Here is a 144,179-nt window from a genome sequence, read left to right as displayed (position 1 = left end):
TTCAATGCTCAGAAATTTGACAATGTGGAGGAAATGTACCAATATCTGGAATCACACTATTTCCCTAGATTTAACCAGGAAGAAATTGATCTCTTGAACAGAACAATATCAAGCACTGAAATAGAAGAAACAATAAAAAAATATTTCCCATTTAATAGGCACAATTTATTGTCCTTTTGGGTGCAGGACACAACTACAAGAGGGATTCTATCTAACGAACTCCACTATTGTGAACTATACCTTTATATTAAACTGAAAATAAAAAAAAAATCTTTTAAGAAAACAAAACCCTAGACCAGATGGCTTCACCCCAGAATTCTATCAAACCTTCAAAGAAGAGCTGGTAGGTACCTATACTGTAGAACCTATTCCAACATTGAGAAGGAAGGAACCTTTACCAACATTTCTATGAAGCAAACATCATGCTGATACCAAAACCATAAAAGGACCCAACTAAAAAGGAGAACTACATACCAATTTCACTAATGAATATTAATGCAAAGATACTCAATAAAATCTTAGCCAATAGATTAGAGCTACACATTAAAAGGAACACTTAATAATATAGGCATATGTGGTACATTTCTTAAACTGATTGAAGCAATCTATGAAAAATCCACAGCTAATATTATACTGAATGGAGTAAAACTGAAAGCTTTTCCACTTAGAACTGTTCAACATAGTGCTAGAAGTTCTAGTCAATACAGTCAGGCAAGAGAAGGAAATAAAGAGTATCCAAATGGCGGCAGAGGAGGTGCCTGTGGCTCAGTGAGTAGGGTGCCAGCCCCATATGCCGAGGGTGGCAGGTTCGAACTCAGCCCCAGCTAAACTGAAATAAAAAATATCCAGGGGGGTGGGGGGTGGGCAGAGAAAAGATTGCTGACTGAAGCCAGCTTCCACAGAGGTTCCCATCCAGAAGGAGAGTTAAAGAACAGAAATTTAGCAAATAACCTGGTGGATTAGAGTGCACCAAGAGAGAAGGTTGAGGAATGCACATCAACCCTGATGAGGCAATCTGTGACCCCAAGGATACAACAAAAGGTACAAAAATCCATAACCAAGTGGACAGGAGTCCCCTCCCCCATGAGAATGGCTCAGAGAACCCCATAAACAAACAAGCAGAGTTCAAAAGTCCTCCCATTATACTCCACGGGAGAGACCCTCTAAAAACTGGACCTACTTCTCCTACTAGGGTGCCATGGTGCTCTCCTGCCAGGCATAAAACTGTGTAAAACTGTATATATTCTCTACCTGCAATTCTGAGCTCCCAGCACTCCCCTCAACACTCACCCTGAGGTCTGGAGTCTTGTCCTCCAGGAATCCAGATTCTTGCGTGATTTCTAGAGTGGTGTGGACAGGGCCTGGACTGCAGCTGGTCAGTGCTGATTTTGCGGCATGGGAGTGAGGAAAAGATGGTTGGCTGACAGGGAACCATGCCGGAGCGGCGATGCCCTGAGGCGCAGAGCTGCAGTGGTTTTTGGCAACAATAGGGCTCACCCCAGGATATTCCAGAGTCACACCCCCTGTCTCTCTGTTCAACCAGAGGAGGCCGGGCATCCTCTCAGGTGGCTACCACTGCAGAAGAGATCTGGGACAGAAACACAGGCCCCATGAGTAAGGGTTTCTCTGAGGCGGTACCAGCCTGGGGGGAGCGCGGGGACTAGAAAACGCATGTGCAGAGCCGGGAAATTCCCAGGGTGGGGCTGACTCAGAGGACAGCTTTACTGAGCCTAAGATGCACCTGGCCCCCAGGGGATCATCAACCTAAACAAAGGAGGGCAGCCAGAGGCTGGAACTGAAAGGTAAACATGCTACAAATACAAACTACAGTGGCACAGACAGGGCCTGAGGCACAGGTTCTGGGAACTCAAAACAGCTTCTCTTTTGCAGGGGAATTTAGCAGGGATAGAAACGAATTCCCACAAAGTTGTTCTGTTCTGTCAGTAACATCAATCAGGGGTGGGCTAGAACTGAGTGAACAGCCCCAGCCTCCTGAGGTTGTCAGGGCTCATCTCCCTCTGCTGGATAAAGGCAGATAGCAGTGGCCTGGCTGAGGAGACATAGATTTCCTTGTGATTCAGGCAGGTGCAAACCCCTGGAGTATCTGCTCATTGGAAGCAACTAGGTCACATCCCTGCAGGGTTATCAGTGACCAGGTGTGACAGAGGTGCATCAACCTTCCCAGACTAATCTATTTGCTGAGTGGATCCTCCTGACCCCACAGAGCACTGGAGCAAGTCATATTTGAGTTGCCAGCAGACCCCTGCAATGTAGTTGCCAGAGACCTTTTAAACTCTTCTACCTGAGACTGGTGCTGACTAAGACAATTGATTTGGACCTTTTGATCTAAGCTAATCGCCCAAGGACTATCCAAGTGGTGCCCTGGATGTGCGGACGTAGGAAGTTTTGATTTTCCTTTTACAATTTTTGCCTGTGGGGGGTGGGGTGATGTAACTGCTGGTATTTCTACACAGCTGAGACTTCAACCCAGAGTAACTGTTTCACTAGGGTTGGACAAAGACCAGCTGAAAACTAGACAGAGCCACTTAGCCCCACCACACCAAACAGATCCCCAGTTTCTCAGGCCGTAGCACTGTATAGGTCCTCAGCAAAGCTCCAGGGGAAAAGTCAAATGGTATAAAATAATTATGGGGTGGAATCAGCAGAAAAACTCCTATAACATGAATAACTAGGGTAGAACAACACCCCCAAGGGAAGATATGGCAGATGTAACTGAAGATCCCATTCATAAACAGCTGACTGATATGTCAGAAATAGAATTCAGAATTTAGATTACAAACAAGAGTAATAGAATGGAGGAAAATTTGGAATTAGAAATTCAAGGAGCAATTCAAAAGTTGGAATTAGAAATTCGAGGAGAAATTCACAAGTTGTCTCAAGAATATAACAAATTTAAAGACAAAACCACTAAAGATTTAGACACACTGAACCAAGAATTTGCAGCCTCAAAGATCTGAAAAATATATTAGAATCCCTTAGTAACAGAGCGGAGCAAGCAAAAGAAAGGATTTCTGACATTAAAGACAAAGCCTTTGATGCACCCAAACTCTCAAAGAGGAAGAGAAATGGAGAGCAAAAACAGATCATTCTCTCAGAGAGCTCTAGGATAATTTGAAGAAGGCTAATATCCTCCTCATTGGAATCCCTGAAACAGATGAAGTGGCCTCGCTAGGTACAGAGGCCCTTCTCCATGAAATTATGAAAGAGAATTTTCCAGACATGCCAAGAGATTTTGAAATTCAGATAGCAGACAGTTTCAGAACCCCAGAATGACTCAACTGGAATAGGACATCCCTGAGGCACATCACAATAAACTTCACTCAAGTTAATTTGAAGGAGAAAATTCTCAAAGCAGCAAGATGTAAGAAAACCACTACCTACAAAGGGAAGAATATTAGAATGACTGTAGATCTCCCTGCTAAAACTTTTCAAGCCAGAAGAGGGTGGTCATCGACTTTTAATCTCCTAAAACAAAATAACTTTCAACCCCGGATCCTGTATCCAGTCAAACTGAGTTTCACTTATGATGGAGAAATTAAATACTTTAATGACATTCATATGTTGAAGAAATTTGCCATAACTAAACCAGCTCTTCAGGATATTCTCAGAACTGTCCTCCATAATGACCAGTCCAATCCTCTACCACAAAAGTAAACTCACTCAGAAACTTTTGATCAAACTCTAACTTCCACAGTGGCAAAAGGATTAAAAATGTCCACAGCACTTTTGAAAAACTCGATACCCAAAATTTTACCAGACTTATCAATATTCTCCATTAATGTGAATGGCTTAAATTGTCCTCTAAAGAGGCATAGGTTAGCTGACCGGATACAAAAACTCAGGCCAGATATTTTCTGCAAACAAGAGTCACATCTTACCTTAAAAGATAAATATAGACTCAGGGTGAAAGTATGGTCATCCATAGTTCAGGCAAACGGTAATCAGAAAAATAGTAGTTGTTGCAATTCTATTTGCAGATACAATAGGCTTTAAACAAACAAAAGTGAAGAAGGATAAGAATGGTCACTTCATATGTTAAGGGTAATACTCAATATGATGAGATTTCAATTATTAATATTTATGCACCCAACCAGAAGGTGCCTCATTTATAAAAGAAACTCTAACAGACATGAGCAACTTGATTTCCTCCGGCTCCATAATAGTCGGAGATTTCAACACTCCTCTGGCAGTGATGGATAGACACTTCAAGAAGAAGCAGAGCAAAGAAATTTTAGAGTTAAACCTAAACATCCAACATTTGGATTTAGCAGACATCTACAGAACATTTCATCCCAGCAAAACTGAATACACATACTTCTCATCAGCCCATGGAACATACTCCAAAATCGATCACATCTTAGGTCACAAGTCTAACCTCAGTAAATTTAAAGGAATAGAAATTATTCCTTGCATCCTCTCGGACCACCATGGAATATTTTTATTTTTTTATTTATTTTTTATTTTTTATTTATTTTTTTAATTAATTAATTTATTTATTTTTTATTAAATCATAACTGTATACATTGATATGATCACGGGGTATCATACACTCGCTTCATAAACCATTTGACACATTTTTATCACAGTGGTTAACACAGCCTTTCCGGCGTTATCTCAGTTACTGTGCCAAAATATTTACATTCTACATTTACCAAGTTTCACAAATACCCCTGTAGTATGCACCACAGGTGTGATCCCACCGATCCCCCTCCCTCTACCCACACACCCCCTTTCCCACTTCCCCCTATTGTTAAGTTGTAGCTGGGTTATAGCTTTCATGTGAGAGTCCCAAATTAGTTTCATAGTAGGGCTGTGTACATTGGGTACTTTTTCTTCCATTCTTGGGATACTTTACTAAGAAGAATATGTTCCAGCTCCATCCATGTAAACATGAAAGAGGTAAAGTCTCCATCTTTCTTTAAGGCTGCATAATATTCCATGGTATACATATACCACAATTCATTAATCCATTCGTGGATCGATTGTCACTTGGGCTTTTTCCATGACTTAGCTATTATGAATTGGGCTGCAATAAACATTCTGGTACAAATATCTTTGTTATGTTGTGATTTTTGGTCTTCTGGGTATATGCCCAGCAGAGGAATTACAGGATTGAATGGCAGATCTATTTTTATGTCTCTGAGTGTTCTCCATATATCTTTCCAAAAGGAATGTATTAACTTGCATTCCCACCAGCAGTGCAGAAGAGTTCCCTTTTCTCCGCATCCACGCCAACATCTCTGGTCTTGAGATTTTGTGATATAGGCTAGTCTCATTGGAGTTAGATGATATCTCAAAGTAGTTTTGATTTGCATTTCTCTGATGATTAAAGATGAGCATTTTTTCATATGTCTGAAGGCCTTGCGCCTGTCTTCTTCACAGAAGTTTCTCTTCAAATCCCTTGCCCAGCCTGCGATGGGATCCCTTGTTTTTTCTTGCTGATGCGTTTGAGTTCTCTGTGAATTCTGGTTATTAAACCTTTGTCAGAGCTATACCCTGCAAATATCTTCTCCCATTCTGAGGGCTGTCTGCTTGCTCTGCTTACTGTGTTCTTAGCTGTGCAGAAGCTTTTTAGTTTGATCAAGTCCCAGTAGTGTATTTTTGAAGCTGCTTCAATTGGCCGGGGGGTTCTCCTCATGAAATACTCACCCAGACCAATTTCTTCAAGGGTTTTCCTTGCATTCTCCTCTAGTATTTTTATAGTTTCATGTCTTAAGTTTAAATCTTTAATCCAATGAGAGTCTATCTTAGTTAATGGTGAAAGGTGTGGGTCCAATTTCAGTCTTCTGCAGGTTGCCAGCCAGTTCACCCAGCACCATTTGTTAAATAGGGAATCTTTTCCCCACTGAATGTTTTTAATTGGCTTGTCAAAGATCAAATAGTGGTAAGTAGCTGGATTCATCTCTTGGTTCTCTATTCTGTTCCAGATATCTACTTCTCTGTTTTTGTGCCAATACCATGCTGTTTTGATCACTATCGATTTGTAGTAAAGTCTGAGGTCCGGTAGTGTGATTCCTTCTGTTTTGTTTTTATTTCTGAGTAATGTCTTGGCTATTTGAGGTTTTTTCTGATTCCATATAAAACGAAGTAATGTTTTTTCAAGATCTTTAAAATATGACAGTGGAGCTTTAATAGGGAGTGCGTTGAAATTATATATTGCTTTGGGTAGTATGGACATTTTGATAATGTTGAGTGTTCCCAGCCATGAGCATGGTATGTTTTTCCATTTGTTAACATTTTCAGCTATTTCTTTTCTTAGAGTTTCATAGTTCTCTTTGTAGAGATCTTTCACGTCTTTTGTTAGGTAAATTCCCAAATATTTCATCTTCTTTGGCACTACTGTGAATGGGATAGAGTCCTTAACTGCTTTTTCAATTTGACTGTTGTTGGTGTATATAAAGGCTACCGATTTATGAATGTTGATTTTGTAACCTGAGACGCTGCTGTATTCCTTGATCACTTCTAGGAGTTTTGTAGTAGAGTCCCTAGTGTTTTCCAGATACACAATCATATCATCTGCGAAGAGCGAGAGTTTGATCTCTTCTGACCCTATATGGATACCCTTGATCGCCTTTTCTTCCCTAATTGCGGTGGCTAAAACTTCCATTACAATGTTGAAAAGCAATGGAGACAATGGGCAGCCTTGTGTGGTTCCTGATCTGAGTGGAAATGATTCCAATTTAACTCCATTCAATATGATATTGGCTGTGGGTTTGCTGTAGATAGCCTCTATCAGTTTAAGAAAAGTCCCTTCTAGACCAATTTTCTTGAGTGTTCTGATCATGAAGGGACACTGGATATTATCAAAAGCTTTTTCTGCATCAATTGAGAGAATCATATGGTCTTTGTTTTTTAATTTGTTTATGTGCTGAATTACATTTATAGATTTACGTATATTGAACCAGCCTTGAGACCCTGGGATAAAACCAACTTGGTCATGATGTATAATTTGTTTGATGTGTTGCTGGATTCTGTTTGTTAGGATCTTGTTGAATATTTTTGCATCTATATTCATTAGTGATATTGGTCTATAATTTTCTTTTCTTGTTGGGTCTTTTCCTGGTTTGGGGATCAGGGTGACGTTTGCTTCATAGAACGTGTTGGGTAGTCTTCCTTCTTTTTCTACATTTTGGAACAGGTTGAGGAATATAGGTACTAATTCCTCTTTAAAGGTTTGGTAGAATTCTGACGTGAAACCATCTGGTCCCGGGCTTTTCTTTTCAGGGAGGTTTTGTATAGTTGATGCTATTTCTGAACTTGATATGGGTCTGTTCAACATTTCTACTTGATTCTGGTTAAGTCTTGGAAGGTGGCAGGCTTCCAAGTATCAGTCTATTTCCTTCAGATTTTCATATTTCTGGGAATAAAGTTTCTTGTAATATTCATTAAGGATTTTTTGGATTTCTGATGAGTCTGTGGTTATTTCGTCTTTGTTGTTTCTGATTGATGATATTAGGGATTTTACTCTTTTTTTCCTGATTAGGTTGGCCAGAGGTTTATCTATTTTATTGACCTTTTCAAAAAAACAGCTTTTTGATTTATTGATCTGTTGTATTATTCTTTTGTTTTCAATTTCATTTAATTCTGCTCTAATTTTGGTTATTTCTTTTCTTCTACTGGGTTTGGGGTTGGAATGTTCTTCCTTTTCCAGTTGCGTGAGATGTCCCATTAAGTTGTTAACTTCCTCTCTTTCCGTTCTCTTGAGGAAGGTTTGCAGTGCTATAAATTTCCCTCTTAGAACTGCCTTTGCGGTGTCCCAGAGGTTCTGATAGTTTGTGTCTTCATTGTCATTTTGTTCCAAAAAATTGGCGATTTCTTTCTTAATCTCATCTCTGACCCAGCTATCATTCAGCATAAGGTTATTTAACTTCCATGTTTTTGTATGGGTATGCAGATTCCTGTTGTTACTCAATTCAAGTTTTATTCCATGATGGTCTGAGAAGATGCATGGAATAATTTCTATTCCTTTAAATTTACTGAGGTTAGACTTGTGACCTAAAATGTGGTTAATTTTGGAGTAAGTTCCGTGGGCTGATGAGAAGTATGTGTATTCAGTTTTGTTGGGATGAAATGTTCTGTAGATGTCTACTAAATCTAAATATTGGATGGTTAGGTTTAAATCTAAGATTTTTTTGCTCAGCTTCTTTCTGGAGGATCGATCCAACACTGCCAAGGGAGTGTTGAAATCTCCGACGATTATGGAGCTGGAGGAAATCAAGTTACTCATGTCTGTTAGAGTTTCTCTTATAAATTGAGGTGCATTCTGGTTGGGTGCATAGATATTAATAATTGAGATCTCATCATATTGAGTATTACCCTTAACAAATATGAAGTGACCATTCTTGTCCTTCCTTACTTTTGATGGTTTAAAGCCTACTGTATCTGCAAATAAAATTGCAACACCTGCTTTTTTCTGATTACCATTTGCCTGAAATATGGATGACCATCCTTTCACCCTGAGTCTGTATTTATCTTTTAAGTTGAGATGTGACTCTTGTATGCAACAAATATCTGGCTTGAGTTTTTGTATCCAGTCAGCTAACCTATGCCTCTTTAGAGGACAGTTTAAGCCATTCACATTGATGGAGAGTATTGATAAGTCTGGTGGAATTTTGGGTATCGAGTTTTTCAAAGGTCCAGTGGACATTTTTAATCCTTTCGCCAGTGTGGAAGTTGGAGTTTGATCCGAAGTTTCCGAGTGAGTTTACTTTTGTGGTGTAGGATTGGGTTGGTCATTGTGGAGGATAGGTCTGAGAATATCCTGAATGGCTGGTTTACTTATGGCAAATTTTTTCAACATATGAATGTGATTGAAGTATTTAATTTTTCCATCATAGATGAAACTCAGTTTAGCTGGATACAAGATCCTGGGTTGAAAATTTTTTTGCTTTAGGAGATTAAAAGTTGATGACCAGCCTCTTCTGGCTTGAAAAGTTTGAGCAGAGAGATCTGCAGTTATTCTAATATTCTTACCTTTGTACGTTATAGTTTTCTTTCGCCGGGCTGCTTTGAGAATCTTCTCTTTCATGTTAACTTTAGTGAAGCTAATTATGATATGTCTGGGGGATGACTTATTGGGGTTGAATCGTGCTGGGGTTCTGAAGCTGTCTGCTATCTGAATTTCAGATTCTCTAGGCATGTCTGGAAAATTTTCTTTCGTAATTTCATGCAGAAGGGCCTCTGTGCCCTTGGAGGCCACTTCATCGTTCTCAGAAATTCCTATAATCCTTATGTTGCTTTTTTTCGAATTATCTGAGAGTTCTCTGAGTGAGTGATCCGTTTTTGCTCTCCATTTCTCTTCCTGTTTGAGAGATTGGAAGCGTTCGAAGACTTTATCTTCAATGTCAGAAATCCTTTCTTCTGCTTGCTCCATTCTGTTACTGAGGGATTCTACTGTATTTTTCATATCTTTGAGGGCTGTAAGTTCTTGCTTCAGTGTGTCTAAGTCTTTGGTGGTTTTGTCTTTAAATTCGTTAAATTCTTGAGACAATTTTGAATTTCTCCTCGGATTCCTAATTCCATTTTATTAATCTTGTCTGCCATCCAAATTCTGAATTCGATTTCTGACATCTCAGCCAGTTGTTTATGAATGGGATCTTCAATCACATCTGCTGTATCTTTTCTTGGGGGGGTTGATCTATTGTGGTTATTCATGTTACCAGAGTTTTTCCGCTGATTCCGCCCCATGGTTATTTTACTCCCTTTGGTTTTTCCCCTGGGGTTTTATCGAGGGCCCGTACAGTGTTGTGGCCTGAGAAACTGGGGTCCTGTCTGGTGTGGTGGAGCAAAGTGGTTCTGTCTTGTTTTCAGCTGGTTTCTGTTCGATCCTATTGCAACTTCTACTCTGGCTTGAAGTCTCAGCTGTGTGGAAAAATCAGCAATTAAGTCACCCCGCCTGCCCACCTCTGGCCCCAGTTGGAAAAGGAGAATCAACCTTCCTACAACCGTACACCCAGGGCACCGCCTGAAATGTCCTCAGAGTCTATTAGCCCAGTTCAAAAGGTCGAAATCAACTGTCTCCATTGGCACTTGTCTCGGGTGAGAGAGTTCAAGAGGTCTCTGGGAACTCACAGGGGCCTGGTGACTCCTCTGACACGGCTCACCCCAGTGCAGCGTGGAGTCAGGAGGATCCACCCAGCAAACAGAGCATTCTAGGAAGGTTGACATCTCCTTCCCCACTTTGCCCCTCTGTCGGACCCAGTCACTGATATCTCTGCAGATGGCTAACCCAGTTGCCTGCAGTGAACAGACACTCCAGGGGTTTGCACCTGCCTGAATCGCAAGGAAGTCTGCCAGGCCCCCGCAGACTGCCGCTATCTAGCAGGAGGAGATGGGGCCTGACATCTATGAGTGTTTGATGCAGGTGATGGGAGGGAGGTGTTCACTCAGTCTTAGCCCCATCCCTGATGGATGCTGCTAACAGAACAGAACAGACAACTTTGCAGGGTTCTGTCTCTGTTCCTGTCGAAATCGCCTACAGAAGACGAGCTGTTTTGAGTTCAAACGTCTTTGGTTTTGGAGGTTTGAGTCCGATCACCTCTCTGGGTCGGCCCGCCCTGGAAGCTTCCCGGGTTTGTGAGCAGTGTCAGGAAATCCCCCGCTCACTGGTGGCCTCCTCTGGTTGCCCAGGGAGACAGGTGGTGTGGCCTCAGAATATCCAGAAGTGAGCGTTCTGCCGTTAAAGAAAAAACGGCTGTTGATCTACCTCCAAGGGGGTTCCGAGCCATATGGAGCCCGGTGGACAGCGAGCAGATTCAGTTTCTCCCAGTCTCTCGCCCGGTTGTACTGCTGCAGCTCAAGCCTTCAGGCTTCAGAGTGGGGGCGGGGTGGAAGGGAGCGGCTGGAGCCCAGAACCGCTGGGCAGCAGACAGACTCGGCTATCCCCAGTTCCCTGCCCAGCCACACGGCAGGCGTTCAGTTCTCCGGACCACAGAGTGAGGGTGGGGGAGCGCCTGGAACTCAGAGCCAGCAGGGGCTCCAAGCCGTAGGGAGCCTGGTTGACAGCGAGCAGATTCAGGTTCTCCCGGTCTCTCGCCCCGCAGCTCAAGCCTTCACGCTTTAGAGTGGGTGCGGGGTGGAGGGAGTGGCTGGAGCTCAAACCGAGCAGGTCTCTGGACCCCAGTGCGAGGGCGGGGTGAACGCTGGGAGCCTGGAGCCAGAGCCCAGTTTGCAGCGAGCAAATTCAGATCCTTCCGGTCTCTTGCCTGGTTATACCGCTGCAGCTCAAGTCTTCAGGCTTCAGAGTGGGGGCGGGGTGGGAGGGAGCGGCTGGAGCCCAGCCGGCTATCCCCGAACAGACTCGGCTATCCCCAGTTCCCTGCCCAGCCACATGGCAGGCGTTCAGGTCTCCAGACCACAGAGTGAGGGCGGAGGAGCGCCAGGCACTCAGAGCCAGCAGGGGCTCCAAGCCTAGGGAGCCCAGCGAACAGATTCAGATTCTCCCGGTCTCTCGCCTGGTTGTACTGCCGCAGCTCAAGCCTTCAGGCTTCAGAGTGGGGTGGGGTGGGAGGGAGTGGCTGTAGCTCAGAACCGAACAGGCGTTCAGGTCTCCAGACCACAGAGCAAGGGCGGGGTGAACGCCGGGAGCCTGGGGCTCTCGGCAGCAAGGAAATTCAGATTCTTCCTGTCTCTCGCCTGGTTGTACTGCCGCAGCTCAAGCCTTCAGGCTTCAGAATGAGGGCGGGGGGAGTGCCAGGCACTCAGAGCAGCTGGTAGCAAGTTCGATTCAGCTATTTGCCTGGATGTATTGTTGCCCAAGGAGGGCTGCTGCACCTCGGCTCGGGGAAGTGCCACCCTGGTGAGGGTCTCCCTCCGCTGACTGTCCTAACCTCTCTCCCGTGCCCCAGAATCAGCGCTGACCAGCCACAGCTCAGGGACTGTCCTCTCCCCTTTAGGAGTCACCCAAGAATCCGAACTCCTGGGGGACAGGCTTTCAGACCTCAGAGAGAGTGGAGGGAAGTGCTGGGTACTCAGAGTCACCGGCAAAGGAAATTTACAGATTTATACAGTTTTATGCCTGGCAGGATAACGCCTAGGCCTCCTAGTAAGGGAGGTAGGTCCAGTTTGTAGTAGGTCTTTCCCGTGAAGTGTAGTGGGATGGCCTTTGATTTCTGCCCTTTTGTTTGTGGGGCCCTTAGGCCGATCAGGTGGGGAGGGGGGACTCCCATCCGCTTGGTGATGGGTTTTGTACCTTTTTTTTTGCTTCCTTGTGATCGCAGCTCTCCTCAGCGGGGTTGATGTGCGTTCTTCAACTTTCTCGCTTGGTGTTGCTGGAATTCATCAGGTTATTTGCTAAATTTTCATCCCCTAACTCTCCTTCAGGACAGGAGCCTCTATGGAAAGCTGGCTTCAGTCCGCCATCTTCCCATCATCCTCACCACCATGGAATAAAAGTTGAACTCAGTAACAACAGGAATCTGCATACTCATACAAAAACATGGAAGTTAAATAACCTTATGCTGAATGATAGCTGGGTCAGAGATGAGATTAAGAAGGAAATCATAAAATTATTGGAACAAAACGACAATGAAGACATGAATTATCGGAACCTCTGGGATACCACAAAGGCAGTCCTAAGAGGGAAATTTATAGCACCTGAAGAGAACGGAAAGAGAGGAAGTTAACAACTTAATGGGACATCTCAAACAACTGGAAAAGGAAGAACATTCCAACCCCAAGTCCAGTAGAAGAAAAGAAATAACCAAAATTAGAGCAGAATTAAATGAAATTGAAAACAAAAGAATAATACAACAGATCAATAAATTAAAAAGTTGTTTTTTTGAAAAGGTCAATAAAATAGATAAAACTTTGGCTAACCTAACCAGGAAAAAATGAGTAAAATCTCTAATTTCATCAATCAGAAATGACAAAGACGAAATAACAACAGACTCCTCAGAAATTCAAAAAATCCTTAATGAATATTACAAGAAACTTTATTCTCAGAAATATGAAAATCTGAAGGAAATTGACTAATACTTGGAAGCACATCACCTTCCAAGACTTAGCCAGAATCAAGTGGAAATGTTGAACAGGCCTATATCAAGTTCTGAAATAGCATCAACCATACAAAACCTCCCTAAAAAGAAAAGCCCGGGACCAGATGGCTTCACTTCAGAATTCACTTCAGAACCTTTAAAGAGGAACTAGTAGTTATATTACTCAACCTGTTCCAAAATATAGAAAAAGAAGGAAGACTACCCAACATGTTCTATGAAGCAAACATCACCCTGATCCCCAAACCAGGAAAACACCCACAAGAAAAGAAAATTATAGACCAATATTACTAATGAATATAGATGCAAAAATATTCAACAAGATCCTAACAAACAGAATCCAGCAACACATCAAACAAATTATACATCATGACCAAGTCGGTTTTATCCCAGGGTCTCAAAGCTGGTTCAATATATATAAATCTATGAATATAATTCAGCATATAAACAAATTAAAAAACAAAGACCATATGATTCTCTCAACTGATGCAGAAAAAGCTTTTGATAATATCCAGCATCCCTTCATGATCAGAACACTTAAGAAAATGGGTATAGAAGGGACATTTCTTAAACTGATAGAGGCCATTTCAGCAAACCCACAGACAATATCGTATTGAATGGAGTTAAATTGAAATTATTTCCACTCAGATCCGGAACCAGACAAGGCTTCCCATTGTCTCCACTGCTCTTTAACATTGTAATGGAAGTTTTAGCCATCGCAATGAGGGAAGAAAAGGTGTATCCATATAGGGTCAGAAGAAGTCAAACTTTGGGTCTTTGGAGATGATATGATTGTATATCTGGAAAACACCAGGGATTCTACTACAAAACTCTTAGAAGTGATCAAGGAATACAGCAGCGTCTCAGGTTACAAAATCAACATTCATAAATCAGTAGCCTTTATATATACAAACAATAGTCAAGCTGAAAAAACAGTTAAGGACTCTATTCCATTCACAGTAGTGCCAAAGAAGATGAAATATTTGGGAGTTTATCTAACAAAGGACGTGAAAGATCTCTATAAAGAGAACTATGAAACTCTAAGAAATGAAACAGCTGAAAATGTTAAGAAATGGAAAAACATACCATGCTCATGACTGGGAAGAATCAACATTGTTAAAATGTCCATACTATCCAAAGCAATATACAATTTTAATGCAATCCCTATTAAAGCTCCACTGTCATACTTTAAAGATCTTGAAAAAACAATACTTCCTTTTATATGAAATCAGAAAAAAACCTCAAATAGCCAAGACATTACTCAGAAATAAAAACAAACAGGAGGAATTATGCTTCCGGACCTCAGACTATATATAAATTGATAGTGATCAAAACGGCAGGGTACTGGCACAAAAACATAGAGGTAGATGTATGGAACAGAATAGAGAACCAAGAGATAAACCCAGCTACTTACCGTTATTTGATCTTTGACAAGCCAATTAAAAACATTCAGTGGGGAAAAGATTCCCTATTTAACAAATGGTGCTGGGTGAACTGGCTGGCAACCTGTACAAGACTGAAACTGGACCCACACCTTTCACTATTAACTAAGATAGACTCTCACTGGATTAAAAATTTAAACTTAAGACATGAAACTATAAAAATACTAGAAGAGAGTGCAGGGAAAACTCTTGAAATCGGTCTGGGGGAGTATTTTATGAGGACGACCCCTCACTCCCCCCGGGCAATTGAAGCAGCTTCAAAAATACACTACTGGGACCTGATCAAACTAAAAAGCTTCTGCACAGCCAAGAACACAGTAAGTAAAGCAAGCAAACAGCCCTCAGAATGGGAGAAGATATTTTCAGGTTATGTCTTTGACAAAAGTTTAGTGACCAGAATCCACAGAGAACTCAAACGTATAAGCAAGAAAAGAAGAAATGATCCCATCTCAGGCTGGGCAAGGGACTTGAAAAGAAACTTTTCTGAAGAAGACAGGCCCATGGCCTACAGACATATGAAAGAATGCTCATCATCCTTTTTATATATATATATATATATATATATATATATATATTTTTTTTTTTTTTTTTTATTGTTGGGGATTCATTGAGGGTACAATAAGCCAGTTACACTGATTGCAATTGTTAGGTAAAGTCCCTCTTGCAATCATGTCTTGCCCCCATAAAATGTGACACACACTAAGGCCCCACCCTCCTCCCTCCATCCCTCTTTCTGCTTCCCCCCCCATAACCTTAATTGTCATTAATTGTCCTCATATCAAGATTGAGTACATAGGATTCATGCTTCTCCATTTTTGTGATGCTTTACTAAGAATAATGTCTTCCACGTCCATCCAGGTTAATACGAAGGATGTAAAGTCTCCATTTTTTTTAATGGCTGAATAGTATTCCATGGTATACATATACCACAGCTTGTTAATCCATTCCTGGGTTGGTGTGCATTTAGGCTGTTTCCACATTTTGGCAACGGTAAATTGAGCTGCAATAAACAGTCTAGTACAAGTGTCCTTATGATAAAAGGATTTTTTTCCTTCTGGGTAGATGCCGAGTAATGGGATTGCAGGATCGAATGGGAGGTCTAGGTTGAGTGCTTTGAGGTTTCTCCATACTTCCTTCCAGAAAGGTTGTACTAGTTTGCAGTCCCACCAGCAGTGTAAAAGTGTTCCCTTGTCTCCACATCCACGCCAGCATCTGCAGTTTTGAGATTTTGCGATGTGGGCCATTCTCACTGGGGTTAGATGATATCTCGGGGTTGTTTTGATTTGCATTTCTCTAATACATAGAGATGATGAACATTTTTTCATGTGTTTGTTAGCCATTCGTCTGTGGTCTTTAGAGAAAGTTCTATTCATGTCTCTTGCCCATTGATATAAGGGATTGTTGGCTTTTTTCATGTGGATGAATTTGAGTTCTCTATAGATCCTGGTTATCAAGCTTTTGTCTGATTGAAAATATGCAAATATCCTTTCCCATTGTGTAGGTTGTCTCTTTGCTTTGGTTATTGTGTCCTTAGCTGTACAGAAGCTTTTCAGTTTAATGAAGTCCCATTTGTTTATTTTTGTTGTTGTTGCCATTGTCATGGCAGTCTTCTTCATGAAGTCTTCCCCCAGGCCAATATATTCCAGTGTTTTTCCTATGCTTTCTTGGAGGATTTTTATTGTTTCATGCCTTAAATTTAAGTCCTTTATCCATCTTGAATCAATTTTTGTGAGTGGGGAAAGGTGTGGGTCCAGTTTCAGTCTTTTACATGTAGAAATCCAGTTCTCCCAGCACCATTTATTGAATAGGGAGTCTTTTCCCCAAGGTAAGTTCTTGTTTGGTTTATCAAAGATTAGGTAGTTGTAAGATGTTAGTTTCATTTCTTGGTGTTCAATTTGATTCCAAGTGTCTATGTCTCTGTTTTTGTGCCAGTACCATGCTGTCTTGACCACTATGGCTTTGTAGTACAGACTGAAATCTGGTATGCTGATGCCCCCAGCTTTATTTTTGTTACTAAGAACTGCCTTAGCTATACGGGGTTTTTTCCGGTTCCATACAAAACGCAGAATCATTTTTTCCAAATCTTGAAAGTACGATGTAGGTACTTTGATAGGAATGGCATTGAATAGGTAGATTGCTTTGGGAAGTATAGACATTTTAACAATGTTAATTCTTCCCATCCATGAGCATGGTATGTTCTTCCATTTGTTAATATCCTCTGCTATTTCCTTTCTGAGGATTTCATAGTTTTCTTTATAGAGGTCCTTCACCTCCTTCGTTAGGTATATTCCTAGGTATTTCATTTTCTTTGAAACTATGGTGAAGGGAGTTGTGTCCTTAATTAGCTTCTCCTCTTGACTGTTATTGGTGTATACAAAGGCTACTGACTTGTGGACATTGATTTTATATCCTGAAACATTACTGTATTTTTTGATGACTTCTAGGAGTCTTGTGGTTGAGTCTTTTGGGTTCTCTAAGTATAAGATCATGTCATCAGCAAAGAGGGTGAGTTTGAACTCCTCTGCTCCCATTTAGATTCCCTTTATTTCCTTGTCTTGCCTAATTGTATTGGCTAGAATTTCCAGCACTATGTTGAATAGTAAAGGTGACAGAGGACAACCTTGTCTGGTTCCAGTTCTAAGAGGAAAAGCTTTCAGTTTTACTCCATTCAGTAAAATATTGGCTGTGGGTTTGTCGTAGATAGCTTCAATCAGTTTTAGAAATGTGCCACCTATGCCTATACTCTTCAGTGTTCTAATTAGAAAAGGATGCTGGATTTTATCAAATGCTTTTTCTGCATCTATTGAGAGGATCATATGATCTTTATTTTTGCCTCTGTTAATATGGTGGATAACATTTATGGACTTGCGTATGTTAAACCAGCCTTGCATCCCTGGGATGAATGACTTTTTTGATGATAAGCTGTAATCTATTGGCTAGGATTTTGTTGAGAATTTTTGCATCTATATTCATGAGTGAGATTGGTCCGAAATTCTCCTTTTTGCTTGGGTCTTTTCCTGGTTTTGGTATCAGGGTGATGTTTGCTTCATAGAATATGTTGGGGAAGATTCCTTCTTCCTCAGTTTTTTGGAATAATTTCTGCAGTACAGGAATAAGCTCTTCCTTGAAGGTTTGATAGAATTCTGGAGTGAAGCCTTCTGGACCAGGGCATTTTTTAGTTGGAAGCTTTTTTATTGTTTCTTTGATCTCAGTGCTTGAAATTGGTCTGTTCAGGAGGTCTATTTCTTCCTGGCTAAGTCTAGGGAGAGGGTGTGATTCCAAATATTGATCCATTTCCTTCACATTGTCAAATTTCTGGGCATAGAGTTTCTGGTAGTATTCAGAGATGATCTCTTGTATCTCTGTGGGATCAGTTTTTATTTCCCCTTTATCGTTTCTGATTGAGGTTATTAGAGATTTTACTTTTCTATTTCTAGTTAGTCTGGCCAATGGTTTATCTATTTTATTTATTTTTTCAAAAAACCAACTCCTTGTTTCATTAATTTTCTGAATGATTCTTTTGTTTTCAATTTCATTGATCTGTGATTTGATTTTGGATATTTCTTTTCTTCTACTGGGTTTAGGTTTAGATTGTTCTTCTTTTTCCAATTCCATAAGATCTCTTGTGAGATTGTTGATGTGCTCTCTTTCTGTCTTTCGAATGTAGGCATCTAAAGCGATGAATTTTCCTCTCAAAACTGCTTTTGCAGTATCCCACAGGTTTTGGTAGCTTGTGTCTTCATTGTTGTTATGCTCAAGGAAGTTAATGATTTCCTGTTTTATTTCTTCCTTCACCCATCTGTTATTCAACAGAAGATTGTTTAATTTCCATGCCTTTGGGTGGGGTTGAGCATTTTCGTTAGAGTTGAATTCCATCTTTAGTGCCTTATGGTCTGAAAAGATACAAGGTAAAATTTCAATTCTTTTGATTCTGTTGATATTTGTTTTGTGTCCCAGGATATGATCAATTTTGGAGAATGTTCCATGGGGTGATGAGAAGAATGTATATTCTTTATCTTTGGGGTGGAGTGTTCTATATACGTCTATCAAGCATAGTTGTTCTAGGGTCTCATTTAAATCTCTTACATCTTTGTTTAATTTCTGTTTAGAGGATCTGTCCAGCTCTGTAAGAGGTGTGTTAAAGTCCCCTGTTATGATGGTATTATCAGATATCATATTGCTCAGACTGAGTAAGGTCTGTTTCAAGAATCTGGGAGCATTTAAATTGGGTGCATAGATATTTAGAATTGAAATGTCTTCTTGTTGTAGTTTTCCCTTGACCAATATAAAGTGACCATCTTTGTCTTTTTTGACTTTAGTTGCTTTAAATCCACATGTATCTGAAAATAAGATTGCAACTCCTCTTTTCTTCTGCATTCCATTTGCCTGAAAAATTGTCTTCCAACCCTTGACTCGGAGCTTTAATTTGTCTTTTGAAGCCAGGTGTGTTTCTTGCAGACAGCAAATGGATGGCTTGTGTTTTTTAATCCAGTCAGCCAATTTATGTCTCTTCAGTGGGGAATTCAAGCCATTAACATTTATTGAGATAATCGATAAGTGTGGTAGTATTCTATTCGTCTTATTTGGTGAGAGTCCATTGCTTAGTTTTATCTTTTGCATCAGTGTGGAGGTTAGGTTCTGTCCTTTGATTTCTGAGTTCTTACTTTGCTGCTGATCCATTGTGGTGGTCAGTGTGCAGAACAGGTTGAAGTATTCCCTGTAGAGCTGGTCTTGTTGTGGCGAATTTCCTCAATGTTTGTATATCTGTAAATGATTTGATTTCTCCGTCAATTTTGAAGCTTAGCTTAGCAGGGTACAGAATTCTGGGCTGGAAATTGTTCTGTTTAAGTAGATTAAAGGTAGATGACCATTGTCTTCTTGCTTGGAAAGTTTCATTAGAGAAGTCTGCGGTAACTCTGATGGATTTGCCCCTGTAGGTCAACTGGCGCTTACTCCTGGCAGCTTGCAGAATCTTTTCTTTTGTCTTGACTTTGGACAGGTTCATCACAATGTGTCTTGGAGAAGCTCGGTTAGAGTTCAGGCGACCCGGGGTCCGATATCCCTCTGAAAGCAGTGTGTCAGAATCTTTGGTGATATTTGGGAAATTTTCTTTTATAATATTCTCTAGTATGGCTTCCATTCCTCTGGGGCATTCTTCTTCCCCTTCTGGAATTCCTATAACTCGTATGTTGGAACGCTTCATAAAGTCCCATAATTCTGACAGTGAACGTTCTGCTTTCTCTCTCCTCTTTTCTGCCTCTTTTACTGTCTGAGTTATCTCAAGAACTTTGTCTTCTACCTCTGAAATTCTTTCTTCTGCATGGTCTAACCTGTTGCTGATACTTTCCATTGCATCCTTAAGTTCCCTAATTGACTGTTTCAGTTCCTTCAGGTCTGCTATATCCTTTTTATATTCTTCATATCGTTCATCTCTTATTTGATTCTGTTTTTGTATTTCCTTTTGGTTATTTTCCACTTTATTAGCAATTTCCTTCATTGTTTCCATCATTTCTTTCATTGTTTTCAACATGTGTATTCTAAATTCCCTTTCTGTCATTCCTAACATTTCTATACTGGTGGAATCATCTGCAGTAGCTACCTCATGGTCTCTTGGTGGGGTTGTTCTAGACTGGTTCTTCATGTTGCCTGGAGTTTTCTGCTGATTCTGCCTCATGAGTGATTTCTTTTATCTGTTTCCTTGCCCTAATTTTCCTTTCACTTCCTCTTGCTCTTTAAGTTCTTGTGCCTGTGGACGGTTTTCCACGGTTTTAGTCCTCCTCTTGGGGTCCAGAAGTCTCTTCCTGATTCCCTGTATCCTCATAGGAGTGATGATAGGCAGTTCCCACCAGCCAGAGATGCCTGGAGTCCTATCTCCCCAGACTCACGGTGCCCAGATGCAAGGAAGCTGTTACTCGGCTGCCATCTTGAGAATGCTCATCATCCTTAATCATAAGAGAAATGCAAATCAAAACTACTTTGAGATATCATCTAACTTCAGTAAGATTAGCCCATATTCCAAAGACCAGAGTTGTTGTCCTGGATGTGGAGTAAAGGGAAAACTTCTACACTGCTGGTGGGAATGCAAATTAATACATTCATTTTGGAAAGATGTTTGGAGAATACTTAGAGATCGAAAAACAGATTTGTGAACCAAGTGTATGGTGCCCCACGATCATACAAATGTACACAGCTATGGTTTAACAAAAATAAATAAAAATAGATCTGCCTTTCAATCCTATAATTCCTCTACTAGGTATGTGGGTGGCAGGCGCACGGGGCTGGGGAGGCAGCTGCCTCCCTAGGCCTGCCCCAGCAGTGGTGTCTGGGATGCCGCTGTTGGTAGAGGGGCAGCAAGTGTGGCTGCCACAGTCTGCCGGGTACCTCATCAGAGCTCACCCGTCTCTGGTGGAAAGAGCCAGACTTCTCAGAGGTCAGTCTGTTCGGCAAGTGGGACCCCAGGGCCTTCTGTATGTTCAGGAAAGAGAGCTTGCAGTGACCTCCATCTTCATTCTGGGTTCTGATGATGCCACCACTTGTCACATTGTGGTCCTGAAGCACACAGGTAATGGAGCAACCTGCCTGACACATTGTGATGGAAGCAACACGAAAGCTGAGGTCCCCTTGATCATGAACTCCATAAAATCCTTTTCCGGCCACACTCAATGTGAAAGGCTGGAATTGCACCTTGTGAGAGGCTTCAGTGATGATAGGCAATTGTCACAAAAACTTACCCATCAGCTTCTCAGTGAATTTGACAGTCAAGAAGATGATATTCACTTAGTGACATTATGTGTGACAGAATTAAATGACCGCGAAGAAAATGAAAACCACTTCCCAGTCATTTATGGCATTGCTGTTAACGTTAAAACTGCAGAGATTTACAGAGCCTCTTTTCAAGATCGGGGTCCAGAGGAAGAGCTACGTGCTGCGCGGGCTTTAACAGGGGGACCAATGATTAGCATTTACGATGCAAAGACAGAACAACTTCAGATAGGATCATATTCCTGGATGCCATTTCCACATGTGGATTTCAACCACATGTGGTTGCAGCAAGATGATAAACAAATACTAGAGAACTTTTCCACTTTATCTTTGGCTGAGCCACCCCACTTTGTTGAACATATTAGATCTACCTTGATGTTTTTAGAAAAACACCCATCTCCAACTAACAAGCTGTTTCCTGGAAATAAAGCTCTACTCTACAAAAAAAAAAAAAAAAAAAAATGAAGATAGCGGCTTATGGGTAAAGATCTCTTCCCCAGGAAGCTAAACATAAGATATTACCAAAGAAAGCAACTTTTTGGCATGACAAAGACTGTTGATGGGGCTAGAAAGAATATGGATTTGGAACCTACATCCATTGAGCTCATTTACTTGGCATCTTTCAAATGACTTTCAAAATAAAATCAAAATCTTATTTTGGCAAAAAAAAAAAAAAATCACATTATAACAAAGATATTTGTACCAGAATGTTTATTGCAGCCCAATTCATAATTGCTAAGTCATGGAAAAAGCCCAAGTGGGGCGACGCCTGTGGCTCAAGGAGTAGGGCACCAGTCCCATATGCCAGAGGTGGTGGGTTCAAACCCAGCCCTGGCGAAAAACCAAAAAAAAAAAAAAAACGAAAAAGCCCAAGTGCCCATCTATCCACGAATGGATTAATAAATTGTGGTATATGTACACCATGGAATATTATGCAGCCTTAAAGAAAGATGGAGACTTTACCTCTTTCATGTTTACATGGATGGAGCTGGGACATATTCTTCTTAGTAAAGTATCTCAAGAATGGAAGAAAAAGTACCCAATGTAGTCAGCCCTACTATGAAACTAATTTATGGCTTTCACATGAAAGCTATAACTCAGTTATAATCTAAGAATATGGGGAAGGGGGAGAAGGAGTGGAGGGAGGAGGGAGGATGGGTAAAGGGAGGGTGATTGGTGGGATTACACCTACGGTGCATCTTACAAGGGTACATGTGAAACTTAGTAAATGTAGAATATAAATGTCTTAACACAATAACTAAGAAAATGCCAGGAAGGCTATGTTAACCAGTGTGATGAAAATGTGTGAAATGGTCTGTAAAACCAGTGTATGGTGCCCCATATCGCATTAATGTACACAGCTACGATCTAAAAAAAAAAAAAAATCAAACTATAAAAAAAGAAATAGCTGGGCCTTGTGGTGGGCACCTATAGTCCGAGCTACTTGGGAGGCTGAGGCAAGAGAATCACCTAAGCCCAAGAGCTGGAGGTTGCTATGAGCTGTGATGCCATGGCACTCTACCGAGGGTGACAAAGTAAGATTCTTGTCTCTAAAAAAGAAAATTAAAAAAACAAAAACAAAAACAAAAAAATGGGGGCAGAGGAGGTCAAACTCTTGCTCTTTGCTGATGATATGATCTTATACTTAGAGAACCCCAGAGACTCAATCACAAGATTCCTGGAAGTGATCGAGAAATACAGTAACATCTCAGAATAGAAAAATCAATATTCACAAATCAATAGTATACAACAATAACAGTGAAGTTGAGAAGCTAATCAAAGACAAAATTCCCTTCATAATAGCTTCAAAGAAAATGAAATACCCAGGAATATACCTAACAAAGGAGGTGAAGGACCTCTACAAAGAGAATTATAAAACCCCAAGAAAAGAAATAGTGGAAGATATTAAAGAATGGAAGAACATACCATGCTCTTGGCTGGGAAGAATCCACATTTTTAAAATGTCTATACTACCAAAGCAATCTACAGATTCAATGCAATCCCCATTAAATACCAACATTGTACTTGGAAGAACTAGAGAAATAGTTCTTCATTTCATATGGAACTAGAAAAAAACCTGTATGGCCAAGGCAATTTTTACTAATAAAAACAAAGCTGGAGGCATCACTCTACCAGACTTTAAGCCATATTACAAGTCAACAGTGATCAAAGCAGAATGGTATTGGCACAAAAATAGAGACATAAACTATGGAACCAAATAGAAAACCAAGAGATGAAACCAGTTTGCTATAGCCATGTGATCTTTGATAAACCCAACAAAAACATACACTGGGCAAAAGAATCCCTATTCAATAAATAGTGCTGGGAGAACTGGATAACCTCATACAAAAGACTGAAACTGGATCTGCACCACTGACCCCTTACAAAAATTGTCTCAAGATGGATAAAATTGACCCAGGGAGAGATTTTATGAAGAAGACTTCAGTGGCAATTGCAACAACAACAAAAATAAACAAATGGGACTTAATTAAACGGAAAGGCTTCTGTACAGCTAAGGAGACAACAACCAAAGCAAATAGACAACTTTCAGAATGGGAAAATATTATTTTCATATTATGAATCTGACAAAGGCTTGATAACTAGGATCTATAGAGAACTCAAATTAATGGACAAAAAAAAAATAAGAGCAATCTCCTCTATCACTGGGCAAGAGATATGAACAGAACCTTCTCTGAGGAAGACAGATGAATGGCTACCAAACATACAAAAAAATGCTTGTTGTTCCTAAACATCAAAGAAATACAAATCAAAACCAGCCTGAGATATCACCTAACCCCAGCGAGCATAGCCCACATCACAAAGTTATGAAATTGCAGATGCTGGTGCAGATGTGGAGTGAGGGGAAGACTTCTACATTGTTGGTTGGGATTGCAAACTAATACGGCCTCCATGGAAAGAAGTATGGGGAATCCTCAAAGAAATCAAAGTAGACCTCCCATTTGATCCTGCAGTCCCATTACTAGGAATCTACCCAGAAGAAAAAAAAGCATTTTATCATAAAGGCATTTGCAGTAGATTGTTTATTGCAGCTCAATTTACAATTGCCAAGATGTAGAAACAACCTAAATGCCCATCAACCCAGGAATGGATGAACAACTGTGGTATTTGTATAACATGGAATACTATGCAGCCACAAAAATATGGAGACTTTATAACTTTTGTATTAACTTGTGTAGAGTTGAACCACGAATACAGTAGTAAAATATCACAAGAATGGAAAGACAAACATCCAATGTACTCAATACTAGTATGAAGACAGTAGATGATCTAATACATGCCCACATAAGAGAAAAATTCAGTTCAATTCAAGTTGCGGGAAGGGTACTGAGGAAGGGGAGAGAGGGGAGGTGGGGAGGGAATTGGTTGGGGTTCTCCCTCTTAATGGGCACAACGTAAAGGTATATGGTACACCTCTTGGGTGTGGGAAACAACTATAAGAGGGACTCTACTTGGCAAATGCAAATTCTGTAACCCAGTTGTTTGTTTGCTCACATTAACTTGAAATTTAAAAAAAATTGCAGAAAACCAAGAATAGAAAGAAACTTTCTATTCTATTTATACAAATATAAATTTCCACTTTTCTGGGGTAAATGCACAAGTATAATTGCTGAGTTGTACAATATTCCACAAACTATTTTCCAGAGTGGCTGTAATTTTAACAAGTTCATTGTTAGTATACAGAAATGGGATTGTGTGCTGATCTTATATCTTTTGACCTTGCTGAATGTATATATTAGACTTTTTTTCTATGGAGGTAACCATGTCATCTGCAAAGGACAGGTTTGTTTCTTCCTTTCCTATCTGTATGCCTTATTCCTTGCCTTATCACAGTGGGTAGAATTCTAGTATTGTGTTAAATAAATTTGAGTTAAGAGTGAACACCCTTGCCTTGGTCTAGACAGTGGTTCTCAACCTGTGGGTTGCAACCCCTTTGGGGGTCTCCTGCTTATCAGATATTTACATTATAATTCATAACAGTATCAAAATTATACTTCTGAAGTAGCAACAAAAATAATTTTATGGTTGGGAGTCACCACAACATGAGGAACTGTATTAAAGGGTTGCGGCATTAGGAAGGTTGAGAACCACTGGACTCTAGGAGGAAAGTATTCAGTCTTTCACTATTATGTATAATATTACATGTAGGCTTTTTGTAGATGCTCTTTGTCAAGTTGAAGTAGATCCATCCCCTCTATTTCTAAATTGCTGGGGGGTTTTTGTTGTTTTTTTTTTAACATGAATACATGTTGGATTTTGCCAAATACTTTTCTCATCAATTGACATGATCATGTGAATTTTCTTCTTTAGTCTGTTGATAAGGTGGATTACATTGATTATTAATGTTGAGCCAGCTTTGCATATCTGGAATAAATCCCATTTGGTTATGGTGTGTATTTCTTTTTGTACGGTGTTGGATCTGATTTGCTAATATTTTGTTGAGGATTTTTATGTATGTCTAAGTTCATGAGACAAATTTATTCTGCAGAATCAATCACATTTCTACATACTTAATTTATACTTTGAATGGTTTGGTATCAAAGATATACTGGTTTCATAAAATGAGAAGCGTTCCTTCTCCATTTTTTTTCCCTGAAGGAGATTATATATAATTGGTGTTAATCATTCTTAAAGATTTGGTAAAATTCTCTAGTGAAGAAATTCCCATTTGGGCCTACGAATACCTTTTTTTGAATTATAAAGCCTTTGAATTATAAAATTAATTTTTTTTTTTTTTTTGAGATAGAGTCTCACTATGTTGCCCTCGCTAGAGTGCTATGACATCACAGCTCACTGCAACCTTCAACTCTTGGACTTAAGTGATTCTCTTGCCTCAGCCTCTCAAGTAGCTGGGACTACAGGTGCATGCCACAATGCTCGGCTGTTCTTTTTGTTGTTGTTGCAGTTGTCATTGTTGTTTAGCAGGCCTAGGCCAGGCTCGAACCCACCAGCCTTGGTGTATGTGGCTGGTGCACTACTCACTGAGCTACGGTACCAAGCAGAATTGCTTTTTTTTTTTTTTTTTTGAGACAGAGCCTCAAGCTGTCACCCTGGGTAGAGTGCTGTGGTATCACAGTTAACAGCAACCTCCAATTCCTGGGCTCAAGCGATTCTCCTGCCTCTGCCTCCCAAGTAGGTGGGACCACAGGCTCCCGCCACAACGCTCGGCTATTTTTTGGTTGCAGCCATCATTGTTCTTGGGAGGCCCAGGCTGGATTCGAACCCACCAGCTCAGGTATATGTGGCTGGTGCCTTAGCCGCTTGAGCCACAGGCGCCGAGCCATAAAATTAACTTCTTGAATGGCTATAAGACTATTTGGGTTCTCTATTTCATCTTGGTTAAGTGTTGGTACTTGACCAATTGATTTTTGACAAAGGGACACATGCAGTTCAGCAAAGAGTAGTCTTTTTAACAAATAGTTTTGAAACAAATGGATGGCTATATGCAAGAATAAAAAAGATCAACTAAACCCTCACATCTTATACAACATTACTTTAAAACATAGAACGAATGTAAATGTAAAGCATAAAACTAAGATTTTTGGAAAAAAACATAGGAGAAAGTCTTTGTAACCCTAGGTTAGTTAAAAAGTTCTTAGATACGACCAGAAGAGGTGGCGCACACGTGTAATCCTAGCACTTTGGGAGGCTGAGAGGTACAGATTGTTCAAGCTCAGGAGTTTGAGGCCAGACTGAACAAGAGACTGCATTTCTACTAAAAATAGAGAAACTGGCTCCATGCCTGTAGCTCCACGGTTAGAACGCCAGCCACATACACGGGGGCTGGTGGCTTGACCCCGGCCCAGGACTGCCAAACAACAATGACTATTATAACAAAAAAATAGCCGAATGTTGTGGCGGGTGCCTGTAGTCCCAGCTACTCGGGAGGCTGAGGCAAGAGAATCGCTTAAGCCCAAGAATTTGAGGTTGCTGTGAGCTGTGACGCCAAAGCACTCTACCAAGAGCAACATAGTGAGACTCTGTCTAAATAAATAAATAAATGATAAGTAAATAAAAATAAAACAAATATTAAAAAAAATAAAAATAGAGAAACTAGTGAGGCATTGTAGGTGTCTGTAGTCCCAGCTACTGGGGAGGCTGAGGGAAGACCATTGCTTAAGCCCAAGGATTTGAGGTTGCTGTGAGGTATGACAATGCCACAGCACTCAACCCAGGGCGACAGAGTGAGATTTTATTTTAAATAAATAAATAAATAATTTAAGGGGCCTGAGATAAGGCTGCCAGGCAGGTAGGACTTGAAAAAAAGATTTAAAAATGTTTTCAGATATGACACTAAAAGATAGTCCATAAAAGGGAAAAATGATAAATTGGACTTTATAAAAATAATTTCTTGTGAAAAATACTGCTAAAAAATGAAAAACCAAGCCATAGAGTAGGAGAGAATATTTGCAAATCACATGTATGACAAAAGATCTGTATATAAGATGTATTAAAACTCTTAAAACTAAACAATAGCAACATAAATTTTAAAAAGGCAGAATATATGCACACTTCACCAAAGAAGATATGCGGCTCATAAATAAGCACATGAAAAGATGCCCAGTATCATTCATCATTAGCAAAATGCAAATTAAAACCACAGTGAGATACAGGTACATATTGATTAAAATGGCAAACAAAACAAAAGAAACCCAATATCCCAAAACAAATATTGACCAAAACTGACAGTATCAAGTGCTGGTGAAGATGTGAAGCAACTGAAACTCCTATGTTCCTAGGGGGAATGTTAAATAGTTAACCACTGTGGTATATAATTTTGCAGTTTATTATAAAGGTAACTATAAGCTTACCGTATGACCCAGGATTCTACTCCTAGGTATCTTAGGCAAGAAAAGTGAAAACTCCTGCTTCACACAAAAACCTGTAACATGAATTGCAACTTTGTAAGTGCCCCAAACTGAAAACAACCTTGTTTTAGACTGATAGATGGTAAATCCTTTTTCTACAGAAAAGGAAATCTAAGTAATGTGTAGATGTTTTTAATAATAACCACCAGTTTGCTCATGCCTGTGTGCATGTATAACCCTTTGGATTGTGACTCCACCACTTGCTGGTTTGGGATTTGGCCATGGGATTGGCTTTGGCCAATGAGACAATAGCAAATGTAACATTGTCAGAGTCTTGAAAATGTTTGTACATTGAGATTTACACTCTTTGGCAGCTGGGAACCCTTCCTTACCATGTCTAGGAACCTGTATTAAACTACTGGAAGATGAGAGCTTCTCTTAGCTGCCCTAGAGCCATCTGAGTCCTCAGACATGTAGGGTCTCAAACAAGGCCCAGCTAAGCTGGTACCCTAACTATCCAGCTAAGTACAGATTCATTGTCAGTAACACATTTTTGCTATTTCAAGTTATTTGTTAAGCAGTAAGAGCTAATGGAAGTAACTCATATTAAGTTCATTCTAGACTCCAACCAGGTGGAGCCCAAAGGAAATACCTTGGGTCTTCTTTTCTTCTAAAGTAGTGGTTTTCAACTTTGGATATACATTAGGATTATTTGGAGAGTTTTCAAAAATATGTGTCTTCCCAAATACTGAGAAGAAAGAAAAAAAAATCATGTCTGGATCTTACAGCTATAGATATGATTTAGTAAGTCTGGGTGCAGCCTGGCCACTGGGATTTTTAAGAAACACCAAGTGATTCTAATGAACAGAATAGGCAAAGATGTTATCTAATATTGGCCTATTTTGAAACGAGTAGGCAATGAGTAATCTGTACTGTCCTACTCATATCTTTAATGTATCTCCTTCAGAGCAACACAGTGTATAACAGGCTGATACCCAAGACTTTTGATGAGAATAAGAAATCAGAGCTTCACTGGTATTGACTCACTTACAACCCATTCTAGACAATACAGTGTTGACCTACACTCCAGGGTCCCAACAACAATAAATAATCCAAATAAATGCGCCTTAAGAAATCACAAAACTACCATCATTTCTTTGCCAAATTTTGATGGTGGCCATTTTTCACCCTGAATTTCACTGCCAGGAATAATTTGAAAAGCTTAAGAGTTCTTAGTTTGAATATTTATTTAACACTATGTAATCCCCAATAATGCTGGGTTTTCTCCTTCCTAAAAAATATCAACTCTTTGAGAAAAGAAGCTGCCGGGGCTGTGTACAACTTGTATATTCAAGGTTTTTATTATAATTAGGTGCTTGACTAGTAAAATTAGATTTTATAATTAAATGCAGTGATGTAAAAAACAAAAAAACCAAACTAAATGGCTTAGATACATAGGAACCTTAAAATCAAACTCTTGAGTAATCTCCACACCTATGATTCAATAGTTTAAAGAGAACAAATTATTTCTTTGCATAGAATGAAATATTAAACAATAGAATTATTCATAGACTCTATTCATAGTAAGAAACATATTAAGATTCATGACCTTTCAGTGGTGAGTAGATACTGGGAAGTTCACAGATGTATTCACAAGAACACTGTTTTTATTTTGAGAGAGAGTCTCACTATGTCACTCTGGTGGAGTGCCGTGGCATTACAGCTCACAGTAACCTCAAACTCTTGGGCTTAAGTGATTCTCTTGCCTCAGCTGGGACTACAGGCACCCACAATGCCTGGCTTTTTATTTTGGTTGTAGTTGTCATTTGGCAGACTGGGGCTGGGTTGGAATCTGCCAGCTCCAGTGTATGTGGCTGGCGCGCTAGCCACTGAGCTACAGGTGCCAAGCCAAGAACACGGTTTTAATTGACAGAATAACCCAGCAATGTCAGTGCTTTATGATGAAACAATTCTCTGTTGAGATACTCAGCATTTTTCTCACTGTTAAAATGAACAAAATAAATGTCCTTTTTCTCTTCACATTTCAGAGATAATAACTCCTTTATTATTTTGATATCACTTTGAGTTTTTCATCCTTTTACTCCCTAATAAGATGCTATATGATGAGTCTGAATTTTTATACTCAAAATGACAAGTTTACTATTAACCACAAATCTGGCCTGACGCCTACTGCCTTTCAGAAGGTTCCATCCTTACATCTCTTCCAAGTCATCATTTTTGTTTTATTTCATTTATATAGCTCATCTAATTTTCCTATTCAAATGGTCAGTTAATAGTTTATAACATCTAGACCAGAGAAGATTAAAATGTTAAGGCCTTGAAGATGTGTTGTAATTTTTTTTGGTGGTGGGGGGGACAGAGTCTTACTTTGCCGTGCTCGGTAGAGTGCAGCTCACAGCAACCTCCAGCTCTTGAGCCTAGGCAATTCTCTTGCATTAGCCTCCCGAGTAGCTGGGACTATAATAGGCACCCACCACCACGCCTGGCTATTTTTTGTTGCAGTTTGACAACTGCAACAAACTGGGTTCAAACCTGCCACCCTTGGTATACGGGGTCGGCGCCCTACTCACTGAACCACAGGCACTGCCCAATGTATTTTAACTTTAAAAAGAATCAAGATTTCCATAAAATCTACAGCAGCATATTCAATTTCCTGCATTACAACAATCTGAAGGGGAGAAGGATTTTCTGTTGCTACAGATAGAAAACCATTGAAGAGTTTACGAACATTTTAAATGCAATTATAAGCAATGCAAACCCAGAACTATCTTTTCATGGAGTTGTCCTCTGAAAGACTTAAAGTCAGTTTTTCAGGTATTTTTCCAGAAAGTAGTTGCACAAAATGAAATAAATCATGGCTATACAAAATAATAAAAATATCTTGTACCTTTATTTACAAGTTAATTTCATAAACTACATTAACATAACTAAACTACAAAGAAAGTCCTTAGCTTTCACCCTTTGTGGCTAGAAAAATAAATTATTTTAATAGCAATCTAAATCTGCCTCCTGATCCAGAGAAATTAATGTATTACATATACACATCATCAAGTTGTCCCTGACCTTTACAAAGACTTCAGAGTAGATACCACTCTTTTAACGTATAATAGAATTGTGAACAATATTTATTTTAAAGAGCTAGAGTAACTTTGTACTAGTTATAACTGAACATAACAAAATATAAAATGTTATAAATCTTATAATCCAGTAATCTGATTTAATTATAATTTATCTGTGGGAACATACAGTATAAATGTGTCAGTCATCCACTATTATATACAACAATTATTTCTGGAGAAAAATTTTACTATGGTCAGAATAAGATTTTATTCTTTTCTTGAAAGCTAACTTTGTTCCCAATAAATATTCCTTTTACTATTTCTGTATAGGACAATATATTCTCAATACCAAAAGAAACAATACCAGTTATTTGACTTTTTGTTTTTTTCTTGCTTGAAACTGTTCTGTTTTATTTTTTACAGATTTAATTAGCATTGACAATGCAGGATCAATGGACTTCTTTTGTGATTTGTGTTGAATCTCAATCTCGCTCTCTTTTTTCTTTATTGCCTGAGTAAGTTCTTGTTCTTTTTGTTCTCTCTGCCGGGCTTTCTCCTCAAGGATTTTTTCCATAGCTTTTGTTTTCTTGAAATTAGGATCTGAGGGATCCAAATTGAACAAGTGGGAAGTATACATTGCCTGGAACCGTGCATCACTTACGTTTACCTGCAAATCCAAAAGAATTAATAATTAATAAAAAAATTAAATAAAATTAGTAAGCCAAAGGTCCAGAAATGGGGCCAAAGTTAGAAAATTGGTGAGTTGCTGATTATATAAAATACAAACCTCTGCATTTGGACTAATTCATTAAAAAACTTTTCCCACAGATCTTCAATGGAGTTTTAAGGTCTACCATGAACCACAATCTGTGGGGCACACTGCAATGCCTATCCTGCAATGACTATCTATTTGAATGAGAACTACAGTGGTCCATTTATAACAAGGCCTGGAACTACAATAACTCAGACTGTAGGAGTGATTCCCAGGGCTTCTCTGTGCTGACAGCATGAAATCAATTTCTGGACACCATAAATAAGCCAATCAGGACATCTCCTATTGGGGTTTTATGCAAAATCTCTACATTCTGAGTATATTTTAAGAACTTTAAACCTTTGTGCCAAAAGTAAGTAGATATTGAGATGATTCATAGATCAAGAGATCTAAAGACCACTATGGGAATGTACCCATTCCTGAGTTCAAGGTCAGGTCAGAGACAAGCCCTATATTTTCTATAAAAATATCGTAGTTCCACATTTAAGAGTGTACCCTTAACTCCAGCCAGGCTTTCTGAGTACTGCCAGGCACAGAGGTGACCAGCAAGAAGAGGAAACATGGGAAACATGAGTCTCACCTACAGATGGACCGTAGCTTTACTTAGTTATAGTTAGGCTAACAGAGGTGACCCTAAGAACAACAAAAATAGGTTGGACCAGGATGGCGGCCAAGTAACAGCTTCTTTGCAACGAGGGTCAGTAAGATTGGGGAGAGAAGACTCCAGGCATCTCTGGCTTGGGGGCTCTGCCCAGAAACATCCTTTTGGGGACACAGGGAGACAGTGAGAGACTTCTGGACCCCAGGAGGACAAAAGCAGTGGAGAAGTGGCAAGTGGTTGTGTTCGTTCGGACTGAAGCCATGGCTGCTGCAGCTGTAACTACAACAGCAGCGAGACTGCAAACAGGGAAGGTCTTCCCTATGGGTTGTTTTGTATTTTTTGGACTTGGGCACTCGGTTGAACTACCTTGGGTGAGAGTGTGGATGACTTTAAGTGTTGTCTAGGGCCCCAGACTGAACCGCTAAGCCAGAACGGAGCAAATATTGTTTGGCTGTGGGCCTGCATGTGCAGCCATTGTGGGAGAAATGCCCCTGCAGGCTCCACCCTCAGTCACAGAGCGAGGCTAGGCCTGGGGGACCTTGAGCGAGTGATCTAGTGAATGTGAGTAGCGGCCAAAGCCGGGACTGAGATGCTGGAAAAGAGCGGAGCTTTTAGTGTTTGGCAGTAGGAGGGCTGCCTTGCAGCCTCAGCCCTCAGGGGCATGAAGTGAGACTAGTTTTGGCGCACTGGATAAGCAGGCAGCCACTTTAGGAGAGATCCTAGCGACAAGTGCTTTCCTGGGAAAGCTTCTGTTTAGCCAAGGTTAATGGTTTAAAGTCTCTTTTAAGTGTGCTGAGGAGAGATTTAGAATCTCAACTCTGGTGGGTTGGAGAAATCATCAGAGGCCTCCAGTGTCTCTCTCATACAGCTGTATCAGCATTGTGATTAACATCTCATACCCCAGAAGATCACCTATTGCCCAGAAAATATTCAGCAAAATATATATACTGCTTTGGATTTTTTTTTTTTTAATTTCCACATTTTCCCTCTAGAGTTTTCTTTTTCTTCTTTTCTTTCTTCATTTTTCTAGTTTAAATATAATTTCCATTGTTGCCTTCTTTAATAATAAGAACTGCATTTTGCTAGTGTTTCTGCTCCTACTATTTGGTTTTCCCCCGAATTTTATCCCATAAGGTTTTCCATTTGTTTATTTTATACTATTTTTGTCTTTCCTCTCCACTTGGTGGTGGTGGGGTACTGTGTCTGCTTAGGCTGGCAAAGAGCTGCTGACCTCAAGGGAACCACCCAACCCAGCATTCCCAGAGGATGGGTTTTTTTTTAAGGTTGGGTCAAAGTACCCTACTATACAACTTTATTATTCCTGTCTCCCTCTTTCTGTGCCTCTCTTCTTTTTGTCAATTTTCCCTTTTACTCACTCCTTCTCTTTTCTCTTTTTTCTTTTATTAAAATCTTTTTTCCCTTCTTGCTCTTCAATCTTTTTATCCTTTTGGTCCTGTAAGAAAAGGACTCATTGAAATGAAACCTTAGGCCAGAGGCATGGTAACTTAAAAAGCAAGAGGAAGTGAAAGGAAAACTAGGGCAAGTAAATAGATAAAAAGAAAAAACAGTCATGAGGAAGAATTAGCAGAAAAATCCTGGCAACATGAAAAACCAGTCAAGAGAAACCACCCTAAGGGACCATGAAGTAGCTACTGCCGAAGATTCCACTTATAAAGAAAAGTTAGAAATGACAGAAAGGGAATTTAAAATACAGATGATTAAAACAATGAAGGAAATTGCTGAGAAAGTGGAAAATTACCAAAAAAGAATGAAGGAAATTATTGAGAAAGTGGAAAATAACTAAAAGGAAATCCAAAAACAAAATCAAATAAGAGATAAACGATATGAACAATATAGAAAGGATATAGCAGAGTAGAAGGAACTGAAGCAGTCAATTAGGGAAATTAAAGGTGCAACAGAAAGTATCAATAACAGATTAGACCATGCAGAAGAAAGAATCTCAAAAGTAGAGGACAAAGCTCTTGAGATAACTCAGATTGTTAAAGAGGCAGAAAAAAAGAGAGAGAAAGCAGAATGTTCACTGACAGAATTTTGGGACTTTATGAAGCATTCAAACATATGAGTTATAGGTATCCCACAAGGGGAAGAAGAATGCCACAGAGGAATGGAAGCCACACTAGACAATATTATAAATGAAAATTTCCCAAATATCACCAAAGATTCTGACATACTCCTTTCAGAGGAATATCAGACCCCAGGTTGCCTCAACTCAAACAGAGCTTCTCCAAGACACATTGTGATGAACCTGTCCAAAGTTAAGACAAAAGAAAACATTTTGCTAGCTGCCAGGAGTAAGTAAGTGCCAACTGACCTACAGGGGCAATCCAGCAGGGTGACTGCAGACTTCTCTAATGAAACTTTTCAAGCCAGAAGACAATGGTCATCTACCTTTAATGTATTTAAACAAAACAATTTCTAGCCCAGAATTCTATATCCTGGAAGCTAAGATTTAAAATTGATAAAGAAACAAATCTTTTACTGACATGCAAACATTGAGGAAATTTGCCACAACAAGACCAGCTCTACAGGAAATACGACAACCTGTTCTACACACTGACCATCACAATGGACCACCAGCAAAGTAAGCACCCAGAAATTGAAGGATAGAACCTAGCTTCCAAAATGATGCAAAAGACAAAACTAAGTAATGGACTTTCACAAAATAAGATGAATAGAACTCTACCACACTTATCAATCATCTCAATAAATATTAATGGCTTGAATTCCCCACTGAAGAGGCATAGACTGGCTGATTGGATTAAAAAACATAAGCCATCTATCTGCTGTCTGCAGGAAACACACCTAGTCTCAAAAGACAAATTAAAACTCAGAGTTAAGGGTTGGAAGACAATTTTTCAGGCAAACGGAATTCAAAAGAAAACGGGTTGCAATCTTATTTTCAGATACATGTGGATTTAAAGCAACTAAAGTCAAAAAAGACAAAGATACTTCATACTGGTCAAGGGAAAAATATAACAAGAAGACATTTCAATTCTAAATATTTATGCACCCAACTTTTTTACAGAGCTGGGCAGATCCTCTAAACAAATCAAACAAAGATATTAGGGACTTAAATAAGACCCTAGAACAACTGTGCTTGATAGATGCATGTAGGACACTCCATCCCAAAGTTAAAGAATATACATTCTTCTCATCGGCCCATGGAACATTCTCCAAAATTGATCATATCCTAGGTCACAAAACAAACCTCAACAGAATCAAAAGAACTGAAACTTTACCTTGTATCTTCTTAGACCACAAGGCATTAAAGTGGAACTCAACTCCAACAAAAACATTCAATCCCACACAAAGGCATGGAAATTAAACAACCTTATGCTGTTTGACAGTTGGGTGCAGTAAGAAATAAAAGAAGAAATCATTAACTTCCTTGAGCATAACAATAAGGAAGACACGAGGTACCAAAGCCTGTGGGATACAGCAAAAACAGTGCTAAGAGGAAAATTTATTGCTTTAGATGCCTACATCTAAAAAACAGAAAGAGAGCGTATCAACAAACTCACATGCCACCTTATGGAATTGGAAAAAGAAGAAAAAAATCTAAGCCTAAATGCAGTGGAAGAAAAGAAATAGTCAAAATTAAATCAGAGATTAAGGAAATTGAAAACAAAAGAATCATTCAGAAAATTAATGAAACAAGGAGTTGGTGTTTTGAAAAAATAAATAAAATAGATACAACTTTGTCCACACTAACTAGAAATAGAAAAGTAAAATCTCTAGTACCTCAATCAAAAATGATAAAGGGGAAATAACAACTGATGCCACAGAGATACAAGAGATTATCTCTGAATACTAACAGACTCTATGCCCAAAAAGTTGAGGAGGAAGGAATCTTCCCCAACATGTTCTACAAAGCAAACATCACCCTGATACTAAAACCAGGAAAAGACCCAATTAAAAAGGGGAACTTCAGACCAATTTCACTAATGAATATAGATGCAAAAATTCTCAACAAAATCCTAGCCAACAGATTAAAGCTTGTCATCAAAAAAGTCATACATTGTGATCAAGCAGGTTTCACCCCAGGGATGCAAGACTGGTTTAATATACACATAAATGTTATTCACTGTATCAACAGAAGCAAAAACAAAGACCATGTGATCCTCTCAATAGATGCAGAGAAAGCATTCGATAAAATCCAGCATCCTTTTCTAATTAGAGCACTGAAGAGTATCCCAATATTCTAAGAGTAGGTGGTACATTTCTTAAACTGATTGAAGCATTTTATCATAAGGACACTTGCACTAGACTGTTTATTGCAGCTCAATTTACAAATGCCAAAATGTGGAAATAGTCTAAAAGCCCACCAACCCAGGAATGGATTAACAAGCTGTAGTATATGTACACCATTCAGCCATTAAAAAAGATGGAGACTAGGGCGGCGCCTGTGGCTCAGTCGGTAAGGCGCCAGCCCCATATACTGAGGGTGGCGGGTTCAAACCCAACCCCGGCCAAACTGCAACCAAAAAATAGCCGGCCGTTGTGGCGGGCACCTGTAGTCCCAGCTACTTGGGAGGCTGAGGCAAGAGAATTGCTTAAGCCCAGGAGCTGGAGGTTGCTGTGAGCTGTGTGAGGCCAGGGCACTCTACCGAGGGCCATAAAGTGAGACTCTGCCTCTACAAAAAAAAAAAAAAAAAAAAGATGGAGACTTTACATCCTTTGTATTAACCTGGATGGAAGTGGAACACATTATTCTTAGTAAAGCATCAGAAGAATGGAGAAGCATGGCTCAGAGCCTATAGCTCAAGAGGCTAAGGTGCCAGCCACATACACCAGAGCTGGTGGGTTCGAATCCAGCCCAGGCCTGCCAAACAACAATAACAACTACAACCAAAAATAGCTGGGCATTGTAGTGGGTGCCTGTAGTCCCAGCTACTTGGGAGGCTGAGGCAAGAGAACGCTTAAGCCCAAGAGTTGGAGGTTGCTGTGAGCTGTGATGCCACGGCACTCTACCCAGGGTGACAGCTTGAGGCTCTGTCTCAAAAAACAAAAAGAAATGGAGAAGCATGAATCCTATGTACTCAGTTTTGATATGAGGACAATTAATGACCTAGTATATGGTAAGGGGTGGGAGAAGGGTAGAGCAGAGAGAGAGAGGAGGGAGAGGGGTGGAGGAAAGGATGAGCAGAGAGAGAGGGAAGGAGGGAGGGGGGTGGGAGAAGGAAAGAGTAGAGAGGGAAGGAGGGGGTAGGGTCTTGGTGTGTGACACACCTTTTGGGGGCAAGACACAATTGTAAGAGGGACTTTACCTAACAAATGCAATCAGTGTAATCTGGTTTCTTGTATCCTCAATGAATCCCCAACAATAAAAAAAAACAAAAGAAAACAAACACAACAAAAATAGACAAACCCCCCAAAAATCCTCAGGAAAGGTATTTCTATGTAGGATTATTAATGTGCAAAGGCAGACCTTATAATAGACGATTTGACTACAAATCATTTTTTGTTTTTTTGTAAGGAAATCAGCTCAATGAAGACTTCAGCAGAACAGAGGCATATGGAAAACTGATATAAAAGACAGGCAACTTTGGCTCCATCATGGGGACTTCCTGATACATTTAAGAATAACTTAGACTACGCTCAATTTCTATGTGCACAGCTCACTTTAGATTCAACCCTTGCTTTTTAAAAGGCTAATGATCTATATCCCTGGTTACCTCAAAGTCATCTTCTAATAATTCTTTCTTTTTCATGAGCTGTTTTTTCTTCTTTTTGCTCAGATTCTGGTGCTCAACAATCTTGTCATAATTGAAGTGTTTCCTGCTGTCCTCCTCCTCATCCATCACCAGCAAAGCCATTTCAGCCTGTGGAGAGAAAAAAAGTTTCAATGTACAACAGTGTTTTTTGTTTCCTCCCAAAGAGGACATGGCGCACAGATAGCCCTTGTAGAAATGAGAACTCTAATCACTAAAGCTCCAGGAGGTAACATCTGTCATGTGTAAACTGTCTATGGATTACCAAAGCACAAAGAAACCCAGAGGCCTCTCTCTGGGAGGAACATTACTTAGAGAAGAGAGGTGAAAGCTAACATTTAAAATCCAGATCCCATCTCACTTAGTGTAACTATTACTGGGCTACAGAAAGAAGAATCCTCAAGTCCTTTCACATAAAAATTTTTCATTCTCATTTTGGTCTTTTTAAGCTATGACATAAAAAATCTAGCAAACAATTTTTGTTTCTAAACATGTACCTTTTTTTCTTAAATAGAATTTTCTAGTTTTACAAATGTGTATCTTTAACAAGGAGATTTTTTTTCTTTATTTTTTTCAATATTGACACATTTCTATGAGGGCAGGATTTTTTTTTTTTTTTTTTTTGAGACAGAGTCATACTTTGTTGTCCTAGATAGAGTGCCATAGCATCATCACAACTCACAGCAACCTCCAACTCCTGGGCTCAAGTGAGCCTCCTGCCTCAGCCTCCTAAGTAGGGGGCTCTACAGATGCTGCCACAACACCCAGCTCATTTTTTCTATTTTAGTAGAGTTAGGGTCTCGCTCTTGCTCAGGCTAGTCTCAAACTCCTGAGCTCAAGCAATCCACCCACCTCGGCCTCCCAGAGTGCTAGATTACAAGCATGTGCCACCATGCCCAGGCTGAAGGCAGGATCTTAATATTTGCTTCTAAAATCTAGTACAATGTTGTTTGCATTAAATAGGTATTTTCTATAGACAACAGGATTAAATGGGAACCATTAAAAATTAAGAAAACAACCATGGATACAAATGAAAAAATATGCTCTCAGACCTTTGTGAATCTTCCTATATTACTACTTTATTTTTTGAGACAGAGTCTCAATTTGTCATCCTTGGTAGAATGCAGTGGCATCATAGCTCACAGCAACCTCAAACTTTTAGGCTCAAGCAATCTTCTTGCCTCAGCCTCCAGAGTAGCTAGGACTACAGGTGCCTGCCACAACGCTTGGCTATATTTTTTAACAGATGGGATCTCGCTTTTTGCTAAGGCTGGTCTCAAACTCGTAAGCTCAAGCAATCTTCCTGCCTTGGCCACCCAGAGTGCTAGGAGTATAGGTGTGAGCCATTGCACCTGGCTATGTTGCCACTTTAGACTGCCTTAATTTCTTTTTACTTTCATTATTGGCACTTGCATTTGGCTTTCTTTTTAAAGTCATATCCACAAAGAAAGATTTTCTTTCTTGCTCTTTAAATAACTTCAGAAACTTTAATGTATATGTAATGAATGGAGAATAGAAAATGCATTAAGATGCAGAGTTTAGGTGGCCAGTGAGGCTCACTCCTGGACAGTGATGTGAACATCAGCCACAAGGGCACTGTTGTCTCCAATTCCTGTCTTGGTAAAAATACACATGACCCTGAACCTACAGTGTGACTAATGAATAGGTTTACCTCATTTTTTTTTTTTTTTTGTGTAGAGACAGAGTCTGACTGTACCGCCCTCGGGTAGAGCGCCGTGGCGTCACACGGCTCACAGCAACCTCTTAACTCTTGGGCTTACGCGATTCTCTTGCCTCAGCCTCCCGAGCACTGGGACTACAGGCGTCCGCCACAACGCCCGGCTATTTTTTGGTTGCAGTTTGGCCGGGGCTGGGTTTGAACCCGCCACCCTCGGCATATGGGGCTGGCGCCCTACTCACTGAGCCACAGGCGCCACCCAGGTTTACCTCATTTTGAAGAAAGAGTCTAATTCTGTACATTAGATTTATGTTATTTGTAATAAAAAGAGAAATGAAATTAGCACCTGACAAGCCATAACAACAAAGTTTGTATTACAGGACAGATTCAGACTGAACATAAAACTTATGGTAATATTATTTTGAAATTTTAATAGTATTTTCTTATTAGTTATAGTAAGTGCTTTAAATAATGTGATTATTTTCCTATTATCCATAAAGGACATAATCTTGGGTCTGAGGTAAATTTTGTGTTAGTTGGAGAAATGATGTCTGGTAAATAAGTAATATTTAAAAATCATGCTGCTAAAATATTTAATTATCTCTCTTATAATTTATTGATAAATTCCATTGCTAAAATACGTTTTCTCTTTTTAAAATTAGAAATAAATGTGGGCAATTTCATTTAAATTATACATCTCAATTATACACTAAGCACATAACAATGATCATGTTTCACCTTTTGTCTTTCCGTTTCAGTTTCTTCTTCTGGAGACATGCCATCTTTTGCAGATTTTATTGATTTTTTCTTTATACCTGACACAACAAACCAACATAAGAAGGTTAAAAATCACAGGACTATTAGCAACAAAATGCAAGATATCTAAAAGTAATCTTAACAATAAATGTGTCAAAACTAAAGGAAGAAAAACATAACACTGAAAGAAGACTATGAGTATATGAACAGAATAAAAACAATGCTTCTGGATGGAGTGACTGCATATTATGAAGGCAAAATTTCTACCAAAAGTAATGTATAATTTACACCATCAACTAAAAAAGAAAAACCAAGATTTCAACAGATGCAGAAAAAAACTGATAAAATTTAATATCTGTTCATGATAAAAGTATTTGAGATAGACTGATATGCTCCTTTATTTCATTTCCAAGAAACACAGCTGAAGACATCCTTTTTGATTCACTTGTGCAAGTTTCAACTTGCTTGGCTTAATCGGTGTTGCTGGGAGGGCTTCATTTGTTTCCATGCCGGCAGATTTTACATTTCTTTTTTTTGTATCTCAAAACTTTCATAATGACCCATGTACATTTAATAAAATTCCATTTAAGAAAGCCTTTACAAAGATTTAGTAGGTAGATTTGATGTACTAGTGATACATACAGTGTATTAACATGTACTTGGCTAGGCTTGGCAGCTCATACCTTATAATCCTAGCACTCTGGGAGTCTAAGGCAGGTAGATTGCTTGAGCTCAGAAGTTTAAGACTAGCCTTAGCAAGAGCAAGACTCTGTCTCTACAAAAAGTAGAAAAACTAGCTGGGCATAGTGGCACATGCTTGTAGTCCCAGCTACTTAGGAGGCTGACACAAGAGGACTGCTTGAGCCCAAGAGTTTGAGGTTGCTGTGAGCTATGATGACATCATGGCACTCTACTCAGGGCAACAGAGTGAGACTGTGTCTCAAAAACAAACAAAAAATTACACTGAAAGGAAAATAACCAAAAAATTATGGTACTGTATAGTGAGAATAATGGAACAGTACGGCTCGGTATAAAATAAAACGTAGCATTGTACGCATATCAATAGAAAGAGAAGGAATTATTTAATAACTGATGTCGGGCAATTTGTTTTATTCTGGGAAAAAAGAATTAAGTTATAGCCTTATCTCACAATGTATAGGAATGTAAAATACAGGTGGATTTAAGAGTTAAATATTAATAAAAAAACTATAAAAAATACAAAGGAATAACTTCCTGATTTTAAACAAAAGAAATATTTTCAACATAAGATCACCAGAAGAAGGCTGGGTATTAGCAGCCTGTAATCTTAGCAGATTTATTTTTATTGCTGAACAAAGATAATGTTCACTATATTATTCTTTCAATTTTTCTGAATGTTTATAAATTTCACATTAAAAATAAGAAATGGTGGCGGGCACCTGTAGTCCCAGCTACTCAGGTGGCTGAGGCAAGAGAATCACCTAAGCCCAGGAGTTGGAGGTTACTGTGAGCTGTGACGCCACAGCACTCTACTGAGGGCCGTAAAGTGAGACTCTGCCTCTACAAAAAAAAAAAAGAAAGAAAAACAAAAAAGAAATGGTTACTATGCCTTTTTTTTTTTTTTTTTAAGAGACAGAGTCTCACTTTGTCGTCCTCAGTAGAGTGCGGTGGTATCACAGTTCATAGCAACCTCCAGCTCTTGGGCGTATGTGATTGTCTTGCATTGGCCTCCTGAGGGCTCGAACTACAGGCGTCGGCTGCAACGCCAGGCTATTTTTTTGTTGCAATTTGGCCGGAGCTGGGTTTAGACCCGCCACCCTAGGTACAGGCGGCTGGTGCCCTACTCACTGAGCCACAGGTGCTGCCCAAGAAATGGTTACAATTAAGACACTAATATCTTTCATAGATAAGGATCTCATGTAAATTAAAATATTTACATTCACAGGGAACAGAAAATTCAGAAAAAAACAAACTGTCAATAAACACAAGAAAATTATTTCAAGCATCTCACAAATATCAATGGAGTGCCTATTATGCTGGAAACACAGCTCTAGGTACTGGTGATAAAAGGTGTGAGCAAGACAGTGAAAGCCTTTTCTCTCACTGAGTGTACCTCCTAACTGGGGATGACATAAGTAAAGCAGGACAAAGGGACTGGAGATTAAATGGGGAGGAGTTTGGCTAGAGTATTTACAGAACGCCCCTCCAAGAAAGTGACATAAACATTGACCTGCATAAAGTGAGGAGGGGAGATGTGAGAACACCGGAAGAGTGTTACAGGAGAAGGGAATGATCAAGAAGCAGCAGGAAGGCCTGTGAGGCTCAGTGGAGAAAAGGTGAAGAAGGTGGAAAATGAAATCAGAAAAGCAGGAAGCTGGCGCACTTTTCGCCCCTCTTCCCAAACTCACATTTCTTCACCCTGATCTCAGTTGACGACCTTATTCCCTATTTTGCTGAAAACATAGAAGAAATCAAAAGTGAAATTTCAGGCTGGGCATGGTGGCTCACGCCTGTAATCCTAGCACTCTGGGAGGCACAGGTGAGAGGATCCCTTGAGCTCAGGAATTTGAGATTAGCCTAAGCAAGAGTGAGACCTTGTCTCTACTAAAAATAGAAAAATTAGCCAGGAGTTGTGGGAGGTGCCTGTAGTCCCAGCTACCTGAGAGGCTGAGGCAGAAGGATCACCTGAGTTTGAGGTTGCTGATGCCACGGCACTCTAGTCCAGGCAACAGAGTGAGATTCTGTCTCAAAAACAAAAAAAAGGGCATGCCTGTGGCTCAAAGGAGTAGAGTGCTAGCCCCATATACCGGAGGTGGCAGGTTCAAACCCAGCCCTGGCCAAAAAGAAAAGACTGCAAAAAAAAAAAAAAAAAATTCACTTTCAAAGGCCCAACAACAAACTTGTGCTCTATAGTGCAAGACGATGGTTTTGGAGCTGGAATACTTGGGTTCTAAACTTAGTGCATCATGGATCTGCTGTGTGACCTTTATAGAGAGCTAACAACTTCTCTGTGAGTCAATGTGCTCAATCTATAACATGGAGATAATAACCCACTGGGCTGCTTCATCAAATGAAGTGATACTGGTAGAGTGCTTAGAACAGTGCCTGCCGCATGGTAACACCCTGTATGTGGGAGTCATTATTACTTGCATAGTTGAACTGTCTACGCTACAATCCAAATTAATCCCCTAGACTTATATAACAGAGCTTATCTCCTCTCACCACTCAAGCTTCTTCCCTGAATCATGTGATTTTTCCCTGTACTGGATCATTCACATCAGTACAACCATAATAGTGTCTCTCAAAAACAAACAACCAGATGATTCTGCTTTTGATGTCTTAGTACAATCCATTTACCGCTTAATAGCCAGGGAGAATTTTGAAACATTTAGATTACCTTATTTCCCTTGTTAAAATGATTTAGTATGTGTTATGTTAATGATTTTTCCCATCCTAGTATGTGTATTCCTTTGCAACTACTTTTAAGAGGTAAGTCTGTTTCTGCACCCCTTAAATCTGAAATAGCTTTCTGCCTTGCTTTGTGTTTAAGAATGTGATGGGGTCAATCACATCAAAAAGAAGAACAAAAAATAAATCTCTACTGTTAAAGGGCTTTAGAAGAAAACGACCAGATAGCTTCAAAAATGTAATCACTATAGCAGACAAAGTCAAACGTATTTAGTTTCTTTCCAGAAAATATTTTAATAAAAGCAAAATGTTTTAAAATGTAAAAAACAACAAAACAAAACACCCACAAACAAAACCAAAAAAAAAACCAACCAACCAAAAAACTCCGTATTTCTTTTTTTTTTTTTGTAGAGACAGGGCCTCACTTTATGGCCCTCGGTAGAGTGCCATGGCATCACACAGCTCACAGCAACCTCCAACTCCTGGGCTTCAGCGATTCTCTTGCCTCAGCCTCCCGAGTAGCTGGGACTATAGGCGCCCACCACAACGCCCGGCTATTTTTCGGTTGCAGTTCAGCCGGGGCCGGGTTTGAACCCGCCACCCTTGGTATATGGGGCCGGCGCCTTACTGACTGAGCCACAGGCGCCGCCCCAAAAAACTCCCTATTTCTTGATGCACTTTCTCCACCTGGCTTCTGAGCCACTGTCCCCGCCTTCCTTTCCCCTGGCCTCACGTTCCTTTGCTGTTTCTTATCTTCTTGATCTCTAAATATTGTAGGGCCTCAGAGCTCAGTCCTCTAATCTCTGCTCTAACTATGCTAACTCTTAAGATTCTTTTACTTAGCCTCATGTCTTCAAAAATCTATATATTTTTGTTGACTTTAAAAAAATTTCTAGCCCTACGACCTCTTCTTCTCAACTTCAAACCTCAACTCCAACTACCTATTTGAGAACTCTTCTGCCCAAAGAATAAAACTGTAAGAATGTATTTCCAAGAAATTTTAGAAATCTTTCCTTCAGCATTGCAAATAAACAGATTATTTAAGTATCAACTAAGGATCAATAATTCAAGAATAAAACAGATAAAATCTGCTGCATATAAATGTTACAGGAATTATCAACACTGACTTGCTCTTCTGACTCAGGGACCTCTAGAGACCATAAGATGTCATGAGAGATGTTCTTATCATGGATGAGAGGTAGTAAGTAATGTACAGCTGCTATTGACATTTGACTCGGGTGGGTGAGAGGTAGTAAGTAATGTACAGCAAAAACATTTTGCTTTTATTATTTGACTCGGGAGCAGTTGGCTTGGCTTAAATTCTGGCTCTACCATATTCTAGGTGTGGCAGCTTGTGTCTATTCCCTCATCTGTAAAATGGGGATTATAATAACAGTACCTCCCTTAACAGGTTGTTGTGAAGATTTAAAGAGTCAATAAATACAGAGTGTCATTAATGCCTGGCACAAGCTGCTACATAAAAGTGCTTGCTTTTATTATTGCTATAGTCTGACTATACATATAAGAGATGTCTTGGGTTCCTCAGTGATCATGCTGATGACATATTTTGTCTTCTTTTTTTGTGCCTGTCTGAATGGGAGTGGCACAAAGGCAGTTGGTATCAGTGCTAAAGTAGGAAAGATAAGTCTAAAGAACAGAAGCCTCAGTGTCTACAAAGCTATATGCAGGGGTCCTCAAACTTTTTAAACAGGGGGCCCATTCACTGTCCCTCAGACTGGTGGAGGGCCGGACTACAGTTTAAGAAAAAAAACATGAACAAATTCCTATGCACGCTGCACATATCTTATTTTGAAGTAAAAAACCAAAACGGGAACAAATACAATCACACCGCCTCATGTGGCCTGTGGGCCGCAGTTTGAGGACCCCTGTGAGTATCACAACACAATGTCAATACTCAGTGAACTGCTACATACTGTCTTTTCTGGTAGACTGTATCCTGTCCTTCTATTGCAGAAAAACTACACGGTCTCCAGAGTAATACTAATTACATCACACTGACCAGGTGTCAGGCAATATTGTTCTATTCAATTTACATATACTAATCCACTAAATCCTCACTACAACACCATGAGATAGACTTCACTATTTATTATAATCTTCATTTTATAGATGATTGAAACTGAGGCACAGAAGGGTTACTTGTCTCAGGTTTAAAAAGCAATGGAACCACGATTCAAATTCAAGCACTCTAGATCAGGTTTTCTATTGGTAACCCTAACTATACTCCTTAGCTGCCAAATGCCATTCTTCCTGTAACAGCCCTTGCAATTTAAAATGCATTAAATTCACAGAACATACAATGGTGGTTGAAGAACTGCAGCTAATAGGGAATAAAAAGAAAAGCAAAGCCTAAAGTCTAAAAGAGGTTTTAGAAACCCCTCCATGTGTAAGGCCCTGCAGGGTTCATGTAGAACCACTAATCTACTGAAGCTGCATCTCGGGCCACCCAAGGACCCCTACACCTCACCAAGTATCTGCAAGATACCTCTTTGCATGACCAGTGGCACCTGACTCAACCAGTTCCAGCCCCTTCTAAGCATTGTTTTCTCTTCTAGCTCACAGGCCACTGTGTTAATACATTTCCTCCTATTTCTTGGCTGCTCCTTGTCAGTGTCAGAAGCTTTTCCCAGTTTTCCAAGTAGAACCTCCTCGAGCTGATGCAGTAATAGTACCTTCTCGCAGGCTTTTCCTGACCTCAGGGTCTAATCTTGCCTCCTGTTTTCTTGTCAGTATTTTCTACTTTCCAGTTCCATGGTTTGAGCCATTATTTATAAACTGTAGATTCTTAAGTCTACATCTGTGTTCTGATCTCTCTGCTGATTTCTCAGGTTCATATCTACATGTCAACAAAACACCTCCATGTGGATATCCAACAGACATCTCAATGCAATTATGCCCCAAATGGACCTACTTACTTCACTTCCTACCCCAAGTTATTATTCCTACATTCCTTCCTAACTCAGTAAATGGAAGGGCATTCTCCCACATACGCAAACCAAAAACCTAAGAATTATGCTAAATTTCTACCTGATTCAAATACATTAGCATGTCTATTTCCAAAATATATCTGGAATCCCATTCTCTTTTATCCTCCCAATTCTGACTGGCACGTCAGCTAAAAAACCATCATCTCCTGTCTAGACCTCTGAAAAGCCTGGTCTCCCAGCCCTCACCAATGTCTTTCTTTAATCTGTTCTTTTCACAGGCACCAAAGTATTCATTCCACTGTCAGGGAGATAATATTTCAATTTGTTGCTGAGACAACAAAGCTGTGCAGGGGCAGTTCCTGCTGTGCCTCTAGCCTACCAATTGCCTCTCTGACCATGTCCTACTTTCAATTTTTCCAACAGGGCCCAAGTTTTCTCACACTAGGATCTTCTTACCCACTTTCCCCCCACCTGCAAGGCTCTTCCCATCAGCTCTTTATGCCTGATTCCTTCTCATTTCTCTAGAAAGAATGTTATCATCTCAGAGAGGCCTTTTTTTACCTACCCTATGTAGAGTGAACTCCCTTATTCCCTGCCTCCTCCCAGTTATACCCTCTACATTACCTTATTCCTACCTTTCAAACATTCACCATACTTTCATGATATTCTTGTTTATCTATCTAGCATATCTTCCCTAAAACCAGACTCCTAAAGGGATACAATCCTGCTTTTATTATTACTGCTATATCTCTAGCCTAGTAGAATGTTCAGTAGGCAATCAAAATATTTATTAATAAACAGATACAGAAAGACATCATTTTTATGGCTCTAAATTTCATGTAAAAAATTTTCAACCTTTGTTTTTCTTTTTCCTCAAACAAACAAACAAACAACCTTAAGCCTATATAGAAACATACACTCCTAGGAAGCATTCTGAAATGAAAAGTATATTCAAAGCAAGCAAATTTCCTCTAAACCTTTTCCTTGGAATGTCTGATACTTTAGAGAAAGCTTACGTACAATTAAAATGTGCCGATTCCAAGAAACTGGTTACCCCCAGCTATCCAACTGTTTAACTTACTCTTTGAATCCTATCCTAAGTTCTGTGATCTGACCAGACTTCACATGCCAAATGAAAGACTTTGGATAGAGAACAAGGAAACTATAATGCTTCACATTTCTCCATTATAAATTTGGTTTCTTGAAACCAGAGGATAAGGCTAAAATCCATCATCTTCTAGAAATGACGGCTCAGGTATGATAAAAAGCAGAATATGCTAAGTTTCCATTTCTCTGTCCAATTCCCAAGAATCTCATATCCTATAATAGACTTTATTAATCTTGATGTCCTTTTCATCAATAAAATGTCAGTGCTAAAAAGCTGTAACAACCAGGAAACAATTTTGAGCTATTTTGACTTTCCTTTTGAGAACTATTCTGGCCCACTAGTCACAAGGGATAGAAAGCAGGAAAACTTCATAAAATCCTTTTCTTTACAATGCTAACTTGGAGTTGCTCCAAGACCAAGTCTTTGGGGGTTCATGTGTGTGGTATAAAGATCAGGGAAAGGCAAAAGGCATGAGAACAAACAGAAAATGTTCTCTTACCAAGAATGGCCTGAGACTTACTAAACACAATCACACATACCAAAAAGGTAAAAATGACAGCATTCAGGAAAGAAGAACAGTGAGTACAAAATGGAAACAAGGCTCCCGAGGAAATCAGATGCCAGATGATTTAGGGATTCAAGGAAACGAAAAGCTGGCTTTCAGCTATAATTAAGCAGAGTAAGTACAAATGGGATAAAATGAAATATAGATGCTTTTATACATTGAGCAGAAAAAGCTTCTATACAACTTTACATATAAATTTTTAATATACACATATCAACACAAACATATGAACAGATTCATTTCATACTTTTAATTCTTCCTACCCTTTGCACAGAGACCTAGAGTATAAAAAAGCAGTGAAAGCACACAAGAAAGCGATTATTCCCCCTTTCTATTTCCTCCCATCCATTTTATAGACTCAGTCTGACTGGCTCTAAAGATATTTTCCATAAAGGAATCCCCAGCAAGCTGTGAAGTTAACTACATCACCAGAAGCCTCCTACACATAAAACAGGGGGAATGCTGACCCTTCCCAATTGGATCGGTGACTGTACCCCATAGGAGAACAACTAAGGGAGCTACACAAATACTAGTAATCATAAAAGATTAATTAGGGCTTCACTCCCGTAGCTCAGGGGTTAGGGTGCTGGCCACATACACCAAGGCTGGTAGGTTAGAATTCAGCTCGGGCCTGCTAAACAACAATGACAACGACAAATAGCTGGGTGTTGTGGCAGATGCCTATAGTCCCAGCTACTTGGGAGACTGAGGCAAGAGAATTGCTTAAGCCCAAGAGTTTGAGGTTGCTGTGAGCTGTGACGCCATGGCACTCTACTGAGGGTAACATAATGAGACTCTGTCTCAAAAAAAAAGGAAAAGAATTAATTAGTATATATTGTTTCCACAGATCTTACCTTTTTCTTCAGATTCCATAGAAAACTACAAAAATGGGCTAACTTACCTATTTTTTTAACTTCTTCAGCAAAGTATGGGTCATTCAAATCAACATCAGAGGGAAGTTCCTCTTCACTGGCCTCTTCAGCAAGAGCCTTAAAGTTGAACGTAAAAATAATAGTCTCACTATTATAATAACTATAACATACATACATGGAGAAAAATCATATGCATTTCTTTTAAATCATATAGTTCAATCTAAAATTAAACCAGTTTTTAAAGTGGATCAGTTTATAACGCCTTCCTAAGCTATTATTTCATTAGCTCATTCCAATAATCATGGACTACTTAATAAATGCAAGAAACTATGCAGGGCTTCTAGAAAAAAGTCAAAGTTACACATGTTTCTGCACCTTCAAACAAATTCTGTATCTATTATAGGAAATTAGACACATAAAGAGACATATACATTAATAATTCAAAACAGAAAGTGTTGGAACAAAGTGATACAGGCATACAAAGTAGGAAAATAGTTTTTAGATGGGTGACCAGTGAAGAGAGATGCCTTCTCCCTCATAAAATTGACAATGACAATGGCTATCCACAGTTGGATGAGTTTACCCCTTAAATTACTGCTTAGAGAAATTTATTTGCTGGTTAAAAAAAATTTTTATTCTGAAATTTTAAAGTACATACAAAACTAATAAAGATAATATAATGAAGTCCCTGTTCTCATAACCCAATTTTAATAATTATCTTGCTTTATCTATAATGTACCCTTGCAACACTGCTAAGCTATTAAGTAAATCTGTCGGTGAAGGTTTTCCTAGTCAAATTTGAATAGACTACATACTAAATTTAAAGTGAGAAATCAGCCTATAGAATAAATGGAACATACATGAACTAAGATCAGACTAACCAAACTGAGTTTATTTCCAGGAATCTACAACATCTCTAAGTCATTTTAACAAAAATGTTCAGAATGAATTATTGCTAAACATCATCCTGCACGCAAAAAGACCTACTAAACCCTGAAGAATATTTATTTTGACATTAACATCCTTTTAAGAACAAGTGCTTCTAAGAATTTTTTTCACCAAACTTTTTTTTTTTTTAAGAGACAGAGTCTTACTTTGTTGCCCTCTGGTAGAGTGCCGTGTAGTTACAAGTCACAGCAACTTCCAGTCCTGGGTCTTGGAGATTCTTTTGCCTCAGCCTCCCGAGTAGCTGGGACTACAGGCACCCGCCACAATGCCTGGCTATATTTGTTGCAGTTGCCACTGCTCTTTTAGCTGGCCGGGGCCGGGTTCAAACCTGCCACCCTCAGCACATGGGGCCGGTGCCCTACCCACTGAGCCCCAGGTGCGCCTTCACCAAGCTATTATATGGATTTAGCAGTCACGTAATATTTTTAATGCAGATTTTTTTTAATTTTATTTATTTATTTTTTTGAGACAGATTCTATGTTGCCCTTGGTAGAGTGCCATGGCATCACAACTCACAGCAACCTAAAACTCTTGGGCTCAAGCAATTCTCTTGCCTCAGCCTTCATTGTGGCACCTGCCACAAAGCCTGGCTATTTTTTTTTTAATTTAGCAGGCCCAGGCTGGCTTTGAACCCACCAGCCCCAGTGCATGTGGTTGATGCCCTAACCGTGAGCTACTGGCACCAAGCCAAATGTGGATTATTAACTACATATCTACTCACATTTATCTTTAACTGCTTTATACCTCACCAACTATCAGTTCTAAATACTAAATACCATGGCACATAAAAGTGTATTTATTTCTTCAGCAATAATTTTTTAGTGTTAAAACTGAAGTCACTGATGGAATGGGGGTACAATAATTTTTAACTTGAAGAAAATCTTGAAACTTTTCTATATAAAAAAGAACCTGTGGAGTTAGAGAGATTTGCTGGAGCAGCAAGTCCCATACAGGGCACTGTATATAGAACACCCTGGACACTCAACTATTGTATTTTGAACATTGTTGATAAAACGAGACTTAGCCCAACAAAGGGAAAAAGAAAAAGCCCAAGATAAGCTCAAAGCTCCTAGCAAACAAAAATCAAATAACGTAATTGTTAACTCAGAATCACTACTTAGGTTACTCTAACTCAGGCATCCTCAAACTTTTTAAACAGGGGGCCAATTTACTGTCCCTCAGACCTGGACTATAGTTAAAAAAAAAACAAAAAACAAAACTATGAACAAATTCCTATGCACACTGCACATACCTTATTTTGAAGTAAAAAACAAAACAGTAACAAATACAATTCACACCGCTTCATGTGGCCCACAGGCCACAGTTTGAGGACACCTGCTCTAACTCCTGGGCTTAAGTGATCCTTCTGCCTCACTTTCTCCAAGTGCTAGCATTATAGGCATAACGACCCCATAAAGACCCACTTAAATTTTCCAATAAACTGACAGTTTAACCACTTGTGGAGTTATTCCATTTAAAAGATATTTTACTGCCTACTTAGTCTGAAAGGAAGCTCTAGGGAAGAAGGTAGCACTTCAATGGGAGTAGGAATTTTACCCCCTTTCTCCATTTTACTATCCATTTCCACACACAATGAGCCCAGCAGAAGTACAGGAACTACGCTATCGTAGCATTCAAATGTGCAGCCCTCCCTCATTACAGCACTAAGTCATAGCTGTACCAAAAGTGCTGCAAGCTCACACCGTACAGAGAGAAACAGTACAGTACAGTAGAAAGAACACGGGACTGAGAGCATGGATTCTGTCTCAGCGTGGCCACCAGCATGCAGCCTAATCCCAGACAAGTCACCTAATTTCCTACACTATAAAACAACATGGTTGGACTCTTTTGTTATGGGGTCTCTGTTATGGGAGCTGTAACTCTGAAAAAGATAATATCCCCTGAAAAATGGAGGTCAAATCATATTTTACAATATCAACATAGAAGAAATACTCTTGATAACAGGATGTGATGACAACAGATGTTAAAAGAGCCATATGATAATACTGCAAAATGAAAAATGCAGGTTGAGAAGTAGAAATGTTATCACATAATTTCACTCATGTTAAAAACCTCTGTATGCATATATCCTCAAGTAAAAAGTCTCTTCCTCAAAAAGACAACAGAATCATACTGCTTTATATCTAGATATCAACTAAACTATGTATTTCATTTAGGTAGCACATAAATGTAAAATGTTACAGTGCAACAGTTAAAGTGGCTCAGGTTTTACATACCATTAAATGGTCTTGCTGAAGACAACTTAACCTAATGAATTGTCACTTGCTTAAAAATGTGCTGATACAAGGCCTATTCCTGGGAATGGTTGTATTTTGAAATAGCGTCAACTATTGGTATCTCCCCCCTTGGTCTCTTTTTCGTTGGAGTGCAGTGGCGTCTTTATAGCTTACTGCAAGCTCTAACTCCTGAAGTGATCCTCCTGCCTCACTTTCTCTAAGTGTTAGCATTATAGGCATAAGCCACCACTCCTGGCGCACTGGTACGTTCTTTTTTTTAGAGACAGAGTCTTACTCTATCGCCCTAGGTAGAGTGCCATGGCGTCACACAGCTCACAGCAACCTCCAACTCCTGGGCTTAGATGATTCTCTTGCCTCAGCCTCCCAAGTAGCTGGGACTACAGGTGCCGCAACAACTCCTAGATATTTTTTTGTTGCAGTTGGCCGGGCTGGGTTTGAACCTGCCACCCTCAGGATATGGGGCTGGCGCCCTACCCCCTGAGCCACAGGTGCCACCCATGGGTACCTTCTTCTACTTAGTTGGTTGGTACTCAGTAAATATTTAGTTCCAATTATCATTGATACCTTCTGTTTCTTTTTCAGTCTTTTTTTCTCTTTTTTCTTCTCTAAAAATTGTTGCCAAGGAGTCAGTTTATTTTTTCCTTCCAATTTGTTTTTGACCATCTCTTCTGCACTTTCTTTAAGACCTGAGGGAAAAGTCCAAATAATTTAGTTAAAATGTCCTTCAATCACTTAAAAGCATAATTTATAAAAGCAAAAATAATTTATACTTCTGTAATAGAGAAATAAGATAAATGCAATAGTGAATGTTTGTAATACATGAGATCCTAAAAGTTATTTCCTAATAACAAACAATAATGAACCTAACTAAATAAAATCAAAACAAACCAACAAACCCAACAACTTGATACATAGTTAAGTCATTAAAGAAAAATACTTTAAGCTCAACCTTCATTTCTTTACATTTGTTTTGATCCTCTAAGAAAATTTCTGGATAAAATCTTCTCAGAACATGACTACTATTTAATATTTTTTTGTAGTAAAAAACAAGTGGTTTAATTATCTGTACTTGTTTCTGCTACCCAAGTGAAAGTCAGTGTTCCCTGGGAACTACGGGTTTCAACATAAATTGTTTAAAAAGGCAATCCCAGTTGAAATACCCCATGAGGAAAGAATTCTTATCTCTCCTCAAGCACTCAGTGAAGCCACACACTTAAGATCAAAAGGACCATCAAGTTCAGATTCCATAAAGGTTTAGTTCTTTCAATGCTAAATTTCCTCCTGTATTTCACCTCTACAGGTATTTGTTTTTACAGTCTGCTGCTCTTGATTCCTATTTCTAGGAGTTTTATGTGATAACTGGAGAGGACTGAGGAGATAGGAGTAAAAACCTCAATGCTGATCTGTCAGTGTACAAAGACCCTTACTACTGCCAAAGTGAAGGAAATAGTGTGCTGTCCCATTTGATAATAAAGATGTTTATTTTATTTTATAGTAATATTTTGATGGACATGGTTGGGTGGAGCTTTAGTTAGATGATTTAATGAAATCCATTTAAAAAATTAACAGAATGATTCAAGATGCTCTTTCAAAGAGAGACATGACTAATCCTGATCACCTTCCCAGATACAATATAAATTTGCAGAAAGTGCAAGAAAATTCTAAAAAATTATAATTCTCTTTTTGCTAATGAATCTACAGAGACCAAGAATATTTATTAACTTGTCTAAGAACATGCAGGTAGACAGCTGCACATCTATTGATAGGATCTAAACTCCTGATCATCCTCTAACCCAGTGATTTTTAACCAGTATGCCCTGAAAAATGTTGAAGCTCGTTAATTAAATTATTTATGAAAGAAGTTGAAAGCAGTTAAGTACATTCCTTTTTTTTTTTTTTTTTTTACTTTTTTTGGATCAATATAACTATGCCAAAGAAGTTTAACTATAGGTTCAGTGCGCCCTGAGATAAAAAAGTTTGAAAAACATTGCATTACCCTATTACCAAATACATCTAAAATGATGGGTTGACCTACAGAATGAAGAAATGTATAGCCCAAGAATAAAATCTAAAGGTTTGGGTCTCAAGTTCCTTATTCACAGAATGGTCTAGATCAGAACTATGCAAATTCCCCTCCCGAGCCTACCCTCCCTGCATCCCAGGTAGCTTTTTTTCCTTTTCTCAAACAAAATATCTGGTATAAGTCCAAATATACAAATTACAAGTAGTGCTTCTGAACCTTGAGCCCCAAAGAACAGTCTGAAACAGCTGGAATAGATGATCCCTAAGGTTAACTTCTTCCTTGGCTTTTAACCTAAGACTTAATCTCCAAATTTCTATGACTTAGAAAAGCATTAAATTATATGCACACTCAAGGTTACATAGATTTCTTTTTATGACATACTTCTGTTAGGATTTCTGATTAAATGCCAAATCAGAAATAAAACTCTCCATTCAAAAATGTTTCTTATGAGAAAAACATAATTCACTTTATAAACAGGTTTTAGGAGAAATGCAGATCACATAAAACCATGTCCAGATCGCTGAAAGATTTGACAGACACATAGTAACAGATAAATGGCACCTAAGAAATGTAAACTGAGATCTTCATTTGGGAGAAACAGCAAATTATGATAAAACACATTGATTTCAAATAACAAAATAAAATAATTTATATATTATGTCTGTAAGTCAGCACATAATCAGCTGTCTTAAAATTTAAATGCATAGTATTGTGTTACTGGATTTTTTTTTTTTTAGTTTATTTTTTTGAAAAAAGTTCTGACCTTGGTGATCACATTTATTGGAAATGTTGGAGAAAAATAAAAATGACATTTAGCTTTAGGAGTTATGCATTATCTACAAATTAACTCATTTCAAGAGTGGAAGAATCCTTGGTCATTTCTTTTTTCTTTTTTTTTTTTTTTTGTAGAGACAGTCTCACTTTATGGCCCTCGGTAGAGTGCCGTGGCCTCACACAGCTCACAGCAACCTCCAACTCCTGGGCTTAAGCGATTCTCTTGCCTCAGCCTCCCGAGCAGCTGGGACTACAGGCGCCTGCCACAACGCCCGGCTATTTTTTGGTTGCAGTTTGGCCAGGGCCGGGTTTGAACCCGCCACCCTCGGTATATGGGGCCGGCGCCCTACTCACTGAGCCACAGGCGCCGCCTGGTCATTTCTTAATATAGAAATGTACGCAGGTTTCTCTTTTGAATGTCTTTCACATTTAAAGCGACACTTAGACAAAGTCTCCTGGATGATAAATTCTTTGTATCAGCCAACTCTCAATGCAGGGGGAAACAGGACAACGCCATCTCCTCGCACAAAAAGCATTGGAATATTCCGTTTTGTTGATTTATATATCTCTTCATATGTTTCTTCATCAATTTCTATAGTAATCACAGTTTCTTCCACATCTCCCAATATCATATTTAAATGTTGATCATAAGCATGTAATCTGTCCCGAAGCTCTTGGTCATTTTTCATTTTCACATAAATTCACTCATCCAGGCTGAGCTTGATAGGATCCAGAGGCTCCTCTACAGTGTTGGTAGTTTGTTGCTGGTTCACGTCGTCCACCATGTTTCAAACCCTGCGCTCTTTCCCCTTATTTTTTTTGAGGTTACTGGATGTTAGTAACTTTAAAGTGGTCTACTATAATTTCCTCATATACCATGATTTTATTACTTCAAATATTAAGTTATTAATAATGTATTTTTTAGCACCAAATTCTTTTCTGATTAATTTTGATCTTTGAAACTTAAACTGTACTTACTAGCTCAGCACATGCTAAGTAGAGTTCTGCATTATCTCTGTTAAATAACTAGAGTGCTGGTTCTTTTTAATTTTTTTCCCGGAGTGGAGTGGCATAATCATAGCAACTTCAAGGGCTCAAGCAATCCTTCCCCCTCATCCTCCTAAGTAGCTGGGACTACAGGTATGTGCCACCATGCCCAACTGCTAAATGTTTTATTTTATTTTTATAGAGATGGGATCTTACTATATGGCCCAGGTTGGTCTTGAACTCTGGCCTCAAGGAATCCTACTTCAGCCTCCTGAGTAGCTGTAACTACAGATGTGCACCTCTGTGTCCAGCTAAATTCTGTTTTATTTTTGCAGAGATGGGATCTTGCTAAATTGCCTAGGCTGGTCTCAAATTCCTAGCCTCATGTGATTCTCTTCCTTGGCCTTCCAAAGTGCTGGAATTACAGGCACGAGACACCATGCTGGTTTGATGCATGTGTACCTTTTCTGGAGACATGGGTAACTTGAGAACTTGATAAAAGCTATGTGCTCTTGCCCTGAAATACTGTACTAAATAAACTTGTCTACAATATTCAGGGAATTTATGAATACTCATTGATCAACTCTGTGTAAGAATCCAAGGGCTTCAGGGGCTGAAGAGAAAGACAAGAGTCCATCTCCCATAACTTCAAAATTTACCAGTACTAACAACATTTGTAGGTTCTACATCTGGGTTCTCAATTTCAGCATTCTTGTCATTTTGGATCACATAATTCTTTGTGTGAAGAGTTATCCGTGCATTGTAAGATATTTAACAATTCTCTGGTCTATCTACTAGATGTCTGGAACCCCAGTCGTTACAATCAAAAATATCTTGAGACATGCCAAATGTCTGGGGGTGGGTGGGTGGGGGAGGGGCCACGAAATCACCTCTAGTTGAGAACTACGGTTATAGACAATGATTAGAAGTAATTTCTGAAAAGAAGGGCTCTGTTATGTATAAGTGGTATTATTTTATTTAGGGCTTGATTATACACATAATGTCTTCCAACTTTATAAGTTTCATCTGATAAGCCTTTTCTTCCAACTAGACCAAAAGCAGGCTAAAAACACTTCCTTTCATATTCCCTAATATTCAGCACAGTGCCAGACACACAGTAAGTATTTAATAAACACTTAATTGATCTGTCTTTAGGGAAGGATTCTTACTTCAAGCCAGCTGTTTGATCTTTCATGTTTGGAACATATTCTCTCCAATAGAAAATGAATCAAAATTTTAAGATCTAAATAAGTGTTTTTTATCCCTCAGTGGTTCATGTGGTTTAAAAAAAAAAAAAAAGGAAAAGAAAAAGACCTAAAGCCCTAGAATAATTCATGAAGTATTTATAATTAGGAAAATTTTTGGTACTTAATTGGTTTATAGCAATAAAGAAATAGTATCTTCAGTTAAATACAGTCTTAATTTTTTTGCTTGGCTCTCATTTAATACACCAAAATAGTAGAATAACAAACACATTGTAATGAATTAACACACCACCAAGACAACTTCAAAAATGCTTTGTTCTCATTGTCATCATGAGGTCATTTAAATCTTTTGCCACAGATCACAGTTGCTTATGTTCCAAGTTCTTAAAACTATGCCCATCCCAGAAGCCTCTTGGCATATGCACAAGCACATTCTTCAGAGACAGTTTTAGCCTCATTTGAGAGCAGCCACTATGTGACTAAAAAACAACTTCATTAAACTTTTATCTTTGCCCAAATTTGCTTTAACAAATTTTAAGTGTACATCTAAGGACTGCCAGATGAGTTAAAAATAACATCAACAATCCTACAAATAAATAAGTGGCAAAAACCCCCTTCACAGTCAACTATGAACACAGATAATTCAATTGTAACAATAACTGAAGCACAATCCATTCCAAATATTCTGGCAGTTTGCATACATATAAAAATATTTTAGAATATCCTTACAAAGTCCTTACAAAATAGGGGAATATATCCCTCCTGACCATACTTACTTGAAATACCTGAAAAGTCTTCAAAGGGCAGGACATGAATAGTTTAAAATAGCTCCACTAGGTACTATAATTGACTTTGTTCATGAAAACATAATGCAAGTTTTAAATTTCTGATATAGGCTGAAACTAGCACTCTTTATTTAAATAGGGACTTAGGATGAATTGGGAATATTCATGAACGTTTATAGCTCAACCTTTTTTTATGGTTGTATATTATAAATCATACAATGTTAACACTCAATTCCAAAAGTAGATTTTAAAATGTAACTAGCTTACCACCATTGTCACTAAAATAGCAAACTTAGAATTCACTCTGGGTACAAGGCTAATGTATAGGAAAGTCATCAGTCATGCCCCAAGGAACACTGTCGTCAAAGGCACCCCTTCTATCTACAAGTCTGGAGAGGACTCATTTATTCATTACAACATAGGTCACAGGAATACTTGGTCCGATTAAGTAAAGGGGATCTTTGCCAGGGCCATTTTTTCCTCTATGGTAAGATGTGTACATGGGGTATACTGGATAAGCATACTGGATAAGCCAAGTTACCAATCTTTCTAATGAGAAAGATGAATTAAGGTGTTTTAAACCTGCTGTAGGCCCTCAAAATTTCCTGTTTGAACTTCTGTAAATCTGTTTCTTAAATTTTTATTGTTTCCAAGTTATCTATTCTTTACCATTTATCACAGTTGCAATTTCATAATTATTTGTGTGATCAAAAACTTTTTTTTCCTCTCTGATAACAAGATGATGAAAAAAAAAAAACAACTTTTTTTTTGAGACAGTCTTAAACTGTTGCCCTGGTAGAGTGTCGTGGTGTCATAATAGTTCACAGCAACCTCCAACTGTTGGGCTCAAGCAATTCTCCTGCTTCAGTCTTCTATTTTTAGTAGAGACAGGATCTTGCTCTTGTTCAGGCTGAGCTCAAACTTGTGAGCTCAAGCAATACACTCACCTCAGCCTCCCAGAGTGCTAGATTATGAGCTACCAGGCCTGGCAAAAAAAAAAAAACCTTTTTTTTTTTTTTTTAATTTTTTGAGACAGAATCTTACTATGTTGTCCTCAGTAGAGTGACATAGCTCAATCTCTTTGGGTTAAGTAATTCTCTTGTCTCAGCCTCTCGAGTAGCTGGGACTACAGGTGCCTGCCATAACACCTGACTATTTTTTGGATGCAGTTGTCATTGTTTTAGCAGGCCCAGGCTGGGATCGAACCTTAGTGTATGTGGCCAGCGCCTTACCCACTGAGCTACAGGTGTTGCCCAAAATTCTTATTAAATGGCTATCTCCCTTAATAGGGTGCAAGCTCCAAGAGAGCAGAGGTCATGGCTTGTTTTTCTCATAAGGGTAACTCTAGTGGCTAATGAAAGGCTGGCATATAGCACATTCCTTGTAAATGTCTGCTAGATAAAAAAGCAAATGAAAAATGAGTCAAATTTGTTCCCAACCTTATGGACTGGGAGCAACAATGCATAAAATTAAAATGTAAAATAACTACTAGATTTGTAGTAAAGTCTAGTAAAATTACTAATCAGCCCAAGCCAACAGATGCTCTTTGGTGGCACTTAAAACTTACTATCTACCATATGGAAACAACACAATTCTACAAATAATAATAAGGACAGGAGGGCACAGGTAAGCTGCTTAGATTGGCAACTATTTCTCATAAAACTGTTGATTCTGTATCTACTAAAACATTCAAAGAAGTATCCATCGATCTCCTGAAAGTATAGCAAATGTTAATACTTCTTGTTTTTTTTGATTGTCTAAAAGCTATTTCACTGGGTAGAAACTGTTTTACATTTGTATTGAATTTGAGCTTATCATGCTCTAACCTCTTCCAAATCTCCTTTTACTCTCTCAAAATAATGCCTTCCATTTGTAAGTATATCCCGTTTACTGTAAATCAAGCTGCCCCTGATTCTTAAAATCAAATATTCTCAAGAAGCTGACTTCAAATGCAAAAAACAACATAACATTTGGGCCTCATTAGGGAGCTATTGTTTCCTGTATTTGCCTATATTTCTATGTATGTTTTGCCTTTCAAGTAGTTTGTAATCACAATGTACATAATATCAAACTGTCCCAGTACTAACAGACTAAATTCTGACCAAGTCTGAGGAAGCCATTTAGCTAATTCATTAGTTTATGGCAAAGAGGACTAAAGAACTTTTAGTTCTATTGTTATTTTTACATATGTTTATAGGCAAGGTAGAAAATTAAATGAAAATTTTTAAGCAAATGGCCAGGATGTAAGGAAACAAAGGGAATTTCTTGGACTCAGTCACAAGAAAGCTCAAATAGAAATATTAAACTAGTTCAAAAGGAGTTTTCCTTGGGGACATACACTAATCTTATATGGTCTAGTATGGATTGGGGTGGTAACAGGCTGCTGGCCAAGGAGGCAGGAGATAGAATATCAAGCCTGATCATGGTGGGAGGTCCCATCAGAGACCACTATGCTTAAGGGTAGAAGGTGATGTCTCCCCTTCCCCCAACTCAGAGGGAACATATGCTTCTTTGGGATTTGGCCATGGGCAGAAGAAGGAAAGTAAAATATTTTCCCCCCAGAGAATTTATAACCACAAGCTCTCAAATCCCTTGGTTTGCGGCTGAAATTCACACTACTTGTGTGGCCCAAAACAGTTTCAGTTGGTCTTGTATTGAAAGTACCATTACATACCTGGCAAATATTCTCTTAAAGAAACACTGGCCTTTGACCCAGGCCTCTAAGAATTCCCATAGGTTAATAAAGATCAAAGAACAATGAGATAACAATCAAAATTCAGTATAAACCAGAGTAAGTAGAAACAAAAAAATGTAAGAACCACAAAGACCATGAATTTTAGAATTATCAGATACATACCACATAATACCAGCACATTTAAAAATAAGAGAAGAAATTAAAAATCAGACTATGAAACCAGATTGACTTGGAAAAAAATAAGACAGAGGTGAAGAAAGAAAGAATGAACTAAAAGAAAGAACTGAAGAAATTACCCTGCATGCTGCATTGATTCAAAGGAATGGAAAATAGGAGTTATCAGATATGGAGTGAGAAAGCACCACACACACCAAATAGGATTTTCAGAAGGAAAAATCAGAGAAGATAAGGAAAATATAATAGATACATCACAGTACAACTCTAGAATACCTATACCAATGAAAATAACTTAAAAGCCAGTGTCGGAGAGCAAAGCTATCTATACCTTTCCTGAAAGGCTTCAAAAGTGGGCCCTGGGGATTAAGATAGTGCGTCCTTCAGTCACACTGGCTCTCACTTGTACCACTTTCAAGGGAAGTCAAAGAAAAGCCTTGTGAGCTCACAGTAAATTTGCTCCTTCCCAGTTAAAAGGAGGACTGGCTTCTTGTATCCAAGACAACAGCAGATACACTTCCCTCCCTACAATCCTTAGCATTCACAGCCTCACCACCACAATCTGAATCCAGGAATCATCCCACCAAGAATAATCTCTTCATGCCCTTTATTCCTACCCTTTTTGGTTAACCATAAAAAGCCCCTAACCATTAGGTTCCCCTTAATATCCCATATGCTAAACCCCAGAAGACACCTGTACTTCTACACTTTTACCCCTACCCTCCATCAACTCTCTAACATTAAATTCTGTGGAATTCACAGTATATCATCAGCAAAAATTCATTATATCTCTGAACATTTTCTTCATCTTCTTTTTCTTTCTTACTTTTTTTTTTTTTTAAGAGACAGAGTCTCACTTTGTCACCCTCAATAGAGTGCCATAGCATCACAGCTCATGGAAACCCCCAACTCCTGGGCTTAGGTGATTCTTGCCTCAGCCTCCTGAGTAGCTGGGACCACAGGTGCCCACCACAACGCCCAGCTATTTTTTGTTGCAGTTTGGCCAGGGCCGGGTTTGAACCCACCACCCTCGATATATGGGGCCGGCGTCCTACTCAGTGGGCCACAGGCACTACCCTTCATCTTCTTTTTCTAACTTGGCTCTCCCCCAAGGATACTACATACTGCAGCCCCTTCAATGACTATTGCTGGTTCATGTTTTGGTTTCTTCACAGAACTCTTGTATCAACTGGCCGGTAGGGTGGTACTGGTCTAGGGATAGGCAGACTAACTAGAGAATTAAACAACAGACCCACAGCTTTGAAACTCGGGTACATGGCAAAAGACATGTCAGATTAACAGGGGAAAGGAGGGATTACTCAATAAACAGATCAGGATAAAACTAGATCCCTACCTCATATGTAAGTATCAACTCTAGATGGATCAAAGACTTAAATGTCCAAAACCTTAAGTCTTTTAATAGAAAATGAAAAGGAACATGGCTCTCATTTGTATAAAATGCCTTCATTTGGAAGGGGTTGTTGGAACAAACACCAAAAAATGTTTTTAAAAAAGTTTTCCTACATAAAATACAGGAAGCATTAACTATAAAAGATAAATTCAACAACATTAAAATCAAGTACTATTGTTCATTAGATGATACAAGAAAGTGGAGGAAGAGAGAATGATAAACTAGAAGCTATCTGTTATCCTACAAAAGACAAAAGATTAGTATCAAAGATAAATAAGAACTCTTAAAAGCCAACAGGAGGAAAAGCATGAACAGAAAAATAGCCAAAAGATATCTATTAGAATTTTACCAAGAAAGAAACATATATAGTTCAATCTCATTTAGAGAGAGAAATGCAAATAAAGAAAGTGCTGCTGGTGGGACTGCAAACAAATACCACTACATTTATAAAGTTGAACATTCAGATGGTGTGGTGGCTCACTCCTGTAGTCTCAGCTAGTAGGAAGGGTGAAGCAGATCACTTTAGCCCACGAGTTAGAGGTTATCATGAGCTATGACTGTGCCAGTGCACTCCAGCCTAGGCAACAGAGGAAGACTCTATCTAATCTTGAAAAAAAAAAAAAAAAAAAGTTGAACATTCACATACCCTATGACCCAGCAAATATAAATACTACTAAATACCCAGAAAAACTTAAAACAAGTACCATGAGATATGTATATAAACGTTCCTAACAGTATGATTCACCATGGTGAATACCTAAGAACAACCAAAATGTGTATCAAACAGAAGAATAAATGTATAAACTACAGTAAAGCAATCAAATGAACTACAGCTACACAAAATAAAGCTAAATTTTAGCAATATAATGTTAGATTAAAAAAAAATCAGTTCCAAATAGATTTTTAAAATCCCAAATAACCACACTTCCTCCCTACCATAAAAAAATTAACAACTTTTATATGATTTACATACCGTATGAATCACTCATTTAAAGTGTATTATTCAATGGGTTTTTAGCATATTCACAGATAAGTGCAAACACCATCACAGTTCTAAAACATTTTCTTCTCTTCAAAAAGAAACCCTGCCTCTCCCTTCCCCCAGCAATCACTAATCTACTTCCTGTCTCCAGGTGGTCAAGGCTCATCCAGGCTTAGCATGTATCATCAGTACTTCATTCTCTTTTGTGCACCCACACTTCTTAGGAATATTTACAAGTGAGATAAAACAATACACAATGTTGCAAAGCAGACAGACAAATGGCCAACAGACATATGAAAAGGTGTTCAACATCACTCATCCTCAAAGAAATACAAATTAAAACCACAATGAGATAACACCACACATTAGGATGCTAGGATGGCTACTATGAAAAAGATAAAATAACAAGGGTTAGTTAGCAAGGGTGTGGAGAAACAATGTTTGTATACTGGAGGTAGGGTGTAAATTGTTATAGCCATTATGGAAAATAGCATGTAGGTTCCTCAAAAATTAAACTATCATATGATTCAGCCCTTTGGGGTACATATCTGAAGGAAATGAAATCAATACCTTGAAGAGATATCTGTACTCCCCTGTTCACCACAGCATTATTCACAATAACCAAGATACAGAAATAATCTAAGTGTCCATCTACAGATGAATGAAAAAGCTGTGGTACGTATATACAATGAAATATTTATTCCGCCACAAAAATGATGAAAAAATATTCATCATCCCTATATATTAGAGAAATGCAAATCAAAACCACCCTGAGATACCATCTAACCCCAGTGAGAATGGCCCACATCACAAAATCTCAAAACTGCAGATGCTGGCGTGGATGTGGAGAGAAGGGAACACTTTTACACTGCTGGTGGGACTGCAAACTAGTACAACCTTTCTGGAAGGAAGTATGAAGAAACCTCAAAGCACTCAAGATAGACCTCCCATCTGATCCTGCAATCCCACTACTGGGCATCTACCCAGAAGGAAAGAAATCCTTTTATCATAAGGACACTTGTACTAGACTGTTTATTGCAGCTCAATTTACAATCGCCAAAATGTGGAAACAGCCTAAATGCCCACCAACCCAGGAATGGATTAACAAGCTGTGGTATATGTATACCATGGAATACTATTCAGCTATTAAAAAAAATGGAGACTTTACATCCTTCGTATTAACCTGGATGGAAGTGCAAGACATTATTCTTAGTAAAGCATCACAAGAATGGAGAAGCATGAATCCTATGTACTCAATTTTGATATGAAGACAATTAATGACAATTAAGGTCATGGGTGGGGGGAAGGAAAAGCAGAGAGAGGGAAGGAGGGAGAGGGGTGGGGCCTTGGTGTGTGACACACCTTCTGGGGGCAAGACATGATTGCAAGAGGGACTTTACCTAACAAATGCAATCAGTGTAACCTGGCTTATTGTACCCTCAATGAAACCCCAACAATAAAAAAAGAAAAAGAGAAGAAAAAAAAATAATAATAAAAAAAAGAAAAATGAGAAAATCTTTTATAAAATTAAAAAAAAAAAAAAAGAAAAAAAATCCTGTCATTTGTAGTAACATGGACAATTCCTAGAGGACATTATACTCGGTGAAACAAGCCAAACACAGAAAGATAAATACTGTAAGAGCTCACTCAAAGTTGCTATTGCCCTGTTTTGCAGAAGAGGAAACTGAGGCACAGACTTGCTTAAGGTCACAAAACAGGAGAAAGAGCTGTGATTCAAACCTTGATATGACTACAGAACCCATGTAAAAATTTTAAAAGGTATTTCCCTGGGTTGCTAATTAAATCTAGGGCCTGACCTTTTAGATAATTAAAGGCAATGGAAACTAAAGCATAACACCCAAATAGGGAAAAGGAAGTTTAGGGTTGTGAGTGAGTAGCAATTTAAATAGAATAATCAGGGAAGTCTTCATTGAGAAAATGACAGTTGAACAACAACAACAAAAGACCTAATGGAAATGACAGTGCAAACAAGTATCCTGGGAAGGAGCATTTCAGGGAGAAGAAATAGACACAAAAGCCCAGAAGGGGAAATGCTTCTGATACCTCCAGGAATAAATAATGAGGCACATGTGGCAGGAACAGAATGAGCCAGGGTCAGAAGACGAGGTCAGAGGTAGCCAACTCACAATGGGTTTTGTAGACCTCTGCATGGACTTCAGCTTTTACTTGATGTGAGACTGGAAATGAAAGTGATGTGACCTGATTTCAGGTTTTAAAGGATTTCTCTGGTGCTTACCTGATTTCTAATGAGGAAGAACATCATCAGTGAAGATTTTAATGTAATTGTTTGTAAAGCATCTAGAACAGTTCCTGATATATTGCAGACATCCAAGAAGTACAAGTTTCCCCTCCTCCCCCAAAGGATATTTTAAAATGTAATTCTTCTGGATTGAAATTATATGTGTACACAGTAACTGAGAGAATGCCAGGAAGGCTATGTTAACCAGTGTGATGAAAGTACGTCAAACGGTCTGTGAAGCTAGTGAATGATGCCCCATGATCATATCAATGTACACAGCTATGATTTAATAATAATAAAAAAAAAGAAATTATATGTGTAAATAAATTGGTTTAAAATATTTTAATCTGGCCAGGCATGGTAGCTCACCCTTGTAATCCTAGCATTTGGGAAGCTGAAGTAAGAGGATGGCTTGAGGCCAGAAGTTCAAGAGCAGCCTGGGAAACACAGTGAGACCCATGTCTCTACAAAAAATAAAAACTTAGCCAGGCATGGTTGCAAGTGCCTGTAGTTCCACAGGGGGAAGTGGGGGAAGTGGGAGAATCGCTTGAGCCCAAGAATTTGAGGTTGCAGTGAAATACGATGACACCACTGCACTCTAGCCTGGGCAACAGAGCAACCCTAGTGTCAAAAAAAAAAAAAAGTATTTCTTTAATCTCCCAGTGTTTCTACTGAAACAAAAGAGTTCTTAAAATGAAATATATTTTGTGACAATCTAAGCTGACAATGCTTAGAAAAAGTTTTAGTTAAGTCCTATCCAAACAGACTTCTCTAATTCTACAAAGCAATTCTTAGGGAAGCATATGTTTTCAAAGCACATGCTTCAAGTTATTAAGGCACAGCATTCCAAATACCAAAGGGAACTCACCCAAGTCCAATTATTGACACTTATCTTTACAGATATAAAGAGGAGCACATTTTCAAGGTCACGCCAAATAATTTTACAGATGAAAGTTTCCCATGTCACTGAATGTGCACATCAAGCTAAGGATATATATTTTTGATAGCTCTTTGATAAGCATTACCCCACCCACTCTGAATGACAGTTAAGGTGAGGGAGAAAAATACCCTCACACTCACTTCTCCTAATACAGTGGTTCTTAACCTTCCTAATGCCATGCGACCCTTTAATACAGTTCCTCATGCTGTGGTGACCCCCAACCATAAAATTAGTTGCTACTTTGTATTAAGAGGTTGTGGCATTAGGAAGGCTAAGAACCACTGTCCTAGTAGATTCCACCAGGTAAATAGTGTAATCTCACACAAAACCAGCAAATCCAGCTTGCCTTGCAAACCAGTTCAAGCCTCACTTTGGACATCAAAGCTGAAAATTACCTTTGTAGTACAGTCAGTGAGCTACTGTCTACAATGGTCTAACTGAAGAGACAGTGAGATGGCCTGACAGATTTTTCAGAGCACTGGAAACATGGCATATAGTTCCAGGGTGGGAGAAAGTGCTATATCAGAGACCTACAGAAAAGTGCTTATGCCCTATCCTTTATGTGGGTTCAAAATCCAAACCTCTTGTAAAAACCAGATTTTGTGTTTAATTTTACCAGCATTTCTGAGCCTTTAAAAGTTAAAAAAAAAAAAAGTTCCCCAGTCAGCACCACAAATTAATACCAATCAAACCCTTTCAAAAAAACGAAAAACAAAAACTTTGACAGGAGACATGTAGATTTTCTATTCTTAGGAACTGATCTCTAAGAAAATTCAATCAAAGGTTATTATGTTATCCATAATAGCAAGACTTTATAAAGCCCCTAAAGTATAACGTTGGGGGAGTGATTCATAATTTATGAATTAGAAACACAATGGATTATGGTAGAGGCATTATAATAAAGTGATTTAGGAACATATGAAAATAAGAATGATAAACGAAAACAAAAAAAGCAGAATGCAAAATAGGATTATAATGGAATCAACTATGTGTGCTTGTAGAAGATACATGTTAAAGCAGTACACTTGTAAATTACATGATTTTCAATTTCAGATTAAAAAGGACAGCAGGAGTGAAACTGTTGAAAGCAAGTAGTCTGAGTGAATTCTGCCAGAATCACAGATGGGACATATGGCTACTTTGCTAGCCAGGCACTTAGTATTTAGATATGATGATGCGGGACAACCACAAATAGAATAGGGAAAAGTTCTGCTTTACAGACCAAAGAATTCACAACTTCAAACAAATCAGCACAGCTGTGGACAACAGGAAATCTATACATGCAAGAAGCTCTGTCTTCTTGGGCTGACTTCCAGCAGATTGCAAGTTTAAAGCAAAGTAAAAAAAAGTACTATGGTCTGGAAATAGTGCCTACAGATGCAAACAACACAACTGGTAAAAAGTGATACACATATAGAGAGAGAAGGACCACATTAACAGAATCATCCAGATGCTTGCCAACAGAGGCCCTTGCTGATTTACATATTTAACTGGGTTCCTAAGGGGGGTAACAAGCCCAGATCAATTAACTTCATAAGGTATGAATATTTTAGTACTTTCTAAAACTACTAGCATAAAAAAAGTTTTGCTTTAAATTTTTTTTTAAAGCTTCTTGAAAACCCTTTTTAAAATATTAAATCTTTATATTAAGTGAGAAAATAATCTTTCAAATATCCAGGAAACATTGAGCAATTTACTAGCAACTATCTAGAGAAAATGTGCCAGCAACATTTTCAGATAACCCTAGCTGCTTCTCATTTTTACATGTATTACACAGTTCATAGTGACCTTTAAAAAGAGGTGGGAAACGATCTCTACTAATCAGAATGTTAACTAGTAAGTGTAGAAGGAATGATGGAAGTTGAAAAATCAGCATTTTGCAACCAACACTATATTTAAACAAGGATCATCAATGAATACTAAACTCACCAGATAAAATGCTGATTCACATAGTTTATTACCCTTCAAAATTACTTACCAATTACCAAGGAAAAAAATGTGGCTTTAATATGGAGGAATCAGTCAGTCACACCTTAACTGAGTGAGCAAAGTTAATAGCACAAATAATGGGCAAACTGACATGGGAAGTACATAACATCATTTAAGAATTCTTGCCAAAAACTTTCAAGATGAATTGTAAGGACACAATCAAAGAAATTCATATGTATTATTTGGGTTTCTATTAACCAACTGTTGTAGATACTTTATTTTTTTTATTTATTTTTGTTGTTGTAGGTACTTTAAAACTAAATGGCTCAGCACCTGTGGCTCAAGCAGCTAAGGCGCCAGCCACATACACCTGAGCTGGCGGGTTTTAATCCTGGCTGGGCCCGCCAAACAATGACGGCTGCAACCAAAAAATAGCTGGGCGTTGTGGTGGGCACCTGTAGTCCCAGCTACTTGGGAAGTGGAGGCAGGAGAATCACTTGAGCCCAGGAGTTGGAGGTTGCTGTGAGCTATGATGCCACAACACTCTACCCAGAGTGACAGCTTGAGGCTCTGTCTCAAAAAAAACCCAAAAAAACAAAAAAAAACAAAAACCTAAATGGATCCTGGATCAGGAAAGAACTATAAAGAGTACTGAAATGAGTAAGAAATTTGACTACTCTTGTATCAATATTAAATCCTCTTTGGGTGATAATGGTGTTTATAGCAGAAAAGTGTCTTTGTTTTGGGAAGTTATGCTTTGAAGTTGTTTGCCTGTGTGTGTGTGATGATGATGCCTGCAACTTTCTCATAGTGAAATATTTCATAAAAAGGAGGTCCCTGCACTTGCAATCTTCAATTTCTCTCTTTCTTAAACCCATCCTAGACATCCACTCACTCCATCTCACCAAAACCATAATAAATATTACCAATGATCTCCACATTGCTAAATCCAATGGTCATTCTTGGCCTCAGTATTTTATTGACCCATATTCACATTGAAATGCTCTCTTCATTTGGCTGTGAATATCCCACAATTCTGAATTTCCTCCTGCTTCTCTAGTATCCTGTGCCCAGCTGCTCTGGATGGCCTCTCCTTATTTCCTCTACCTGTAATTGCAAAAGTGCTCCCACAATCAGTTTTTGAACCAAGGACCTTTCTTTTCTACCTATATTCACTTTCAGACAGCTATTTAATGAAGATCCTCGAATTTATTATCTCCAACCCTGACCTCTTTCCCAAACTCTTAATTGTATATCTGATTCTTTGGCATGTCTATTTAGATATGTAATAGGTCTCTTAAACTTTGCATGTGAAAAAGTGAATTGACAACGGTCCTTTGCAAATCTGTTCCACTCACCATCTTCTTCATCTCCAGATTAGTCTTTGGACCAACCTCCCTAATTTTGTTCTTGCCTCCCACTTTAATATATCTCTAGCAGCAAGAGTTCACCTGTTAAACATGAAAGTCAGATTTTACCTTTCCTAAGCTTTCCTAAATTTTCCAATGGCTTCTTATCTCAGTCACAGATGTTGTTCATATCCTTACAATGGTGTACAATACCTTCATCTTTGGCCTCAAGCTATTTCTCTGACCTTGTTGGTAATTCTCTCCTCCATTCACTCCACTCCAGTCGCACTGTTCTCCGTGCTGTTCCTCTAACACAGTGGTTCTCAACCTTCCTAATGTCGTGACCCTTTAATACTGTTGGTGTGGGTCGCGACCCACAGGTTGAGAACCGCTGCTCTAACACAACAGATAAACTACAGCTTCAAGGCTACTAAGGATACTTACTCCTTTGCTATTTCCTCTGCTTATGGTCTTCCTGTGCCTGGTTTACTCCTCTGACTCTACTCAAATATTTTTCTTACTTGTTTGTCATCTATCTCCTCCTTACCAGAATATAAGCTCTATAAGGTCAGGAATTTGTTTTGTTTCTATAGTCAAGTATAATTCCTGGCAAAGAGCAGGTGCTTGATAGGTATTAGATGAAACTGATTATACTTCATTTATATGTGTATTTCAAATTCCTTTATGAAGCACATTCCTTGATGAAGGCCCAATATGCTAATTATATGCATCCGCCTTATCCTCTTAGGGTGATTTAGGTAGGATACTTTTAGCAATGTAATGAGATAGATAATATTGTTCCATATACGTCAAAATAATAAAGTATATATTCTTTTAAAAATCACTTAATTGAATATTTTTACTTATTTATATCCTAATAAGGTTGTATTAGGATTATAATTTTATTATAATTTAATTCCTGTACATTTCCACGGGAATTAAAATATGTATCAATAAAAAGAGTGCTTCATTCCAGCTGTTATACTCATGAACCTGTTACCTGTCTCCCTTGAATACCTTACCCTTAAGGAAATAAACTTATGTTACTACATTGTATAAACCAACATAAAAAGATAGAATATCTGAACAATCAAAACTAGTTTCTTTTTAAAAATCAAACCATACTATACCCCAATAAGTGTTAATGATTAAAGATTATTTTACTGATGAGCTTAATATTTTAGAGATTTAAGCCACAGAAAAACCAATGAATGATATAGTATAATCTCACACTGACTCTCTGTGGTTTACTGGGGTATAATATCACATGTCTTGAGGTTCAGGGAAATTATTATTGAAAACACACATTTCTTAAGACACAAACCCTCTAAAATACACACGAGTTGAACAGTATATTGTAGTTTATGAAGTACTTTTATAAATATCTCAAATTAAGTAAGAAAGATACTATTGGTCTCAATTTCCAAATGTGTAAACTGAGATTCACGAAGATTTCAATTATCTCATATAACATGCATATCAGGTAAAAGACTTTATATTTACACACTCACACATGCTCATACATAACAAGGATTCATAGGTAACAACACCCCATTGAAGGTCGTCAAAAATAATAGAGTCTACAACCTTTAAATGTTAAAATATCAATTTTCTCAATTAAAAATAAAAAGTACATACCCACTGTATGTACTTATTTATTTATAAATAAAAGTGATTAATTATTTTTAATTAATTTAATTAATTCCATGAAACTGACACTCTTACTAAAGAGTAAGAGTTGAAAGCATTACTAGCTGGTATAACAATCTGGAAATAACTTTAAGAAAAAAAGTATTCATGCTCTTTCCTAGCAATTCTATTTCTGGGAAACTAGCCTATGAAAATAAGCCAAATTATGGAAAAAGCTATAGATTATTTATAATACCCTAAATACTTGGCATCTGAGATTTAACATTTGAGGTTTTGACACTGGTAGTCTTACAGCTGTCAGAGAACCACAGGTTGATCTATAGCATATGTACAGTTGCTGTGTGAGTGAGGAAGTCATGGTAACTAACTACTGAGTGAGTCTGACTGTTAGCATCAGCTTCTCATTGTGGCCTGGTTGTTCTCTACTAGTCCTCACATGCGTGGAAATATTGTAAGGAATGAAAACTACAGGCCAATATTCCTCTTTAACATAGGTGCAAGTATCTTTCTTTTTGAGACAGGTTATTGTTCTGTCATCAAGGCTGGAGTACAGGGGAGAAATCAAAGCTCAGTGCAGCCTCCAACTCCTAGGTTCAAGTGATGACCTTAGCCTTCCAAGCACCTTGGACTACAGGCATGTACCACTACTCCTGGCTAATTTTTCATGGAGAGGAAGTCTTGCTATGTTGCCCTAGCTGGTATCAAACTCACGGCCTCAAGCAATCCTCCCACCTTGGACTACCAGAATGCTTAGATTACAGGCATGAGCCACTGCACCTGGCTAGTGCAAATTCTCTAACAAAATATTACTAGATCAAGTCAGGAATATATAAAAATATACTATACTGTTTAAATTTTCCAGTTACTTTTGAGTATTTGCCCTTCTTAACTATACTGATAAAGACAAAGGCATGGGGTCCATTTAGTATAGGAACCTATATTATATATCTGTGCCATATAACCACTATGTGTATTATATATTTCTGAAATATTTGCTATAAATCTTGAGTTTATTTTAATTCTGCTTTCTCAGACAACCAAATACTTTCATTTTAAAATGTTCATATAAAAGTATCTTCATTCAATAAGTTAATTCTAAGATTAGACATAAACTATAACACATTTAACTTAAAACAGAGAATTCAACATTTCTTGGAATCATAAAGGAAAGGGCCTCGAATAAAATATTTCTTCTCAAACGTTCCTAACAAGGTTATGTAGCTTATTTACTTATATTTTTTTTTGCAGTTTTTGGCCAGGGCCGGGTTTGAACCCACCACCTCCGGTACATGGGGGCCAGCGCTCTACTCCTTTGAGCCACAGGCACCGCCCATTATGTAGCCTTTTGTGGAGACCTACTGACATAGGGACTCAACCCCTTAAAGCAGCCTTCATGCTCTTTTGCTGGATAATTCTAATAATGCAGAGAATTTATCTTGTAGTACACTGAAATCTACCTTCTTTCAACTTTTATTTACTGGCAATAGTGCTAACCTGTGAAGTAATAAAAGATATTAAGACTTCATTTACATATCCTAAAAGTACCTAAAAATAACAGTTAAAGTTACTCTTTAAACTTTTTCTGTCCAGGCTACATTGAGTTCTTCTAATCATTGGTTATATGGTATACTAGTAAATTTCATTTTTATTTTTTTTACTACCATTTCCTGTATAAGCAAAGTACTTAAGCCAAATGGGTTATAACATAGCACTATATTACTATAGGATTATGCAGCAGACAACCGTCTATCCTAATATACTTACTATAGTAGTCAACCAATTCTCAAATATCAAAATACTCTACCCTTTTCCCCCAAATAAAAACTCATGCAAACAAACGTTTTATTCTTAGTGCAAAAGCATGCTACTTGTAAAAAATAGAATTGATAATGTTTAAATTTTAGGCAATGATATTCCTATAAGTGGTTAGTATTCTTTCTTCTTGAGATTAATTAGGGCAAAAGGACTGAATCCTTACCAAAAAATATACCTGGCTTTAAATATATATATATACATATACCTGTACATATTTGTATATACATAGTACATAGTACATACAAATAGCAGTAATTTGCAAAAAAAAAAAAAGTACATGCTGATTTGCCCAGCAAACTTAAAACACGGAGTAGAGCAGTCCCTCATTATCTGAAGGGGATACATCCCAAGATCCCCAGTGGATGCCTGAAAACATGGATAGTGCCCACCCCTATATATATTGTTTTTTTCCTATATGTACACAGCTGCAATAAAGCTTAACTTAGTAACAGATTAAAAATAAAATAGAACAATTATGACAATATATTGTAATACAACTTACGTGAAAACAGTCTCTCTCTTTTTCAAAGTATCTTACTGTACCAAACTATACTCACCTATTTTTGGACCACAGTTGACCATGAGTAACTAGAACTGAAAACCAAAACCATGGATAAGGGAAGACTACTATATGCTACAATCCTTATGTATCACCATTTTATCTTTGTTTAGCTTTGACACTGTAGTAATTCGTATTTACTAGTATTATACTACTTTACTATCCTATATTGACTATTCCCAGCAAAAATGAGATGGAAAACTATGTAATACATGTTTTGTAATAGTGAAACCCATGAATTAAGACTAATACAGGTTATGGAAGTAAAAGTCACCTAAAAATTATATATCTTGAAACAAAGTATAATAACTTTAGAACACATGATGCCAGAATTCAAGTTTCTAAATCCTGAGACCAATATTACAGAATCAAACCTAGGTCTATTTTCACAAATGAACAGAAACAATTTATAGTTACTATATCAAAGAAACAAATCAAGAAATGCTAGTAAGAGTCTAAAAATCTAGTCCCTAAGTGAGTTAAACAGTATATGCAAATACTATGTTAAGGTCCTTACCTTTTAAGATTATACATAAACTATAACACATTTAACTTAAACATTTCTGGAAAATAAGATTTTGTTAAGTTTATGTTTCTAAAGAGGAGTTAAACTTGTAAGATACACTCAACATCCTTAAATAAAGAAAAAGAGAAAACAGTTTCTAATTCTTACCTGGGACCCACTTAATTTCCATTTCCATATCATTTTCTTTGCTTTTCTTTTCTTTTTCTTGAATAACCTGCAAGAGCTGCCTATATTTAGCAATCTGTTCTTCATCATCCTTCTGACTTTTCTTTGTTTTTCCATCTTCTTCTATATCAACTCTATCAGCACCTAACCAAAAAAAAAAAAAAGAAAACCCAATTTCATTTAATACACAGAATCAGTTCATGGTAACTCCAGTACTTTTCTAAAAGACATTGTTAAACATACTGAGATAATAGAATATTAAAATCAGACTTCTGAATATTAAATGAACTGAATGACAGTCTTGTATATAAAAATCAGTGCAAAATAAATTAGCACTGTCATAACAGTACATTTGAGAATCCTCCTTTCTTATTAAAATGTGTATTTTCAAATAATCCTGCAATCACAGACCATCCTGGGACTTCTCTTCCATACAAACAAGACGACAAGGATGGCATTTTATCCTTCTTTGTGACTTTCACCATCCAGTACAGCATCTTTAATAAAAAAAAGGCTGAAGGTTGTTGGGATGAATTTGGTACATGGATTTAGCTATTTGGACTAAAGAGAAGAGGGTTAAAGGGAGAGGACTAAAGGAAGTTGTTTATAATGCAAACCTAAGAGTATTGAGCCCTTTGCAGTAGACTGTAAGAATGTTTACTCCAAGGATCTCATTAATATACTAAGAACATAAATGAATAAATTAGAAGTAAATTCAATTAATTTCACTGTGTGGAAAAAATATTCACAATTCCATTTCCTAGTTTTAAAAAAATAAGTAGAATACAAAGGGCAACAAATACCCAAGAAAACTAAAATAAATACCCAAGAAAACTAATACACAAATGTTTGTACGCTCTACATTTCCACTACAATTCTCTGAATCAAGAACGTAAATTAGGAACCTGGGTTTTAATGCAAAACATACTTAATGAATTGACTAAATATACCAAGTAAAGGAAAATTTAGAAGCAGCATAATGAAATCTTTCTCTTTGATAATCTATGGTTAACTGATCACTAAACTTGTTTGGCATCATTAAGCATTTGGCTGTGAAACATCAGTGCCATGTATCTGTCCTTTTATCTTTAAAAAGGTAATATATACAGTAGAATCTCTGAAGCTGACCACTTAAGTGACTGTAATAAACCAGTCAATATACAGAGGTGGTCAACATAAGGAACTAGGTCTACTGTAGTAATACTTTTATGTGGTACATGTCTGGTCTATGAAAGGTTCTACTATGGAGGTTCTACTATATATAAAAATTAGTTTGATAAATATTTTTATATTTTTTCTTTTGCTAAATGAATAATAAAGTTCAGACATTCTTTCCATCCTATCACACTTCTACATTTTTACTCAAACAGCTGAAATTCATTTTTTTCCTATTGGTGCTTTGTGCTACAATAATAATGTTGGATGGAATTCTGTCATGCATCCCATAATTCAATGGATAAAACATCAGGAACACATTAACAATGGCAGTGTATTTCTTTCTATTAAAAGCTTACTTCTGAAAACATAATTAGAAGCAAGCTAAGTTCCTTCCAGGTTGAAATTTTAGTGGTAAAGTCTCTGATGACTTACTTTAAATTGATTTTTTCCAGTACTAAAATTTTACTTTCTAAAGCTCTAAAATGTGGAACAACTCATGTACGTCTGTTTTTTTCCTATTCAAGGACAATACTTTGTGAAAGCCTTAACACTACACTCATGTATACAGAGTGAAAAATAATAATTCTAACAATAAGCCACCCTGCTATGCTCTTGTATAAACAATAACAAGAATTCTAAGGTATTCGAACATACCAATATATCACAGGTACCAAGTTACAGATTATAGCAAATTTGTAATCAATGAAAATACTGAAGAAAAACAGATGCTTTAAAAAATTTAATGGAGACCGGATGTGGTGGGTCATGCCTGTAATACTAGCACTCTGGGAGGCCGAGATGGGTGGACAGCTTGAGCTCTGGAGTTGCAGACCAGCCTGAGCAAGAGCAAGTCCCCATCTCTACTACAAATAGAAAAACTAGCTAGGTGTAGTGTCAGGCACCTATAGTCCCAGCTACTCAGAAGCCTCTTGCTCTTGATCAGGAGGATCTCTTAAACCCAGGAGTTTCAGGTTACTGTGCGCTATGATGACACAACAGTACTCTACCTAGGATGACAGAGGCTCTGTCTCAAAAAAAAAAAAAAAAAAAAATTAACGGGCAGGATATTTCAGACAAAAAGCTATGAATCATCAAAGTTTTGAGAAATATAAATTTGCAATACAAGGTAGTGTGTTAAACAGTTTGTACACATCATCTTAATCTTTCTAATCGCGAACCTGGTATTATTATGATCACCATTTCACAGCTATAAAGAGAAAGACACAGAGATTTTAGGAAATATAACCTGTATAAAGTGAAGTCAGAGTTTGAAACCAGCAGAGCTCAAGATCTTAACAAGAATGGTTTGATAAATTAATGCTTATTTATTCACAATATTTGTTGCCCTAATGTCAAAACTGCCATTTAAAAATTTAGTTCACTTCTCTCAAACTAAAAACACCTATTTGAAAAACTTGTAACTAATCTTCACAAGTGTACATGGAATGTTATCATTTTTCCTTTGTTTTAGAGCTGACAGAATCTACCCAGAATTTACTAAGCATAAAAATAAAAAGGAAATGTAGATAAATAAATATATCTTTTTCCACATCTATGAGGGAGAACGACTATTTGAAAAAAGGATTTGGCTGTTCTGTGTACACTAAGAAATAAAATGGTCACCCAATTCTTTGGAATGCCAAAAAATTAACAAGCAACAGCTATGGAGGCTTTGAAGAAATCTGAACATTTTTATGCCCAACTTAACTAGCATTCCAAATTGTACATTTTCAAAAACGATTAAATACTTAAGCAATTATGTGGTTTTATTACCACGAGATGTCCGAACAAAGAAACTAGAACAATTAAACGTAATTTTCCATTCCATGTATGTAACACTGTTCAAAGGTAGTAGTTTATGAAAAGCTTAGAAAAATGAAGGACTATCTTCAGTAGTCTAAAAAAAAATCCTAGTAGTCTAAAAAAAGACCAAGCACAGGATTTAAGAAAGTCAAGTTTCAAATAAATAGCCTTATGGCAATACTAAAGAAGTATTTAGGATTCATTTAATTTGCTGCTTAGGCTATAAAAACAACACATATGCAAAAGGAAAACCAAAAAGACAGCTACGAGAAATGTTATTTCTATAGAGAATATTCCTTCTTACTAAATTAAAATACTTACATCTATCTATCTTTAATATTTGTGGTTCTTTATTTTCTTTTAGCACAACATGTCTAACTCATAGTTTATCATGACTGGGATTACTTTTATATAAGAAGAATGAAGATGTGAAGGTATTAGGCAGAGAGTTATAACCAAACGCTGACATGAAATTACAACAAAGCAATCAAATTTCCAAACAGAGACAAATCTACTATAGGGGAAAAACAGTTTGGGAGACTTTTTTCCTTTTTAACAAAATAAATTATTTTAAGCAAAGAGCACATACAGTCTAAAAGTACATATGACCCCTGAACAATGAGGGGGTTGGGGAAGACCAAGCTTGTCTGGCTGAAAATCTCATATAAATTTCTGACTCCCCATAAATTTCTAACTACTAATAAACTAGTGTTGACTATAAGCCTTACTGATAACATAAACAGTTGATTAACATACACTTTGTACATTATATTGTTTTCCTATAATAAAGTAGCTAGAGAAAAGGAAATATTATGAAAAACATGAAGAGAAAATACATTTACTATGTGGATGCAGATATTCATAAAGGTCTTCATTTTTGCATTGAGTAGGCTGAGGAATAGGAAGAGGAAAGGTTGGTCTTATCTCAGTAGCAAATGTGGAAGAAACTGTATATAAGTGAACCCAGGCAGTTCATACCCATGTTGTTCAAGTTCAATTGTACACAACTAATCATTTCAATCATTAAAAAAAAAATCTTAAATAAAAACAATCTGAGAACTTCTGCTTCCATTAATGGCAATCTAGGCCCTTCAGACCAACCACTGAGGATATCAAGTTGGATGAAATATTTTAAAAATCTTTTCTAAAGATATCTTTAAAAAAGATAAAGCAAACTTTCAAAGAACTGGCAAGTTAGTAAATAATTACCATGTCAAAATCAAGAAAAAGGATTAGAGGGATGACCCTAGTATTAAATACCTGTTTTGCCCTGAGATCATATCCTGTTTCAGGACTTACAGAAGAAACAGTTGCGAAACTCAGGCCTGGCACCGTGGCTCACGCCTGTAATCCTAGCACTTTAGGAGGCTGAGGCAAGAGGATCGCTTGAGCTCAAGAGTTCAAGACCAGCTTAAGCAGGAGCAAGACACTGTCTCTACTATAAAAATAGAAAAATTAGGTGGGCATGGTAGCGAACACCTATAGTACGAGCTACTCGGGAAGCTGAGGCAAAAGGATCTTTGAGCACAGGAGTTTGAGATTTCTGTAAGCTAGGATACCACAGAACTTTAGCCTAAGTCAACAGAGTGAGACTCTTGTTTCAAAAAACAATAAACAAAGACAAAAAACCCTCAATGGCAGTTTTACCAGTCTTTCAGGGGCAAGAGGACAAAAGTTAAAGGACCACACAAGGTGGGAATTTCAACTAGTAACCTTGACATTAAGCTGGGACCCAGAGAGATATAATCCCAAAACAATGATCAATCTGAAGGAAACCAGCAGTCACACAGACTTTTATTAGTGGCAGAAGCCAGGGAACCTGAAGCCTAAAAATTTGGAGTAATGTGGTCCTAGAATGACCAAAATAAATTAAAGTTTGCCCCAGTCAAAGATACCCTTATCACATAAAGTTAACAAGGTATGTACATAAGCAAATGAGAGAGAAGTATCTTATAGAATAATAAACCAACCTGAAAATAAATGAAACACTAAAATTCTCAGAGAATATTCAAAAATACGCTTACTGTGTTTATAGAAACAAAAGAATATGTTATGTTGAAACTATCTGCAATGAGTAGAAAATTTTTTTGATATTGCTTACTTGAAAAAGAGCCAAATACAAAGTCCAGAAGTAAAAAATACAATAATCAGATTAAGAACTCAATAGATATGTCTATGAGCAGATTCAATACTGCTGAAAAGACAACTAGTGAAATGAAAAATACGTTAGAAGAAAATATCCAGAATGCAGAAAGATAATTAATAAACTGAAAGACAAGTTAGAAGAAAATATTCATAATGCGGTACAAAGAGACAATCGTTAAAAAATGTAAAAGTAGGAGATAGGTAAGATACAGTAAAAAGATCTACTATATATTTAATTGAAGTCTAGGGAGGTCTGGAGACAAACAATATCTGAAACTGTAATGGCTGACAATATTCTAAATCTGATGAAAGACACCACTCCACAAATTCACGAAACCCAACAACAAACTCTAATCTCAAAAATGAAATCTACTCTTTAAAAAATGCAGTAAAATTACAGAAAGACAAGAAGAGAAAAACAGCCAACAAAAAATCTAGATAACCTTCAAATACGGAAAAAAAACCATGACTTTTCAGGAACAACAATAAAGCCAGTAGGATATGATTATCAATGTGAGGGAAAGGAGACTACCAACCTACAATTCTTTACCAGTGAAAATATACTTTACAAGTAAAGACGTTTTCAGACAAACCTCAAGAAAGTTTGACACTGATAGACACTAAAGGAAATTCACAAAAGTATACGTAAGACAGAAAGAAAAGGATTCTCAAGGTATGAGATTTAGAAAAAATAAAGAGCAAAGAGATTGGGGAAAATGTGGGCAAATTTAAATGAGGGTAGTATAAAACAGCAATATTACATCCTGTAGGATTTAAAAAATTAGTCAGGATTACAACACACAATGATACCATGAAAACTGTTTAAAGATGCCTAAGTTGTCCAGGAGGGTAAAGATATTTTCAGGAGAAATATTTAATCAATCTGACAGAAGTTCCTGGCTGGGTGTGGGACTCACATCTATAATCCTAGCACTCTGGGAGGCTGAGGCAGGTAGATGGCCCAAACTCAGGAATGTGAGACCAGCCTGAGTAAAAGTTAGACCCCATGTCTACTAAACTAGCTGGGTGTTGTGGTGGGTGTCTATAGTTACAGCTTCTCAGGAGGCTGAGGCAAGAGGATCGCTTGAACCTAAGAGTCTGAGGTTGATGTAAGCTATGATGCCATGGTACTCTACCCAGGGTGACAGAGTGAGGCTCTGTCTCAAAAACACACACACACACACATATATACATACATAAATAATAAAGAGGATCTTAATTAAGAAAAGGGGAAAGGGTTACTAGAGCATTTTACTAGTTTAGTAAGAGATTGTATAAGTACACGTATCAAGGCAAGTCTAAAAGATCAGGCTTTTGGGTTTTTTTTTGGTTAGATCAGGGTTTTAAACAAAATGTTTATGGTTAAAGAAATTCGGGCTAAGAAAATTTTTACAAAATTCAATCACTATCTACAGATGTGTAGGACACTGTGCACTTCAGTGTGCTTTGCAGACAGTTTGAGAATTCATCTGATTCTAAATCTCCCCTTTAAGGTACTTATTATGTACAAAGACATGTTTCCATTAATGCGTACAGAAGGATTAAAAAGTACCTTGGAACTCCACTTCTATCTCCTCTTCATCTTCACTAGAAGAAGCTAAGTAGGCTTGAAAATCCATATCCAAAAGTTCTTCCTTTTTAAACTTCCTATTGAATGTTGTAATTCTTTCATGATCAGTCTCATCCCAAGTGATCTCCACCTTTCATCAACAAAGAAAACACACAAAAATGGAAATCTTTTAATAACCCAAACCTGTCAAAGATTACATTGTTAACTTTGATGTTCAACAGTAAGGTAAAAATATTAGGACACACTAAAACAAAAAAATGAATGATTAATATTATGTACCACATAATATCCTGTTTGTAAAAGGAGAATCATTTCTATTAACCTTCTTTTTCCTAATTCTCTGCTATATAAATGATATACCATTATTAGGAGTAAAAAATAATCAGTATGTGGGTTAATTATGGTGAAAAAAATAAGAAATGTACTGAAAAAGTTGACTTTATTATGGATTAGAGAAAGCATGTTTTGCACCTGGAGATCTAAGATTTCAGGAGGGTAGAAGCACATTAAATTCCCATGACACATGAAATTTATCCATAACATGACTGCTCTGGTGATCAGTTCCTTTCCTCTACATAGCCCCTATTTTCACGTAGGCTCCCCCTAGAGGTTTTATCTTCATCAGAGAGTAGATCTCACATGCTTGCTCTCCCCCCGTCCCCCAACTGCCAGCCAATCTCCCTAAACAAGGTCAGCAAAACAATTAACCAAGAGATCTTTAAAATCTCTGTCACTGGCTGGGCGCAGTGGCTCTCGCCTGTAATCCTAGCACTCTGGGAGGCCAAGGTGGGTGGATTGCTTGCGCTCACGAATTTGAGACCAATCTGAGCAAAAGCAAGACCCTGCCTCTACTAAAAAATAGAAAAATTGAGGCAAGAGCATTGCTCGAGCCCAAGAGTTGGAGGTTGCTGAGCTATAACGCCATTGCACTCTACCCAGGGCAACAGCTTTGGACTCTGTTTTGAAAAACAAACAAACAAAAAAAAAATCACTGCCACTGTTTTAGTTTCAACTTGTCACGGGATTTAGAATTATCCCTATTCTGATAACTAACTGTAAGCTGATAACCTCTGAACTGCTGCTGGAACTGGAACATATGTTGATGATACTGCCAGGACTCAGGAACTCCAGATGGGCTGCCTGGCTAGGCTGACCTGGTCATCATTCTGATAATAACATAACTTTATATGTGTCTGAATGTTTTAGATGTCACTTATCATATACTGGTAGGGTTTTACTATATGCAGTAACTGATCAATGCCACATAGTGCCCATCACAGTGTGCCAGGTGACAGATAAAGCAACTCTCTCTGCCACCAATCCCTCCTCAGAAAAGCATAGTGGTCTGTCACACAAGAAAGGCAGAAAGAAGCCAGTGTGCCTACTGAAGAGTATAACTGCAGGAATGAGATTTACAGGGAAAAAGAGGAAGGGAAAGCAGTTAACTAAGTAAACTATTTCAGTAGACACAAACTCTGGCTGCTTGCTGTCAAGCACTACTGTGACATCCATTAGTCCTGAATTATTTGACTTAGTGCTGAATTATTTGACATCAATTGTTACAATTTCGGGTCATATCTGCAGGAAAATGTGCTCTCATTTCAATTTTTCACAAGCTTTAATTGTGACTTGCAATATTTGCTAATACAGTTATAAATGATACATTATTTACTAAGGAACTGAATAAATAAGTTTGTGTGGGAAAGACAGAAGAAGAAACATTAGGAGGTAATTGTCTTGGGCTTATAGCCATAAAAGGAATCTGAAAATAAGTTCAAATAGATATGGTAGATAAAAATGGAAACGCACTTGCATTTCATTTGTCTGTGCTTACCCATTTAAATTCTGAATACTTTTCCATTTATAAAAATGGTGTAAGGAAATAACACACAAAATCTCTTTTTAAACCAAGAGTCTACATATTTCTAAATGTTAAGAGATACCGTTGATGTTCCCATTGCAGCAGATGTGAAATATTTTGGTTTATATGCTGTTAGATCCACTTCTGAGGCTACATCCTTAGGTTCATCATCAAAAGTAATATCATCTGGTATAAACCTAAAATGCAAAGAAAAAAATAAATTTATTTAAACATGTGCTACAGTGATAAACAGCTAGTGTTTAGAGTCTACAGAAAACTCAATTTTCTTTTCTGATGTAATGTATGACAAAATAAAAAAGGTAATGTAAATTCTTTCCACAGTCACTGGCCTTATTTTCTAGACATTGTCAGAGCTTATTCTAACACTGCATGGAAACTGTCCCAAAAAGCAAACAAAGAACAAAATGATCATGGAAAGAACAAGTTAATATGAACTTACAAAATCCAAAAAGTTTGACTTTCTAACAAATGTTTGGTAACTACCATTTAAACATTCAAACCAAGAATATCCTATTGAAATTGTTAACAGAAAAGAGAAAAATACTTTCTTCAGATCACCCTTGTTCCTGCTATACACTAAAGCATTAAAAATTCAAAATTTTTTCTTTGTATGTTTCTACGGATCAGAATACACGGGTCACTATAAAAGTTCTGAAACACACTGTGTTATGGTCCATTATTTCACTTCTAAGAAATACAGCAGAAGCATCATTTCTGATTCATTAATGTAAGTTTCAACTTGCTCAGCTTATCAGTGTTGCTGGGAGGGCTTCATTTGTTTCTGTCCTTGCAGATTGTGTGTTTCTTGATTTTACGTGTATGTCAAAACTTTCTTAATAACCCACAGATCTTTGAAACAGAAAGCATGTCACAGTAGAATAGTTTACTGAGTTCAAAAAGACTAGGCCAATGATAAAATGTTAAGAGTAGTTCAGTCTCCTGTTTTCTTAGAGCTGATATTCACAACCACCTAAGGTTTTTAGCTCTGATTCAGGAAAGCCTGAACACATGGTAAAAATAATGCCCAAGTATGACGACAATGTCAGTAATACCATTCATCCTCTGAAACAGCAGTTACAGCAGCACTGTTCAATAAAACTTTCTGTGATAAGAGCAATGTTCTGTATCTGCTGTCTAAAACGTGACCATTAATTACTTGAAATATGTCTAGTACAACTGCATTTTCAATTTTATTTAACATTAAATAAATAAAAATAACCAGATGTGACTAGTGGCTACTGTACTGGGTAGCATGAATTGAATATAGTACAGATATACAGTTTATTAGCAAATTCCTCTGCCCCCATCTCATGCTTTTTAAAATTTTTTAAAATTACTTTATCTGGTTCCTAGTGCTAAAGAGAGTGTAGTGAAATATCACTACATATCATCTGAAGAACAGCCAATATGTTTGAAAAGGACAAAGACATGGGGATGATTCATACTTAATACTTTAGATCTTCTTGTTAGTCTTCTCTCTTAGGAGTAATGTTCCACAGGACAGAGTTTATCCAAAAGCAAAAAATACTTTTGGAATATAAAGCAGAGCACTATTAGTTCAAATATTTCACTTCTTATGATCATGTTGTACTGTAAGATTAAATTGGTAAGACATAAGGCTGGATTACCTTAGATCTAGGAAAGAACAACTACTTTCGAATTCCAGGCCATCACAATCCTCATAAATTTTACTGGCTGTTTCAGGAGAATCACAGTCTACTACTGCGTAATAGTACTTCAGTCGTTTGAACTGATAATCTCTCAATTTCTCTCTAGAGGTCCTAAAGGGGAGAAAAACTCATGATGCTTACTTAAAAAGAAACGCAAAATAAATGTAATTATTTTAAGAAAAGTAAGTTATAAGCTGGCCTTCACTCTAAACTATCTTTCTTTCATGACTTAGCCTTTATGAACATTAAATACTCAAGTTCAGTTTATTATTCTGACGAGGTACGGGTACTAGAATTAGATTTTGCTATCCAGAAAAAGAAAGTGTGAGAATTCTATGTGTTTATCTACAATTTTTTTTTTTTTTTTGGAATAGTTATTTTGTTTTTTTTTTGCTACCACATATAGCCTTCTCAAATAAAATCATTGGAGAGGATCACTGTATTATAAAATATGTTGGGAAAGCATTAGTTCTGATTACAAAGAAATTCCCAACCTTGCAAAATGTTTGCTCCAGATTCATGTGTTGTCATAATTTCACTTAACTATAGCACATTTTTTAAAGGTCTTTATCTGCTCTTTTCTGCCTCTAATATAATCTTTTCATTATGTGCAAAAATAGCTCCACCTAGTGGCTTAAAACTAAATTATCTTATTTTCTATACTGTATCATGATAAAAGAACATTTTTGTCATGCTTTTATTTTTGTTTAATTCTCAAATAAGAAAAATTATGTAATTTGAAGGTAAAGAGAGCTTCAATACCACTTAAATGGAGCGTGACATCTCAGAAAAAAGACAAAACTTATCAATTCAGAACACTGATGCAGAGAAAACTTTCAGTTTAACCATGAAATGCTTTTTAAAAACTGTAATAATAGGCTCTGTGCCTGTGGCTCAGTGGGTAGGGCATCAACCATAGACACTGGAGCTGGTGGGTTCAAATCTGGCCTGGACCTGCCAAACAACAATGACAAATGCAACAAAAAATAGCTGGGCATTGTGGCGGGTGCCTGTAGTCCCAGCTACTTGGAAGGCTGAGGCGAGAGAATCGCTAAAGCTCAAGAGTTTGAGGTTGCTGTGAGCTGTGACATCACAGCACTCGGCCAAGGGTGACATAGTAACACTCTGTCTCAAAAAAAAAAACAAACAAACCTGCAATAATAATTTTCATGAATATAAAAATATAAACACACATACAAAACGTTGGAAGAATGTGCCACATCTGACAGACTTTTACCTGTTCTGCAACCTGTTTTAACCATACTTTGCATAAGTTTACACTTGGCATAAGGGTAAACTTTAGTCCTGACTACTGAGGTGACCAGAATTCCAAATTAGTGACATGAATTTATGAGGTTTAGTTTTAAGTGTTATAGTGACATAATACCAGTCCTTTTCGGGGGCATCTTCAGGAATGCTTAATAACTCTACTGGTCCTTGAACTTGTTCTTCCATCATTCTCTCCTTTCCAAACTCTGAAGGATATATCTAAATACAAAAAATAAGATCAATAGTAATTTATACATTCCTTTTAATAAATATCCTGATTTAATAAGGTTAGGAATTCTATAACTCACAATTGCTCTTAACAAAAACAAGAGAGATCACTTACTTCCAAACCCACTATATAAGGAAGTTAAAGCAGCCTGAAGAATTTCCTTTAAAATAAGTCATTTTGGCTGGAGAATAATAGACATGGGGCTTGGGAACAAAAACAAGAGTATCACCTCCACACACCACCTGCGACAAGATGGTTCTGGGACCCAAAGGAAAAATTAGGAAAGGTAAAACAAGATTCTAAGATCATAGAATTCTAAATGTCAATATACATAAAAAATGACTGGTTAAATAGTTTATATGAAATAATGCAAAAATAATTAAATACATAAAACACCACAAATAATGAAAATCAATTTTACAATGACCAACTTATTTCTAAGTCATACCATTTATCTAATATTTTCTATTAAAGAAACAGAGAACAGAACCACTAACAATCTTATATAGGTTACAGTCTTTTTTTTATTTTTAAGAGATGAGGCCTCACTATGTTGCCCAGCCTGGGGTACTGTGGTGCAGACTCAAACTCCTGGTTTCAGAAGATCCTCCCGCCTTAGCTTCCCAAGTTACTGGGATTGCAGGCATGCATCACCACATCTGGCTAAATTTTTATTTTATTTTATTTTATTTTAGAGACAGTGATCTCGCTATGTTGTCCAGGCTGGTCTCAAACTCCAGGCCTCAAATGATCCTGCCTCAGCTTCTGGAGTTACTAGGATTAAAAGGAGTGAGGCATCACATTTGACTAGATACAGTTTTCATATAAGAAAAAGGTTCACTCTCACAAGGATTTGGTATTTTTTTATTCTTGGCTACTTAGAGAGTTGAGAAATATAACTGTATTAATTAACACTGTTTTGATGCTACCCGGCTAAATTAAATACATATTTGTTAGCTAAGTTATGCTTTTTGAGATGCCTGAAAAATAGAGCTTATCAACAAAAAGATCCAAGATTTTCTTACTAATTTGAGTTATATACATACAATAGCTTTAATACAGAAGTTTTAAACAAACAGGCAGTTCCCCAAAAATGTATACACATTTTAAGAAAAGAAAAAACTGTATTAAAATTGTAATACTCAATATATACCAATTAACAAAAGAGAAATACAAGTCACATTTGAGTACCTCTTATAATTGCAGAAGCAAATGTGATTTGAGTATTGCAATTTTAATACAGTTTTTTCCTTTTTTAAAATGTGCGTACATTTTTTTGGCACCCACTATAAATGTAGTCACATCTGTTGATTCTTTTTTCCCTTTTTTCTAAGTCTAAAAATTTTTACTACCCATCTCCTGAAACACAAGGTTTAAAAAAATACAATTCTTTTTGCTTCTATGGTTTGATGTTTATGTTTCTTTTTCCCCCTTTGCTTTATCTGGAGTTTATTTTGGGCTTTTATGAAGTGAGCATCTGAACTAAATTCTTTATCTGGTCCAGTTGTTTGCTTGTTTGTTTTCTGAGAGAGTCTTAACTCTGTAGCCTGGACTAGAGTGCTGTGGTATCAATTCACAGCAACCTCAAATTCATGGGTTTAAGCCATCCTCCTGCTTTAGTCTCCCAAGTAGCTGGAAACTACTACCAATGCCAATCACGAGGCACAGCTAAATTTTCTATTTTTAGTAGAGACAGAGCGTCACTCCTTAGGGTGGTCTTGAACTCCTGAACTCAAAGGACTCTCCTGCTTCAGCTTTCCAGAGTAGTAGGATTATAGGCGTGAGCCACTGCACCTGGCCATTTGTAACAAGCTCAATAAGTTTATTTTGGCTTGGTGTGGTGGCTAACACCTGTAATCCTAGCACTCTGGAGGCAGGTGAATTACCTGAGCTCACAAGTTCCAGACCAACCTGAGCCAGAGCAAGACCTCCTCTAAATATAGCTAGGCATAGTGGCAGGAGCCTGTAGTCTCAGCTACTTGGGAGGCTGAGGCAAGAGAACTGCTTAAGCCCAAGAGTTTGAGGTTGCTGTGAGCTGCGACACTACCGCACTCTACTGAGAGTGACAAAGTGAGACTCTGTCTCAAAAAAAAAAAAAAAAACTGTCTAGATACAAAGTATCCTATGAACTCTTTGTCCCATTTCACCCAACTTGTCTACCTTCATAGCCTTATAAAATATTTAGGTATCTTAACTGGCAGGTTGAGTCCTTTTATATTTGCATGATTCCTCAAAAATTTATTAAACATTCTTATTTATTCCTTTAGAGGATTACCGGTATCCTTCTCCTTAACTTTTATATAAATTGGGATTTTCAATGAAAATCAAAGACATCTTTAAATATTTAAATAGACAAGTCTGAAATCTGAAATGCTCCAAAACCTTAACTTTTTGAGTACTGACATGAGGGCTCAAAGGAAACGCTCACTGGAGCATTTAGGATTTGGGATGTTCAGCTGATAAGTACATACAAGACAAAAACCTATACATGTGAAAGATTAATAAAATGTTTAAGATCACATAGCACTTAGAAGAATCATCATTTAAACCCAGGCCTATCATAAGGCAAAACCTGGATTCTGTTTTAAAATATAGTGTCTCAAGATTTTCTGTTTCAAATTTATCAAGTGCTATAGTTAACGTCATTCTAGGTCATATAGGTGTTTAGTAAGGTGATTCCTAAGGACTTTATATGGTTTTGTTACTAGTGTAATTAAATTTTTTCTTAATTGGTTAATGATAGTAAAGGAATAAAATTTTAAACAATCTTTATCAATGAATCCCCAACAATAAAAAAAAAATATCTTTATTTATCCTATACCCTGTCCCTTTACTGAGCTTAGAAATATTTGCTTCAAAATGAAATCAATTCTCACCTTTACAGAAAATACAACACCTCCTTTAGGTTTAAATGAATTGAACAGAGCCAGCAAATCTTTTGCCTTTAATCTATCCCAATCCATGTTACAAACTGCTAATCGATGTGTAATCTAAGAAATAAGAAAAATGAAATGTTACATAATCTGATTCGCAATACTTGAAAAATAAAGATTCTAAAAATGTAATGCCTTCCCCCCACCAACCTCTGAAATTATTAGTAGCTAAGTGGTTTCAATATGTAAAAGAGAACTTTAAGTGAGTCGAACAGTAAAAATACAACCGATATGCACTTTCTCTTAGTTCTACTAGACATCTTCTAATTTATATAAACATATTCCGTATCAAAAAGTTTTAATCAGAATCATTAAATTATTATTGCCAACAAGGTTTTTCCTACTTAATTTAATGACATCAATTTTACCACCCATAAAGGCTGTTTATACTCTGTTCTTTGCAATAATCTTATTTATTCAAAAGGTTACCTCATCAGCCCGAGGAGCATCTTTATCTAATTCTCTCCAAGCATGCTCAAAACCAGATTCTTCTGGAAACAAATCTGCCATATCATCTTCTTCTTCAGAACTAGTTTCTATATTTCCTTTACCCCTTGCAAGATCAGGACCACTGTCACTTTCATTCTCTTCATTATCCTCATCTTCATCTTCTTCCTCATCTTCCTCTACATTATCATCAGCAACTGAAGCTCTATCAACACCTGTAATCTCACTTTCAGATTCTTCATCACTTCCTATTTCACTAACACTTTCTGAATCTTCCTTCAGAGCACCTTTGTCAAACATTTTGCCGCCCACTGAATTTTCATGAATATCACTGTCTCTTGCTATCACGGGTGGAACTACTGTAAAATGTTAAAGGGGGAGAAGAAAATTTATAAACTGAATTGTATTGAATCCAAATACTTTTGACATCGAACCCAGTAAAAATTTAGTTTCTATGAAACAGAGTAAAGGAAAATATAAATTCAGTAAAATTCATGTTTAACCAAGTTATCTAGTAAAAATATTAATATATTCACAAATTATATAAGTAGATCCAATACATTCATTTAGTACTTAAGGAGTACCTGCCATACGCTAGGTGATCAGCACACAATTGTTGGCAAAAGACAAGTAATCAATGACTTCACTGAAACTTCTAGTTGAGTGAAGAGGATACATGGACAGATAAATGAAGTCTTGGTAGAACCAACATAAATTACTGCAAGCAACATAGTGGGGTAGAAAGATTTTAAAAACAAAAGTTGCTGTCCTACATCTGTGTATCCTTACATAAGTCACTTTAACCTTGTTTCTTAATATACCCTCATTTCTCAAGGTTATTGAGAAAATTAAATGAGAAAAAATAATTTAAAAGATTCTGCAGTATCAATCCAAAGGATTATATGGCTGTTTTATTAATCTGGTTGCACTAAAGCAAATGGAATTTAAAGGATGCTAAACTAACAAACTCAGCATCAAAACAACTTTGCTCCTGGTTCCAGACTAATCTTATGCAATAACAGAGTCCTTTCTCTTCTTCCATATGAGGTTTGCTGCCAAGTTCCAAGACAAATATAAAAGCCACACATGGCAAATGATCACTTGAGATGTGGCTTGTCCAACTTGCAATGAGTACAAAAATAGAATGTAAAATATACCATTTTTTAAAATATTTATTAAATATGGAAATAAATTTTTCATATGCTGGATTAAATAAAATATTAAAATTAATTTCACCTGGGCTGGAAGATGTGGCTCACGTCTGTAATCCTAGCACTCTGGGAGGCTGAGGAAGGTGGATTGCTTAAACTCAGGAGTTAGAGACCAGTCTGAGTAAGAGTGAGACCCTGTCTCTGAAAAAACAGCCAGGCATTGTGGTAGGCACCAGTACTCTCAGCTACTCGGAAGCTGAGGCAAGAGAATTGCTTGAGCCCAACAGTATGAGGTTGCTGTGAGCTATCACGTCACAGCACTCTAGCACTCTACCTGGTGTCTCAAGAAAAAAAAAAAAATCAAAAAACTAATTTTACCTGTTTCTTTTCACTTTTTAATGTGGCTACTAGAAAATACTAAATTACATATTTCTACTGGAATGCTGTTTTAGACCAGTGCCACTGCATGGTTTAGCAGGGTATTATCTGCACAAGGGGTATAAAATGCTAAAATCAAGGCAAATCTCTACTTACCAAACCATGCACCCTGCATAGTCAAAGAATCTGTTGCTTCACTCATAGGTGCTGTCCCTTCACCAAATTCTGAGCCCTAAGAGGCTTTGTGGCATGCCTTTTTCTAATATGCACAAAGGCATCATATAGGCTAGCAACAGCCCTGAGATGGGGGACCATGTCTTACATTCTATCTGCCACATACTAATTACTAGGCAAGTGAATTAATGAATGAGTGCCTGACTCTATGATCTTCTCTAGACACACTTTTTTATTTTTTTGAAACAGAGTCCTACTGAGTCCCGTGGCATCATCATAGCTCACAGTAACCTCGAACTCTTAGGCTTGAGCAATCCTCTTGCCTCCGTCTTCCGAGTACCTGGGACTATAGGCGTGCACCATTATGCCCAGCTAGTTTTTTTGTTTGTTTGTTTTTAGTAGAGACAGGATCTCCCTTGTGCTCAGGCTGGTCACAAACTCTTGAGCTCAAGCAACTGCGTTGGTCTCCCAGAGTACTAGGATTACAGGTGTGAGCCACTGAGCCTGGCCTGACACACTTCTTCCTATATGATAACAAACGACATATATGGTTAGAGATTATAGTTTTCATTTGCAACTATCACAAATCAAAATCATTGTTTAACTGCAACATTCAAATTTCTGTATTTGTCTGCAAGCACATTAAAAATAATCACTGCATAATATTTTGCTTTTCATAACTTTGTTTCCAAATAAGCATTTGATCATTCCCATTATACTACAAAAATACTCATTAATACATTTTTATTTTTTAAAAAAGATTGGTATAGAAATAAATAATGCAATACCAAAGAACGCCTACTTATTTCCAACCAACCTGATTGCAATTCTCTTGTCTTAGAACACTTCATCTCAGGAGATTTCACAATGTCAAAGGTGTCAGAGTCTATTTTCCTTAGTTTTCCTTTGGGACAAGAATCTGTGTTATGTTGAACAATGTTTTTTTTCTCTCGTCTACTTTTTTGGGTAAAATCTTTGCTATCTTTCTTTGGACTTGTGTTTGAATCTACCTTAGATTTACATGCATTTTTCATTTTCTGAATTCTTTCAGAATTATGTAAATCACTTTTATTTTCCAAATCCATTTGATTAACTTTCTTGGTTTCTTTGTTTTTCTCAAACAGATTTTTTGGATCTACTTCCTTTTTCATCTGGGGTTTTTTGTTCTTCATTTTCTTTTGATTAAATGTTTTGCTCTCTTCATCGGAAAGATCAGAATCAGAATCTGAAAGGTCATAAAAACGTTTTAAGTCTTCTGTAGTGCTATGGTTGATTGGGCGTCCTCTTTTATCCACAGCATAGTTCAACTTGAACTTTTTGTCATGAAACATGGCTCGAAATCTCTTGTCAATTTTGACTTTTCGATCCTTTTCTGGCATTTCCCAAAATCTTGGGTCCTTTGCAACCTGCCTAAACCTCTGGTCACTCATTATTTCTTGTTTGGACGACATTTTTAAATGTCTTGAACAAATTCTTGCAGAAACCAAATACTAAAAAATAAAACAAATATTACAATAATAAATGGTTAATATACTTAAATGTTTTTAAAAAAACATATTAGCTCAAAACACATTCTTAGCTCAATGTATATAAAATAAAGATAACTCAAATCTAGTTTTATCTTCCCAAATTATTCTGGATCATATTCAGAAAAGCAAAAACACAAAAATATCCTCTTCCCATTACAGATCACTTACAGAGATAAATATAAGGCAAACCATGAAGAATTCCAGGGCTTTCTGGAGGAGGACAAATGTTTACTAGTTCATTGCACTAACTCTTAATTTCTATTTTACTATCTGTATAACTCTATGTACTATAAGTTGAAAATTAATATAATTAAAAGGTTACCATCAAAAGCCTTTAGTTCTACAAGGCTAGTCTCTAAGTAAACCAACCAAAATCAATTCAGGGTTAGCTCACAAAATTTCCTCTTTAAACTCAACCGTGCTTCAAAGTTAAAGAAGACTCCAGGTAAAATCTCAGTACAGTTAATAAATATCACTTCTTTGTACAATTTCTTACTCTGTAAGTGACTAAGGCTAAAATAAGCTGACACCCCCCTCAACATTAGAATATACACATATGTGTGCATAAATTAGCTCTTTTGTACATAGTCCCTAAGAGTTCAGCATCTTTGGATTTGAACTTTGCAAAAAGCCGAAAATCACTGATAATAAAGGGCAAAAAAAGACTGATTAAAGACTGTATTTATTTGAAAAACAAGGCCTGACTAAAAAGCTGTACTTTTCCTAAACTTGGAAACAACTCTTCTATCAACTAACCAAGAAAATATCAAAGGTTTCACTGACGAATCATATACGCTTTAAATGTATTACAGCATCAAGCCCTCAGAACAGCCATACAAGGGTTATGGCACCTCGCCCAGAGCCCAGAGGGTTAGGTATAAGCTCATTCAATTAGCAAAGGTAACGCATGTCTTATGATGTTTAGCTCGAAAGCACTTGATAAACATCTGGGATTCCGAGATAGAAGATGACACGACCTCACCCCTAACACAAGTCTTCATCCGCGTAGCCCACTCTACCCTCCTACCCACCCTCTAAGCTGATGAATACCAGACGGCCCCGGGAACCAAAGTCTTCTGTCCTCCCAAACCTCAGGGGGCAGCTACTGGGCTGAGGTCTATTGAGAAGCCACCACGAGGAAGACCCAGTAAGTCTGAAGAATGAGGCCAGAAATGCAAGGAAGAAGTGGAGAACCCTTTACGATTCCGAAGGAGACCTCACAAAAGCCTAGTTCCGTCGGTTCTAGAGCCGGTCTACGCGAGACTACCGCAACTCACCGTCCAGAAGCCCTCTCACAGTCTCAAGGGAGAACGACACCCATAATGCTCCGCGAGACGCTCCGCGGTAACGGCAAGCGAACTGGGCCAAACTACTTGCAATCAATTTTCCCTCTGGGGAGATCCCTGAGGTGGTTACCGAAAATGCGCCGGCGCATGCGCACGACAAAAAACGCCGGCAAGTGGCGTTGTGGCTAGAAATGCTCTGGCTGATGGGCCTTTGGCGTCTGTGGTGGCGACCTTGGGCGGCGGGGTTTTTCGCGGAGAGCCTTGGCCATAGGCAGGTCGCGTCTAGCGTCTCTCTTCCTGGCGGCACCTCGCCCAGAGCCCTAAATATCTTCGACCGGGATTTGAAGAGGAAACAGAAGAACTGGGCGGCCCGGCAGCCCGAGCCGATGAAGTTTGACTACCTGAAGGAAGAGGTGAGACCGCGGGACGGCGGAGGGGAGGGGACCGGCGCCGAGCGGTGCCTCGGGGTCCCGGAGCTCTGGCTGGTCCGGACTGACACCCACCTCGCTGTCTGACCTTGACCGGGAGCCTTGCCTCCTCGTCCTCTGCTGTGATCACGGACCGGCTGGGCTCAGATATTTGTAACGTGCTTTCCATTCATTCATGCATTTACTCAGTAAATATTGCTTGAGTTGCAGCTGTGTTCCCCTTGACTTTCATTCCAGGGGGTGGTGGGGGTGGAGCGAACAGACAGTAGGCAAGGAACGTAATTTCAGGGAAAGAGATAACATGAGAAAAATAAAGCAAAGCGGTGCAGTGACTGCGATGTTCAGGGAAGGCAGCTCCGGAAGGCAACATGATGAGGGATGGGCCAAGCTGTAATGGGAGTGGGGGTGGGGGGAAGCACCTGGGCAAAGAGAAGGACCAGTGCAAAGGCCCCCAGGCCAAAAGGACCTCGTGGAGGCCTCCAGTGAAGCTCGAGAGAGTGGGAGGAGGTTAGGAGGGCTCAGGGCATTGGGCCTTTCAGCGTAGGGACTTTGGGTTTTCTTCTCCATCTGCGCTGTCCATCCAGTATGGTAACTGCTGGCCACATGTGGCTGTTGAGTGCTTGAAATGTGACTAGTCCAATTGAGATGTGTTTTAAATGTAAAAAGTACACACTGGATTTCCGTGACTTGCAATGTAAAAGGGAAGTAAAATATCTTGTTAATAGAAAAAATGATTGCATATTGAAATGACATTTTTGATATATTAGGTTAAAGAAACTAAATTAATTTATCTTATTTCTTTTTATCTTTTATGTGGCTACTACAAAATTTAAAATTACACATGGCTCTCATATTTGGACAGCACTATTCTAGAGGAATGTGAGGGTCTTGTTTTAAGCAATGGATTAATACGATCTGATTTATGTTTTAGGAAAACATAAATTGGATTGTTGAATACAATGTTGACTCACTTATCTTGTGTACCCTCTTGTAATTCTTCAGGTTGGAAGTCGGATTGCTGACCGTGTATGTGACATAGCCAGGTAAGTGATCATTACTATAATAAAATACAATCATCTATTGAGTGGAAACTCTTTAAAAGAGATTAAATACTGAGAGCTTGATATCTGAAATGGCAGAATCTGGAGGAATTTATTATCAGGATTGATGATTTGAATTACTTTGTAGGTCTCCTTTTTTCTTGTCTGGGAGAGCAAATGGTCTTTTCTTCCTTGTTACTTTAAAAAAAAGATATGAGTATGGAAGCCCAACTTGTAACTATAAAATAATGACTGACCCACTTGATTTGGCCAAAAGCTTGTAATAGAAAGATTGCTCAAAAAATGAAGTTAAAGAATTGACTACATGTGAATTTTTAAGATTACTAAACTTAGGTTTGAAAGTTTAAAATTAGCAACAGACTCTTACTATTAAAGTGAAGGAGAGAATCTTCCTAGCTTTGTTCTCCAATCAGATTCTATGAGACTTTGGCATTACTAATGGTAATAAGGGTTCTATGACGATTATGTACAGGTGCACTTGAGAAAAGAACACTATCAAAAATTATGGAAACCTTGATGGATTCATTGTTCTATATAACAGGCTTAATCAAAGCTTAATAGATGTGAGACCCACAGTCAAATAATGGCTTTGCAATAGGATTTCTCTGTGATATTAGCACATTATTCTTTTTGTGCTCTTTTGGCTAAAAGACATCTGTTGTAGACCAAAATATGGCTAATTTATTACATTTCTCTGTGAAGAGGTAATTTTGTAAAATTACAAACTCAGCTGTATTTTAGATGAATCTTTGCCACTTAAAAGAGTCTTGGGATGAATCAGTTTTGTAAGGTTAAAAAAACAGTGCTTCATTGTTGCAAATAGATACCCATATTTCATTTGTTTCATTAGTTCCATTATTTTAAAGATCTAAAAAATGACTACTGTAATCATTCACCTGGATTATAGGTCATTTATGATTTAATAAGTGAAATACTAAATTTTGCAAATCAGCCTGGATTTTATCATCCCTTTATGTTATAGTATTGAACAAAATACACGTAAGTCAATGGAGAGACCATTAACTCTTTGGAATTAAATTACTAAGATACTAGTCTAAATATCCTTGTATTAGTATTATATTCCTAGAAAGATTAGTTTATATTGTCAATACTGATCATTTGCTGATTTTGAAATGTCTTATTTGTGGGATCAAAGGCTCACTTAATACTATCAGACTCAGTGGTAATATAACTAATAACTGGCTTGTTGAACACTTACACTGTAGTAAATACATGCACCATTTTATGTAATGCTCACACTAACCTGGAGAAGGCAATAATGTTTCCATTTTATAGATGAGGAAACTGAGGCCCACCAAGATGAAGTCACTTGTCTGTGGACATAGGGCCAGTAAATTATGGGCCTAGAATTCTAACTTATGTCTTTCTAGTTCTAAAGCCTGTGTGCTGTATTAACCTGTGTTCATCACAAAGATAGAGGGTATTAGGTAATAAATGGTTATGTGTTGCTAAGGGTTCTCCAGCTGTGTACTGGTATTGTATAATTTTGACATAGAATTTTAACATAAATTGAACAGGGACTCTTTATCTCTTTATTCTATGTTTCAGGAAAAATATTACCACAATAGTGCTAATTATTAGTGTAATTAGTATTCTAAGTTTTCTCGTCATAAATTATTCTTAAACTTATGTTCCACAGACACATTTACTGATTTTGTATAACTTGATATATTTACAGGAGTCAGCATAGCATACAGGATAATAGTTCTGATTCAGGGTTTAAACTGATTTAATTCAAGTTTCCGTCTGGGTATGGTGGCTCATGTCTGTAATCCTAGCACGTCAGGGGATGAGGTGGGTAGATTCTTGAGCTCAGGAGTTGGAAACCAGCCTGAGCAAGAGCAAAACCCCGTCTCTATACTAAAAATAGAAAAACTAGCTGGGTATCAGGGTGGGTGCCTGTAGTCCAAGCTACTTGGAAGGCTGAGGCCGGAGGATCACTTGAACCCAAGAGACTGGAGGTTGGGTTGGCTTACTTGGCTTCAGACATTTAGCACAGTACTTTGAACCTGGTTAGTTTTCAGTAAAATTAGCTATGATTTAGTTTTGTTTTTTTTTTTAAGTACAACATACTAGTTGATGATGTCTAAGTGTTCTGCTGCTTCAACAAATTTGGTAAGTAAGGATAATTGTTAAGTTCCCCATAAGTACATCAATTGTTTTTGTGTTAATTTACATTAGCTTCTTTTTATGCTTTACCTGGATGTATTGTTAAAGTAAAATACCCACATTAAATTTGCTCTTCAAATCTGCATCTGGAGTTACCTTATGGGAAGCTAGTTCATTATGAAGTCCTATGAATGGCTGGATCAGACAGAGTTGCTCTATGCAGTGGAGCTATCTCTCTGGGAGATAAAGCTTGTGAGGTGAACAGAAAAAGCAGATGTAACTTCCTGAAATTGTGTGTACTGAAATGTTTTTAGTTAAGAAAAATTAATTCTTTGTGGGCTTTCTTTTTATAGACAGAGCATAACTTCTGTGTCTGTTTTTTAGAGATTTCTCACTTGCATTGGATCTTGGTTGTGGAAGAGGTTACATAGCACAACATTTGAGTAAGGTATGTACACTTGATTACTTAATTTACTTTGAAAAATAAAAATGGCTAATTTCGAAGACTTTCTTAATCAATTTAATTTATATCATATTTAGATTTTGATTACATCAGAATTACTAATGTTTTTTAAAAGTGGTAGAGCCAGTGGTGATTTTCTGTACTATTAAATATTTTGTTCTTAAAGTGATTTTTACTCTGAAACTGTTTTATATAGTGTTTCTATAGATACATAATTTCTTTGAATCTATATGAGATACACGTCTCTTTGTTCAGACATTTTTGATGATTCACAATAAAAACCAGATGACATTCAGGCAGAAAATGCGATTAAGCTAAATTTTTTAGGTATAAAATTATTAATTTCATCAGGTGGTTAGAAATTTTTGTGTGGTTAAATTTAAGTAGCCTTTATTAATACTCCTGCTATTCTATTTTATACTTCCTAAATCAGACCATAAAGACATTTATTTATTGTTTTGTTTTTTTTTTTATTTTTTCTTTCATTCTTTTAGCTGCTATGTATAGGACACTGTGTTAGACACGAACATTAAAGTGTGATTTCCATATAAATAGAAAAAACAAATACTTGGTCCAGGGTAGGGAAGGGGAGCAAGGCTTATTGATGAAATAGTAAATGCAACAGAAATGGCACAGTCGTTCAAGTGCAATAGGAGTTAAGGAAAAGGAAAAAGCAGTAGAGGTTTATATGCCTGAGGCTTCTCAGAGGGTGCAGAATCTGACCTGGGATTTTAAAGACTTTGGGTTGATTGTTCATAGCATTGGAAGTCAGCATGGCAGGAGGAAAGGCACAGAGGTAGAGCGCTATAGGGTGTGATATAGTGATGTAGGAAAGTTGATTTTAGGATGGTATGTTAGAAGGATTGAAAGCTGGTGGCTCATGCCTGTAATCCTAGCACTCTGGGAGGCCGAGGCAGGTGGATCACCTGAGCTCAGGAGTCTCTAAAAATAGCCAGGCATTTTGGCGGGTGCCTATAGTCCTTGCTACTTGGGAGGCTGAGGCAAGAGAATCGCTTGAGCCCAAGAGTTTGAAGTTGCCATGAGCTAAGACTCCATACCACTCAACTGAGGGTGACAAAGTGAGACTCCATTAAAGGTGGTGCAGTTACGAGAAATAAAGGCCTAATCTAGAATCAACAAAACTTGACTGCACAGATATGGTGGGCAAGGCAAACCCATTCTTTTTGTCATTCAGGCCAAAAACCATATTTATTGATTCTTCTTGAATCCCTCCCATATTGAATTCATCAACAAATATTATTTGTTTTTTTTTGTGTGTGTGACAGAGTCTCCATTGCCCTTGGTAGAGTGCTATGGCATAATAGCTGACAGCAACCTCAAACTCTTGGGCTCAAATAATCTTATCTCAATCTCCTGAGTAGCAGGGACTATAGGCATGCACTACAACATCCGGCTAGTTTTTTCTATTTTTAGTAGAGATGGGGCTTCACTTTTGCTTAGGCTGGTCTTGAACTCATGAACTCAAGTAATCTACTGGCCTAGTCCTCCCAGAGTGCTAGGATTACAGGCATGAGCCACTGTGCCCAGCCAGCAAATACATATTATCTAGATTTCAAAATATATTCATAACTCTACTACTTCTTAGCACCTTTGCTGTTACCTTATTATCCAAGCCACTGTCACCTCTTGTCTGGATTATTGCAGTAGCCTATTGGTCTCCCTGCTCCTACCTTCGCCCTTGACAGTCAGTTTTCAGACAAGCAATTCTTCTAAAACACAAATCAGTTATTGTCAATTCTCTGCTCAGAATTCTTGGCTTCTCATCTAACTTAGTAACAATTCAGAGTGCTATGCCATAAGGCTCTATGTGATCTGGTTTTCATCTTGACTCTGACCATATTTCTTCCCTCTCACTTCCTGCTTTTCAGCAACCCTGGCCTCTGTGCTGTCTCTCACAGCAACTTGGCCTTGCACTTGTTCTTTGTGCTCTTCCCTGAGATTCCTGTGTGGCCTGCTTCTTCACCTGTCAGGTCTTTGCTCACATGACATCAAAGCTGCCCTCTCTGACTAGAAAGCAGTGCCCCTACTCTTTGCTGACTAGTTACTTCCTTTGTTTCTTGTAGCACTTATATGCTTATTTGGTATCTGTCTTCTCTTATTGGATTGGTTTACTTTTGTTTACTGCTAAATCATAGTACCTGGAACATAAAATGAAGTTTTTTTTTTTTTTTTTTTTTTTTTTTGTAGAGACAGAGTCTCACTTTATGGCCCTCTATAGAGTGCCGTGGCCTCACACAGCTCACAGCAACCTCCAACTCCTGGGGCTTAAGCAATTCTCTTGCCTCAGCCTCCCGAGTAGCTGGGACTACAGGCGCCCACCACAATGCCCGGCTATTTTTTGGTTGCAGTTTGGCCAGGGCCGGGTTTGAACCCGCCACCCTCGGTATATGGGGCCAGCGCCCTACGGACTGAGCCACAAGCGCCACCCAAAATGAAGATTTGTTAAATGACTACTGCATGAATCAATGCCAGATAACTTTAAAGTTAGGCCTTTACTGACTGGAAGAGGTCAGGAGATGTGGGGCAAGGAGCAAGGGATCATTCCTACTTTACGTACATTGAGTTTGAGGTGACAGTGGCATATATTAGTGTTACTAACAAATAGTTGGAAATGCGGAACTAGAATTGGGGTATTGAGGTTAATAGTGTTGACTTGATGTCAGATAGAGGTTCAAAATCCAGCTCTGCCACTTGAACTGTCTTATGTACTCGTGGATCAGTTATTCAGTCTCTTCAGATTTCTGTGAAACGTGAGCAGTAATACCTATCTTAAAAGGTCAGTGAGAGGATTAAGTGAGACAAGCTAAGTCTGGCAAAGGGGAAGCAATTGTCCTTATTTGGAGGTCTCTTTCAGAGGTACAACTGATGCCATAAAATAGATAAGCTTTCTGGGGCAAGATATATAAAAGAGACTTCCACAGTTGTCATGAAGAGTGAGAAAATGAGGAGGAGCCAACAAGGATACTGGGAACAGTAGGAAAGTTGGAAAAGGTCTCATAGTAACGTGTCTTTTCACTGTAAGAAGCAGAAATCTACTGAAGTCAGTTTAAATATAGGGACATTTGTTACATAGAAGCTTTCATACCTCACAAGGGATGGGGACTTTGAAATGTCAGAACAAAGGCCCTTGTGTTCATTCCCACGTTCCCTGGTTCCCTGGTATTACATGGATGCTGCATGGTTGCTTCCATTCTCTTTTCTCCCTGTAGACTATTGTTTAGTGTTCCCAGTGTGTGTGGCTCCTGTATGAATACCCTACATCCAGTGGTGAGCTGAAGTTGCTTATACCAGCTCACGAGACCTGATTGTTAGCATCTCTTTCAAATTCTGTGTTCTGTGACATCGTGTTGCTAGTTTAAAGTGAATGATGGTGGGAGTATTTATACATGGGAGTGGGCTGATGCTACAAAACAGTCCTCTGCCAAGAGCTAGTTATTAAAACATTGACGGTACACCATTGCCTGCACCCCAGTATCTACATACTGCACAACTCTAGGGACCTCTGCTTCTATTTCTAAGTCTCCTAGTTCAGATTTTTAAGTGAGAGACAGGGACAGTCAATTGGCTAAATTCTTCAACCCCCGAGAGAGTGTGTTGGAGCTGGCATGTGCATATCTCTTTTCCTGGCTCTCTATTTAGCAACATCATGTTAGTAGTATGAAATCCATCGTTGTCAGAATAGTTAGGCCATAGAAATCGGCAAATGGTATAACTCAGGGCCCTGTTTTTTCTTTTCTTTCTCTCTCTCTCTTTTTTTTTTGAGAGCCTGTACTTAAAACATTTACCTGTATACCAGTTGCCTTCAGTAATCAGCAGTAACCAGGTAATGGTAGGGTATACCCTTTCCAAATTGTGAACAGGGAATTTCTTTAGGAAGCGGGTTTTGGTAAAGTAAAAAACATTGCTTCTCTAATGGAAGAGTGGAGCCAGCATAGAAAGTATTGAAGAAGTGTCTGGGAGACCATCAACAGTGCTGTGCTTCGAAGAGGTCAGATGAAACAGGACTGAGACAGAATACTGTATTCGACGATTAGGCTGTTAATGATCTTTAGAGCTAGTATTAGGAGAGGGAAGTGAAAGGGAAGATAGGTGACCCAGAATGTGGAGAGAAAGACTTTAGTAAGAGGTAGGTAGTGTTGTGGATTATAAACCAAACAACTCAGGTGCTTAGAAGTGAGATTTTTCAAATTGGGAGGCTTATGCCTGTTGTAAGGTGAAAGAAAGACATACAGAAGATAGAGAATGAAGATCCATAGAGATGGAGATGAGGGGAGCAGGATTCTGGAGAAAAGAAAGAAAGCCAAGGAGAAAGTGTTTTTCTAAGACAGAAATAGCACAGTCTCCTTTCCTCTTGGAAGGAAGAGCATGTCAGTGGGAAAATGTAACCACTTACACCCCACCCCCAGGTCTCTGTGTAGGTAAGTCTCTCCTCTTTGTAAACTCTGAATAAACATCCAAAAGGCAGGAAACCCATTCCAGGTCCACTGTGGCCCAAGAGTGAGGAAAACAGTTGTCAGCATATTATTACGTCAGGGAAAAATTAACCCACAGGAATAGTTAATCCAGTAGAGTAAATGCAAGATGTTGATTATTCATGCCTGTGTTCTCTATTGTATTTAATATGGTTAAATGTATCAAATAAAGCATTTGCTGAATGTATTTAAATTTGTATAACTTAATAAACCTTAATAAAGGTACTTGTGCACCATACTGGTGTTATGCAGAAAAATACCCTTACAAAGGTCAAAATTAATCTATAATGAATACTTTCTCCTTCAGAAATTTTAACAATTATTTTATTTGCTACAGGGCTTATTTGTTTGTTTTTGTATCCTCTGATCAGCTTTTAATTTTCATTTCAGGAAACTATTGGAAAGCTTTTCCAAGCTGACATTGCAGAAAATGCTTTGGTAGGTAGCTTTTTAACACTGGTGATTTCTGATCTCCTGGTTTGATTTTTAGTTCTGTATTTCTTTATTTTTATTTCTTTCAAAATGAAAATAATGGCCAGGTATGGTGGCTCATACCTGTGATCCCAGCATTTTGGGACACCAAGGCAGGAGGATCGCTTGAGACCAAGAATTTGAGACCAGCCTGAGTAACATAGTGAGACCCTGTCTGTATTAATAAAAAATAATAAAATAGCTGTTTTGAATATGAGTATAACACACATGAATAAGAATTAAACAACACAGGATATATAAAGGAGAAAGGAAAAATCACCCCTAGTCCCACTGCTCAGGCAACCCCTGGTCACATTTGGTCTCCTCCATAAGTCTCCCCTTATACAGTTTTATGTGAATAGTACTATGCTAACATCCCTGTTTCTCATAGAACGTCATTCTTTTATATCAATGAATGTTACACATGTGTGTCTGTGCATACCATCTTTTTAAATGGTTATGTGGCATTCCAACATACAAATATTCCATGGTTTATTTAGTTAACATTTTGTTGAAGGGCAGTTATATTTCTAGTTTCTCAATAACCCACATTGCAGTGAACTTCTTTATATGAAGCAACTTTATGTGTTTGATTTATTTTTCTACTTGGGTGTAAATTCATAGCAATGGAATCTCCGGATTTATTGATGTTCATTTTAAGATTTTTGATATATGTCTCCATATTGCCCTTAGTTTAAACCAGAATATATGAAAGTATTTTTTTCTTCTTCTCTTTGTCAACACTGGGCCAGTTTTTTTGTCTTTGCTAATCCGATTTCATTGTTATTTTTACTTCATTTCTTTGCTTATTAGTATGGCCAAATAGCTGTTGATGTCTTTTGACTGTTGGTGTTTGGCTATTAGTATTTCTTAACTTGTGAATTTTGTAAATCATTTTGTGATATGCCTGTATCTTGTCCTTTATTTATTTTAGCCTTTCTGTGTTATTCTAGGTGATTTATAAGAACTTGTTCTTTAGGATAAGCTTGTTTTTTTAGAAATATTAATCCTTTGTGTATGTTTTAGATACTTTCCCCAAATAAATACATTGTTTACTTTTTTCAGAAGTTTTTAATTAGTTTATCATCAAATGTGTCTTTTCCTTTACATTTTCTGGCTTTTGAGTCATCTTTGTTTAAGCTTTTTTTGTCCAAGAATGTTAAGATCAACATTTTCATCTAGTACTTCAATTATTCCACTGAAACCTGCAGCCTTCTGAGGTTTGTTTGGATGAGATGCGTGTCCTGTTTATGTTTTTCCAAACAGCTAGTCATTTTTTCTGGCCGATCATAAGAATTATTTAAGAAATATTATTTGAGTACCTTCTTTATGCCACCTTTGCTGGGGGTGGGGAGTTGTAGAAAATGCCAAGCAAATATAATAGCAACTTCAATTTCTCAAAAAATGGTTGTGTTAGTAATTGAGTTCTATATAAATGTGATTAGTAAATGAGTTCTATATAAAAGTTTTTCTTTTACTTTTTACCATTAGAAAAATTCTTTAGAAACAGAAATTCCTACTGTCAGTGTTTTAGCTGATGAAGAGTTCCTTCCCTTCAGAGAAAATACATTTGACCTGGTGGTTAGCAGTTTAAGGTTGGTAATCCATTTGTACTTGGAAAAAAAAAATTGTTATGAATAGATAATTTATCATAAAATGTTACTATTACAAGGTAAAGAAAATAGATAATGAAATAAATTCTTAATAACTTTTTCTAAAAGCACAAACCAGTCATCTTGGTTTATAAACTATAAGATTTTGCTGGTAAAGAATTATTCTAGGCTCCCTGGTGGAGATAATACAATGTAGTACCTCACTTTTTTTTCTTTCCCAACTTGCAACAACTTGTTAAAGCTCATCTGTTTTAGAAGGGTTTTCCCACCTACTTCAACTTTAGCAATTCCTAATTTTGGAATTGCTATTGATTGGGGCAGGAGTTTGGAAGAGTATACAGGATCCAGTATTCAAATGTTAGAGTACCCTTATGCTAAACTCATTCTAGCAAATACAGGAAAGCTCCTTCAACTTTAATTCTTGTTCTGCACAGGAATATAGTCCTCAAGGTTACTTTTTTCCCTTTGTGTTTTCTACTGTATCCTTTCACATTTGTTACACAAACATATATTGTAAATATTTATTGAATAGATTATATTATCTAAGGCACTCTGCTGTATGTGCTGGAGGAATACACAAATGAATTCAGGCAGGGATCCTGCCCTCAAAGAATTCAGAGTCTGACAGAGAAAAAAGTATATTCTCTGTGATGTTTCTCTGTGGTATCTTATTCTCCTATCTGCTTATAGTCAAACAGATTTTCTTTTAAAGATTGAACATGGATGCTCTCCATGTCAAATTCAACCCTTTTTTTTCTTTTTTCTTTGAGACAAAGTCTCACTATGTTGCCCTTGGTAGCGTGCCATGGTGTCACAGCTCACAGCAACCTCAAACTCTTGGGATTGAGTGATTCTCTTGCCTCAGTCTCCCAAGTAGATGGGACTACAGGTGCCCTCCACAGTGCCCAGCTATTTTTTGTTGCAGTCACTGTTGCAGTCACATTTTTTGTTGCAGTCACTGTTGTCAAGCAGGTCCGGACTGGGTTTGGACCCTTGTTGTATGTGGCTGGCACTGTAACCACTGTGCTATAGCGCCGAGCCCAATTCAACCCTTTTGATAGCTGCTTTTAGGGTGAACAATCATCACAGCTTGCCTAAGACTTTGCCACATTTGTCACTAAAAATCCTATGTCCTGGGAAACCCCTCTATCCCAGGCAAACTGGGAGAACTGGTCACCCTTGATTCTTTTTTTCTGTGAGTTTATAATTTCTTTCCTACTTTTTTAGATGTGCTGAATAAATTTAGAAAAGCACTCAGATTCTATCATAAGATGAAAATTTACGTATTACTAAATGAAAGAAGGTAATCTGAAAAGGCTACGCAGTATGTGATTTCAACTATATGACATTCTGGAAAAGCTTAAACTCTGGAGACAGTAAAGATTAGTGATTGTCAGGGGTTGAGGGGAACACAGGGATTTTTAGAGCAGTGAAGCTATTCTGTATGTTACTACTGTAATGGTGGATACATGGGGTACATTTGTCCAAACCCACGTAGTACACAATACCAAGAGTGAATCCCGATGTAACTATAGACTTTGAGTGATAGTGGTATGTCAGGGTAGATCCATCAATTGTAAGAAAAGTACTGCTCTGGTAGTGGATGTTGGTAATGGAGAGCCTTTGCATGTGTGGGAATAGGGATACATGGGAAATCTCTGTACCTTTCTCTCAGTTTTGCTGTAAACCTGATATTGCTTCAAAATAATAATAATAAAGTTTTTTAAATGAAAAAAATGGAATGTTATTTATTCAGAAAACTCACTGAATGAAGCTTTTGGTGAGTAATACTATTTGCCTTGGGGAAATTTTAGCTCTGTGGATGAATTTTATTTTTTTCTGGGAATACTGTATGTCTCTGGTTTAATTGCTTGATTTAATTGTTGCGTTTCTTTGAAGATGCCATCAGGTGCTTACTTTTACTACTTTCTGGAAATTTCTCAGAATAGCACTGTCTAGATGAAATGACTGAGTAGGAATGACTTTTATATTCTACAGTAATGAAGAATAATCATTGATAATAAAAGATAATAAAAAACAGATAATAAAAGACAAATATATCAGATATTATTGCTTAAGCAGAGTAATATATTGACATGGGGAATTTTCCAGTGTGTCAAATGGAAGGTTTTCCCTTTAGGAATATTTATAATTTTAAAACTTGTATAAAAACAATCAGTGAACTTTGCTATGCAATTTCAAACTGCAAAATTAATACTTTTTTGTAGCTCATCATTATACTAGTGGTAATAGTATTGACTATACTAACTAAGCTAAAATAAATATGTGCTTTCCTATTGTAGTTTGCACTGGGTGAATGACCTTCCTAGAGCACTTGAACAGGTAAGAAAATGTTGATTTGACTGTTCTGCAGGTTTTTTAAATTAGGAACTTAAAAATATTTCCATTTTCACAAGCTATTTCCATAAAGATCTGATAATTAGAGAAAAGAATCTCAAGTATTTATTGCCTTCTGTAGGCTAGGTGTACCTGGTACCATGTGGCATATTTAAGTATGTTGGCTGAGTCTCCTCTTTTTGAGAATTAAGCTATCTAATTGTAGAGATAAGTTTTAAAAATACGAAAAGCTTAGTAACTATGCAAAGTAATATTGATATCATAAGATATTTTCTGTGTAGATTCAGTCTTTCCTATAATTGCTTATAAACTTTTTTAGGGTAGAAACCTACTTATTTATATTTATATCTTCCCCATATCTTGTAATCAGAGAATTGCTAAATAAATTTTTGTTGATTGAGATTTATCAGTGAACATGTCAGAGGTAGGTAAAAAGCACGTGTTCAAAGAAAAGATTATTACAGCTTGGAGTAGCCTAGAAAAGCTTCAAAAGGAAAGAAGTAACTGAAAAGGGTCTTAGAGGGTATGTGAAATTTGGATTGGGAAGGCATTCCAGACATGCAAAATCACAAGATAAGTGGGGAGGTATAAGGGCCTCATCAGCTTGAAGGAACAGGTAAAAACTGCCATCTACTATTTTCTAGTTTCTGTGCTCTGTTTCATAAGTGTGTTAAATGAACCGGCAAGATATGTATATTTTGCTGACTAGAAAACTGGAGAAGTTGGTTAAGTTCCAGGGAGGCTGTTTCAGCGGTTCAGGCATGAGATAAACTAAACTTAGATGGCAGTGAAAAAAGGAAGAGAGCTATTTAGGACTCTGCAGAGCAAGAGTCAAAAGTTTGGTGGCTGGTTAGTTCAAAGAGAGGGACAAAGGTTTGTATCTACTTTTGTTGTGATATCCAACACCATACATAAGCAAAAAAAGTCCTTACGGAGTCAGCATACAGCCCATTGCATGTTGGACACCCCTGATTTAAGGCAGTGCTTTGATGGAAGAGCTAATTGTGATTTGGGTTCTGGTTTACTTCAGAATCCACCCATTCCTATAATGGCCCTCATTGTTTTGAACAGTCAGAGTCAAAACTAGTTAGGGATTGTAGTAGAAGAGTTTTTTTGTTTTGTTTTGTTTCGTTTTAAGACAATTTTATTTTGTTGCCCCAGGTAGAGTGCTGTGAAATCATAACTCACAGCAACCTCAAACTCTTGGGCTCCAGTGATCCTCTTGCCTTAGCCTCCCAAGTAGCTGGGACTACAGGTGCTGACCACAAGGCCCAGCTATTTTTAGAGATGGGATCTCTCTCTTGCTCAGGCTGATCTCGAACTTGTGAGCTCAGGCAATCCACCTGCCTCTGCCTCCCAGAGTACTAGGATTACAGGCATGAGCCACTTTAGTTATGATTTGTGCACTGACATCACTTAGATAAAGTTGTGTTTTGTTTTTGTTTTGTTTTTTTTCAAGAGGAAGGGCTTTATTTCAGCCAGCAGAGCAAGAGCACGGAAGAATTCTTGGACTGGTTCAGTCTTCTCCCTTTTATCCCCAGTCAAAACGTTCCATTCCATGGATACCTTTCTCATTGGTCAGTTTGAATCAAGCTGGAAAAGCAGGCTTGGCTTTTACAGAAATGGAAGCAATGTTAATTTCCAGGTCCCAGGAAGTTAAGTCTACAAATTCCTAAGAGCGAGTCACCACCTGGAGGACCTTGCAGGTGTATCCTTGAGAAGACCTCTGTTCTCTTAGACCTTACTTTTTCCAGATATCCTATCTCATTCCCCCTTTGAGACCCCATGTGTATTTTAATTTGGTGTTTCACTATCAGCTTGCTACTGTAGGAGCTGGTAGTGTTTCATACAGAATACAAGTGATGCGATTTTTTTTTTTTTTTGATTGACAACTGTCTCAGTTATCCAGTGTAGAGCCCTGACTGCTAGAGTATAGCTAACTCTGATAACTAATACTCTTCCTAGTAAGGTTTTAAATTCTCTAAGAGTTGAAAATCAGGCTCTCCACACAGATTTTTGAGGGCTGCACTGGGACATGGGCCAATGTCTGGGTTTTTCTTTACTATGTTTCATATGACTTTTACTTGGTTATTAATTTGCAAGACTAGCTCCAGGGGTTACACTGACCCTATGAAGCAATCTGTCTGCAGTACTCTTTCTTTAGCACGATAATTCTTCTGCTACAGTCCTCACTGTCTCAGGTGCCTTCTAGCATACATTTTCAGCTTTCACATTTGACCTCACACCACTTTTCTACAAAATCTGATCTGTCCTATACTTTCTTTCTGATCTGTCCTATACTTTCTTTCCCAGCTCCTTCTGCTGCAGCATCTTTGCATGGCACTGCAGGCATTAAACTTCAGAGTCACCAGGCTGGGCTTTCCTATTTCCCTGGTCCAGACCAGCATTCAGATTTCAGGGACTGTAACTCCTCTCCGGTTCTTTACCCAGGCCATAATTATACCATGGTGGTGGTGGTGGGGCTCTATGGAGTTATAATATACATCTGAGTTTTCGCCTTTCCTTGTGTCACATATTGAATATTGTGTCTGATTATGAGTGCAGGCTGCCTTCTGGGTGCCTTTGCATTCGTAAAAGCTATAAAAGAGTCAGCTTTCATCTTATTTTAGTGGTGTGAGTGCACAAATCACATTCCTCCTCCCCCTTTTCCAAAGTCTAAAGTACAATTAAGACAAGTCTGACAAGGAATTTCCTCAGACTTGAACCATGCACTGACCAGCAAGCTCCCAGTATGTGGCTGGAGCAGGGCATGTTGACCATCTCAGGAGTTACCTTGCAGGGTTGGTTGGATCTGTTTTTGCTTCCCACAGGGGCAGTGAAGTTCTCTTCAGCCTGCTGCGATGGATCCAGGAGAGGATCCCTTCTGCCTTCACTGCTGTGGGTGTGGTCAGGATGATGGTGTAGGGTCCCTTTCACCTTGGTTTGAGGGGAACTGGGTTCTGATCCTTGACTTAAACTTGATCCCTTGGAGAGAAAGGGTGTACAGACACAAAAGACTAAACAGAACACGATTAATTACCCAAGTGGAGATCTTTTTTGCTACTCTTTTTAGGGCTTCTACTGCCTATGCAATTCAGTGTCTCCCAGTTCTTTTAGAAGTCCCTGGTAAATTTTGGAGGATTGGTGGAGGCCTATTATACATTATCTCATAAGGTGAGTACCCTGACCCCTTAGAAGGGGTACATCTAATATTGAACAAGACCCGTGGTGAGGCCTATACCCAATTAAGCTTTGCTTCCTGGCAGAGTTTACTGATTCCTGCTTTTATGGTTCTATTCATCTGCTCTACCCTCCCTGAGCTTTGAGGCCTTTGTGCCACATGTGATGATGTGAATATCACAGATGATATTCAAGGCTTTGGCTGTCATTTGCACTGTCTGTTATGAAGGCCAATCTGTCGTCTGATCTAATCCAGAGTGACAACCTAAACCTGGGATGATTTCTGCAGGCAACACTTTTATTACTTTAGGAGCCCTTTTTATCCTGGTGGGGAAGGCTTCCACCTATCCTGAGTATGTGCAGATCAAAACTAGTAAATACTGGTTTCCTCCACATCCTCAGTCTAGTCCATTTAAACATCTTCAAACAGGGCTTCCCTGTATTTCAGGCAGCAGGGATGATCCCTGTTTAGCTTTGTGTTGAGTGCGTGTCACACAATGTTAGCTGACTTTCTTGGCAAGGGTGGCCAGGAGGGGAATGTAGAAGTATCTCTCCAGAAGTTTCTTGATTTTCTTTTGCCTCTGTCCTAAGTGTGTGGCCTCATACAACCTTTATAACCAATCTTGGATTTTTACATAGTAAACTTTGAGGTACAAGTTGGTCACCAGTGGTGCCCTTTGGTGTTCATAAAAGTGACCACTGCGTATGGTACCCAGACTCTTGAGTTTTGTCCTAAAGTCAACTTTTCAACCTCTTGCACCAGCATGGCAGTATCTAAAAGTGTTCTTAGGCACGGGGCCATCCTTTTGAAACCCCATCACGTTGCTTTGAGAGGTAAACAATTGTCCAGGATCCTACATTCTGGGTGAGCACTCCCTTAGCTGTTCTATTTTTTCCTGATACGTATAGTTCAAAAGGCTTGGCCAGATCAGGGAGGTCTAACACGAGGGTTGCCTGCAGTTTTTCCTTTTTGGTTTGTCAGATTTCTATTCTATTGGACTTTTCTCTCCTTCCTTTGTGGCTTCATGGTTTGGCCAGTCTGTACGTTTCACACAATCCGTCTGTCTTTTTTTTTTTTGAGACAGAGTTTCACTATGTCACCGTCAGTAGAGCAGTAGAGTGCTATGGCATCATAGCTCACAGCACCCTTCAACTCTTGGGCTTATGCGATTCTCTTGCCTCAGCTTCCCAGGTAGCTGGGACTACAAGTGCCCGCCTCAATGCCCAGCTATTTTTTGGTTGTCATTGTTGTTTGGCAGGTCTGAGCTGGGTTTGAACCCGTGAGCTCTGCTGTATATGGCTGGCGCCCTAACCACTGAGCTTCAGGCGCTGAGCCATGAATTACCTGAGCAGCCAGTTCTACACTGGAACTGCCGCTTAGCCCTATGGTACCAAAGTTGAGAACAAGCACTTTCCTCGGCCCTGTGAGGGGAAATCAAAACCCTAACCTTGGTGTCCGTTGTCAGTCACAGCACATCCACACTCTATCATACACCTCTCACCAGCCCTGCCAGTGATCTAACCCCCAGGGATTGATCATACCTCACTTTCACTCAAATATTGTGGACCTCCACTGATCCTACCTTGCCTCAGACATCTCCTAGTACAGGTGCTTTTTCCTGCGTACCAGTTCCTCCTGGCGTTTGACCCCTCAAAGACCAGCTAAGGGAGTCCTTTCTCCACCCAGTCGAGGCATCCACACAGGGTCCCTGGCGCGCTCAGTGGTTCACGTTGCCCAGGCTGATCAGTACCCCTGTGGGTGTCCAGAGGGTTGGCAGCAACCTCTGGGTGTGTCTGAGCCTCAAGTGGTCTTGTTTTCTCCTCAAGTGGTCTTGCTTCCTTGTGAAGGAACCAGAAATGTTGCAGGAAGACGAGGCCCAATGAAGAGAAAGAATACCTAAAAACCATGTTTAGAATAGGAAGGGCTTTATTTCAGCTGGTGAAGCAATAGCACAGAATAACTGAAAATGGCCACAATGAGTCAGAGTTTTAAGTCAATAAAATTTCTGATTCTAGAATTTTTATTTTTTTATTTTTTTGGGGGGGTGTTTCTTATTATTTTTCTTTTTATTAAATCATAGCTGTGTACATTAATGCGATCATGGAGCACCATTCACTGGTTTTATAGGCTGTTTGACACATTTTCATCACACTGGTTAACACAGACTTCCTGGCATTTTCTTAGTTATTGTGTTAAGACATTTATATTCTACATTTACAAAGTTTCACATATACCCCTGTAAGATGCACTGCAGGTGTAATCCCACCAATCACCCTCCCTCCGCCCATCCGCCGCCTTCTGTCCCCTCCCTCTCTCTCTTCCACATATTCTTAGGTTATAACTGGGTTATAGCTTTCATATGAAAGCCATAAATTAGTTGCATAGTAGGGCTGAGTACATTGGATACTTTTTCTTCCATTCTTGAGATACTTTACTAAGAACAATATGTTCCAGCTCCATCCAAGTAAACATGAAAGAGGTAAAGTCTCCATCTTTCTTTAAGGCTGCATAATATTCCATGGTGTACATATACCACAATTTATTAATCCATTTGTGGATCGATGGGCACTTGGGCTTTTTCCATGACTTAGCAATTATGAATTGGGCTGCAATAAATATTCTGGTACAAACATCTTTGTTATAATGTGATTTTTGGTCTTCTGGGTATATACCTAGTAGAGGAATTACAAGATTGAATGGCAGACCTGTTTTTAGATCTCTATGTGTTCTGCAAACATCTTTCCAAAAGGAATGTATTAATTTGCATTCCCACCAGCAGTGTAGAAGTGTTCCCTTTTCTCCACATCCACGCCAACATCTCTGGTCTTGGGATTTTGTGATATGGGCTAATCTTACTGGAGTTAGATGATATCTCAAAGTAGTTTTGATTTGCATTTCTCTGATGATTAAGGATGATGAGCATTTTTCATATGTCTCTAGGCCATGTGCCTGTCTTCTTCAGAGAAGTTTCTCTTCAGTTCCTTTGTCCAGCCTGCGATGGGATCACTTGTTCTTTTCTTGCTAATAGGTTTGAGTTCTCCGTGGATTCTGGTTATTAAACCTTTGTCGGAGGCATAACCTGCAAATATCTTCTCCCATTCTGAGGGCTGTTTGCTGGCTTTACTTACTATGTTGTTGACTGTGCAGAAGCTTTTTAGTTTGATCAGGTCCCAGTAGTGTATTTTGGAAGCTGCTTCAATTGCCCGGGGGGTCCTTCTCATAAAATACTCACCCAGACCGATTTCTTCAAGGGTTTTCCCTGCACTCTCTTCTAGTATTTTTATAGTTTCATGTCTTAAGTTTAAATCTTTAATCCAGTAAGAGTCTATCTTAGTTAATGGTGAAAGGTGTGGGTTCAGTTTCAGTCTTGTACAGGTTGCCAGCCAGTTCACTCAGCACCATTTGTTAAATAGGGAATCACTTCCCCCCTGAATGTTTTTAATTGGCTTGTCAAAGATCAAATAACGGTAAGTAGCTGGGTTCATCTCTTGATTCTCTATTCTGTTCCATACATCTACCTCTCTGTTTTTGTGCCAGTAGCATGCTGTTTTGATCACTATCGATTTATAGTACAGTCTGAGGTCCTGTGGCATGATTCCCCCTGCTTTGTTTTTATTTCTGAGTAATGTCTTGGCTATTTGAGGTTTTTCTGATTCCATATAAAATGAAGTATTATTTTTTCAGGATCTTTATGACAGTGGAGCTTTAATAGGAATTGCATTAAAATTGTATATTGCTTTGGGTAGTATGGACATTTTAACAATGTTGATTCTTCCCAGCCATGAGCATGGTATGTTTTTCCATTTGTTAACATTTTGAGCTATTTCTTTACTTAGAGTTTCATAGTTCTCTTTATAGAGATCTTTCACATCCTTTGTTAGATAAACTCCCAAATATTTCATCCTCTTTGGCACTACCGTGAATGTAATAGAGTCCTTGACTGTTTTTTCAGCTTGACTATTGTTGGTATATATAAAGGCTACCGATTTATGAATGTTGATTTTGTAACCTGAGACGCTGCTGTATTCCTTGATCACTTCTAAGAGTTTTGTAGTAGAAACCCTGGTGTTTTCCAGATATACAATCATATCATCTCTGATCAGAGATGATCAGATCAAGCGAAAGTTTGATCTCTTCTGACCCTATATGGATACCCTTGATGGCCTTTTCTTCCCTAATTGTGATGGCTAAAACTTCCATGACAATGTTAAAGAGCAGTGGAGACAATGGGCAGCCTTGTCTGGTTCCTGATCTGAGTGGAAATGTTTCCAATTAAACTCCATTCAATACAATATTGGCTGTTGGTTTGCTGTAGATGGCCTCTATCAGTTTAAGAAATGTCCCTTCTATACCGATTTTCTTAAGTGTTCTGATCATGAAGGGATGCTGGATATTAGCAAAAGCTTTTTCTTCATTAATTGAGAGAATCATATGATCTTTGTTTTTTAGTTTGTTTATGTGCTGAATTATACTTATAGATTTACGTATATTGAACCAGCCTTGAGACCCTGGGATAAAACTGACTTGGTCATGATGTATAATTTGTTTGATGTGTTGCTGGATTCTGTTTGTTAGAATCTTGTTCAATATTTCTTGTTGGGGTTTGGGGATCGGGGTGACGATTGCTTCATAGAATGTGTTGGGTAGTCTTCCTTCTTTTTCTTTTTTTTTTTTTTTTGTAGAGACAGGGTCTCACTGTACCGCCCTCAGGTAGAGTGCCATGGTGTCACACAGCTCACAGCAACCTCCAACTCCTGGGCTTACGCGATTCTCTTGCCTCAGCCTCCCGAGCAGCTGGGATTACAGGTGCTCGCCACAACGCCCAGCTATTTTTTTGTTGCAGTTTGGCCAGGGCTGGGTTTGAACCTGCTACCCTCGGCATATGGGGCCAGCGCCCTACTCACTGAGCCACAGGTGCCGCCCCATCTTCCTTCTTTTTCTATTTTTTGGAACAGGTTGAGTAATATAGATACTAGTTCCTCGTTAAAGGTTTGGTAGAATTCTGACGTGAAGCCATCTGGTCCCGGGCTTTTCATTTTAGGGAGATTCTGTATGCTTGATGCTATTTCAGAACTTGAAATTGGCTTGTTCAACATTTCCACTTGATTCTGGCTAAGTCTTGGAAGGTGACATGCTTCCAAGTATTTCTTCCGATTTTCATATTTCTGAGAATAAAGTTTCTCGTAATATTCATTAAGGATTTTTTTAATTTCTGAGGAGTCTGTTGTTATTTCATCTTTGTCATTTCTGATTGATGAAATTAGAGATTTTACTCGTTTTTTACTGGTTAGGTTACCAAAGGTTTATCTATTTTATTGACCTTTTCAAAAAACCAACTTTTTGATTTATTGGTCTGTTGTATCATCCTTTTGTTTTCAATTTCATTTAATTCTGCTCTAATTTTGGTTATTTCTTTTCTTCTACTGGGTTTGGGGTTGGAATGTTCTTCTTTTTCCAGTTGCTTGAGATGTCCCATTAAGTTGTTAACTTCCTCTCTTTCCATTGTCTTGAGGAAGGCTTGCAGTGCTATAAATTTCCCTCTTAGGATTGCCTTTGTGGTATCCCAGAGGTTCTGGTAATTCGTGTCTTCATTGTCGTTTTGTTCCAAAAATTTGGCAATTTCCTTCTTAATCTCATCTCTGACCCAGCTATCATTCAGCATAAGGTTATTTAACTTCCATGTTTTTGCATGAGTATGCAGATTCCTATTGTTACTGTGTTCAACTTTTATTCCATGGTGGTCCGAGAAGATGCATGGAATAATTTCTATTCCTTTAAATTTACTGAGGTTAGACTTGTGACCTAAGATGTGATCAATTTTGGAGTATGTTCCGTGGGCTGATGAGAATTATGTGTATTCATTTTTGTTGGGATGAAATGTTCTGTAGATGTCTGCTAAATCCAAATGTTGGATGATTAGGTTTAAATCTAAAATTTCTTTGCTCTGCTTCTTATTGGAGGATCTATCTATCACTGCCACAGGAGTGTTGAAATCTCCGACTATTATGGAGCTGAAGGAAATCAAGTTGCTCATGTCTGTTAGAGTTTCTCTTGTAAATTGAGGCACTTTCGGGTTGGGTGCATAAATATTAATAATTGAAATCTCATTATATTAGAGTATTACCCTTAAAATATATGAAGTGACTATTCTTATCCTTCCTTACTTTTGTTCGTTTAAAGCCTATTGTGTCTGCAAATAGAATTGCAACACCTGCTTTTTTCTGATTACCATTTGCCTGAAATATGGAAGACCATCCTTTCATCCTGAGTCTATATTTATCTTTTAAGGTAAGATGTGATTCTTGTATGCAATGAATATCTGGCCTTAGTTTTTGTATCCAATCAGCCAACCTGTGCCTCTTTAGAGGATATTTTAAGCCATTCACATTAATGGAGAATATTGACGAGTCTAGTAAAGGTTTGGGTATCAAGTTTTTTGAAAGTCCAGTGGACATTTTTAATCCTTTCGCCACTGTGGAAGTTGGAGTTTGATCAAAGGTTTGTGAGTGAGTTTACCTTTGTGGTAGAGGATTGAGCTGGTCATTATGTATGATAGGTCTGAGAATATCCTGAAGAGCTCGTTTGGTTATGGCAAATTTCTTTTTTTTTTTTTTTTTTATTGTTGGGGATTCATTGAGGGTACAATAAGCCAGGTTACACTGATTGCAATTGTTAGGTAAAGTCCCTCTTGTAATCATGTCTTGCCCCCATAAATGGCAAATTTCTTCAACATATGAATGTCATTAAAGTATTTAATTTCTCCATCATAAATGAAACTCAATTTAGCTGGATACAGGATCTGGGGTTGATAGTTATTTTGTTTTAGGAGATTAAAAGTCGATGACCACCCTCTTCTGGCTTGAATAGTTTCAGCAGAGAGATCTGCAGTCATTCTAATATTCTTCCCTTTGTAGGTAATGGATTTCTTACATCTGGCTGCTTTCAGAATTTTCTCCTTCATATTAACTTTAGTGAAGTTTTTTTTTTTTAATTTTCTTCTTTTATGTATTATTTATTTTTTTGCAGTTTTTGGTCGAATTATGATATGACCAGGGTATGTCTTATTCCGGTTGAGTCATGCTGGGGTTCTGAAAGTGTCTGCTGTCTGAATTTCAGAATCTCTTGGCGTGTCTGGAAAATTCTCTTTCATAATTTCATGGAGAAGGGCTTCTGTGCCTTGCGAAGGCACGTCTTCACTTTCAGGGATTCCAGTGAGGCGGATATTAGCCTTCTTTTAATTATCCCAGAGCTCTCTGAGAGAATGATCCTTTTTTGCTCTCCATTTCTCTTCCTCTTTGAAAGTTTGGGAGCATTCAAAAGCTTTGTCTTCAGTGTCAGAAATCCTTTCTTCTGCTTGCTCCACTCTGTTACTGAGGGATTCTACTGTATTTTTCAAATCTTTGAGGGCTGCAAATTCTTGTTTCAGTTGTCAAAATCTTTGGTGGTTTTGTCTTTAAATTCATTAAATTCTTGAGACAACTTTTGAATTTCTCCTCAAATTTCTAATTCCGAGTTTTAAATTGCTCCTTAAATTTCTAATTCCAAATTTTCCACCCTCTGTTAGTCTTGTTTGCAATCACATTCTGAATTTGATTTCTGACATCTCAGTCAGCTATTTATGAATGGGATCTTTAGTTACATCTGCCATATCTTTCCTTGGGCTGGTTGGTCTATTCTGGTTATTCGTGTTACCAGAGTTTTTCTGCTGATTCCGCCCCATGATTATTTTACACTGTTTGACTTTTCCTCTGGAGCTTTGTCGAGAATCTGTACAGTGCTACGGCCTCAGAAACCTGGGACCTGTTTGGTGTGGTGGGGCTAAGTGGCTCTGTCTTGTTTTCAGCTGGTCTCTGTCCAACCCTAGTGAAACAGTTACTCTGGGTTGAAGTCTCACCTGTGGAGAAATACCAGCAATTAAGTCACCCCACTCCCCCACAGGTAACAATTGAAAAAAGGAAATTCAAACTTTCCTACAAGCACACACCCAGGGCACCACTTGGATAGTCCTCTGGCAATTGGCTTAGTTCAATAGGTCCAAATCAATTGTCTCAGTCAGCACCTGTCTCAGGTGGGAGAGTTTAAAAGGTCTCTGGCAACTAGATTGCAGGAGTCTGCTGACAACTCAAATATGACTTGTTCTGGTGCTCCGTGAAGTCAGGAGGACCCACCCAGCAAATAGGTTAGTCCGGGAAGGTTGATGCCTCCTTCCCTACCTTGAACCTCTGTCACACCCAGTCAGTGATAACCCCCTCCCCCCCCCCCCCCCCCCCCGCAGGGCTGTAACCCAGTTGCTTCCAATGAGCAGATACTCCAAGGGTTTGCACCTGCCTGAATCACAAGGAAATCTGTTTCTGCTGAGCCAGCCCGCTGCTCTCTGCCTCTATCCAGCAGGGGGAGGTGAGGCCTGACAACCTCGGGCACTTGATGGAGGCTGGAGGGTGTTCAATCAGTTCTAGCTTCACTCCTGATTGATGTTACTGACAGAACAGAACAACTTTGCAGGAATTTGTTTCTGTCCTTGCTAAATTCCCCTGCAGAAGGGAAGCTGTTTTGAGTTTCCAGAACCTGTGCCTAAGGCCCTATCTGTGCTGCTGTATGGTCTCAGCTGTTTGTATTGGCAGCACAGTTACCTGTCAGATTCAGCCTCTGCCTGTCCTCCTTTGTTTAAGCTGATGGTCCCCTGGGGGCTGGGTGCGTCTTAGGCTCAGTAAAGCAGTCTTCTGCATCAGCCTCTCCCTAGGAATCTCGTGGCTCTGCTCATGTGTTTTCTAGTTTTCTGTGCTCCACCCAGGCCGGTACCACCTCAGGCAAACCCTTTACTCAGGGGGCCTGCATTTCCGTCCCACATCTGTTCCGTGGTGGTTGCCACCTGAGAAGATGCCCGGCCTCCTCTGGTTGCCCAGAGAGGCTGGAGGGTGACTTCGGAATATCTGAGGGTGAGCCCTATTGTTGCCAAATAACGGCTGCTGCTCTGCACCTTGGGGCACTGCTGCTCCAGTGTGGTTCCCTCTCAGCCGACCGTCCTCTCCTCACTCTTGTGCCGCAGCATCAGCACTGACCAGCTACAGTCCAGGCCCTGTCCACTCCCCTCGAGAAATCGCCCAAGAATCTGACTCCTGGGGGACAGGCTTCCAGACCTCAGAGTGAGAGTGGAGGGGAGTGCTGGGAGCTCAGAATTGCAGGTAGAGAATATATACAGTTTTATAGAGTTTTATGCCTGGCGGGAGAATGCCATGGCACCCTAGTAGGGGAGGTAGGTCCAGTTTTTAGAGGGTCTCTCCCGTGGAGTATAGTGGGAGATCCTTTGAACTCTGCTCGTTTCTTTGTGGGACACTCTGAGCTGTTCTCATGGGGGAGGGGATTCCCGTCTGCTTGGTGGTGGATTTTGTACCTTTTATTTGTGTCCTCGGGGTCGCAGCTCGCCTCAGCGGGGTTGATGTTTGTTCTTCAACCTTCTGTCTTGGTGCAGCTCTAATCCACCAGGTTACTCGCTAAATTTCTGTCCTTTAACTCTCACTCTGGATGGGAGCCTCTGTGGAAAGCTGGCTTCAGTCAGCCATCTTGTCTCCACCCCTCTTGATTTAGAATTGACTCTGGCCACTGTTTTGCTTAAAGTATCAAGTAAAACTTGTTTTTGTTTAAAGGTAAACAACATTACTTCTTCTTAAAGAATAGTATGTTGTTAGGTTAAAGCTATGAATCATGATTTCTTTATAGATTGGCTTTTTCTGTCTAATAAGCCACCCCAATTTAGTGGCTTAAACCAACAACTATTTATTCAGCTCATGATTTCGTGGGTTGGCTGTTTAGGCTGGATTTGCTTAGGAAATCTTCGGGGTCTGGCTTGTTTCACCATTGTGTCTGATCAGCTGCCAGGTTGTCTGAGATGAGTAGGATGTAGGCCTGAGTTGTATGACCTCAGCTGGCACTGCTAGCTGGGGTCTGCTCCATGTCTCATCCTCCACCCAGGCCAGCTCAGGCTTGCTTACAAGATGGGGCCTGGGCAGGGCTCCAAGAGAGCAGGTGGAAGCATGCAAAGCTATTTGAGACCTAGACTGGAAAATGGCACACTTTTACTTTTGCTATATTCTTTTGGCCACAGCAAATCACAAGGCCAAAGGAGAGAGGAAATTGAAACAAGTGGAAGTTGGAAAATAACATTTCGAAAGGCACAGATACAGAGAGGATTGTGGGGTTTTTGCAGTCCATCACACTTAATTTTTTTTCTTTCACTGGCCAAGGTGGGAGAATTACTTGAGTTCAAGACCAATCTGAGCAACGTAACAAACCTCATCTCTTAAAAAAAAAAGTAAAGGGCGGCGCCTGTGGCTCAGTGAGCAGGGTGCTGGCCCCATATACCGAGGGTGGCAGGTTCAAACCCAGCCCCCGCCAAACTGCAACAAAAAAATAGCTGGGCATTGTGGCGGGCACCTGTAGTCCCAGCTACTTGGGAGGCTGAGGCAGGAGAATCGCGTAAGCCCAGGAGTTGGAGGTTGCTTTGAGCTGTGTGATGCCACGACACTCTACCGGGGGCAATAAAGTGAAACTCTGTCTCTACAAAAAAAAAAAAAAAAAAACAAGTAAAGAAAGAAAGATTACCCAGGTGTGGTGGCACATACCTGTAGTACCAGCTACTTGGGAGCCTGAGGGAGGAAGATTGCTTGAGCCCAGGGAGTTGGAGACTACAATAAGCTATGATGTCACTGCTATCTTTCAGCCTCGGCAACAGAATGAGACCTTGTTTCTTTAAAAAAAAAAAACAACAAAAATAAACAAAACTAAGTTTTGTCTATTAGAAAATTTGAAAACATAAAATATAATTTTATAGATATTAATGTAATATTAGTGAATTTATAGTTCAATCTTTATGACTATTTTGTGCAGCAATGACTTTCTGATAGGAGATTGCATTAGGTGTTACTAAGTTATCTGATTTAACTTGGTAAAATATAAATAGTAGTCAAAAATATTAATTTAGACACTGTATTCTTTTTAAAATTTTTATGTATCCATTTTTTAATAGTTTTTTTTTGTTTGTATTTTTACAGATTCATTATGTTTTAAAACCAGATGGAGTATTTATTGGTGCCATGTTTGGAGGTGACACGCTCTATGAACTTCGGTGTTCCTTACAGTTAGCAGAAACAGAAAGGGAAGGAGGATTTTCTCCACACGTTTCTCCTTTCACTGCTATCAATGACCTGGGACATCTGCTTGGAAGAGCTGGCTTTAATACACTGACTGTGGTAACTATCAAGAGAATCAATAACCTGCTAATTAATCCACTTCAGAAACAGCTTATTTTCATTGTAAAGATAGAAAACTATACATGTTCATGGTTTTATGGAAAGGTTTTGGGACTGTCTCTTTATTTCCTTTTTTAAGGAAAAAGCTAGTATTGACCATGTTAAATATATCTTAATTGACCCAAGGTAGGAATGTAGAATTTTTAGTATTTGTTACCTGAAAAAGTAGCTGGGAAAAAAAATGTACGTAGTTAACAAGGAGACCATTTTCTCAACATACTGCTCCATCAGAATCTTCAAATCCGGAGTTAGGTATAATATGGGAATTAGATGTTTCAGGTGATAGAGTAAAGGAAATATACAGGGGCATTTATAGTGTTACACCACCATCAGCCCTCATTTGAAACAATGGCATATGAGGCATAAATGAGAGAATGTACATTCTCAATGTCTAAGGTTGTAGAGCAAGGTTAGAGAAGGTGGGACTGGGTGATCTACTTCATAGGTCTTGAAAGAAGACTCATAGGCAGTCAGTGCAGAAGAACCATGAAGTCAGCATAGTACAGTGACAGGATAGGGCATTGGTGTCCAACAGGAGTAACTTGTGTCCTTACCCTGCCCCTTTACTAGCTAGGACAATTTAGGTAATTCATGTCACCTTTTTGAACATTTATTTCTTTTAAAAATGCAAGTGTTGGATTGGGCGTGGTGGCTCATGCCTGTAATCCTCGTACTCTGAGAGGTCGAGGCGGGTGGATTGCCTGAACGCACAGGTTTGAGAACAGCCTGAGCAAGGGTGAGACCCTGTATTGAAACAAACAAAAACTGCAAGTGTTACTCACCTCATGTGGCAGTTTGGTATTAAATAAGAGAAATGGTATGAAGTGCTTGCACCATAGATGCTCAGTGAATATTATCTCCTGCCTTGCTCTTTCTCCACCCCTCTACTTCTGGCACTTCCCAGGACTAGGCTCCCTAGAAGCAGTCACCTGGAGAGACAGTGATTGCCCTTTTCCACTCCCTTTGCTAACAGTCATTCTAAAGAATGCCATTGCTGTCTTCAGAGATCAGTTGGGTAGACCCTCTCTGAGTTCCCAAACCCCTCAGGCCTAGAAATATTCCTAAACCTAATTAGGAAAGCAGAATTTCTTAATGAAGAAAGCTGCTTATTGCATAATTAGAGATGATAGGCTTAAAATTATAATAACTGTTTGAAGTGATTTCATGTAAATATGTTTCATAAAATCAACCAACCAAAAATAGACTATCATATCCTTTCTTATTTTAGTAAAAAGCAAAGGGATCTAGAACAGCAGGGCCCATGATGTTCAAAAGGAAGGAAAGGACAGGGAAGAAATAACAGGCTGAAAGACTAGTCTGAGAACTGAAGACAGCCCTCAAAACTTCCCAGCTCTTTCTAGACTTGACTTTTTAAATGGTCTGAGTCAAGGGAAACTGCTGAGATGGGAGCAACTAGAAATCAGAAAACTGTTTCATGTTGAGTGCTGTGCTTTGTAATGAAAACTAGCATTGTTAATACAGGCAATTGTTGAGGAATCACTACATTTTGAAATACATATGTGTATCTTTAATTATATAGATAATACATAAATATATTTCATTATAAATTTAAACTGTATGGATAAAGTAAAAGTCTCAAAAATCTTAGCTCTCTTCTAAGAGCAGTAGTTCTTAAAATTTTGGTTTCAGGACCCCTCTACACACTTAAAATGTTTGAGGACCTTAAAGGGCTTTTGTTACATCTATCAATATTAACCATATTAGAAATTAAAATTATATTTGTTTTAGTATTCATGAATTCATTTAAAACTATCAATACATAGACCTATTGTCAAAATATATAACTTATTTTCTATGAAAAAGAACTATATTTTCCAAACCAAAATTGAGAGAGAATAATGGCATTGCTTTACATTTTTACAAATTTTTTTAATGTATGCCTTAATGAGATAGCTAGATTCTTGTGTCTGTCTGTCAAATCTGTTGCTATACCATGTGAAAAGTTTCATTGTAGAATAAGAGGTGAAAAGGGCAAACAACATCTTAGTTATTATTATGAATTATTATTATAATAATCCCTTAGTTATTATAGTTGTTACTTTATAGACCCCTAGAGGGGTACAGGGAATCCATGACGCCCCAAATAACACTCTGAGAACTGCTGCCCTCAAGGTAGCTACTGCTATCAATTTGGTGTATACCATTCCAGATCATTTTTAAAACAAGAAGTATTTTACTGTACTATAGATATACACATTTATATTTCTGAATTTCTGAAACTTATTTTTCATTCTTTTTTTTTTTTTTTGTAGAGACAGATTCTCACTTTATGGCCCTCTGTAGAGTGCCATGGCATCACACACCTCACAGCAACCTCCAACTCCTGGGCTTAAGCGATTCTCTTACCTCAGCCTCCCGAGTAGCTGGGACTACAGGCGCCCGCCACAACGCCCAGCTATTTTTTTGTTGCAGTTTGGCGGGGGCTGGGTTTGAACCCGCCACCCTCGGTATATGGGGCTGGCACCTTACTGACTGAACCACAGGCGCCGCCCTATTTTTCATTCTTAACAGCGTATTTTAGAGTGTTTTCTAAGTATATTTGCCTTCCTACTTAACTTCCGCACATTATTCCCTACTATGAATTTACTTAACTATTTTCCTATGAATGACAAAGATTTTTCTGATGTTTTACCAATAGGAATAATGCTGCAATTAATATCCTTCTATTCTTTTTCATTTATGTATTTATTCTTATAACAAGCATTTATTGAGTACCTTCTATGTGTAGGCACTATCCTAGGTACCTTAAGTATATCAATGAACAAAATAGAAATTCTTGCCTGATATTCTTGGATTTATAGCAGGGTTGATATACAGGGTCTGATAATACTGAGGCACTGTATGCAAAGTTGGGTTTTTTTTGTTCGTATGTGCAGAGAAGTGCCCGTGCTTCATCAGATGTGATTACTGGGTTAAAGTCTTCGTCTTGAATACTTGGTTTATTTATAATATGGAAAACATTCTCTTTATAGTCCACCCTCTTAAGACTTGTCTCCTTACATATATGTTACAAAACTATAATTTAGGTGAAAAAAAGAAATGTCTGTGAATGTAAACCCTCTAAAAAGCATAGGCGGGAGTGGAGGGGCCAGGATGACATAGAGGGATGTGGCACACTTTTAATGGAGTGAAGTTAAAGAATTTGTACTAGCTTGTACAGGTTAGTCAGCAATATCAGGGCACTCAAAAGTTCATTAGGAAGAAAAAAATTGGATTTCTCTCCTGAGTCAGCCAAAGGAAGTTAAATTATATTAACCACACGTGGTTTTCTATGGTTGTAAAATAGTAACGCATTTAAAAAAAGATTTGTTCTGAAACTGTTTAACCTAACAGTGTAGCACTTAAAAGCCTACCTTTCTGTTCGCTGGGAAATCTAAGTCAGGACACCCTCTGTAGTCTCTAAAGATGAGAATAATGATGCAAGTATTAACATAATACAAAAGTATTGGTGTAGAATCTTCTTGGTAGTTTATAAAATTAGAGTGTTATTGATTTAATAATAATAATAATAAAGCTGTAAGGATTTGTTCCTCAAATTATTAAATTTATCCTTTGAGGCATATATGCACTACTATCTCTGAAGTGATGTATTAATATTATATCCTAATTCATTTTCTAAGTATTCCCATCCAAAAACAGTTATATATCATCAGTAATACATGTTTATGTTGTGTACAGGTACATTGGATATATTATTTTCACACTGCAGTGGTCTTTTTGTTTTTTTTTTTTTTAAGACAGTCTCACTATGTTGCCCCGGGTAGAGCGCTATGGCGTCCCAGCTCACAACAACCTCAGACTCTTGGGCTTAAGCGATTCTCTTGCCTCAGCCACCCAAGTAGCTGGGACTACAGGTGTCCACTATAAGGCCCAGCTATGTCTTGGTTGTAGTTGTCATTGTTGTTTGGCAGGCCCGGGCTGGATTTGAACCCACCAGCTCTGGTGTAGGTGGCTGGCCCCCTAGCTGCAGAGCTACAGGCATGGAGCCAGCAATGGACTTTTATTTTTATTATTTATTAATGTATTTATTTATTTTTATTGTTGGGGATTCATTGAGGGTACAAGAAACCAGGTTATACTGATTGCATTTGTTGGGTAAAGTCCCTCTTACAATTGTCTTGCCCCTAGAAGTGTGTCACACACTGAGACCCTACCCCCCCACCTTCCCTCTCTCTGCTCTTCCTTTCCCCCATCCCTGTCCCTCCTTCTCTCTTTCTCTGATCTCCCCTTCCCTTATCCCCCACCGTGTACTAGGTTATTAATTGTCCTCATATCAAAATGAATACATAGGATTCATCCTCCATTCTTGTGATGGTTTACTAAGGATATGATTTCACCTTATATTTAAAGTGAAATCAAGTCAAATTAATATCATATAGTTGTATTTACATTTCTGTGATCCTCTTAGTGAATTATTTTCAGAGTTAATTGTCATTCTAAGTGAAGCTCATTTCCTCGTAGAATATAACTGCCAGACTAGTGCATTAAAGGGAATGTTGCAGATATGGTCCATTTTGATATGAATAAGGCCTTTGACAAAGGTATCCTGGTACTCTTTTGGTTGAGGTAGTGATAGTTTTTTTAGTTAGTTTCATTAAAGAATTCTTTTCAAAGGATATTGCTTAATGGCTAGGTAATAGCCTGGAAGGAATTTTGTTTTTAATCGTAGGCGCTCTTTTTAAAAATACTGTAGCTTGTTAATGTAGAAAAGTAGTATGTAAATGAAATGGTAATGGATTTCACTGCTCAGAGACGACCTTATTAAGAAGCACACACATACCCTGAACCATGCATGTGTTAAGGAAAAAAAAAAAAGAGAGAGTAAAATGGAATAAATTGTATATACAGAAAGAGAATAAGATAGAGAACAAGGTGTGAAATGAAAAGATGTCTCCTCCTCCTCACTTTTGATACCCTGTGTCTCTCCCCAAAGACTTGTTAACTGTATCCTGTACATTCTTTCCAAACAATTTTTTTTTGTAGACCAGAATACAGTTATGTTATGTAAACCCCCCACTTACGCAATAATATATACACTCCTTTGCTTTTTTTCTATTTGCATTCCATTGCTTTTTTATCCCAGTCAATAACATATCTTAGAGGTTTTCTTCTTTAGACATGTATCTATTTTATTTTTTTATGGCTGCATTAGTATTTTATTGAATAGATACTCTTTAATTTGTTTAACCAGTTCTTGATTAATGACATTTAGATTTATTTAGGACTGGTTTCCAATACAAACTTCTAAGTGTAGGGTCTCGCATAATAAAATTTTATCACATCACACTCATATGCCAGTTGGGTGGCCCATTTCCATCTTATAATCTTGTGGCTCTACTGTCTGGCCTCTAAGGTCACCACCGCCAAAGATGACCTGGAAAAGGCTCGCTATCTCTTTACTACCTTGCCCCTCTTTTTTTGGGGGGGGGGCTAGAAGAAATGTCTATTTGAGGCTGGGAAGTATTGAGGAACACTTTAGATATTTGGGGAGCATCAGTGGTCTCTGCCACTGTACCAAAAGTAAACTCCTGCATCAAGTTTCAGAAAGAAGGGGCAGTCATTGCCCAGTAGTTCATTTGAGAAATAAAGTTTGTGTGTGTGAGCAATGTACTCATTTTCTAAATAAGCCAGTGTAGAATTGGCTGTTTTACTAGAAGGAGATTGAAGAGATTTTGGGAGATAGCCATATTTGTGTTGATTCTGGGTGACATATTTTAAGAAAGGTAGATATTGACTGTGTCCAGGGGAATGTACTCAGAATATGTAAGGATCTATAATTTTTGTCTAGAAAACTATCTCCCTACTTTCAAAAACATGGTATCCTGAAAGATTTTTCAAAGACTTGGAAAAGAGGTTAATGGTTTGTAGAGTTGTTCCCAAGGAGAGAACCAGCACCGGTTGATGGTGTTTTAGAAAGATTTTTTCCCGCAATGGAGAATATTTAATCTCTGTTAAATATTAATTTGAGATCATCATAAATCAAGCATAAACTAGATGACATCTATGAAGACTATTGTAAGGAAGATTTCCTACTTAATATGAGAGATTGGTCTAGATTAGTGATTTTCAACTGCTGTGCTGCAGCACACTGGTGTGCTGTGAGAGAATCTTAGATGTGCCATGAAAATTTTTAAAGATCACTAATTACTTTTGAAAGAAGTTCAAAGCACAGTAAGTGTATTCTTTTTTGTACTCTATATTTTTGATCAACATAATTTAAGTGTGCCATGGAAGTTTAACTCCAGGTTTCAAGTGTGCCGTGAGATAAAAAAGGTTGGAAAATATTGATCTAGATCATCCTTATGGTCCTTTTTCAAATCTGGATTTTTTTATGGTGAATATGTTAAATGAATATTCCTTTTCTTTTTAAATAGGATACTGATGAAATTCAAGTTAACTATCCTGGAATGTTTGAATTGATGGAAGATTTACAAGGTAAGACACTTTAAAGAATTTTGAGACTCCATTCGATAGATTTTTTTTTTTCAGTTTTTGGCCAGGGCCGGGTTTGAACCTGCCACCTCCAGTATATGGGGCCACCACCCTACTCCTTGAGCCACAGGTGCCGCTGCCTCAATAGATATATTTTAAGAGCCAACTCTATGGCAGGCACTGGTTTAAGCTCTAGAGATCCATTTGGTAGGGAAAAAACAGACTTTCTTCATGGAGCTCATGATATAAAATGGAGGAAGCAGGCACCAAGCAGTTGTCACAGAGATGAGTGTTAAACCAGAATTATGGCCAGTGCTATGAAGTAGAGGCATAAGATGGTATGGCTGCTTGTAAAAGAATGGCAGGACTTTGTTACAGAGTGTATTTGAAGATGGTAAAACATCGGTGACTTCTGTCAGCCGCAGTTGGTAGGTGAGGTTCAGGTATAAAAAAGCAGATAGTTGAGTTAGTTTAGGAATGGCTTTTGTCAGGGGGACAGATCTTGCTGTGAGAAACTCCTGTCTGAGGAAGCGGCAAATGAATTGTGCTCTAAAAAGATGAAGATGAGTTAATTAGGTAAAAAGGTTAGGGAAGTGAGTCCCAGGCAGGGAGAACAGCGTATGTAAAGGCCCATACAGGAAGGGCATCTTGGCTGGAGTATAGGGAGTGAGAAGGATAACATGGGTGAGGGTCAATGAGGGTCAGAGATCACACAGCAGGACATTCTAGGCCTTGTCTTAAAACATCCCGTGAGGCATTTTAATGAGGGGTGGGGAAAGAGGTCACAATACCAGATTTGTATTTTGAAAAGAATAGACTGGCAGATAAATTACTAAGGAGATTTCTTTGCAGTAAAGCTTATTGAGAGATGATGGTGTATGGACTAGGGTGGTGGCAGTGAGATGAAGAGAAGTGAGTGCATTCCAAAGATATTTAGGAGGTAAATTTGACAATTTTTACTGGTGATTTAGATGTGGACAGATGAAGGGGTGAGTCATTGCAAATATAACTGCCAAGTTTCTAGCTCACATAACCAGATACATAGTGCCCTTCATTAACAGAGGAGATAGTAGAAGACCACCACGTTTGGGCAGGGACAGTTCTTAAGATGACATTCGAATATATTGGGTTTGAAATGCTTTGGAAATACCTAAGAGGACATACCAAATAAAGTTGGAAAAGAGGAGGTAGCTTGGAGGAGCCTACTGGCCTGGTGAAAAAATTGTGTGTCATTTGAGAATAGGCAGTGTTTGAAGCAGTTTACCTACACTAAGAGCATGGAGGAGCAGAGAAAGTGGGTTGGCACTGAGCCTTTAGGAACCTGTCATATAGTGACTGGTTAGAAGGATGAGCCTGCAAAGAGACTGAGAAGGAATAGCCAGCAAGGTGTTTAGAAGAAACACCAGAAAAGTGCAGAATTGCCTGAACCAAAGGAAAGAATATTTCAACACAACAGCAACACCAAAAGCCAAATGCATCTGAGCAGAATGTGCCATTAGATTTAGGAACGAGAAGGTTATTTGTGGCCTTGTTAGATTTCTTTGTTGGAGTGAGAGCAATAGAAATGCTGGGAGTGGGTCGAGGAGTAAGTGGAAGGTAAGGAACAGGAGACACCAAATACATGCTGTTCTCTCAGGAAGTTTGGCTGTAAGGCAGGGCACAGTGGCTCACGCCTGTAATCCTAGCACTCTGGGAGGCTGAGGCGGTGGATTGCTTGAGCTCAGGAGTTGGAGACCAGACTGAGCAAGAACGAGAACCTATCTCTACTAAAAATAGAAAAACTAGCTGGGTGTTGTGGTGGTATGTAGTCCTAGCTACTTAGAAAGCTGAGGCAAGAGGATCATTTAAGCCCAAGAGTTTGAGGTTGCTGTGAGCTGTGACCCCATGATACTCTACCTAAAGAGAAAGTGAGACTCTGCCTCAAAAAAAAAAAAAAAAAAGAAGAAGAAGAAGAAGTTTGGTTATAAAGAAGAGGTGAGATATAGAAAGGTTACAGGTGTCAGAGGAGAGGAATAAAAGTTGGGATAAGCCTTTGTATTTTGTCTTAAGAGTTGAATTTATTTAACTGCCAACTGGGAGAGTCCAAGTGTTTCCTTAGAAAGGTGACATAAGAAGAGAGAGAAGAGATCATTGATGATTCAGGTAGCTGAGAAGGTGGTGGCCAGTAAAGGCATTGACCTTGGGTAAGAGAAGAGGCAGATTCATGGGAAGAAAGGAAGGAGTAGTGCTACTGGAATAGGTGTTTCTGTTTGATAACAGGAAGTTCCCATCTCATAAGTCTGTTTTCTTTGTCAAACAGGAAGCAATTTCATATGCTGAGAATGGTAGGGTCAGAGGTTTGAAAACGGAGTGGAGGGGATTCGAAGTAGTCATTGTAGACAATGGGAAAGCGAAATGAGGGAAAAGCTATAGAATTTGAATGGTACATTTGAAGTTGGGCAGACACATCAAGAGTAGTTCACAGCTCAGAACCAGGCACAAAAAAGCAGATAGTCTGTTAGTTTGGATTAAGGTTTGCTGATTGAAAGTGACAAAAAGACCAAGATAAAAGATAGCTCTAAAAGGGTCATTGAAATACAGGGTGAAGAATCTATGCTGGAAGAAAATGGAAGCAGGAAAAATAGGGAGCTGATGAATTGTGATTAAGAACAGCTGTGCACAGGCGATCCCAAGGTGGTCAGAGAACAGTTGTGGTTGCAGTACCAGAACACACTGGAAGGAGATGAGCAGAAAATGGGATATCTGAAGATTTTGGAAGTAAAGCAGCTAGTTAGAAGTGATAACTAACTGTGGGACATGTCCCAGGTACAGAGGTGGTGTGATTGGAAAAGTTCATTAGTTGTGACTTTAAAAAATCTTGACAGTTACTAACATTGAAGTCACCTAGGGTGGTAGCAAAACTAAAAGTATAGAGTGAATCTGAGTCAGGTGCCAAACTGTCCCGTGAATGAGGGAGTGACTAGCAGGAGTTATAGTCAAGTGATCTGAGCCTTAGCAGGGCCAGGGCATTTGATGGGCTGGGAAGTAGTCACCTGGATGAGGCCTTGAGAATAAGTAACAAGGACACAGTCCCAACTTTGAAAGAGGTGAAATATACAAAAATAAACATCTCTTACTTGAAATTGACACTAGAGAGGTGATTTTTCTCAAAAGAGAGCTTCAGCCTGCCTCCTTTGTGAGAATTTGTGAGTTTGTTCGTTAATGCAAATGTCATGGTTTGGTGAATGCAGAAGACTGTAGAGGTTCTTTTAAAGGTATGTTCTGGGAATCCAGAACTACACTTACCTGGGGGAGTCATAAAAATTGTAAAATGATTTAAAGTAAGAGGATTATAAAAATAAGTGGTCTTTATTTATAGATTTATGGTTTTTTTTCTGAGTACTGCTGCACTTCCTCCCCTATATTACATGAGAGAAAGCATAGGCCCAAAGAGAGCATTTCCCTAGTAATGGCAGAATTAGGTACCCAGCTCTTGCCTTCTTGGCTCCTATACTGATGCCCCCTTAATTGACCTTGTTGCTCCCTGGAGTTGCCCATTTGTAACAAGGTCCATCTTGCCCATTGATCAGCCTCCCCTGAGTATGGAGCTTCTGTAAACTTTACAGGTGGAAGATGTATAACTGAAAACATATCATTATAGTCACAGTTTATTCATTACGATGTATTAGAAGACTGGCAATATGTAGCATGCATGCCCGAGATGACAAAGGACCAGTAATGAGCCGCACAATCCCCCCTTCCTGAATACCTTTATTCAAATGCCTGTGAGATAGGGATGGGCTGGGGTTTCTCATTCAGGCTCTAATAATAAAAATATCTTTCAAATATGGCATTTATTTTTGTTCTGCTGTCTAATAAATGCTATACTCATAATTCATTTCAAGAAAGAAAAGAGGAAGAGACTAGAAATTAGACCTATCAGTTGGAAACGTTTACTTCTCACTCATTTCAGAATATGTACAGCACTTAAACTTTGTCCAATTCTCTGAGGTTTTCTAATATCTTGATTTTACAGATTAGCAAATTGAGGTATTGAGAAGTTAATTATCTTGTCACACTAAATCTGGAGTTCGGATTTGAATTCAGACTCCTATGCTGCATATTTAATATTATGTGGCTTTTTAAAATGATGCCAGCGTATATATTCAGTAGAGTGCACTAATCTTAAAAGTTCAGATGCTTGTATTTTTTTTTTTTCTTTTTTTTTGAGATAGTCTAACTCGGTTGCCTTGGGGTTGAGTGCTGTGTCATTACAGCTCACAGCAACCTCAAACCCTTGGACTCGAGATCCTCTTGCCTCAGCCTCCTAAGTAGCTTGGACTACAGGCGCCCCGTACAGTGCCCAGCTATTTTTAGAAACTGGGTCTCATGCTTACTCAGGCTGGTTTCCAACCCCTGAGCTCAAGCAATCTGCCTGCCTTGGGCTCTCAGAGAACTGGGATTACAGGTGTGAGCCACCATACCTGGTCCAGATACTTGTATTTTTAACTGTCATCCTGGTCAAATTATAGAACATTTCTAGCCCCCTAACAAGTTGCTTTGTGTCCCATCCCAATTAATAACCCTTCTTCCCTTTTTAAATTAGTCATATATTTGGGGGAACTATTGCCTAATTTTTACCTTTGAGATCATTTGCCAGTGCTTCTTTCATTTTCACTGTGAAGTCATTTACAGAAATACATCTTAGTCTTTGATAACCTCCTATCCTAAGGAGAATTAAGAGAAATTATTTACAGATAGTGTGTCAAAGTGATATTTAACAAAATACATATAAACATTAACTGATTTTATTTCATCCACTTGCTATTTACTGAGTATCTACCATGTGCCAACCTTTGAGCCATTTGTTCCTGGTCTCGGGGAGTTTTATTCTGGTAGACAGGAAGAGACATACAAAGGCAGACATTTGCAATCAACAATAGCATGGGATTATTATTTAATTTTAAAATACATGGAGAAACATGAGAGAAAAAGCCTTAAATCTGCTTAGGGCGTCAGGAATGCTTTTGCAGAAAAGGCAGCACCTATGCTAAAATAGGTTTGCCAGGTAAGTGAAAAAGGATAGATGCTGGTTGGGTGGTGGTGGCAGGTATCACATTCCACACAGAGGAAATGGCCTGTGTAAAATCCTGGAGGTGTAAGAGGATATGCACATTCTCACTCTCCTGGTGAAGGAACTATACAATAATTCAGTAATGCAATGAGTACGAGGTCTGCAGGTTAAATTCACGAAATTGCTACTGTGTGTTTACATTGGCAGCACTGTACAAACAGTTTGGTTTGTAAGGTTTCATAACCTTGGTGTATCAGTGTCTGCCAACTGTGTTCATGTCTGTGTGTGGTGCTGTCTTACTGAGTGGCTTTCAGTATTGTTCCATGTTTTTATACACTGTTTTAAGAATGTTGGAGCTTGAATCAGAGGAATAAACAGAACATTATGAAATTTCTTGTTAAACTTGGCAAGAGTAGAAGTGAAATCAGGGACATGTTAGTCCAAGTTTGTGAGGATAATGCCATGAGGAAAACAGCAGTGTACAAATGAATTAAACGTTTTTCTGAGGAGAGAGAAAACATCACTGATGAAGAGAGGTCAGGATGGCCAACAACAAGCAGACCCGATGAAAACATTGCAAAAGGCCAGGACTGGTGGCTCATGCCTATAATCCTAGCACTGTGGGAGGCCAAGGCAGGTGGATTGCCTGAGCTCAGGAGTTGGAGACCAGCCTGAGCAAGAGCAAGACCCCATCTCTACCAAAAATAGAAAAACTGGCCAGGTATTGTGGTGGCTACATGCAATTCCAGCTACTCGGGAGGCTGAGACAAGAGGATTGCTTGAGCTAGGAGTTTGAGATCGTTATGAGCTGTGACACTACAGCGCTCTACCAGGGTGACAGGGTGAGAGTCTGAGGATCTCTATGGTAGAGATATAAACATTGCTAGAGAGACAGGAATATCGTAACTGAAAACCTTGGTATGAGAAAGATGTGTCTCTTATATCACAACAATGTACTAGCTCATACAGCATTGTCTGTGAGGGAGTTTTTAGCCAGTAAACAAATAACTGTATTGGAACACCCTCCATGCTCACCTCATCTGCCCCCAGGGACTTTTTCTACCCAAAAGTAAAGGAAATATAGAAAAGAAGACATTTTGATGACATTCAGAACATCAAGGGTAATACAATGATAGCCTTGATGGCCATACCAGAAAAAGAGTTTCAAAATTGCTTTCGAGGGTAGACTAGACTCTGGCATCAAGTGCGGAGCTTCCCAAGGGGAGTACTTGAAAGTTGATCGTAGTGATATTCAGCAGTGAGGTATGTAGCACTTTTTCTAGGATGAGTTTGTGGGTTTAATTATCAGCCTTTATATGTAGAATGGGGGAAATAATGGGAAATGATAGAGGATCAGAGGCTTCTGGATTTTTCTCAGCTGAACTTTGTAGTGTCATGAAAGAATTTTGCATAGAGGAGAAATAATCAGGTTAGCGTGTTAGAAAGCTCACCTTCCACTTTCCACCATTGTTTATGAGACATAGTTTATGAGGAAGGTAAATGACTAGCATGGCTTATCTGTCTTGTTCTATATGAGGAAATTAAAGCACAGAAAGAAGTAACTTGCGTAAGATGATGGAGTTAGTAAATAGTAGAGCCAGAATTTAAACTTAGTCAAGCAATCTTGTTTGTATTCTGAAATCTCAACCACTCTACCTTGGAAAAAGTCCAAGGCAGGTGGATAGGAAGAAGTGTCATGGGATGATTAAGGAGAGGAAGAACTTGGGGGACTTCGAGGGGTGCTGCTATGCTGACTGGAAGGTAGTGTTACTTCCACAATTTTTTTTGCTATTTTACTTTTATATTATAATTTTTCTTGATGGCTGTGATAAGTCTCATTTAAGCTGCTATTATTAATTCACAGAAAAAAGTCCAGAATGTTGACCTAATTTTACAAAACAAGTTGCTTATCAGCTGATGATTGCATGAGAAATTTTCAAGGCTTTCACAGTGATTTTAAGGTAAGTTCAGTTATTCTTTTTAGCCAATATTCACTGTTGTTCCTAGTAAGCTGTAATAAATTAGGATTTTTTTTTAACAAGCAGTTGAACTTAACCTTAAAAACACTGTGAGAGTCTTAAACAGTTACCTACTGGATTTTTCTGTTATCCTGAAACTCAGAGCAAGTCAGAAGTCCTAAAGTCCCAGTTTTTCCATGGTGATTTTCAATAAAGGTCTGCCATGATATATTAGGAAGTATCATTATTCCATTTTGAAGATGATAAATAGAATTTAGTAGAAGTTGAATGACTTTTTCCCAGGTAATGTAATAATTAAAACCGAGATTATGATCTGAGTCCAGACTCTTTCCACCACCTCACACTGTGTCCACAGGGCGGAGGGAAATCCACTATTGCGCCTCTCTGTGAGGGAAGGGCAGGCGGCTGCAGTTATTGCCTGTGCTGTATTAGTAGTGCTCTTAAATTTCTGTGTGGCTGACCTGGCTCAGCTCTTCACAGGGAGCATTATGTTAATTAACATATCTCAGGACCCTTTGTTTAGAAGGCATTTTAGAATTTCTAGTGTATCATGTGTTTACTTTTTAAAAAATCTGTTTTCCACTGGTGGAGGCTAAATCTATAATGTGTAAGGAAGCCATGGCAGTAGGAGGTTAGACAGAAATGGAAGCAGCACATTCATCATCAGCAACAGACTTGTCCAGTGTGAGTGCCAAGGATGTAGTTGATACTCACTATGTAAGACAATTAGATTATATGGTGGGCCTAAAACATAGAGACCATCTGTCTAGTCTGGCTGCCTTGGAGACCCAGAGTGTTTGGTCTAAGGTTGTCCAGCTGCTTCATGATAGAAGAATATGAGCCACTTTTTTCTTGATGATTAATCTAGTTTGAATACATTGTTAGACTCAAATGGGGCTGTTAATACTCTCAGGTCAGTGGGCGGTGTCCATAGCTCAGTGGGTAGGGCGCGGGCCACATATGCTACGGCTAGTGGGTTTGAACCCCACCTGGGCCAGCTAAAACAACAATGACAACTACAACAAACAAACAAATAGCTGGGCGTGTGGCAGGTGCCTGTTGTTCCAGCTACTTGGGAGGCTGAGGCAAGAGAATCACTTAAGCCCAAGAGTTTGAAGTTGCTGTGAGCTGTGCCACCACAGCATTCTACTGAGGGTGACATAGTAAGACTCTGTCGGGCAGCGCCTGTGGCTCAGTCGGTAGGGCGCCGGCCCCATATACCGAGGGTGGCCGGTTCAAACCCGGCCCCGGCCAAACTGCAACCAAAAAATAGCCGGGCGTTGTGGCGGGCGCCTGTAGTCCCAGCTACTTGGGAGGCTGAGGCAAGAGAAACGCTTAAGCCCAGGAGTTGGAGGTTGCTGTGAGCTGTGTGAGGCCACGGCACTCTACCTAGGGCCATAAAGTGAGACTCTGTCTCTACAAAAAAAAAAAAAAAAAAAAAAAAAGACCCTGTCTCCAAAAAAAAAAAAAAAAACCATACAGGACAGGAGACATTGATTTTAGTGTCAGAGATTCATTATTTTAGGGAATAATAAGAACCTTTTGGGATGGAAGAGAAGGAAAGGGTTTTGTTATTGCTGCTAATTTGTTGATTGTTTTTAATAAGGCCATTGAAATGCAGTGGATTATTATTTTTAAACTGTTGAAGAATACTAATATTGAAAAGTTCATTTGTGGGGCGGCGCCTGTGGCTCAGTCGATAAAGCGCTGGCCCCGTATACCGAGGGTGGCGGGTTCAAACCCGGCCCCGGCCAAACTGCAACAACAAAAAAAATAGCCAGGCGTTGTGGCAGGCGCCTGTAGTCCCAGCTACTCGGGAGGCTGAGGCAAGAGAATCGCTTAAGCCCAGGAGTTGGAGGTTGCTGTGAGCTGTGTGAGGCCAGGGCACTCTACCGAGGGCCATAAAGTGAGACTCCGTCTCTACAAAAAAAAAAAAAGAAAAGTTCATTTGTTTTTTGATTTGTGAAAGTAGGAAAACAAAACTATGAAACTGACTCCAATATGAAGAATACATATAAATAATTTTTGCTTTTGAAATTCTTTTAATTTTATAGACTAGTTTAAAACGTGTCCTTTCAAAGTAATTTTGTTTAAGTGTTTGTATAAAGAAAAATTAATCAAATATACAACATTAATTTTTAATGACCAGTAGAATAATATTTGTCCTAGCTTTTAACCAACTTGAAAGAAAGAAGTCTAAAAATACATTTTAAAACCTGAAAAGAAGTGCTTGTGAAAATAATGTACGTAACTCTTTTCTTAATTTGGGATTAGTAAAATATTCTAAAATCTGAGAAAACATATTAGCTTCAGTACTATCTAATGAGTCTCCCAGTCCTCTTTCAAGTTTCATGGTCATACTTACATTTATGGCTTAGAAGGAGTGAGCCATTGTGGCATTAGCCTGTCTCTCCTTACAGCTCACCCTGGGGGAGCTAATTGTGACTATCAGAGAATGGGCACAGGGATGCTGTTGGATGAGATGGGGTGATTCAGGATTTTGCTGTATTATCTTGAACTGCCTGTAGTGTATTTTTAGGTATGGGTGAAAGTAACTGCTCTTGGAATAGAAAAGCCCTTCTGCACCGAGACACAATGCTGGCGGCTGCAGCAGTGTACAAAGGTAAGGGAGCCGATGGACTCCTCTTTCCACTACAGCCTCACTGAGGAACCTGTGCTGTGTCATGTTGATTCCCTTAACGGTCCTCCTCATCAAGGCTTCATCAGACTTTATGTCCTTCTTCTCAAAACTCAGATTCTGTAGCTCTTTTTCTAGAGAGCTCTTTTTATTTCCTTACTGTCAGCCTCTCGATGTTAGGAATTTTTCATGTAAGGGGTTGTTACAGTCTTACAGGTATCCTAGTACCCATTTCCTTTTGAAGAATGTGTATTTTATTGAACAGATTTTTTTTTCCTACTTGCATTTTTTCAGACTTTATTATTTGTCTTCACAGAAATGTACAGAAATGAAGATGGTTCAATACCTGCCACATATCAAATTTATTATATGATAGGATGGAAATATCATGAATCACAGGTAACATTCATACAGATCACTTTCTTAGTGAGTCCATGTTTCCTTTTTTTATTAAATTGTTTATTAACTTAGGATGGATTTTTATTTTCTCATGTTTAAAGCTTTTAGAAATAGGCTAGAGTGCATTGACACAATCATAGCTCACTGCAACTTGGAACTCTGCTTAAACTCTCCCACTTTTATCTCCCAAGTACCTGGAAATACCTGCATCACCATGTCCAGCCAACTGTTTAAATTTTTTGTAGAAATGGGATTTTGCTGTATTGCCCAGGCTGGTCTTCCTTTGCTTCCAACTGTCCTCCCAGCTTATTCCCCCAAAGTGCTAGGATCATAGGCACGTGCCACCATACCTGGCTTTTTGTTTTTAATGTAAGATAGCATTAAGGGGTTTAATCAGGGCTATGTATATCTATCTCTAATATCTTTACTCTTTATTTTCAGGCAAGACCAGCTGAAAGAGGTTCTGCAACTGTGTCCTTTGGAGAACTAGGAAAAATAAACACTCTTATTTCGGAGGGAAAAAAATCACAATAAATATTTTATTCAATGTTAATGTCCAGAATTTTCATCAGAAATGGATAGCTTTCACATCTAAAATCATAGTGCCTTTTGAAGCAAGAGGCACTCTATAAGCTATTCACTAATGGACTTTTCAAATCATTGGAATAACCTAATAGCACAACTATGTTTAGTAACCATTTCAGTTTTCATTGTTTCTATTTTCATAAGGATACTCTTAGCTGGTGATTTGAGTATCTTATTTTCTGATTCAACCTAAAAGCAAAGAAAACATTTCCTCCCAAAATTTACAGATATGCTCAATATATATGTATATAAACGTTTGACTTGATGACAACACGTTACTCATGCTGATATTTTGTACGTTTTTCTCTTTCTGGTCTTTTGTTGTTTCTGTGAGAGGACCATAGCCATGGAGATGAAGGAAAGAACAAGTTGGTAGATTCTTGGCTCACTTAGAATGAAAACACAGACTTTTTGTAATTAGTACTATAAGGTACTTAAGCCAGAATTTTATTTGTCAGACTGGCTTTGTCTTGAAGAGGAATAGGTGATTCTGTACTTTTCTGTAGAGCTATTGTATAGTTTTGGACTTTAGCAGAGCATGTATCTTTATTGAATCACTTTTCACCTCTTTTAAAAAAACACGTGAATTCTAATCTCATTTCTTTTTACTTACATGGGCTGAATGGGACCACCATGGTTTTTATGTCCCACTCTATACCTTAGGGAAGAAGAAAACATTTTAAAGACTTATAGAAGCAAAATTACATATAAAAGATTCTGCATAGTGATCAAATGTGCAGTTTAATTTTGGGCTTTCCTTTCTAATTTCAGGCCTTAAGCATTATTATCCTAATCCAAGTTCACTGTCCCATTGTCATCTGGTAAGGTTCAAAATTATTCAGAAACAATCAAGCTGAAATAGCTTAGAATAGGTGGGAAGGTCACAGATGGTGGTAAGAAGGAAGTGGGGAGGAAGCTGAGAACCAAACAGGAGTCAGTGCTCAGACTGGTTTTTCCAGCGCACAGTGAACTATTTGCTCTCCTTTCATGTAACCAGGGCAAGACCCCAGCCTCTCTCCAGTAATTTATGGAGGTATTTGCTTCTCTTTTGCATTCTTCTCTCCTCCACCTTCCTTCCCTCCTTTACCCTGTAATTTAAGCTCCAGGCTCTTTGTGGGAACAGGCTTTGTCTTGTCTTATCTTAACTAGATACTCAGTTATATTCTGAATTGAATTTTGAAAACTTGCCCTTATAAGAAACTAAATCAAAAGTTAAAAACCAAGGTTTTACAAGAGAATAAAATTACTTTTCTTGTTCTCTTCAGTTGGGAAAATTTTTGACATTTGAAATCAGGATAGTCTTGGTAGCTTTTTTGTTTTGTTTTTAACACAAAGTGAAAGAGAGAACCTGTGAGGTAGAATTTCTGGAATATTTTTTAGCTTAATTTTCAGAATTTGAAAAGAGAGAACAAATAACAAAAATCTCTATGTATTAAAGTGCAAACTGATGATGAATAGATAAAGCCCAGGGTTTCTGTGTTCCCCAAAGGACACGTGTATATGTATAGTAATATTTGTTTCTTTTCTTTTTTCTTTTTTGTTTGGGATTCATTGAGGGTACAAAGAATTGGGTTATACGGATTGCATTTGTTAGATAAACTCTTATAATTGTGTCCTGCCCAAGAGGTGTGCCATACACTGTGACCCCCTAACCCCTCCCTCCTGCCCTCACCCTGCTCCCTCATTCCCCTGCCCACCCCTTGTTTTAGATCATCTACTACCTTCATATTAGAATTGAGCACATAGGATTCTTCTCCATTCTTGTGATGCTTTACTAATGCCACTTCAGTTCTGGTTAATAGAAAAGATGCAAAGTCTCCGTCTTTTTTAATGGCTGAATAGTATTCCCTGCTATACACATGCCACAGCTTGTTAATCCATTCCTGGATTGGTGGGCACTTAGATTGTTTCTACATTCTGGCGATTGTAAATTGAGCTGCAACAGTCTAGTGCAAATGTCCTTATGATAAAAGGATTTTTTTTCTTCTGGGTAGATGCCCAGTAATGAGATTGCAGTTTCAAATGGGAGGTCTAATTTGAGTTCCTTGAGGATTCTACATACTTTCTTCCAAAAAGATTGTATTAATTTGCTGTCCCTCCAGCAGTGTAAAAATGTTTTCTTCTCTCCACGTCCACACCAGCATCTACAGCTTTGAGACTTTGTGATGTGGGCTATTGTCACTGGGGTTAGGTGATATCTCAGGGTGGTTTTGATTTGCATTTCTCTGATGATTAGGTACAATGAGCATTTTTCATCTCCTGTCTTCTTTAGAGAAGGTTCTATTCATGTCTCTTGCTCTGTGATATATGGGATTGTTGGGTCTCTTTTGGTGATTAACTTGAGTCTCTATAGATCCTAGTTATCAAGCTTTTGTCTGATTCATAATATGCAAATATCTCTTCCCATTCTGAAGGTTGTCTATTTGCTTTGGTTCTTGTCTCCTTAGTTGTACAGAAGCTATTCAGTTTAAGTTCCATTTGTTTATTTTTTTGATGTTGTTGCAATTGCCATGGAAATCTTCTTCATAAAATCTTTTCCCAGGGCCCCTATCTTCAAGTGTTTTCTATACACTTTCTTCGAGGATTTTTATTGTTTCATGCCTTAGGTTTAAATCTTTTATCCATCTTAAGTGAATTTTTGTTAAGTGGTGAAAGGTGCAGGTCTAGTTTCAGTCTTTAACTTGTGGTTATCCATTTTTCCCAACACCATTTAATGAATAGGAATTCTTTACCCCAGTTTATGTATGTTTGGTTTATCAAAGATGAGGTGGCTGTAAGATGTTAGTTTCGTTTCATGGTTTTCTGTTCAGTTCCAAATGTCAGTGTCTCTATTTTTGTGCTAATACCATACAGTTTTGATCACTGTGGTCTTGTAGTACAGCCTCAAGTCTTATAGGCTGATGCCCCCAGCTTTGTTTTTATTACTAAGAAATGCCTTGGCTGTACAGGGTTTTCTTCTGCTTCTAAACAAAGAATTATTTTTTCCATTTCTTGAAAGTATGATGATGGTATTTTAATGGGGATTGCATTGAATTTGTAGATTACTTTGGGAAGTATAGACATTTTGACAATGTTTATTCTTCCCAGCCATGAGCGTGATTTGTTTTTCCGTTTGTTAATATCTTCTACTATTTCTTTTTTATTTTAAATCCAGTAGCATTCGAAAGTTTATTATTTATTTCAGCAAATATTGAAAGCATATTATATGCCATGGTTTGTGCTAGATGTTGGTGACTGATTGAGGACAATAAAACATAACGGCATCTTGAGCCATCCGTCTCAGCTAAAATAACAGTAACAAACAACAACAACCCCAATGTTTTCATGGACTAAATTGGAAAGTCTTAGCCGCTCCCCCCCCCATCCCCCCCCCGCCCCGTACTTGTTTTGCAAAACCACAGAAAATAATGGGATAAGAAACACTCAAACTATATCTGATTCCATTCCCTGGAAGGAGCAGCTTTAAGAACAGCATGGGGCAGATGTCTTTCCAAAACCCAACAGCCTCCTGGAAAGAAACTCCTATGCCCTGGATGCCTTCAGGAGAGGAACTCTGGAACCTGGCTGCTTCTCTGGTCCCCAGAGGCAGATCTCTGTGATCTGCGCCTTGTATCATTTGCCTTTAATTCTCCTATCCCAGTCTAAACCTACTGCCCACTGGTAGATGGGGTGTGGGACACACCTCTGGATTTGATATTTGGCCAGAAGTCAAATTTTCTTTTTAGCATTAATTAGAAGACCAAACTTGGAACCAAACAAACAAAAAAAAAAGACAAAGCTTTTTGAGGGCAAAGAAACGCTAGGTTGGCCACCGTGTCCTCGTCACTAGCGAAGTACAGAGCAGGCACTTCACAAATACCGACTGAATAGAATTGACTAAGGGACTACTCCACCCTTGTGTGGTCACAAATCACTCCAGAATATTACATCAGTATTTGGATGCAAGCAATCCCACAGTGACTTTTGCCCAGGAGTTTGTCTTTTCAAAATGTTATTCTGTTAATTTTTCTTAAAATAAAACAGCACAGCACAGAAATTTGAAATCAAAATATATTTGCTTTCAAGTTTCATTCCAGGTAACAAATATTCAACCAACAAATTGATACCTTTACATCAACCCTTAGGCAAAACTCTGCCTCTTTCCATAGTTGAATGTGGTCCTGAACTTAGTACCAATTGATTCCTCATTGGTTCACAGAGAGGGATAAAGCTGTTAAGCCCCCCAAAAGTGTTAACAATTTTAATAATTTTAATTAACAATTTTAACAATTCTTTTCTTAGAGTTTTGTCATTTTCTTAATAGAGGTTATTTCTTTTACCTCTTTACCTTTACCTCTTTTCTTATTTCATTTTTTTTGGAAGCTACTGTGAAGGGAATTATGTCCTTGATTAGCTTCTCAACTTGGCTGTTACTGGCATATATAAAGGCTACTGATTTGTGGACATTGACTTTATATCCTGAGATGTTATTGTATTTTTTGATTACTTCCAGAAGTGTTTGGAGTAGTAATATTTGTTTCTGAAGAGTGCACATGATGAAAATGTTGAGTGGCTGTTGCTGTGGAAGAGGACTGAGGAACTTGGTGTGTGTCTGTGTCAGTGTGTCTTCGGTGCAGAAACTAGGAGGGAAACTAGTACTTGTTATTTATTTAGGCTTTTAAAAATTTTTCTACCAAAGATATTATTTTGTTTATTTAATGCCGACAGGGTTTATGTGGAGGTGGGGAAGAATTCACCGTGGGTTATCTGAGAAATAAGCTTCATTAGTTTTATTTTTTTTTTTTATTGTTGGGGATTCGTTGAGGGTACAATAAGCCAGGTTACACTGATTGCAATTGTTAGGTAAAGTCCCTCTTGCAATCATGTCTTGCCCCCATAAAGTGTGACACACACCAAAGCCCCGCCCACCTCCCTCCTTCCCTCTTTCTGTTCCCCCCCCATAACCATAATTGTCATTAATTGTCCT

At 38.3% G+C, this 144,179-nt stretch overlaps 3 protein-coding genes and 1 pseudogene across 7 annotated transcripts; 2 read left to right on the top strand and 2 right to left on the bottom strand.

Moving 5' to 3' along the window:
- The first annotated feature begins 20,782 nt into the window (after window positions 1–20,782).
- Window positions 20,783–21,855, top strand: LOC128573752 (protein N-terminal asparagine amidohydrolase-like). The gene has a single exon (XM_053574128.1). It carries the CDS (start codon window positions 20,783–20,785, stop codon window positions 21,680–21,682), a length of 900 nt encoding a protein of 299 aa, XP_053430103.1. The 3' UTR covers window positions 21,683–21,855.
- A 7,747-nt stretch (window positions 21,856–29,602) lies between these two features.
- On the bottom strand, window positions 29,603–94,622 carry ESF1 (ESF1 nucleolar pre-rRNA processing protein homolog). 4 transcript variants are annotated; one of them, XM_053574470.1, is made up of 14 exons: window positions 94,594–94,622; window positions 92,605–93,277; window positions 90,067–90,443; window positions 89,581–89,694; window positions 86,594–86,694; window positions 85,165–85,317; window positions 83,598–83,712; window positions 81,637–81,784; window positions 74,961–75,122; window positions 53,314–53,435; window positions 49,573–49,660; window positions 40,646–40,722; window positions 38,194–38,340; window positions 29,603–31,791 (listed from the first exon to the last, which is right to left on the bottom strand). In XM_053574470.1, exons 2-14 carry the CDS (start codon window positions 93,236–93,238, stop codon window positions 31,492–31,494), a joined length of 2,538 nt encoding a protein of 845 aa, XP_053430445.1. In that variant the 5' UTR covers window positions 93,239–93,277; window positions 94,594–94,622; the 3' UTR covers window positions 29,603–31,491. The 4 variants fall into 4 exon arrangements, with proteins under 4 accessions (XP_053430445.1, XP_053430443.1, XP_053430446.1 ...); XM_053574468.1 differs by lacking the exon at window positions 94,594–94,622 and adding an exon at window positions 94,348–94,572; XM_053574471.1 differs by lacking the exon at window positions 94,594–94,622 and adding an exon at window positions 94,348–94,572 and having other exon boundaries at window positions 90,067–90,440.
- Window positions 56,005–56,443, bottom strand: LOC128573929 (U6 snRNA-associated Sm-like protein LSm3; annotated as a pseudogene).
- A 102-nt stretch (window positions 94,623–94,724) lies between the features above and the next one.
- On the top strand, window positions 94,725–139,181 carry NDUFAF5 (NADH:ubiquinone oxidoreductase complex assembly factor 5). 2 transcript variants are annotated; one of them, XR_008376559.1, is made up of 11 exons: window positions 94,725–95,015; window positions 96,033–96,073; window positions 98,606–98,669; window positions 103,568–103,615; window positions 105,140–105,243; window positions 107,565–107,604; window positions 121,849–122,046; window positions 128,502–128,562; window positions 135,477–135,573; window positions 138,131–138,214; window positions 138,546–138,594. XR_008376559.1 is itself a non-coding variant. In XM_053574297.1 (11 exons), exons 1-11 carry the CDS (start codon window positions 94,794–94,796, stop codon window positions 139,160–139,162), a joined length of 1,038 nt encoding a protein of 345 aa, XP_053430272.1. In that variant the 5' UTR covers window positions 94,725–94,793; the 3' UTR covers window positions 139,163–139,181. The 2 variants fall into 2 exon arrangements, 1 of the variants encoding a protein (XP_053430272.1); XM_053574297.1 differs by lacking the exon at window positions 135,477–135,573 and adding an exon at window positions 139,070–139,181 and having other exon boundaries at window positions 138,546–138,628.
- The last annotated feature ends 4,998 nt before the right edge of the window (window positions 139,182–144,179 follow it).

This window comes from Nycticebus coucang, chromosome 21, assembly GCF_027406575.1.
Source record: "Nycticebus coucang isolate mNycCou1 chromosome 21, mNycCou1.pri, whole genome shotgun sequence".
NCBI lineage: Eukaryota > Metazoa > Chordata > Mammalia > Primates > Lorisidae > Nycticebus > Nycticebus coucang.
This window is presented reverse-complemented; position numbering and strand designations above follow the sequence as displayed.

Excerpts from the sequence above, each read along its gene's own strand:
- ESF1 (XM_053574470.1), bottom strand. The coding sequence starts at position 93,238 with ATGTCGTCCAAACAAGAAATAATGAGTGACCAGAGGTTTAGGCAGGTT. Across the intron at positions 89,695-90,066 it reads ATGCTCCTCGGGCTGATGAG|ATTACACATCGATTAGCAGT; the intron begins GTAACCTTTTGA and ends CTTATTTCTTAG. Across the intron at positions 40,723-49,572 it reads TGAAGAAGTTAAAAAAATAG|GTATAAAGAAAAAATCAATA; the intron begins GTAAGTTAGCCC and ends TTGTTGTGTCAG.
- NDUFAF5 (XM_053574297.1), top strand. The coding sequence starts at position 94,794 with ATGCTCTGGCTGATGGGCCTTTGGCGTCTGTGGTGGCGACCTTGGGCG. Across the intron at positions 107,605-121,848 it reads TTCCTAGAGCACTTGAACAG|ATTCATTATGTTTTAAAACC; the intron begins GTAAGAAAATGT and ends GTATTTTTACAG. Across the intron at positions 122,047-128,501 it reads GCTTTAATACACTGACTGTG|GATACTGATGAAATTCAAGT; the intron begins GTAACTATCAAG and ends CTTTTTAAATAG.
- LOC128573752 (XM_053574128.1), top strand. The coding sequence starts at position 20,783 with ATGCCGCTGTTGGTAGAGGGGCAGCAAGTGTGGCTGCCACAGTCTGCC.